The sequence below is a fragment of the Oncorhynchus masou genome, chromosome 33, assembly GCF_036934945.1.
Source record: "Oncorhynchus masou masou isolate Uvic2021 chromosome 33, UVic_Omas_1.1, whole genome shotgun sequence".
NCBI lineage: Eukaryota > Metazoa > Chordata > Actinopteri > Salmoniformes > Salmonidae > Oncorhynchus > Oncorhynchus masou.
This window is the reverse complement of record NC_088244.1, coordinates 30584833-30729011: the sequence shown is the minus strand read 5'-3', so window position 1 is coordinate 30729011 and position 144179 is coordinate 30584833. Positions and strand designations below refer to the sequence as shown.

General features: G+C 41.4%; 7 protein-coding genes and 2 long non-coding RNA genes across 12 annotated transcripts in view; 3 read left to right on the top strand and 6 right to left on the bottom strand.

Annotated features, from left to right (window-relative positions):
* LOC135528244 (F-box only protein 6-like) overlaps positions 1-2383 on the top strand; it is a 17613-nt gene extending 15230 nt beyond the window's left edge. For both annotated transcript variants that reach the window (XM_064957192.1, XM_064957193.1), the window contains exon 6: positions 1-2383. This exon is cut by the window's left edge and continues 590 nt beyond it. The gene's annotated coding sequence lies outside the window, so the exon portion shown is untranslated.
* Positions 2384-2537: 154 nt separating this feature from the next.
* On the bottom strand, positions 2538-6012 carry LOC135528245 (cell division control protein 42 homolog). 2 transcript variants are annotated; one of them, XM_064957196.1, is made up of 6 exons: positions 5797-6011; positions 5222-5347; positions 4983-5055; positions 4762-4871; positions 4354-4551; positions 2538-3373 (listed from the first exon to the last, which is right to left on the bottom strand). In XM_064957196.1, the coding sequence occupies exons 2-6, from the start codon at positions 5324-5326 to the stop codon at positions 3284-3286; spliced, it is 576 nt and encodes a 191-aa protein (XP_064813268.1). In that variant the 5' UTR covers positions 5327-5347; positions 5797-6011; the 3' UTR covers positions 2538-3283. The 2 variants fall into 2 exon arrangements, with proteins under 2 accessions (XP_064813268.1, XP_064813266.1); XM_064957194.1 differs by lacking the exon at positions 2538-3373 and adding an exon at positions 3487-4113 and having other exon boundaries at positions 5797-6012.
* A 24629-nt stretch (positions 6013-30641) lies between these two features.
* LOC135528242 (uncharacterized) lies at positions 30642-59319 on the top strand. Of its 2 annotated transcripts, XR_010453524.1 has the most exons (5): positions 30642-30811; positions 30946-31008; positions 32705-32738; positions 57286-57330; positions 57928-57944. It is a non-coding gene; the product is annotated as an uncharacterized LOC135528242 (long non-coding RNA). The 2 variants fall into 2 exon arrangements; XR_010453523.1 differs by lacking the exon at positions 57286-57330 and having other exon boundaries at positions 57928-59319.
* A 178-nt stretch (positions 59320-59497) lies between these two features.
* LOC135528239 (N-fatty-acyl-amino acid synthase/hydrolase PM20D1.2-like) lies at positions 59498-72675 on the top strand. The gene is made up of 13 exons (XM_064957186.1): positions 59498-59828; positions 59943-60029; positions 67681-67916; positions 68668-68754; positions 68839-68972; positions 69157-69276; positions 69769-69844; positions 70001-70062; positions 70186-70264; positions 70540-70611; positions 70832-70997; positions 71161-71260; positions 71633-72675. Exons 1-13 carry the CDS (start codon positions 59609-59611, stop codon positions 71760-71762), a joined length of 1569 nt encoding a protein of 522 aa, XP_064813258.1. The 5' UTR covers positions 59498-59608; the 3' UTR covers positions 71763-72675.
* Positions 72676-77562: 4887 nt separating this feature from the next.
* Positions 77563-82647, bottom strand: LOC135528240 (acidic mammalian chitinase-like). The gene is made up of 12 exons (XM_064957187.1): positions 82604-82647; positions 82319-82391; positions 80707-80736; positions 80254-80458; positions 80041-80097; positions 79713-79878; positions 79405-79529; positions 79131-79260; positions 78819-79001; positions 78442-78558; positions 78128-78260; positions 77563-78016 (listed from the first exon to the last, which is right to left on the bottom strand). The coding sequence occupies exons 2-12, from the start codon at positions 82341-82343 to the stop codon at positions 77739-77741; spliced, it is 1449 nt and encodes a 482-aa protein (XP_064813259.1). The 5' UTR covers positions 82344-82391; positions 82604-82647; the 3' UTR covers positions 77563-77738.
* A 9663-nt stretch (positions 82648-92310) lies between these two features.
* On the bottom strand, positions 92311-103261 carry LOC135528237 (neurofascin-like). Its single transcript, XM_064957185.1, has 6 exons — positions 103075-103261; positions 102662-102872; positions 94793-94915; positions 94511-94684; positions 93183-93314; positions 92311-92955 (listed from the first exon to the last, which is right to left on the bottom strand). Exons 1-6 carry the CDS (start codon positions 103096-103098, stop codon positions 92882-92884), a joined length of 738 nt encoding a protein of 245 aa, XP_064813257.1. The 5' UTR covers positions 103099-103261; the 3' UTR covers positions 92311-92881.
* An 88-nt stretch (positions 103262-103349) lies between these two features.
* On the bottom strand, positions 103350-104935 carry LOC135528238 (uncharacterized). The gene is made up of 3 exons (XR_010453522.1): positions 104745-104935; positions 104509-104575; positions 103350-103547 (listed from the first exon to the last, which is right to left on the bottom strand). It is a non-coding gene; the product is annotated as an uncharacterized LOC135528238 (long non-coding RNA).
* Positions 104936-114423: 9488 nt separating this feature from the next.
* LOC135528236 (calcium-independent phospholipase A2-gamma-like) lies at positions 114424-125825 on the bottom strand. The gene is made up of 9 exons (XM_064957184.1): positions 124155-125825; positions 123786-123935; positions 120970-121127; positions 120750-120844; positions 120451-120622; positions 120264-120321; positions 119983-120177; positions 117588-119693; positions 114424-116736 (listed from the first exon to the last, which is right to left on the bottom strand). The coding sequence occupies exons 1-8, from the start codon at positions 125733-125735 to the stop codon at positions 119235-119237; spliced, it is 2868 nt and encodes a 955-aa protein (XP_064813256.1). The 5' UTR covers positions 125736-125825; the 3' UTR covers positions 114424-116736; positions 117588-119234.
* A 7025-nt stretch (positions 125826-132850) lies between these two features.
* Positions 132851-138502, bottom strand: LOC135528235 (uncharacterized). Its single transcript, XM_064957183.1, has 4 exons — positions 138187-138502; positions 137603-137763; positions 137229-137417; positions 132851-133449 (listed from the first exon to the last, which is right to left on the bottom strand). The coding sequence occupies exons 2-4, from the start codon at positions 137726-137728 to the stop codon at positions 133258-133260; spliced, it is 507 nt and encodes a 168-aa protein (XP_064813255.1). The 5' UTR covers positions 137729-137763; positions 138187-138502; the 3' UTR covers positions 132851-133257.
* Positions 138503-144179: the final 5677 nt, after the last annotated feature.

Genomic DNA, 144179 nt, shown 5'->3' with positions numbered 1-144179 from the left:
TTGGACACACCTACTCATTCCAGCTTTTTAATTATTTTGTACATTGTTGAATAATAGTGAAGACATCAAACTATGAAATAGCACATATCGAATCATGTAACAACCAAATAACGTGTAAACTAAATCTAATGTATTTGAGATTCTTCAAAGTAGCCACCCTTTGCCTTGAAGACAGCTTTGCACACTCTTGGAATTCTCTCAACCAGCTTCATGCATTTCAATTAACAGGTGTGCCTTGTTAATTTGTAAGGGCCTCCCGGGTGGCGCTGTGCCACCAGAGACTCTGGGTTCGCACCCTGGCTCTGTCGCAGCCGGCCGCGACCGGGAGGTCTTTGGGGCGACGCACATTTGGCCTAGCATCGTCCGGGTTAGGGAGGGTTTGGCCAGTAGGGATATCCTTGTCTCATCGCGCACTAGCAACACCTGTGGCTGGCCGGGCGCAGTGCACGCTAACCAGGTCGCTAGGTGTTTCTTCTTTCCTTCCGGGTTGGATGCGCGCTGTGTTAAGAAGCAATGCGGCTTGGTTGGATTGTTTCGGAGGACGCGTGGCTTTCGACCTTCGTCTCTCCCGAGCCCATACAGGAGTTGTAGCGATGAGACAAAATAGTAGTTACTAACAATTGGATACCACGAGAAAAGGGGGTATAAAATAAAAAAGTGAATTTGTGGAATTTCTTTCCATAATGCGTTTGAGACAATTAGTTGTGCTGTGACAAGGTAAGGATTGTGTGTTGTAAAAGCCCAAATCTGTATTATGGCAAGAACAGCTCAAATAAGCAAAGAGTAACTACAGTCCATCATTACTTGTGATTTTTGGTTCCAACTACTGTGTGAGACTCAGAGTAGGTGAACGGGTGATATCTGCATGTGTGGTTCCCACAGTGAAGCATGGAGGAGGAGGTGTGGAGGTGCTTTGCTGGTGACACTGATTTATTTAGAATTTAAGGCACACTTAACCAGCATGGCTACCACAGCATTCTGCAGTGATACGCAAAGTATAATTTGTTTATCAACAGGACAATGACTCAACACACCTCCAGGCTGTGTAAGGGCTACTTGACCAAGAAGGAGAGTGATGGAATGCTGCATCAGATGACCTGCCCTCCTCCCAATTGAGATGGTTTGGGATGAGTTGGAAAAGCAGCCAACAAGTGCTCAACATATGTGGGAACACCAACACTGTTGGAAAAGCATTCCAGATGAAGCTGGTTGAGAGAATGCCAAGAGTGCGCAAAGCTGTTAAAGTAAAGGGTGGCTACTTTTGAAGAATATAAAATATATTTTGTTTTGTTTAACACTTTTTTGGTTATCACATGATTCCATATTTTATTTCGTAGTGTTGACGTCTTCACTATTAATCTACAATGTAGAAAATAAAAAACCTTGACTGCTACTGTATATTGAGAAAATACACAGATTGCATGGTGCACTGCATAAGGATAAGGATATACAGTGCATTCGGAAAGTATTCAGACATAGAAATGTTTCCAAATGTAGATTTTGTTTTAAACATACCTCATGTAAATAAGTATTGAGGCATTTTGCTATGATGTTCAAAATTGAGCTCCGGTGCATCCTGTTTCCAGTGATCATCCTTGAGATGTTTCTACAACTTGATTGGAGTCCACCTGCGGTAAATTCAATTGATTGGACATGATTTGGAAAGGCACACGCCTATCTATATAAGGTCCCACAGTTCACAGTGCATGTCAGAGCAAAAACCAAGACATGAGGTTGAAGGAATTGTCTGAAGAGCTCCGAGACAGGATTGTGTCATGGCACAGATCTGGGGAAGGGCACCAAAACATTTCTGCAGCATTGAAGGTCCTCGAGAACACAGTGGCCTCCATTCTTAAATGCAATAGTACAGAGAGATCCTTGATGAAAACCTGCTCCAGAGCGCTCAGGACCTCAGACTGGGGGGCGAAGACAACCAAAACAACGCAGGAGTGGCTTTGTGACAAGTTTTTGAATGTCCTTGAACGGCCCAGCCAGAGCCTGGACTTGAACCCGATAGAACATAAAATCGCTGTGCAGCGACGCTCTCCATCCAACCTGACAGGATCTGCAGAGAAGAATGGGAGAAACTCCCCAAATACAGGTGTGCCAAACTTGTCATAACCAAGAAGACTCGAGGCTGTAATCGCTGCCAAAGATTGAGGGGGGGGACTGGGACGATTTAAACCATTTTAGAATAAGGCTGTAACGTAACAATGTGGGAAAAGTCAAGGGGTCTGATTACTTTCCAAATGCATGAAGATTGTGTTTGAACCTGTAATACATTAAAATAAAGTATGCCAATTTGGTTATGTACTGCTATCATGTGGAAATGACTTTTCATGCTTTGTCTCTTGAGGTAATAAATACATTTAAGTGTACTGTCCTTATTGTATCTTCAACTACTGTAGGGTGATTTTAATCAACTTTGCAATACGGACAATACAGGCACTAGGCACTACATCAATATACTGAGACCCCATGGTTGCATCGTGGGCCATATCTGCACTCCTACTCTGAGAATGAATCTGAAAAGAATGCACACTTGAGAATTCTAAGCTTTATTATGTTGATACATTTAAAGAAATGCACTTCTCACATTTTGTCAACATTAAGAGTTTTTTTGTATAAAACAAATAAATATACTGTAAGGTGTAGTTCCTGTCAGAGGAACAATTTATTTCCTAACGCAAAAGTCTTGAGTTTACACTGCAACAATTTGTGTTAAGACTTAAGTGCCTGGAATGCAGAAACCGTACAATGTGACAGACAAGGCATTTAATAAAATAACAATACAGCCCTGACATACTGTATATATTGTTCAATACTGACTTACCGAAGCCACCACTTTCCCAGTTGAAGGGGGATTTATGTTTACATCAGGTGTTCAAAGGCATTATATACACTTAGAAATCACTGGCAACGCTGCCCTGACACTATTCAACATGAAAGGGTTTTGTTCTGTTGTCACTGATCCCAATCATCAGCTTTGCGTCTGTGACCCTTGAACTCTTCAGACAAGACTGAAGCCACCAATCTGTTTAACTTAAAAATACTGAGATGGCTCTAGGAAATAAGTTTATTATTTTATAAAGAGAGGGTAATTATCACAGGATCTAGTAGAGATCAATCTATTTCAATTAAGTCCACACACACACTACTTTGCAAACATTTTTAAAGTATTTGTATCAGTTACCAATAGGATTGAAGTACTCTTGTGCAACAATGGTTTGCTTTTGTCCAAGTAATGTTGTTGAAATGCTCTAACCAATAGGAGAGGAAATGCTCAGAGCAGCACACATTTGCGCCTCTTCTTGGGTTCCGGAGGCTCCAGGGCAGCCAGTATTGCCTCATCAAACACATTCTTTAGTCCTTTCTGCAAATACAAAACATGAATGTACCAAATACACATTTCAACCTTGCAGTGTGTAACCACATCTATTGTAATTGATTGAATGTAAAAACAAATTTGACTGAACTGGGAGAGAGTTGTAATTTAAACTATCCTTTATTCATATATCATAACAGGTTTTAGTCATTCAAGATTGCAAAGATCTTAACCTCCAATGGAAAACTTAAACTTTCAATAATGTTTAGTTACGGTCTTTGATATAGTAGTAGAAAAAAAATACATTGATGTGATAGAAAAACATTAAGTTAGTTGAAGCTCATAATACTTGTTTAGACAGCACAGAAATGTTTCCTGGAAGGGTTGAATGGAACCGAAGCATATAAATACTGAGGTAATATATTTTAAAAGGAACACAGTCAGCTACAGCCTAATGTAAACTTGCACATTAAGTACTAAAATGAAAGTGTTGGCATCCTTGCCATGAAGGCCAAGGCAGTATAGTCTATTGTGATTAGGGTAAGTCAAAACAAAATCAGACATTGAAATGAAAGAAGTTAATGGGCACACGTTTTAAAAGAGCAACTTGGTTAGTTACTTGACAGACAGTAATTTCTTGACATTAAAGAAGCAGCAGACGATCAGAGGCAAAGCAAGATTTTAAAAGACGCTTATCATCAAAACAGACAGCACTTTCTCTTTCGCTGGGTTTCAGGAGGTTCTAGAGCTGCAAGGATAGCTTCATCAAATACATTCTTCAGACCTCGCTAGAGAGGGGAAGAAAAAGGGAAATATGACTAGCATTAGAGAGAGGTTAGTTAGCAGACAGACTAGATTAAAGAGCATTGTATGGATGGGTTTCCATGCAGTTCGAGGCCACCACTAACAGAATGAAACGTCAAGCTGAGCACAAAACCGACAGAGCAACGTGTACATCTAACACAATAGGTTGTTATCATGCAAGTCACAAGTATTACCTGTTTTGTTTATGCTTTAGAACAGCTCACCTGTGTCAGGGCAGAGCACTCAACATATTTGACTGCCTTCAGGTCACGGGCGAGCTTCTCAGCCATCTCAGGGCTAATGGGCTTCTGTTTGTTCTTGGCCAGCTTCTCTACAGTGGAAGGGTCATCTCTCAGATCAATCTGAGTTCCAACGAGCAGGAATGGTGTCTTGGGACAGTGGTGAGTGATTTCAGGTACCCACTGCAAGATAGGAAACATTGTTTTCAAACACTCAGAACGGTCAGTCATTCAGCTAGTCAACGACACCATAACTAGTATCTTTCCCATCACTTCGTTTTGTTGCCAATTTGACATTACATTTAACCTACTAGAAATAATGTATTTTAACTCAATATTCCCTTTATTCAAAAATGTGCATTGTATGCTTCATGGGCTTGTCATTGTGCTCACCTTTTCTTTAACATTCTCAAATGAAGAGGGTGAAACACTAGAGAAACAAACTAGAAAAACATCCGTCTGGGGATAGCTCAAAGGTCGTAACCTGTCGTAATCCTCCTGGCCTGTGGAGATGGGTATAAAGTGTTGATTAAATGTGAATAGCAATCAACCAACATATTCTTTATTCAAATTGGGAACTGAAGACCATGTCCTTGAAAAGGATCCACTCTTACCTGCAGTATCAAATAATCCTAAGGTGTACGGCTCACCGCCAATCATGACAGTTACTGCATAGTTATCAAACACCTGTGATGAGAGAATGAAAAGAGAATGAGGCATCTGTCCAGTTCCATTATTATTCAGAATGGTAGTTATTGAGAAGACCCAAGTCTCTTCTGTTAAGAGTCAGTGTGAAACAATTACTAGATCAATAATCAGAGAGAAATACAATGTATAAATTAGATATACTTACTGTTGGTACATATTCAGAGGGGAATTTGTTGGTTGTGTATGAAATCAAAAGGCAGGTTTTTCCCACTGCTCCATCACCAACCACAACACATTTAATCGTCTGCATATTTGTGCTGTATACTTTTGTCTGAAAAAGACAAGTGAAAAGTTAGATACAAGACTTCAGATGAGTGGCAGGGAGTATCCACCACCACCAGCTGTTGTTATCCTACTAGCTAACTAGCTGGCGTCTGAAAAGGGTTTGTTAGCTAGCAAACCTGGTCTAAATGGAAATATTGTAGCTAGCAACAACTATCTAGCTACATTATGGACTTCGTTGTACAGACTCCATACAGATCTATCTAGCTACTTGGTTGTAGCGCATTTAAACGGACGCAGTTAACGTTAGCTAGCTAGCTGGGTCGGTGTTAGCAGCTAACTGGCTGGCTGGCGAGCTCATTCTCAATTTCCTATTAATTTTATTTTTCCTAACAATGAATGACAAGCCTATTGCTAAAACACCTTAAATAATCGCTTTGGTATTGCTGTACATGTAAAGTATTGATGAGGATAAATGTAATTCGGTGATTTTCCTACCTTTTCCTCACTGAATCTGGTATTTACTTCACCGGGCGTTGGCAGCTGCTTGGCTCTCTGCTGCTAGTGCCAGTGCGTGTGATCCCAGTCAACACCAGTAGGGGGTGCACGATAGCAAATAATGTGGAGGTAAACTTCGGGCGGATATGGCTCTGGGACTATGAAACCACAGACGATCAATTATATTGACCACCAGATACTCAACTGGCCGCTCTAATAATTTAAATAAATGTCTTATAAAATGGACGGCAGTAGGGGGAGGCAAGATCAGGAGGCACCATTCTAGCCAATGAGAGGACAGATACCCGTATGAACAACAGGCTCCGATATAAAGTGTTTTTTCTCTAAGTTGCCCGGGTGTCACGTGTCCTACTTATATCAGTGCACTCGTGACAACCTACGCATTACGAAAATTCTATTTGATTTTATTAGCCCCCGTAGCAAATAAACCATTGCATTTTGTGTTAACCAAATTCGCTCTCTTATTGACTTCCATACAAAAACTCCTCGCTTGATGAGCAAAAAAAACAAAAAACGCCACCTATAGGAAAAGACAGATTTTGGACCTAGTTATGGCTCTCACTTCGCCTCTTCCTCTCTGATTTGTATTGGTGGATCACAACCAACTGAAAAGTGCATACACTGCCATCTACTGTACTGGATTGTGAGACCAGTCACGGCCTCTATTAGTCTATGGTATTTTTCTTAACTTGCTCTGTTATGGAGTGTGAATTCATTGCACTTTGTGACACAAAAGAGGAAGGGAAAAGGGAAGAAAAATTGCCCTACCAGCTAAACCTACACCCATTAAAACCTCACCACTACTCCACTACTTCTGGACACTATCATTTAACACACCATGTAACTCCTCTGCAGTAAAATATCATACACCCAAGTACTTCTCTGCAGCTGCCACCATCACATCTATTTTCTGTGTTTTACATTCTATTTCTGCAGTACAATTGATAACAATGGCTATTAATGCTAAGAAGCCAACCTTACTGAAGCACATGCTATTCCTAGCACTCTTTATTGGCCTCAGCCCACTCACAGGGATCCTCTTAGGATCCCTCTCCCTGGACCCATCTTCCTCTACTACTCTCTTCACTACCTCAGGCACCTTCTGTACTCCTCTGACCCTGGCAACCTCAACCTGCCTTTCTCTCACCGGACACTTCTGATCTCCAGCAACATGGGTACGCCTACAGTTAACACAGCTTTTTCCACCGATAATACACATTCCTTTGTCTCATGCCCTCCTGCACACTTCTTATATCTAGCATTCTCCCTCCTACACACTGCTGCAACATGACCATAAGATTGATACCTAAAATACTGGAATTGGTTCAGGACTAAAGCTCTCACAGGATAACTGACACAACCTAACTTTACTTTATCTGGTAAAGAGTGCATAAAAACTCAGCAGGACAGACAGTGTCTTATCTGTTTCACTGCACTGTCCACCGGGTCTGTGTTGCACCAAACGGTAGGCGTCACAAACACAGAGAATTTTACATTTCAGTTCTAAACTCTTCTCTACCCAACCACATATGGATCAGCCAGAATGCAAGTATCAATTCTCTCCAAAAATCTCACTACCACCGTGAAAGAATCATTTTTATAATCGGGACGAGGCTCGACCTCAGCGGTCTTCACCACACCTGCCTCTGCAGGTAATCCTTCCTTACTCTCATCAGGTTGAATTTCTAAGCTCCCGGTCACGCCAATCTTCCTCCCCACTCCGCTTCCCTCTACACTCAGCACCTTTCCTTCTTCCTCGCTGTCTATTTACACATCTCCACGCTGTTTCCGCTCCTTTAGTAGCAAACTGTTCAAATGGTTATTGTACCTCCTGAAATTATACTCACGCATGTAGCCTATTTATTTAGATATTGTATATTGTTGTTGGTGAAAAATCTGTCGATGTGTCCTTGATTGAGCCACTTAATCCTAATTTTCTCCAGGGGTGCCGTACTACTATGGCTGACACCGACCCCCTCCCCTTTAAACTAAACATTCTACCCTTTGAAAAGATTATTTTTTAGGACTCGCGATGTTGCACTTTCCTCTTGCACTAATGTTGTTGAATTGATAGATGCAGTGGCAAAAGATAGATGCAGTGGCAAAAAGATATGCCTGGAAAAACACATGTTAATGTCATTTTATAATTTACAACATGATCGAGTACAAGGACATACACTGTACATTGTTTTCATATTCTCATTTTCTACAGAAAGCCATGTGGAAGGAACACAATAGTTGATCTGAAATGAAATGCTACACTTCATGCAGATCATACTGATCTGGCTTTTTGCATGGTTTCACAACACTGTGGGTGAAACATTCTGATGTTCCAGCAGGACAATCTGAGTGGCATTAAATGTGCAGAGGACATGTATCTTTAGACATTCCTCCCAGGTCTGGAGATGACACACCAGTACCTCCCCTCCTCACATTGCCTCAGTGCACTCATTGTGACAGTGAAGACCCCAGCATTCGTACCCTCCATAATGTAGCTCCTTTCTGTAACTCTGGGCTAGCTGGTCTTCACCACAATCTGACAATGATCTAAAATAGGTCCCCTACACCACTACTGGATGGCTATACATCTATCCTGGTAGCATATGATAAAAACGTTTGTAGAATAGCAAGAAATTTGCTTAAAACTACAAAATGTTCTCCCAGCCTCATGACAAAATGTGAACAACAGCATGAGATGATATAAAACAGAAGAAAAACATCCCTGCCCCATGGCAAAAAGGGTAGAATTACAGGATTTTGGGGGGCAGTAAAGGCCTCCATTTGAAGTTAATTTTTGATTTAAGTGCCAATGAATGACACCAGATCCTAGGTGTTCCCATAAAGAATTAGGTTTTCTTTACTTGTATGTTGACATTTTTTAAAATCAGAAACAGTGAAAACCAACAAACATGTGTAATGCAGTTTATTTTTCTCTATATGCTACTTTAATATCATGATAAAAAAATATACAAAATGATAAATAACAATAAACATATATGATACAAAACATAATTGCATTGAATAGACATTGCAATCAAAAACACATAGTAACCCGATCAAAATCCTACAAAATAAACGTAAAGATTCCAATGCTGAGCTGCCTCCCACTCCTGTGACTTTAGAGATGTATGAAGATATGCATGTTTCTGCATTATTATACATTTAAAACATCAGAATTGCGGATTCTAACACTGGCATATTCAGTCATCTCTGTGGCTGGTGATGGTTTGGCGTGAGCCCTTAGGATGGTCAGGTTACTGTAAGTAAAGTGGTCATCAATCATCTGTGCCTTGGATTTACCATCGTTTGCATATGTGTGCTCATTTTCAATAACAACGACCTGTAAAATAATATACAAACAAATTACACCCTAAAGTTGTGTATTGTGAGAGACTAGTAAATGTATGCTTTTACAGCGCATTCAGAGCCCTTGACTTTTTCCACATTTCGTAACGTTACAGCCTTATTCTAAAATTGATTTAATTGTTTTGTCCCTCACCAATCCACAGACATTGCCCCATAATGACAAAAACAAAAAAAATAGAAATGTTTGTAAATGTATAAAAAAAAACAACAGAAATATCACATTTAGAGAAGTATTTAGACCCTTTACTCAGTACTTTGTTGAAGCACCTTTGGCAACGATTACAGATTGGGTATGATGCTATAAGCTTGGCACAGCTTTATTTGGGGAATTTCTGACATGCACTATCAACTGTGGGACCTTATATAGACAGCTGTGTGCCTCTCCAAATCATGTCCAATCAATTGAATTTCAAGTTGTAGAAACATCTCCAGGATGATCAATGGAAACAGGATGCACCTGAGTCTCATAGCAAAACGTCTGAATACTTATGTAAATAAGTATTGTGTGTTTTATATTTGTGTGTTGTGTGTTTTATATTTGTTACTTCTGCAATCATTTCAAAAACCTGTTTTTGCTTTGTCATTATGGGGTATTGTGTGTAGATTGATGATTTAAAAAAATATATTTAATCCATTTTAGAATATGGCTGAAACATAACAAATTGTGGAAAAAGTCAGTTCTCAGTTATCTCCTGTACAAATAATAGGAACTTGTCTAAAAACGTAGGTATAGAGTATGCTTTTGGTCTGTGTTGAATGATGCATTTCCGAACCTGTAGTTTGTCTGTGGTTTTTGTTTCATCATCCAACTCTTTTGCTTTTGACCCACATGCTGGAAAATAACAGAAAAGGGAAACAGAAGAAATATATATATATTTTTTTAAATGTTTCTCACAATAAACCAATATACACCTCTGTCTGTGTTACGTTAAATTGGTTCAATAAGTTTCAAAATAAGATGATTATTCACCCAAAGCGGTCTTTCTCCAGAGGGTATAAACAAGCAGACCTAATGCAGCCACCATAAAGAGTACACAAATACAGGTGGCCAGGCCAATAATGATCTGCTCCACACCTAAAGGGTCAAAAAGAACAAGAGAAAAACGGCAATTTCAGAGTTTAAAATGTATTATATAAGCCTTTTATCTGACTTGGCATTTGTGAATAAAATGTATGAATTTGAGCGACTATGAATTAGTTGTAGAATTCAAGTCTTACCTTTGGTTAATGTAGTTGCTGGTATGTATGTAGGAGTAGTAGTTGTTGTTGTTGTTGCTACTGTTGTTGGTGCTATTGTAGTAGTTGTTGTTGCTATTTTAGTAGTTGTTGCTTTAAAGGATATGAGTATATTTATAGTAGCCATAACACAATATCAGATAATAAAAATAGAGCAAAATTATATTAGTGCTTTAATATTGTGTCAAAGGAATACCACAAAAAACAGCCAACAGAAACATGTGTTCATGACAACTTCATATAACAACCATACAGTATATTTTATTTGACTAATATTGCCTGTTTACAGCTGTTTAAGTCCCAATCACTGCCACCACAAAGACACCTTTTCCATCCCACATATAGAACATTACAATTAAATACACATCTTTGATCGCATCACAATGTAAAGATATATGTGTGACAGTACATTATGTAAGAAATACTGTGGATTTTCTAGATCCTTTTGTGAATAGGAAATTACTTACTTGATGGGTTGTTTCCCATTTTCGTCAGCAAATGTTGTTGCTCTCTATGAGTGAATGGACCAAATTGGTGAGGCACAGCACAGAGTGATGAATAACTTGACGCCCTAATGTATTTCAACACATCTTTGAATTTAGCCTAAACTAACATTGAAAATGTCCTACAATTGTCTGTGTCCCTGGTTATACAGTAGCCTAAGCCAACGAGCATACTTGACTTAAGGGGATGGTTTAAGATGATAAAAGGAGAACAACCAGACTTTCAAAAAAAGATAACACTTCTTACCTTTAGTAACACTTCTAGAATGTTCTTAACATTCTGAGCCAAGTTTGACTTTGTTATGTGCTTATATCCTTAGAAAAATCTCAGTATTGTGAAATTGTGTGACTCAACTTTTTTATTCATGAAGAAATAACTGTTGCGTTAGCTCAAAATATATGTCGTTACGGTAGATGTGAGATACAGGATGTTAACTATTTGCTTAAACAGGAACACAGTAAATGAGAGAGCAGAAAAGCTGTAATACTTGCCAAGAGTGTGTGGTAATGATTCATTATGTTCTTCATTGGCATTGTAGTCAGAGACCAACTATTTACAAATATTTATATCCACCAAGGACTACCTTCAGTAATAACATGCCAATAACCGATGTTAAAACCTGGTTTGGAGTGAATATGACCTTAGAGATTAGTTCACCAAAAAATGAATCATGTTTTAATAAAATACCTTGTAGTTTTGGGGCGGGTGTTAAGCAACCTACTGTAGTTGTACACAACTGACCTACATGGCCCACATATGACCTTGAATTTTTGGGGCTGCTGTTTAGAAACATAATGTAATTGCACACAGGTACTCCTGACCAACATGGCCCACATTTGACGTTGGCCAAGGTAAGTTCATATCCTATGGGTATACAATGGGAGATCCCCTACTAATGTCACACTTACATCTGGTTAGCTTCCTATCTCAAGTTTACAAACGTCTCCAGCAGAACAAACAAGGTTGCCAAGGGAAATAGTAAGAACAAATTATTACTTCTTTCAATAAATTCTACTTTAAGGTGGTTGCTCTGACTAGAACTGACACTGCACATGTTCCATGTTCCATTAGCATCAGAATTTTCTATTGAATTTATTCAGTCTGAAATTAGGACGGAAAGATAGCAATCAGGGGAGAAGGGCCTTGGTCTGGAAGGACACCAAGAACCCGGTGGTCACTCTGAAAAACTCTAGAGTTCCTCTGTGGAGATGAGATAAACTTCCAGAAGGACAAACATCTCTGCAGCACTCCACCAATCAGGCCTTTGTGGTAGAGTGGCCAAACGGAAGTCACTCAGTGAAAGGCACATGACTGCCCACTTGGAATTTGCCAAGAGGCGACTGAAGGACTATCAGACCATGAGAAACAAGATTCTCTGGTCCGATGAAACCAAGATTGAACACTTTGGCCTGAATGCCAAATCAAATCAAATTTTATTTGTAACATGCGCCGAATACAACAGGTGCAGACCTTACCGTGAAACGCTTACTTATAAGCCCTTAACCAACAATGCAGTTCAAGAAAGAGTTAAGAAAATATTTACTAAATACACTAAAGTAAAAAAAATGAATAAAAAGTAACACAATAAAATAACAATGACGAGGCTATATACAGCAGGTACCAAGTCAATATGCGTGGGTACAGGTTAGTCGAGGTCATTTGTACAGGTAAGGGTAAAGTGAATATGCATAGATAATAAACAGCGAGTAGCAGCAGTGTAAAAACGAAGGGAGGTGGGTGTCAATGTAACTGTGACTGGAGTGTTTGACAATTTTTTGGGCCTTCCTCTGACACCGCCTAGTATAGAGGTCCTGGATGGCAGGAAGATTGGCCCCAGTGATGTACTGGGCCGTACACACTACCCTCTGTAGCGCCTTACGATCGGATGTCGAGCAGTTGCCATACTAGGCAGTGATGCAACCCGTCAGGATGCTCTCGATGGTGCAGCTATATAACCTTATGAGGATCTGAGGATCCATGCCAAATCTTTTCAGTCTCCTGAGGGGAATACGTTTTGTCTTGCCCTCTTCACAGCTGTCTTGATGTGCTTGGACCATGTTAGTTTGTTGGTGATGTGGACACCAAGGAACTTGAAGCTTTCAACCTGCTCCACTACAGCCCCATTGATTAGAAAGGGTCGTGCTCGGTCCTCCTTTTCCTGTAGTCTACAATCATCTCCTTTGTCTTGATCACGTTGAGGGATAGTTTGTTGTCCTTGCACCACACGGTTAGGTCTCTGACCTCCTATAGGCTGTCACATCTTTGTCGGTGATCAGGCCTACCACTGTTGTGTCATCAGCAAACTTAATGATGGTGTTGGAGTTGTGCCTGGCCGTGCAGTCATGAGTGAACAGGGAGTACAGGAGGGTCCCGAGTACTCACCACTGAGGGGTCCCTGTGTTGAGAATCAGCATGGTGGATGTGTTGTTGCCTACCCTTACCACCTGGGGGCGGCCCGTCTAGGATCCAGTCTAGGATCCAGTTGCAGAGGGAGGTGTTTAGTCCCAGGGGGCTTAGCTTAGTGATGAGCTTTGAGGGGACTATGGTGTTGGATGCTGAGCTGTAGTCAATGAATAGCATTCTCACATAGTTGTTCCTTTTTTTCCAGGTGGGAAAGGGCAGAGTGGAGTGCAATAGAGATTGCATCATCTATGGATCTGTTGGTGCGGTATGCAAATTGGAGGGGGTCTAGGGTTTCTGGGATAATGGTGTTGATGTGAGCCATGTATTTCATGGCTACAGACGTGAGTGCTACAGGTCGGTAGTCATTTAGGCAGGTTACCTTGTACACAGGGATTATGGTGGTCTGCTTGAAACATGTAGGTATTACAGACTCAGACAGGGAGAGGTTGAAAATATCAGTGAAGACACTTGCCAGTTGGTCAGCGCATGCTCGGAGTACACGTCCTGGTAATCCGTCTGGCCCAGCGGGCTACAGCTTATTTTGAGGTACTCTACCTTAGGCAAGCATTACCTTGAGACTTCTTTAATATTAGACATCGCGCACCAGCTGTTATTTTCAAATAGACACACCCCTGCCCCTCGTCTTACCGGACGTGGCTGTTCTGTTCTGCCGAACCACGGAAAACCCAGCCAACTCTATATTATTCATGTCGTTGTTCAGCCACGACTCTGTGAAACGTTAGATATTACAGTTTTTCATGTCCTGTTGGTAGGATAATCTCAAACGGAGATCATTCAGTTTGTTTTCCAAAAATTGCACATTGGCCAATAAAACGGATGGTAGAGGCGGGCTATCCACTCGCCAATGAATTCTCAAGGCACTTCGCCCATCCCAGCACTTGTTACCAGAACTGAGGTTGCACATCCTGCCAAGAAAGAAAGAGAATCTGAATAACACACTCAGACAGATTATATGTTATCTCATCATACTCTATCATACCCCTCTATTACTGAGTTTCTACTGTGTTGTTTTTATGCTGGTGATTGATGCATGTACCTTGGTAGTCCAGAATGTCCTTAGTGTAGGTCAGCATACACGGGAAGATGCTACTGAGGGACAGGCCCAGTAGAGTTGTCCCAACAAAGAGGAATATACTCCTGGTGTTTATAGGATGAGCATTTTAGCCTTCCTGTGACATCAGGTGCTGTAGGTGTCCTGGAGGTCAGGTAGTTTGCCCCCGATGAGAAGTTTGGCAGACCACACCACCCTCTGGAGAGCTCTGAGGTTGCGGGCAGTGCAGTTGCTGACCAGGCAGTGATACAGTCCGACAGGATGCTCTTAATTGTGCATCTGTAAAAGTTTGCAAGGTTTTTAGGGGCCAAGCCACATTTCTTCAGCCTCCTGAATTGTTATTGTGATAGTGAGACCATGGTGCTTAACCAAATATCGGCGAGGTTACAAGTAAATAATAATACTTTGTTTAATATAGACACACATTCTTATAATTCTGTTTGTGACAACTTTGACAGAACCAGTTCTACCAACCATGGAAAACCACTATCTTCACCCTCCTTCAAATGACAATACAGTTGAAATTAACAACTGCCTTACAAATCTCTGCAAGGATGTTAGTTCGTTGCAGTTGTTAGTTGACAATTACCTGAAAAGTGACTTGTGTGTTGGTGTAACTATGAAAGAGGAAGTGTTGAGGCAGATGGTCGTTAATCAATGCCTCTTATCAAAACATACACAGTATTTCTCAGGGGTCATTACTCGACCAGCATCTCCGCTCCAATAGACTTGGCAAATCAGTTACACAATATGAATCCAGCAACTCGTTCGATTTTGACACAGTTTGTTCAGTTGCACACAAATGGAACTATTGAGCCTTTAACAAGTAAATCAAGTACACAGCAGAGGCTGATGGGAGGAGCTATAGGAGGACCGGCTCATTGTAATGGCTGGAATTGAAGGAACACAACAGAGTCAAACAAGGTTTCCATGTGTTTGTCTCTGTCCCATTATTCCATTCCAGCCATTACAATGAGCCCGTCCTCCTATAACTCCTCCCACCAGCCTCCTCTGATATGTAGCATATTTACATTTACATTTAAGTCATTTGGCAGACGCTCTTATCCAGAGCGACTTACAAATTTTGCAGCATGAATGTGTAGTGAATGTGTAGCATAAATTACATGAACGAGTCGTTATGTTAAACATCTATGTGGAGGATACTGGGTGTGGTATGGTACAGTAGAAGTCGGAAGTTTACATACACCTGAGCCAAATATGTTGAAAACACAATTCCTGACATTTATTCCTAGTAAAAACTCCCTGTCTTAGGTCAGTTAGGATCACCACTTTATGAATGTGAAATGTCAGAATAATAGTAGAGAGAATGATTTATTTCAGCTTTTATTTCTTTCATCACATTCCCAGTGGGTCAGAAGTTTACATACACTCAATTAGTATTTGGTAGCATTGCCTTTAAATTGTTTAATTTGGGTCAAACGTTTCAGGTAGCCTTCCACAAGCTTCCCACAATAAGTTGGGGGAACTTTGGCCCATTCCTCCTGACAGAGCTGGTGTAACTGTATCAGGTTTGTAGGCCTCCTTGCTCGCACACACTTTTTCAGTTCTACCCACAAATGTTCTATAGGTTTGAGGTCAGGGCTTTGTGATGGCAACTCCAATACCTTGACTTTGTTGTCCTTAAGCAATTTTCCCACAACTTTGAAAGTATGGTTGGGGTCATTGTCCATTTGGAAGACCCATTTTCCTGACTGATGTCTTGATATGTTGCTTCAATACATCTACATCATTTCCCTCCTTCATGATGCCATTTATTTTGTGAAGTGCACCAGTCCCTCCTGCAGCAAAGGAACACCATTCCCAGTTGGGATGGTGTTCTTCGGCTTGCAATCCTCCCTCATTTTCCTCCAAACATAGCGATGGTCATTATGGCAAAACAGTTATATTTTTGTTTCATCAGACCAGAGGACATTTCTCCAAAAAGTACGATCTATGTCCACATGTGCAGTTGCAAACTGTAGTCTAGCTTTTTGGAGCAGTGGCTTCTTCCTTGCTGAGCGGCCTTTCAGGTTATGTCGATATTGGACTCGTTTTACTGTGGATATAGATACTTTTGTATCTGTTTCCTCCAGCATCTTCACAAGGTCCTTTGCTGTTGTTCTGGGATTGATTTGCACCAAAGTATGTTCATCTCTAAGAGACAGAATGCGTCTCCTTCCTAAGCGGTATAACGGCTGCGTGGTCCCATGGTGTTTATACAGATGAACGTGGTACCTTTAGGCGTTTGGAAATTTCTCCCAAGGATGAACCAGACTTGTGGAGGTCTACAATTTTTTTTCGGAGGTCTTGGCTGATTTCTTTTGATTTTCCCATGATGTCAAGCAAAGAGGCACTGAGTTTGAAGGTAGGCTTTGAAATACATCCACAGGTACACCCACAATTGACTCAAATTATGTCAATTAGCCTATCAGAAGCTTCTAAAGCCGTTACATAATTTCTGGAATTTTCAAAGCTGTTTAAAGGCACAGTCAACTTAGTGTATATAAACGTCTGACCCACTGGAATTGTGATACAGTGAATTATAAATTAAATAATCTGTCTGTAAACAATTGTTGGAAAAACTACTTGTATCATGCACAAAGTAGATGTCCTAACCGACTTGGCAAAACTATAGTTTGTTAACAAGAAAATTGTGAAGTGGTTGAAAAATGAATTTTAATGACTCCAACCTAAGTGTATGTAAACTTCTGACTTCAACTGTAAATGGTTGGGTGTCGGTGACCTGTGGCTCCCCTCCAGGTCACAACAGGGTTGGATTTCCAGATCACTGTGTAGGCAAAGAATGGGATTCAAGAAATGCTTGTGATGATTAGAATTACGACCATTTCTTGAATCCTATTCCTTGCCCCTGTGGTGACCCGGAAATCCATAACTTGCCTGTAGCCTCAATAAATCAATTCAGGAATGAGCTATACGCCAGCAAACCAAGACACTCACCAAGAGAAGCCCTCTAAATCCTTTTCTGTTCCTGCAATGGGTGACGTTTTACCACAAATGCAACACAATATAAAACTAGTGGTGTTGTATGATGCACTTCCTCCTACCCTGCATCCCCAGTCAACCTCCTGGACTTTAGACTTGCAAACATGTTCATGTTGCATATGTAACTGAGAGCAGATGTGTGACAATTTGTCAATAACTTGAGATAATAATTTTCCCTACCTTGACTCTCACAAGTACTTTTTCCTGGCCAGATCACAAACCCTGGTAGAGGAGGAGAGTCTGCCATTTAAATGACCAAGAGCATGTTGGAATCCTTTGAAGATATGCTCTAAACTAAAACTTTATGCCTTTTATGCTCGCTTCGAGGCAAGCAACACTGATGCATGCACATGAGCACCCGCTGTTCTGGATGATTGTGTGATAACGCTCTTGGTAGCCGATGTGAGCAAGACCTTTAAACAGGTCAACATTCACAAAGCCACGGAGCCAGACGGATTACCAGGACGTGTACTCAAAGCATGCACGGAGCAACTGGCAAGTGTCTTCACTGACATTTTCAACCTGTCCCTGACCGATTCTAATTCTTATACGTTTCAAGCAAGCCACCATAGTCCCTGTGCCCAAGAAAGCAAAGGTAACCTGCCTACATGACTACCGCCCTGTAGCACTCATGTCGGTAGCCATGAAGTGCTTCGAAAGGCTGGTCATGGCTCACATCAACAGCATCCTCCCGGATACCCAAGACCCACTCAAATTCGCATACCGCCCCAACAGATCCACAGATGACGCAATCTCAATCGCACTCCACACTGCCATTTCCCACCTGGACAAAAGGAACACATATGTGAGAATGCTGTTCATTGACTACAGCTCAGCATTCAACACCATAGTGCCCACCAAACTCATCACTAAGCTAAGGACCCTGGGACTAAACATCTCCCTCTGCAACTGGATCCTAGACTTCCTGACGAGCCACCACCAGGTTGTAAGGGTAGGCAACAACACGTCTGCCACGCTGATCCTCAACACGGGGGCCCCTCAGGGGTGTGTACTTAGTCCCCTCCTGTACTTCCTGTTCACCGACAACTGCGTGGCCAAACACAACTCCAACACCAACATTAAGTTTGCTGATGACACAACAGTGGTTGATCACCGACAACGATGTGACAGCCTATAGGAGGTCAGAGACCTGACCGTGTGGTGCAAGGACAACAACCTATCCCTCAATGTGATCAAGACAAAGGAGATGATTGTAGACTACAGGAAAAGGAGGAGCGGTTGCATCACCGCCTGGTATGGCAACTGCTCAGCATCTGACCGTTAGGCGCTGCAGAGGGTAGTGCGTACTGCCCAGTACATCACTGGGGCCAAGCTTCCTGCCATCCAGGACCTATATAATAGGCGGTGTCAGACGAAAGCCCATAAAATTGTCAAAGACTCCAGTCACCCACAAGTCATACTGTTTTCTCTGCTACCGCATGGCAAGTGGTACCGGAGTGCCAATTCTAGGACCAAAAGTCTCCTTAACAGCTTCTACCCCCAAGCCATAAGACTGCTGAACAATTAATCAAATGACCACCAGACTATTTACATTGACACTCCCCCCTCCATTTGTATTGTACACTGCTGCTACTCGCTGTTTATTATTTATGCATAGTCACTTCACCCCTACCTACATGTACACTGATGCTACTCGCTGTTTATTATTTATGCATAGACACTTCACCCCTACCTACTTGTACAAATTACAACAAATTACTGACTTTATTATCCCCATGGGGAAATTTTGTTGCAGTGTCATGTACACGTTTAAAGTGGCGTTTAAATGCAAAACAAATCGACAATACAACTTTCATAACAGTTACATACCAATAAAAAGAGACTGGCCTGCTGGCCTTACTGGGTCAATAGGAACATTAGCCTGCTGGCCTTACTGGGTCGATAGGAACATTAGCCTGCTGGCCTTACTGGGTCGGTAGGAACATTAACCTGCTGGCCTTACTGGGTCGATAGGAACATTAGCCTGCTGGCCTTACTGGGTCAATCGGAACATTAGCCTGCTGGCCTTACTGGGTCGGTAGGAACATTAGCCTGCTGGCCTTACTGGGTCGGTAGGAACATTAACCTGCTGGCCTTACTGGGTGGATAGGAACATTAACCTGCTGGCCTTACTGGGTCGGTAGGAACATTAGCCTGCTGGCCTTACTGGGTCGGTAGGAACATTAGCCTGCTGGCCTTACTGGGTCGGTAGGAACATTAACCTGCTGGCCTTACTGGGTCGGTAGGAACATTAGCCTGCTGGCCTTACTGGGTCGGTAGGAACATTAGCCTGCTGGCCTTACTGGGTCGATAGGAACATTAGCCTGCTGGCCTTACTGGGTCGATAGGAACATTAATCCGAGCTATTTAGTAAGGATATCACACCTGGTACAAATGATTGTCTGGTTGTGTTTTTCCTGCCGATGGGTGCCCTATACCTGCGCCCAGAGGGGAGTAGTTCAAAGTCCGGGTAAAGGGGGTGGCTTGGGTCTAAAATTATTTTGTGAGCCTTGTGGAGGGCCCTGACCTTAAAGATCTCATCCAGACCTGTCTGTTTGATTCCAAGTACCTTGCTTGCTGATAATCCTTCTCAGCATATTTCTCTGGCTGACAGTGGCATTGCAAACAACACAAAAAGTTAAAATACTCTCATTGAAAGATTTGTAAAACAGAGTCAGTATAGTACAATTAACATGAAAAGATCCCAGCCTTTTGAGAAAGTACAGTCTCTGTTGACTCTTTTTGTAGATCAAGTCTGTACATTTACTCTACTGAAGTTTATTGTCTAAGAGAACACCCAGATATTTGTATTCCTCTACAATCTCTATGTTCTGACATCTGATAGATGTTGCAGAGGTAGGTGTTGAACACTTACTGAAGTCTATGCACATCTCTTTGGTCTTATTAGTACTGAGGACCAAGTGTGATTCGCTCTACAAAGTAATTTAGGACCGGGCCATGATGTTCCTCATCATCATGCAACAGGCTGATCAAGGCAGTGTCATCAGCGAACTGAAATGAGGTGTCTGTCAGGATGGGAACTAGTACAACTATAAGATGTACAGGAGTGGGGACAAAACACATCACTGAGGAGAGCCTGTGTTGGTGGTGCGTATGTCCGACACGGGATTACAAGAACACATTTACAGGACTTTGAGAAAAATATTAATTGAAAGAGAAGATGTGAGAGGCTACTCTGACACAGGTTTCACAACCGTAAAATTATAGAGAGCTTCACCAACCAGGAATAGTGACTAGTGACTATCAGTTAGCATCCAAATGTAGACAGTGCCGGGACAGTATTGACCATGGGCTTGTAGATTAGACTTGCCGTCTTACATTTACTCAATGACTTCCATCACGTTACACACACACACACACACACAACACCACTTTCATAGGATTTGAATAATGTTACAGGGCAAATTACTTGTATGTTGTTGTTGCCTCAGTGGGATTCCGTTAGAATGGGATGAGTTGTTGGAGGATGGTTGTCCCAGTATCTTTTGTCAGTGGAGCCGAGGACAGCGGGCAGGAGTAGTTCACAGCTGAAGGAGCGATACCCACTTCTCTCTCTCTATCCTTAGTAAAGTCTATTAGAGTTGCTTCCGTGCAATGAATCCTTCCTTTGGTCTCAGATAGATAGATTGCGAACTCAGTTGGTCTTGAAAGCAATACAAGTTGGAAAAGTTGATCGGTGTTCGGTTGCCAAGCAGATTGGATCACTCAGTTCAACTTGGTGTGGCCGCACCGCAAAGAAACTTGATCTAACATCTGGCCGGACAGGGCATCACGGAACCCTGTTGGTTCTAAGAATTCACCACATTTAGGTTCAGTGAGATAAATCTGAGATTTCACTGTAAGTGTTTACAGAATGTTCCTTCTGTACAAAAACAATTTAGTTTGGGTAAAATCCAATCATTTGATGTTACAGCAAAATACCTTTATACCCATTTTAATGACATAGGAAAGGAGAAGGAAAATATCACTGTATGATTCAAGGTTATATCAACATGTCATGAGTCCTTCAGTTTGAAACATTGTCTGGAAAACATGTTTTAATGTCCTTTGCACTATTGGTGACATTTTCTCTTTGTTATAAAGAGTAGGAAAAAACAGTTCCTGACTTCTCTCCTCTTGGGATATACATCCCCAGTACTCAAAAACCTGGCTGGTCATTTACTCAGTACCACATGCAGATCACACGATGGTCTGCTGACTTGCCGAAGGTGTCTGTTTTCTGTCTGCTGACCCCCCTCAGGGCCATCTCAGAGTCGTAAAAGGCAAAAGGAAGAGCAGTTTGTTTGCTCTCGTGATGGCTTGTAAAGGAGGACGCCATCACTAACAGAACTGTAAGTCTTGGCCTGGAATGTGGACTCACCCACAAACAAAGGTGCATGGTTACTTCGTGGGCTCTCGTGACAACAGGATGCAACTTCATGGTCGCACCAAAGGAAGCAAAGCACCCTGTCATCTTTAATAATTTCCTGACCTAAACTGTGAATGGAGAGACACAAGTGACTGCAACCTATGACAGATAGGACATTTAGCTTTCAAATATCATTTAGACACAGTTTGGCACCTACAAGCAAATCATTGACACTTGAAATAGATCCAATGTTCATGAATCTCCCATGAACTACAAAGGACATCCTTTCAGTTATGTCATTCAGGGGGAAACTCTATCTTAAAAGCTTTAAAAGAGAGTGAATCCCTTAAGATAGCAAATATTATACTACAAGACCTACAGCAGATAGAGACAGAGTAGTTACCATACTGTAGACTGGGCACCAAATAACAAAAGGCTAGTTAGGTCTATTACTGCAAATTTTAAACTTTCATTTCTGAAGCTTGTTAAACAATGTTGTTTTGTTAGACTTCAGTGTGGCTTTTGACATTATTGATCATAGTCTACTGCTGGAAAAACATGTGTTATGGCTTTACACCCCCTGCTATATTGTGGATAAAGAGTTACCTGTCTAACATAACACAGAGGGTGTTCTTTAATGAAAGCCTCTCCAACATAATCTAGGTAGAATCAGGAATTCCCCAAGGCAGCTGTCTAGGCCCCTTACTTTTTTCAATCTTTACAAACGACATACCACTGGCTTTGAATAAATCCATGTGTAGATGACTCAACACTATACACATCAGCTAACATTTAACAAAGAGCTGCAGCTCGTTTCAGAATGGGTGGCAAGGAATAAGTGAGTCCTAAATATTTCAAAAACTAAAAGCATTGTATATGGGACAAATCATTCACTAAATCTCAACTAAATCTTGTATTAAATAATGTGGAAATTGAGCAATTTGAGGTGACTGAACTGCTTGGAGTAACCCTGAATTGTAAACTATCAATGTGAAAACATATTGATACAACAGTAGCTAAGATGGGGAGAAGTCTGTCCATAATAAAGTGCTTCTCTACCTTCTTAACAGCACTATGTACAAGGCAGGTCCTACAGGCCCTAGTTTTGTCGCACCTGGACTATTGTTCAGTCGTGTGGTCAGCTGCCAAAAAAATACCAATTGGCTCAGTAAAGGGCAGCACGGATGGCCATTGGATGTACACAGACAGCTAACATTAATAATATTTTTTATGTATTTTTTTATTTAACCTTTATTTAACCAGGTAGGCAAGTTGAGAACAAGTTCTCATTTACAATTGTGACCTGGCCAAGATAAAGCAAAGCACTTCGACACATATAACAACACAGAGTTACACATGGAGTAAAACAAACATGCAGTAGAAAAATAAGTCTATATACAATGTGAGCAAATGAGGTGAGGTAAGGGAGGTAAAGTAAAAAAAAGGCCATGGTGGCAAAGTAAATACAATATAGCAAGTAAAACCCTGGAATGGTAGACTTGCAGTGGAAGAATGTGCAAAGTAGAAATATAAATAAATAAATACAGTAGGGGAAGGGGTAGTTGTTTGGGCTAAATTATAGATGGGCTATGTACAGGTGCAGTAATCTGTAAACTGCTCTGACAGCTGGTGCTTAAAGCTAGTGAGGGAGATACAGTGGGGCAAAAAAGTATTTAGTCAGCCACCAATTGTGCAAGTTCTCCCACTTAAAAAAATGAGAGAGGCCTGTAATTTGCATCATAGGTACACTTCAACTATGACAGACAAAATGAGAGAAAAAATATCCAGAAACTCACATTGTAGGATTTTTTATGAATTTATTTGCAAATTATGGTGGAAAATAAGTATTTGGTCACCTACAAACAAGCAAGATTTCTGGCTCTCACAGACCTGTAACTTCTTCTTTAAGAGGATATTCTGTCCTCCACTCGTTACCTGTATTAATGACACCTGTTTGAACTTGTTATCAGTATAAAAGACACCTGTCCACAACCTCAAACAGTCACACTCCAAACTCCACTATGGCCAAGACCAAAGAGCTGTCAAAGGACACCAGAAACAAAATTGTAGACCTGCACCAGGCTGGGAAGACTGAATCTGCAATAGGTAAGCAGCTTGGTTTGAAGAAATCAACTGTGGGAGCAATTATTAGGAAATGGAAGACATACAAGACCACTGATAATCTCCCTCGATCTGGGGCTCCACGCAAGATCTCACCCCATGGGGTCAAAATGATCACAAGAACGGTGAGCAAACATCCCAGAACCACACGGGGGGACCTAGTGAATGACCTACAGAGAGCTGGGACCAAAGTAACAAAGCCTACCATCAGTAACACACTACGCCGCCAGGGACTCAAATCCTGCAGTGCCAGACGTGTCCCCTTGCTTAAGCCAGTACATGTCCAGGCCCGTCTGAAGTTTGCCCGAGAGCATTTGGATGATCCAGAAGAAGATTGGGAGAATGTCATATGGTCAGATCAAACCAAAATTAAACTTTTTGGTAAAAACTCAACTCGTCGTGTTTGGAGGACAAAGAATGTTGAGTTGCATCCAATGAACTCCATACCTACTGTGAAGCATGGGGGTGGAAACATCATGCTTTGGGGATGTTTTTCTGCAAAGGGACCAGGACGACTGATCCGTGTAAAGGAAAGAATGGATTTTTTTCCTCATTTTGCCTGTCATAGTTGAAGTGTACCTATGATGAAAATTACAGTTCTCTCTCATCTTTTTAAGTGGGAGAACTTGCACAATTGGTGGCTGACTAAATACTTTTTTGCCCCACTGTAAGTGTTTCCAGTTCCAGAGATTTTTGTAATTCGTTCCAGTCATTGGCAGCAGAGAACTGGAAGCATGCATGTCAATGTCTCCTGGCTCAAAATGGAGGAGAAATTGACTTCATCACTACTTGTATTTGTGAGAGGTTTTGATATATTGAATGCACCGAGCTGTCTGTTTGAACTACTGGCACACAGCTCGGACACCCATGCATACCCCACAAGACATGCCACCAGGGGTCTCTTCACAGCCCCCAAGTCCAGAACAGACTATGGGAGGCACACAATACTACAAACAGCCATGACTACATGGAAATCTATTCCACATCAAGTAACTGATGCAAGCAATAAAATTTGATTTAAAAAACAGATAAAAATAGACCTTATGGACCAGCGGGGACTGTGAAGCAACACAAACATAGGCACAGACGCATACATACATACACGTACACATGGATTTTGTGTTGTAGATATGTGGTAGTGGAGTAGGGGCCTGAGGGCAAACACTTACTATGTTGTGAAATCTGTTGTGAATGTATTGTAATAATTTTGCTGGACCCCAGGAACAGTTGCCTGCTGTCTGGCAGCACCTACTGGGGATCCAAAATACATACAAATACAAAAACTATCATGTTTTTAATGGAGCGGATTCAAACACTTTTTAAAAGGAACTTACACCACAACTGTACATACTGGAGTGTGTTATTCAGTTTTGGACTCTGTATAGCCTTCCTGGGACCCACCATATTGTACTTGCAATGTCAAACACAGTCTACACTGAGTCAGATCCCCTTGGTGTTCTTCTCCCAGCAGTTCTGCCTGATCATCGGCAGCTCTATTCAAACAGCTCTCTGATCCCTGTGTGAAGCATTTTATGGAGATCCAGCCCGGTGAATACATATTAGATTATACAAGAAGAGCTTATTTCTGCTCACACAGTAGTCATCTTGACAAGGGCTTGGGCACAACTGTGCTAGTTGAATTCTCTCAAAAAATTCTCACAAAAAAATATGGCTGTTATTTGAGATTGAAGCTCAGGGAATGCATCAGAACATTTGGGAATTACCTCTGTAGCCTATTGTATTCATAGTGAGGCCCTAGTCAGCATACTTTGCACAATTCAATCATAGTGTTGGCTAACATCGTGTTCAATGTTTGATCCATTCAAACCTATAGTATGTGTGTATGTTATCTCTAGAAAGATAATAGCGCCCCCCCTCGCAACAAAGGTTGTTTGTTCAGTGCTCTCGCTGCCCTGTTTTTGTCCTTGCTACTTATCTCTGTAATATTTGCCATCATCCCCCTTCTGCCATAATATGCTGCTGGATATCACCATGGCTGTGTCCGGTCTGGCCATGTGCGTCATTGACACCAATGGCAATATCCAGGTTGTCGCCATCTATCAGACGGACGCGGCTGTCTTTCGCCAGGTGAGAGAAGTAACTATGCTCAGTTCAGTTGAGTATTTTGAGTACATTTTTTTCCCGTACATCACAATTTCTTGTTTTTGCAGGCCCTACACTTCTTCATTGTGTTTGGGGAGCTGGTGAACCCTCTGATTGTGGATCCCTCCCTGTCCAGGACAGGCTGCAGGATTGGGAACATGACAGAGAATGTGATAGAGATCATGCACCACTTTAGGAACACACTGAATTGTCCTGTTCATGACCGATTGCCTTGTTCTGTTAAAACTATGCAGCCTGGTCCATATTAGTGTATGTATAAAGCAATGGATTCATCTGTGAACTTCCACGTTCTATTCCCAGGGTGCATATGCAGGCTTTGTGTACACATACGCAGTGTCTCCGGTCCCCCATGTCTCTACCAAATAAGACCGCGGGATACCTGGCTAGTACAAGCATTTCGCTACACCTGCAATAACATCTGCTAAACATGTGTATGTGACCAATAACATTAGATTTGATTTAGTATCTCGGTGGCAGCCATCACTACAGGATGTCTGGTGTCCATCCCTCTCACTGTGCGCTTCCAGCCCATTCGACTGCTCATGCTCAATCTGGTAATGCGAATGATAGATAGAACCCTTTATTGATCACCAAGGGAAATTTATTAACATTAATTGAGGGATGTAATTAGAACTTCATTATATATTTTTATTACAATACATTTTAATAATGGAACACGAGTCACTTTAATAATGTTTAAATAATGTTTACATACTGCTTTACTAATATTATATGTATATACTGTATTCTATTCTACTGTATTTAGTCATGGCCACTTTGACATTGCTCAACCTAATATTTATGTATAGTTCTTAATTCCATTGTTTTACTTTTAGCTGTGTGTATTGTTGTGAATTGTTTTTAGACACTACTGCACTGTTGGAGCTATAAACACACGCATTTTGCTACACCCGCAATAACATCTGCTAAATATGTGACCAATACATTTGATTTGACTATTTTTGCTACATACTTTATACACTCTATTATTAAGAAAATTATATATTTTATAATTAAAGGGAAACCTCGGGATTTGTATCTATTTCCCTGTGACATACAAATGAATGGATACCCTTTTTATGTCTCTGCATCCAGTATGAAGGAAGTTAGAGGTAGTTTCGCAAACCAATGCTATCTAGCATTGGCGCAATTACTGGAAGTCTATTGTATCTAGTAGCATGCTAGCAGTTACCATAGACTTCCAGTCATAACGCTAGTTAGCTACCTCCTTCAAACTGCACGCAGAGACATAAAATTCAATTTACAGGTTAATCGGACTCTGGGGAATAAAGGGCATCATTGCCAAAATCCTGAAGTATCACTTTAAGTGGAAATATTTGTATTTATTATATCCCAGAGTTACCATCCACTACATCATCAAAACAGCAGGTCTAACAAAGTGCCACTTGTCCACTAAATCTCTGATTATAGTAGAGTTGTGGCGTAGAGATTGCTGACTTTCAACACTTGATGGTACACACATGTGGTGTTCCCTCAACATCAAGACGGGCCTTTCTTAATTCAATTGGTGACCGAATGTAGAAATTAAATAATATTATGACACAGCACGATTTATTTAGACATAGTAGATTTTCTGTAAATAGATTTCGCTAAAAGAACATATGCTGATTGCAAATCAGATGTCTCTAATACTGAACGTTTCACTGATTAACACCTTTACACTCGAAATAGCAGACAAAGTCTCTGTCACGTATCTTGATCCATACATTATTGATCAGATTAAATGAAAAACTGTACTGGCAGACACTTTTTCATTTTCTCTCAGGATTAATGCCCATGAGTCAACCTCTAATTTATTTTCTCCCCGTCAACCTCTCTTTTGTTTCGGTCTGTCGCATTGGCACACACCCCCCCCTTGAAGCCTTCTGACATTTGGTATGCTGGCCACATCAACGTCAAAGTTACTGTAGACGGCATAAACTACAGATAAGTGTCTCAGGCCTCCTCTCCCTCCCATCTCCTGAATAATTATATGTAATGATGAGTGAGAATGTTACAGACGCACAAATATCATACCCCCAAGACATGCTAACCTCATCATTTCAATAACTGAGGAGGTTAGCATTATATACCATACCCCCAAGACATGCTAACCTCATCATTTCAATAACTGAGGAGGTTAGCATTATATACCATACCCCCAAGACATGCTAACCTCATCATTTCAATAACTGAGGAGGTTAGCATTATATACCATACCCCCAAGACATGCTAACCTCATCATTTCAATAACTGAGGAGGTTAGCATTTTTGGGGGAGTATGATATTTGTGCATCTGTAACGTTTTCACTCATAATTCATCGCGATTCATTCAGGACTAAATCGGTAATCATGGTAGCATCCACATTAACATTAAGAAGTGTTTAGAAATATATTATTCTTATTTACAAAAAAAGTGACTCCAAAATGACAAAACACATGATTTAACATTCATTTCTATTGGGCACAAAATAATCTGAAACACAATCAAAACAAACAGCAAAAGTCACAAGCTTAATGTAATCATTGCATGCTAGGACTATGGGACCAAATACTACACTTTTGACTACTTTAAAATGCATAAGTACATTTGTCCCAATACTTTTGGTCCCCTACAATGGGGGGACTATTTACAAAAAGTGCTGTAATTTCTAAAAGGTTAACCCGACATGGATGAAAATACCCTCAAATTAAAGATGACAGTCTGCACATTAACCTCATAGTCATTGTGTCATTTCAAATCCAAAGTGCTGGAGTACAAAGCCAAAAAAACAACAGAAATGTGTCACTGTCCCAAAACTTTTGGAGCTCACTGCATCATCATATCAAGATCCTCTTTAAGACATACTGTTTGTTGATGTTTTTGAAAAGCCATAATATTACAATTGTTCTTGACAAAGCGCACTTTTATGTCAAAGGTATTTTTCCCAGTATCTTTTAAGAGTTCATATCTAGTGAACTCTAGTTTTAGTGGGATTCCATTTTGAAAGGGCTACAAAATCTAAAGCTCTCCTCCTTACACTGATAAAACAAAATGGTGGAAGAGAAAAAAGTAATGGTGACACATAACAGAGGATTAGTTTATGTGGAAGGGGAGAATTCCCTAAATGGATGTAACACTAGACTAGATTGATGTGTCAAGTATTTATGCATATCATGCACAAAAGGCCTAAGCGTTTTAACAATGTCCATGCATGAACATATACATCTGTAATGTGCAGTAGCAGTGGAGATTCAATCCAAACAGCAGAAAACTCCATTAGCTGGCTGCATTTGCTGCCAGACACAGAGATAATAGGGGTGGTGCTGATTAGGATAAAACTAGCATTGTTGTTTACCTGGAAACTGTATATGTGGTCACACAACAGAAAAACAAACCACCAGATGAGGCATCACACACTACAGTCTATGAAGTGTTTTTTACAGACATATGGACAGAGATAAGTATATTGTGATTTATTCTCCTCTATTACAACATTTCTTTCCCTCTCTACCTCCACCCTTCCCTCTCCTCCCCTGCACTCAGCCATAGTGAGTAGAGCAGTGAAGCGCGTCTCAGGGAGACCTGGTGAACAGTAATGAACTGAGCCTGTGCATCTATTTGAGGGAAAGTGAGGAGAGAGGAGAGAGAGAGTAGAGTGGGGGCCGGGGGGGTGGCGGCGGGGAGACTGAGTGCGGGCTTTTCTAGAAGCACTGGTGCAGTACAAGCTGTGCAGGGTGCAGGCAGACAGGGAGTAGAGTGGGGATGCAGAGCGAGGGGAAGCAGTTTCATTACTCCCCTCTAACCATTCTCCAACCTACTCTATTTTACTTATTTTTTTCTCATCAGAATATCTACAGCGATGAACAAGTTGTCATGACATCATGTCCTAAACCTTTTCACTCATTAAATCTTTAACAATTCCCCTTTATTCTCCCTCTGGTTTCTTCCACTTTATTTCTCTCCTCTTGTTCTTACTTATAGAGTAGCTAATTTTCTACCCCCCTTCCCTTCACCCAGTTTTTTAAAAGCAGAGGGGAATGTGTTAACAGGGGAAGCGGATGGAGGGAGGAGGAGAAAGGTGAGGTAGAGAGAGAATGTGGCTAAGAGCGGGGCACAGCGCCTGCTGTCTTCATCCCTGCACCGCAAGCGGCATTCTCCCTCTGCCAGTGATGAGGACTCTTAAAGAGGACAAAGAAGGAAGAAAGATGGCCTGAACAAAGAATAGTGAAAAAGCTCTCTGAGCAATGAGGATACCAGGATGTTTCTGCATTGATTTGAGTCCCACTGCTTCTCTTAGACATGTTCCATTTGCCTGCTCTTTTCTTCCATGTCAATCCACTACTTTTCTGTGCTGGGAGAAGATATCAAAGTTCATGTCTATGTCGGCAGTTACAATGTAACAGATGAAACAAAATGTACAAAAAAAACCTTCCAACCCAGAGGTTGATAAACAATGAATCTTTGGGAAGATTCAGCAGCCATCCGCCACCTGCAAAGATCAACTGGAGTTCCAGGGTTGAAAGGAAGGGGACTCTCACAATAGATGCCCCCCTACAACCCTCTCTTTTATCCTCACCACCCAACACACATGGGCACACTGCCAACTCGGTATCTTAAGAACTCTCATTCAAAAGAACCCCCCTTAAGAAGGGGATTTGTTAAAAGCCAGCACCCTTTCTCTCTCCCAGTCCTTGTATTTTCCCCCTTTCATATCCCCATGAGAAGAGCGATTTTTGCTTGATTATTCTCCGACACCGCAACTGGGATTTCTAAAATTGCCACTCCAGCAGCGTTTTGTCAGATTTATGAATTTGTAAGTATTTGCTGCAATTGATCCTGCAAAGCTCTCCCTCTTTCCGTTTTCATTCTGCTTTACTCCCTCTAGCACTTTCTCCTCCAGCTCACACATGAACTCCTCCCCCCATTACCCATTGTCTCTCTATACAGTGTCAGTGAAGGGATGCCATTCTCGCTCTAGCGTGGACACAGCCAGAGGAGGAGGAAATGGAGGTAAGTGAGAGATTTATTACAAAGAATAAATCTGTCTATCAGTAAACTATGGGCTATGCCATTATTGTGTATTTTAACTATACGTATAAACTAATTCTACATTCATTGGTAATTGTTTTCTGAATGAAATGCAGTTTCAAACAAGAGGATCTTACAGTTGTTCTGCTGCTTACAGAATGCACTGTTTGCCTGTGATAGTGACTGTGTAGGCTGACAGTAGTAGGTGCATGTGTATTGAATGAATAGTGGGTTGTAATGTGACTGGCTGGACATTTGGGTGCTGTCCTTTATTGCTGTGTAATGGGGGAAACAAGTAAAAAACCTCTGTGATGGTTTCGGTTTAAATCACAGAGTTTAAAACGCAACTGCAAATGGTTGAATGCATCTTATCCTGCATTGTAATAGTGAAGGGCCCCATTAAATGCAACCCAGAACCTCTGCACTTAGATGTCTCTTTTTCTATGTTCTATTTTGTTTAGTCCATTACTCTATAGACAGATACACACCTGGTATGTGATTACAAACACACAGACATACACATCTGGTGTGTGAGACAGTGTGACAATTACTCCAATTGGCTCCCAGTAGAGATTAAACGTTGTAGGATGTTTGGGATTAGCGCTAATCCTCCTCCCTGAGATTCACCTTATCTTCTGGCCAGTGTCTGACACACACAGCAAAACAGAGCAGAGGCCTTGCTAATTTATGCCAAGACATGCATCAGTAGGCTCCCTGGAGTTAAGGGATCTGGAGGACGGAGGGGGCCAGAGGGGCCTGTCAACTCAGGGTATGAATTGGGTGTCTGGGGAAAGCAGACGTTAGGGTTGTGAGAGCTCACTGATTTCCAATAAAGTGAGCAGGGAATATTCTCACCAATAATAGCCATCTAATGTCTGCGGGCCAAATGAAATGTTCACCCAGGCTGGCAGGGAGACTATTAGAACAGAGTAATAATGAGATGGGACAGTGAGACAATGGCAGGCAAGATGGTAAGTTACCTGGCCAGAAGAACATTATTATAGAATGTTAGGTACTGTAGGGCCTTCATATCTAAATTATTAAATCCAGGAACATATGACAAGGAAAGCTCTGAATGTACTGTGGCCTTAGCTCTGTTGCATATTGGCCTGTACTCTGTACACTTCCTGTCTTAACAGGGCCTGGCTGTTTTGCAACTATAATACAGCCATATACAACCCCCATATGCTCAAAGATCAAAGCTGCTTGGCAGTCTATAATCGTCATACCCTTTTTGTGTTTTGTCTGAATAATTTGAGACTGGCCAACACATAAGCCCCGCTCTGCAGTGGACAGTCACAGCCCTACAGGAAGCTTTGAGTTCAGAGAAGAAGAAAAAAAACTGTTTGCCTCAATGGGTCTTTTGTTGTTTGAGTTGGAGACACAGCAAGCACCAGAAACCCTGAACACTGACTGACAAATACCTGGCCCCCCTGTGCTTCAAATGCCACTCGATACAATGTCAACAAATACTGCCTCTGTCCTCCTCAGTTGCCCATTTTCTTCTCTGCTGAGGAAAAAGTACAAAACATAAAAATCCTGGATGATCTAGTCTAGCTCAGAGATGGCCAGCTTGATTAACCCCCAAAAAAGTGTACATGGGAAGTTTGACTGGTACAAACCAATAGAAACATGGGGAGAAGGGGAAAGTTCACAGTGATTTGCGTATGCGTTTCAGCCAGAAGAGCTGCACAGAAGACATCGCACTAATGGTAAGTATAGTTGGCCCCTTTGTTAAATAATGTGTTCAGATGTTTATCTCTATGTATTTTGGGTATGCGGTATAGGGAATCGGTTTGTAAATGAAGAAAAATCCTTTCTATTGCATTGTTTTTTTAAATTATTTTGTGTGCAAATATTTTCTCGCTGAGTGGGGATATTGTTGTATTGGACCTATCCTGGAAAACCCAGTTAGGCTACCATCTTTGATTGAACAAGACCAAGAGTTTCTGAAAATAGCATACAGTGCCTTACATACAGTGCACATTTTGTTTTAAGGTGGGATTAAAAAGGATTTAATTGTACTTTTTTATCAATAATATTCACAAAATACTCTAATGTCAAAGTGGAAGACAAAATATAACATTTGCAAAACAAATATGAACAAATCGTAATATATCTTGATTATATAAGTATTCAACCCCCTGAGTCAATACAAACTAGAATCACCTCTGGCAGTGATTACAGCTGTGCGTCTTTCTGGGTAAGTATCAAAGAGCTTTGCACACCCGGAGTGTACAATATTTGCACGTTCTTTGTTAAATTCTTCAAGCTCTGTCAAGTTGGTTGTCAATCATTGCGAAACAGCCATTTCCAATTCTTGCCATCTAAGTAGGTGACTCTGGAACATTCAATGTCATCTTGGTAAGCAACTCCTGTGTATATTTGGTCTTGTATTTTAGGTTATTGTCCTGCTGAAATGTGAATTAGCTCTATTCCGTTTATTTTTATCCAAAAAATCTCCCTAGACTTTGCTGATGACAAGCATACCCATAACATGATGCAGCCACCACCATGCTTGAAAATATATAGAGTGGTATGTTGTACTGGATTTGCCACAAACATAATGCTTTATATTCAAAACAAAGTTAATTTATTTGCTGCATTTTTTGCAGTTTGACTTTACTTTAAAAAATATATATAAAAAATAGTGTCTTATTGTAAACAGGATGCATGTTTTGGAATATTTTTATTCTGTACAAGCTTCCTTCATTTAGGTTAGTTTTGTGGAGTAACTACAATGTTGGTGATTCTATCTCATTATTCTTCTATCACAGCCAACTCCGCAACTGTTTTAAAGTCACCATTGGCCTCATGGTGAATCCCTGAGCAGTTTCCTTCCTCTATAGTAATTGAGGTAGGAAGGACACCTGTATCTTTGTAGTGACTGGGTGTGTCAATACACAATCCAAGAGTACTTAATAACCACCATGCTCAAAGGGATATTGAATGTCTGCTTTTTTACTTTATTTACCCATCTACCAATAGGTGTTCTTAATTGCGAGGCATTGGAAAACCTCCCCTGGTCTTTGTGGTTGCATCTGGGTTTGAAATTCACTGCTCGACTGAGGGATCTTACAGATAATTGTATGTGTGGAGTACATGAGGTAGTAATTAAAAATCATGTTAAACACTATTATTGCACACAGAGGGAGTTCATGCAACTTGTTATTTGACTTATTAAGCCCATTTTTACTCATTCATTTATTTAGGCCATAACAAAGGGGTTGAAGACTTATTGACTTGGGACATTTCAGCTTTTCATTTTTTATTAATTTGTAAAATTGTTGAAAAACATAATTCCACATTGACATTATGGGATATTGTGTGCAGGCCAATGACACAAAATCTCAATTTAATCCATGTTAAATTCAGGCTGTAACAACAGAATGCGGAAAAAGTCAAAGTGGTGTGAATACTTTCTGAAGGCTCTGTAACTTAAACGGGCAGAATTATGTCCATGCAACTAAAGCTTATCGTCCTGTTCCCAATCCCAAAGACGGCCTCTATCTGTTTGCACAAAGATTTAGTTAATTGCCCAAATCTGCTTAGTTCTCTGTGTCTCAGTCATGAATGAATCAATACTGAGGTCATTTTCTAATCCTTTGTCAGTGGTTCCAAAAGTCAGGAAGAGGCCTGCCACTGAACAGAAAGGACTGTTTACGTAAACCTTCTTGTATTCACTGCTTCCCTTTAAACCACAAACCCCCTTTTGATTAACGTTCTACCTTTTCCCTTCAGACATTGACTGAAAGCAGTGGGGTTTTTTCATCAAAGATTATTGTCTGTAATTACCCTTGGGAATTAAATGTTTGAGATAGGAGGATATTTTAGACTAAAGCATTGAATAGGGATAGCTCTGTCAAAAACACAATTCTCATTTGTTCACTGAGGGATCAGTTGAAAAAAGAAAAACATAATAAGATACTATCATTTAATTCCCCCGAGGCCCCAGTTGAATACTACCAGTTCAGTTCCTTTGGTTAATTATTCATGGAGATGTGAGTTTTAAATCCTGAGCACTGCCTCCCTGCAACCTGCCCTGATTATTCCTCTTTTTTAGCTTCTGATATCAAAATAATACGTGTGCCACACGGCATTGAACATATTGCTGCATATCATTTGGGAAGCTAATAAACAAAATAAGCACATTGGGATTATGTAGTAGTTTGATGTTTTCTCTGATCCTTTGGCCATGCCTGTGTTCTATGGCTTTCTATTCCTATGTGATTTGTCTCTGGTATGTCATGTAGGGTTTAAAGCCATTGGGTACAGAGTGGAAATGCAACAAGGGTACTGACTGTATCCTAAACATAGACCATGATGAAGGAATATCACTTTTCCCCTATCATATGCAGGAATCCATAGCCCCGTTTATTATTGTACTTTATTTATATCACAAAATAATGTCTCAAAATCAACAACAGGCTCATCATCAATTAACTGAAAAGTCCAAATGTCCTGTCTGAAAATGAAACTAATCAGCTGTCCATCATTTAGGAACAAGTGCTGTGAAAAAGTATTTGCCCCCTTCCTGATTTCTTATTTTTTTGCACATTTGTCACACTTAAATGTTTAAGATCAAACAAATTTAAACCTTACACAAAGATAACCCAAGTAAACACAAAATGCAGTTTTTAAGTGATGATTTCATTTATTAAGGGAAAAAAGCTATCCAAACCTTCATGGCCCTATGTGAAAAAGTAATTGCCCCCTAAACCTAATAACTGGTTGTGCCACCCCCAGCAGCAACAACAACTGCAATCAAGCGTTTTCAATAACTAGCAATGAGTCTTTCACATCGCTGTGCGGGAATTTTGTCCCACTCTTCTTTGCAGAATTGTTTTAATTCAGCCACATTGGAGGGTTTTTGAGCATGAACCGCCTTTTTAAGGTCACGCCACAGCATCTCAATTGGATTCAAGTCCGGACTTTGACTAGGCCACTCCAAAACCTTCATTTTGTTTAAGCCATTCAGAGGTGGACTTGCTGTTGTGTTTTGGATCATTGTCCTGCTGCAGAACCCAAGTGCGCTTCAGCTTGAGGTCACGAACTAATGGCCAGACATTCTCCTTCAGGATTTTTTGGTAGAGAGCAGAATTCATGGTTCCATCAATCACAGCAAGTCGTCCAGGTCTTGAAGCAGCCCCAGACCATCACACTACCACCACCATATTCCGGCGCCGACAGAGATGGCCGCCTCACTTCGCGTTCCTAGGAAACTATGCAGTTGTTTGTTTTTTTACGTGTTATTTCTTACATCGGTACCCCAGGTCATCTTAGGTTTCATTACATACAGTCGAGAAGAACTACTGAATATAAGAGCAGCGTCAACACACTATCAGTACGACCAAGAAAATGACTTTTGCGAAGCGGATCCTGTGTTCTGCCTTTCACCCAGGACAACGGAATGGATCCCAGCCGGCGACCCAAAAAAACGACTTCGTAAAAGAGGGAAACGAAGCGGTCTTCTGGTCAGACTCAGGAGACGGGCACATCGTGCACCACTCCCTAGCATACTTCTCGCCAATGTCCAGTCTCTTGACAACAAGATTGATGAAATCCGAGCAAGGGTAGCATTCCAGAGGGACATCAGAGACTGTAACGTTCTTTGCTTCACGGAAACATGGCTCACTGGAGAGACACTATCGGAGTCGGTGCAGCCAGCTGGTTTCTCCATGCATCGCGCCGACAGAAACAAACATTTTTCTGGTAAGAAGAGGGGCGGGGGCGTATGCTTCATGGTTAACGAGACGTGGTCACAACAAAATACAGGAACTCAAGTCCTTCTGTTCACCTGATTTAGAATTCCTCACAATCAAATGTCGACCGCATTATCCACCAAGGGAATTCTCTTAGATTATAATCACAGCCGTATATATTCCCCCGCAAGCAGACACATCGATGGCTCTGAACTAACTTTATTTGACACTTTGAAAACTGGAATCCATATATCCTGAGGCTGCATTCATTGTCGCTGGGGATTTTAACAAGGCTAATCTGAAAACAAGACTCCCTAAATTGTATCAGCATATCGATTGCGCAACCAGGGCTGGAAAAACCTTGGATCATTGCTATTCTAACTTCCGCGACGCATATAAGGCCCTGCCCCGCTCTCCTTTCGGAAAAACTGACCACGACTCCATTTTGTTGCTCCCTGCGTACAGACCGAAACTAAAAACACGAAGCTCCCTCGCTGAGGTCTGTTCAACGCTGGTCCGACCAATCTGATTCCACACTCCAAGACTGCTTCCATAAAACAACAACATTGACGAATATGCTGATTCGGTGAGCGAGTTCATTAGAACGTGCGTTGAAGATGTCGTTCCCATAGCAATGATTAAAACATTCCCAAACCAGAAACCGTGGATTGATGGCAGCATTCGCGTGAAACTGAAAGCGCGAACCACTGCTTTTAATCAGGGCAAGGTGACCGGAAACATGACCGAATACAAACAGTGTAGCTATTCCCTCCGCAAGGCAATCAAACAAGCTAAGCGTCAGTATAGAGACAAAGTAGAATCTCAATTCAACGGCTCAGACACAAGAGGTATGTGGCAGGGTCTACAGTCAATCACAGATTACAAAAAGAAAACCAGCCCAGTCACGGACCAGGATGTCTTGCTCCCAGGCAGACTAAATAACTTTTTTGACCGCTTTGAGGACAATACAGTGCCACTGACAAGGCCCGCAACCAAAACATGCGGACTCTCATTCACTGCAGCCGACGTGAGGAAAACATTTAAACGTGTTAACCCTCGCAAGGCTGCAGGCCCAGACGGCATCCCCAGCCGCGCCCTCAGAGCATGCGCAGACCAGCTGGCTGGTGTGTTTACGGACATATTCAATAAATCCCTATCCTAGTCTGTTGTTCCCACATGCTTCAAGAGGGCCACCATTGTTCCTGTTCCCAAGAAAGCTAAGGTAACTGAGCTAAACGACTACCGCCCCGTAGCACTCATTTCCGTCATCATGAAGTGCTTTGAGAGACTAGTCAAGGACCATATCACCTCCACCCTACCTGACACTCTAGACCCACTCCAATTTGCTTACTGTCCAAATAGGTCCACAGACGATGCAATCTCAACCACACTGCACACTGCCCTAAACCATCTGGACAAGAGGAATACCTATGTGAGAATGCTGTTCATCGACTACAGCTCGGCATGTAACACCATAGTGCCCTCCAAGTTCGTCATCAAGCTTGAGACCCTGGGTCTCGACCCCGCCCTGTGCAACTGGGTACTGGACTTCCTGACGGGCCGCCCCCAGGTGGTGAGGGTAGGCAACAACATCTCCACCCTGCTGATCCTCAACACTGGGGCCCCACAAGGGTGCGTTCTGAGCCCTCTCCTGTACTCCCTGTTCACCCACGACTGCGTGGCCACGTACGCCTCCAACTCAATCATCAAGTTTGCGGACGACACAACAGTGGTAGGCTTGATTACCAACAATGGCGAGACGGCCTACAGAGAGGAGGTGAGTGCCCTCGGAGTGTGGTGTCAGGAAAATAACCTCACACTCAACGTCAACAAAACTAAGGAGATGATTGTGGACTTCAGGAAACAGCAGAGGGAACACCCCCCTATCCACATCGATGGAACAGTAGTGGAGAGGGTAGTAAGTTTTAAGTTCCTCGGCGTACACATCACAGACAAACTGAATTGGTCCACCCACACAGACAGCATCGTGAAGAAGGCGCATCAGCGCCTCTTCAACCTCAGGAGGCTGAAGAAATTCGGCTTGTCACCAAAAGCACTCACAAACTTCTACCGATGCACAATCGAGTGCATCCTGGTGGGCTGTATCACCGCCTGGTATGGCAACTGCTCTGCCCACAACCGTAAGGCTCTCCAGAGGGTAGTGAGGTCTGCACAACGCATCACCGGGGGCAAACTACCTGCCCTCCAGGACACCTACACCACCCGATGTCACAGGAAGGCCATAAAGATCATCAAGGACAACAACCACCCGAGCCACTGCCTGTTCACCCCGCTATCATCCAGAAGGTGAGGTCAGTACAGGTGCATCAAAGCTGGGACCGAGAGACTGAAAAACAGCTTCTATCTCAAGGCCATCAGACTGTTAAACAGCCACCACTAACATTGAGTGGCTGCTGCCAACACACTGACTCAACTCCAGCCACTTTAATAATGGGAATTGATGGGAAACGATGTAAAATATATCACTAGCCACTTTAAACAATGCTACCTAATATAATGTTTACATACCCTACATTATTGATCTCATATGTATACGTATATACTGTACTCTATATCATCTACTGCATCTTTATGTAATACATGTATCACAAGCCACTTTAACAATGCCACTTTGTTTACATACTCATCTCATATGTATATACTGTACTCGATACCATCTACTGTATCTTGTCTATGCCGCTCTGTACCATCACTCATTCATATATCTTTATGTACATATTCTTTGTCCCCTTACACTTGTGTCTATAAGGTAGTAGTTTTGGAATTGTTAGCTAGATTACTTGTTGGTTATTACTGCATTGTCGGAACGAGAAGCACAAGCATTTCGCTACACTCTCATTAACATCTGCTAACCATGTGTATGTGACAAATAAAATTTGATTTGATATTTGACTGTTGGTATGATGTTCTTCTTCTGAAATGCTGTGTTACTTTTAAGCCAGATGTAACGGGACGCACACCTTCCAAAAAGTTAAACTTTTGTCTCATCAGTCCACAGAATATTTTCCCAAAATTCTTGGGGATCATCAAGATGTGTCACGATCGTTGGAAGCATACTCGGACCAACGTGCAGCGTGATCTGGATTCCACATCTTTTTATTTAAAGTAAGTGAACCACACAACAAAAGAATCAACGAAACGTGACGACAACGGAGTGCTAACATGCAACTACACAAACAATATCCCACAAAACACAGGTGGAAAAAATGCTACTTAAATATGATCCCCAATTAGAGACAACGATTACCAGCTGCCTCTAATTGGGAATCATACAAAATCACCAACATAGAAAAACAAAAGTAGAACCCCACATAGAAATAATAAACTAGACTAAACCCCCAGTCACGCCCTGACCTACTCCACCATAGACAATAAGGGCTCTCTCTGGTCAGGACGTGACAAGATGTTTTTTGCCAAAAGTGAGACGAGCCTTTACGTTCTTTTTGACGAGCCATTACATTATTTTTTCAGCAGTGGTTTTCGCCTTGGAACTCTGCCATGGATGCCATTTTTGCCCAGTCTCTTTCTTATGGTTGAGTCATGAACACTGACCTTAACTGAGGAAAGTGAGACCTGCAGTTCTTTAGATGCTGTTGTGGGTTCTTTAGTGACTTCTTGGATGAGTTGTCGCTGCGCTCTTGGGGTAATTTTGGTAGGCCGGCCACTCCTGGGAAGTTTCCCCAATGTTCCAATTTTTCTCCATTTGTGGATCATGGCTCTCAGAGTGGTTCGCTGGAGTCCCAAAGCTTTAGAAATGGCTTTGTAACCCTTTCCAGACTGATAGATGTCAATTACTTTGTTTCTCATCTGTTCCTGAATTTCTTTGGATCGCAGCATGATGTCTTTTTTTCAGATCTTTTGGCCTACTTCATTTTGTCAGGTTCTATTTAAGTGATTTCTTGATTCAACCGGTCTGGCAGTAAATAGGCCTGGGTGTGGCTAGTGAAATTGAACTCAACTTTCCAAAAAATGTGATTAACCACAGTAAATTCATGATTTAACAAGGGGGGGCAATCACTTTGTCACATAGGGCCATGAAGGTTCGGATAGCTTTTTTCCCTTAATAAACAAAATTATCACTTAAAAACTGCATTTTGTGTTTACTTGGGTTATCTTTGCGTAATATTAACATTTGTTTGATGATCTGTAACAAATGTGCAAATAAAAAAAAAGAAATCAGGAAGAGGGCAAATACTTTTTCACAGCACTGTATTATGTTTCTGCTTTAGGCTATCCTCTGTGTTGTAGTTTTTGCAGTTTTAAATTTCCCGAAATTCTACACATTTTGCCAAGACTTATGCCATGTTAATGATATCTAAGTGAGAGTGACAAACAAAATTAATGGGGCCCCCATGGAGGTCAGGGCCCCTGGGCACAAGTTTAGATAGCTGGCTAGACTAACTTACATGACACTGCAACAAAATTTCCCCATGGGGACAATAAAGTCAGTAAAGTAATTTGTACAAGTAGGTAGGGGTGAAGTGACTATGCATAAATAAGAAACAGTGAGTAGCAGCAGTGTACATGTAGGTAGGGGTGAAGTGACTATGCATAGATAATAAACAGTGAGTAGCAGCAGTGTACAGAACAAATGGGGGGGGGGGGGGGGTGTCAATATAAATAGTCCGGTGGCCGTTTTATTAATTGTTCAGCAGTCTTATGGCTTGGGGGTAGAAGCTGTTAAGGAGACTTTTGGTCCTAGATTTGGCGCTCAAGTTGACTGTGCCTTTAAACAGCTTGGAAAATTCCAGAAAATTATGTCACAGCTTTAGAAACTTCTGATAGGCTAATTGACATAATTTGAGCCAATTTTTATTTTTTATTTTTTTATTTAACCTTTATTTTACTAGGCAAGTCAGTTAAGAACAAATTCTTATTTTCAATGACGGCCTAGGAACAGTGGGTTAACTGCCTGTTCAGGGGCAGAACGACAGATTTTGTACCTTGTCAGCTCGGGGATTTGAACTTATTTGTGGGTGTGCCTGTGGATGTCTTTCAAAGCCTACCTTCAAACTCAGTGCCTCTTTGCTTGACATCATGGGAAAATCAAAAGAAATCAGCCAAGACCTCAGAAAAAAATGTGTAGACCTCCACAAGTCTGGTTCATCCTTGGGAGCAATTTCCAAATGCCTGAAGGTACCACGTTCATCTGTACAAACAATAGTACGCAAGTATAAACACCATGGGACCACGCAGCCGTTATACCGCTCAGGAAGGAGACGCATTCTGTCTCCTAGAGATGAATGTACTTTGGTGCGAAAAGTGCAAATCAATCCCAGAACAACAGCAAAGGACCCTGTGAAGATGCTGGAGGAAACAGGTATAAAAGTATCTATATCCACAGTAAAGCGAGTCCTATATCGACATAACCTGAAAGGCCGCTCAGCAAGGAAGAAGCCACTGCTCCAAAATCGCCATATAAAAGCCAGACTATGGTTTGCAAAAGCACATGGGAACAAAGACTGTACTTTTTGGAGAAATGTCCTCTGGTCTGATGAAACAAAAATAGAACTGTTTGGCCATAATGACCATTGTTATGTTTGGAGGAAAAAAGGGGGAGGCTTGCAAGCCGAAGAACGCCATCCCAACCGTGAAGCACCGGGGTGGCAGCATCATGTTGTGGGAGTGCTTTGCTGCAGGAGGGATTGGTGCACTTCACAAAATAGATGGCATCATGAGGATGGTATATTACGTGGATATATTGAAGCAACATCAGTCAGGAAGTTAAAGCTTGGTCGCAAATGTGTCTTCCAAATAGACAATGACCCCAAGTATACTTCCAAAGTTGTGGCAAAATGGCTTAGAGACAACAAAGTCAAGGTGTTGGAGTGGCCATCACAAAGCCGTGACCTCAATCCTATAGAAAATGTGTGGGCAGAACTGTAAAAGCATGTGCGAGTAAGGAGGCCTTACAAACCTGACTCAGTTACACCAGCTTTTGTCAGGAGGAATGGGCCAAAATTCACCCAACTGTGGGAAGCTTGTGGAAGGCTACCTGAAACATTTGACCCAAGTTAAACTATTTGAAAGGCAATGCTACCAAATGCTAATTGAGTGTATAAAAACTTCTGACCCACTGGGAATGTGATGAAAAAAACCACATTGGTGCAGCTGGCTTCCGGGTTGGATGAGCGTTGTCTTAAGAAGCAGTGCGGCTTGGTTGGGTTGTGTATTGGAGGACGCATGACTTTCAACCTTCGTCTCTCACGAGCCCGTACGGGAGTTGTAGCGATGAGACAAGATAGTAGCTACTAAACAATTGGATACCACGAAATTGAAGAGAAAAAGGGGTAAAAAAAAAAGTTTCAAAAGATAGTATTTATTCTCGGAGCGCGCTGCCATGTGACCACAAACAACAGTTTAAATACAAAATATGACATCATAGGTTATAAAACATTCTTTCTCCCAACAGTTCAAAACGTTTATTCCCACCCCTTTGCTCTCTCCCTCCAGATACACAGTTAAATGAGATAACTTCAGAAGGTTTTTCATCCATCACCATTCAGCAGACAGTTCCAACTAATGGAAAACCTAAGAAAACACACACTGCCTTATCTGAACAGCTAAGTTGAGTCGGTTCAACCATAGGTTAATGACCCTTTCTGCTTACTTTTAAAAAACACTTCCAATCTTCTCCAACCTGGCTGGAATGGTATTTATTTAATGTAATTACCCCCCTGTTATATGCTCCACAATCCCTCACTTATGAATTCATATTGTTAATCAGATATAATAAAACAGAGTATAAGTTTACTTAGTTACAGTTCTATTTAAAATGTGGATATTGTTTAGTCATTATTCATAAAATTCCTAACAGGTGGTTAGCTACCAGTCTTTCTTTCCGGCTCTCTCTGCTTCGTATATTAGCCAACCAGACCTAATATTGATGATGTAGGCTAAATCAAGTGTTAATCAAATGTCATGCTGATGTGGCAGTACTGTTGATAATTAAACCATGTAGCTAGCTACACACACTCGACCGATGACCGCGTCTGTCAAGCCATGCGTGTTTGGAGACAGGGCAGACAAGGGAAAAAGGTGCAACTTGTTGCGGAGCAGGCTCTGTACATGGCATATCAACAGGGGCAACCGACAGACGAACGGGGTGGCGAACTTCACTCACAACAACTTGTGGGCAGTGGGTTCCGAACAGCAATGACAAAACAATTACACAAAAAGTATTTTGGAAATTATACCACCACCCAAAAGGCCACTTTGGAGATTGGGAAGGGCAAAAGGGTATGTGCTCTAAACATGTAGAGCCCTATACGTGTACGTGCCTGCTGTGAACCTCATTGGTATCGGCATGTTAAAGTTTATGCTAAGAATGAAACATCTCTACATCTTATTGTTTATACCAATAGCCCAAACCTGGTCAAGTAGAAGCTTCTTTATTTTAATTTTGTCCCCAATGTGTGGAAATTAAATATACCTTCTTTCCCAAATGATGTCCCAGCCAGCCTCACAAGTAAAACTAGACTAGTCAAGGTGACATAACGTTTGTAAAAGCAAGCGTGATGTGAAAAGCATCCAATTGAGATGCTGTGCATGCAATTTGGAACCAAATCAGCACATGGAACAACCAAGACCGTGCACCAGCTAATTTAAATAAAGGTACAACTTTAAGCTCTAAATTAAGCATAAAACAGTATCAACAATTAAAGTAATTTAATACTATCAACGTTAAATGCCAGGGAATCATGACTATGCTCACTGATTAAATTAGCTTAGATAGCTATTCATACAGCTTGCGTCTACTGTTGCAACTGCTTTCTTGATTGTGTTAGCTGGCATATCAAGTGACTAGTGTATTGTTGGTTTACCAGCAGGGTAGACGATGTAGCTAGCAACTAATGCTCTATCATTGACATTGGACGTCTTCTACTTGAGTAGCTTGTAAACAAGTTGGCATTTTGCTTGGTGTTTATTTTGGTCGGTTCCTCAACACGTGAAATGCCGATGTTCGTAGAAGACCCCGCTCAGTTCTCCAAGCCAAGACTTAAGTCGGAGTTGATAGCCCACAATGTTACGCTTCCTGCGGCAGAGCGCAAGTCCATATGAAACTATAATTGAAACACATCAGTCAAGAAAATGCTCCAGATATCTCTAGCGACAAGGAAGATGACCAGCAAGACGTTGTGAAAGTCCAAGACATTGCATAGAAAAAAATACTAAATGTATTTGAAGGAGCATTTCACGATCTGCCATAATGATATTCCACCTCTTGGGATTCTAGGTCGATTTAAGTATTTTGAACACTTTTACTTGAACGGACCAAAATGAGTCGGCTCACTGAAAAGACTCGGAATGCCCACAGTGAGTAGAACTGTCATGTCAATAGGACAGATAATTATTTGTATTAAGTTGCTCGAGTGAATGGCTTTACTAATCCTCAAGGCTTGAGAATCAAGCCAAAACAATTTTATATACATTGTTGCAGACGTGTGTTCTTCTGATCTAGATCAATTGATCTTTCTAAACTCAGCAAAAAAATAAATTTCTCTCACTGTCAACTGCGTTTATTTTCAGCAAACTTAACATGTGTAAATATTTGTATGAACATAACAAGATTCAACAACTGAGACATAAACTGAACAAGTTCCACAGATGAACAGAAATTGAATAATGTGCCCCTGAACAAAGGGGGGGGGGGGGTCAAAAGTAATAGTCAGAATCTGGTGTGGCCACCAGCTGCATTAAGTACTGCATTGCATCTTCTCCTCATGGACTGCACCAGATTTGCCAGTTCTTGCTGTGAGATGTTACCCCACTCGTCCACCAAGGCACCTGCAAGTTCCCAGACATTTCTGGGGGGGAATGGCCCTAGCCATCACACTCCGATCCAACACGTCCCAGACGTGCTCAGTGGGATTGAGATCCAGAACACTGACATTCCTGTCTTGCAGGAAATCTCGGACAGAACAAGCAGTATGGCTGGTGGCATTGTCATGCTGGAGGGTCATGTCAGGATGAGCCTGAAGGAAGGGTACCACATGAGGGAGGGGGATGTCTTCCCTCTAACGCACAGCGTTGAGTTTGCCTGCAATGACAACAAGCTCAGTCCGATGATGCTGTGACACCCCCCCAGACCATGATGGACCCTCCACCTCAATCTCGCTCCAGAGTACAGGCCTCGGTGTAACTCTCATTCTTTCGACGATAAATGCAAATCCGACCATCACCCCTTCTGAGACAAAACCGTGACTCGTCAGTGATGAGCACTTTTTGCCAGTCCTGTCTGGTCCAGCGACGATGGGTTTGTGCTCATAGGCGACGTTGTTGCCGGTGATGTCTGGCTTGTAGGCCTGCCTTACAACAGGCCTACAAGCCCTTAGTCCAGCCTCTCTCAGCCTATTGCGGACAGTCTGAGCACTGATGGAGGGAGCGTGCGTTCCTGGTGTAACTCGGGCAGTTGTTTGATGCCATCCTGTACCTGTCACGCAGGTGTGATCCTGTGCAGGTGTTGTTACATGTGGTCTGCCACTGCGAGGACGATCAGCTGTCCGTCCTGTCTCCCTGTAGCGCTGTCTTAGGCATCTCACAGTACAGACATTGCAATTTATTGCATTGGCCAAATCTGCAGTCCTGATGCATCCTTGCACTTATTGACGATAGTTTTGTTGCTCTAAACATTAACAAGCATTGCCTTTGGTAGTGTTTTGGAAACATAAGGATCATATCACCAAGAAATCATTAAACAAAAACAAAAGGTAAATTACTACACACCTTTTATAGGTTCAGTGTTCCCACACGGCCATATCTTCATGTTACAGTGCTTGTTTACAGAAGACAATATGTGTTCGAATACCCATACTAATGTACTGTATACTACATACTATTAGGTCATTTTAGTATACTGTAAATGGAACAGTATCCTTTCAGTTGAGCGTACTAGCTCTTTGCCAGTCTACCGGAAGTTGATGCTGTTGCTATGCAACCTCTTCCTAGCTAGTTAGCATAACAAATTACTAGTTAAACATTTTACAACTTAGGGTGTGTTCTTAAATTCAAATCTGGAGTGCCAGAGTGCGCTCGTAAATTCAGAGTGTTTCGCTCTCGGAGTGCACACTGGATGCTCGGGACCGAAGAGTAGCGTCGATTTGAGTGTTCTGACCTTACAAGTTGGATAATCTAGAAGAAACGAGTAATTTCCCAGTGTTTGTGATTATACCCTGATGAAGACAGCTTGGCTGTCTCAACGTTGGTAATTACATTTATGCATCTGAGCTCCTAGAGTGTGCGGCTCTCTTTTATTTTCAAGTTTTCTACTCCGCTAGCCAGCACCTCGCCTAAATAGGTGTACGTTACTTTTTCTTCTATATTGTTCTGTTACCCAGTAAACAGCACTCTACCGACAAAAAAGCTCTTAAACGATGCCGAATTATAATTATTTTCCTGACACTGGTCATAGACCCATACAAGATTACTTTGAATATAGCCAAAGGGAGCGTGATAAGAGCCCCACCGGGCCTTCACAACTGGACTACCGACTTTATCTGCCCGAGGGAGTTATCCAGCTGGCTCCTCCGTCGCGACGTTACCTGAACGCCCATCTGCGGCCCGCTAATCGTTAGCTGTCTTATCGGCTGCTATCTGAATAGATCTATTGGACAGTTATTATTATTTTTTTCTTGGGCCTCTATAACTATATCAATTTTTTTTGCGAATTGATCCCCTCTACCACACGGAACCCCACTAATCCTACCGACGGAAACGCACGAGGTGGCTAAAAACAGACCTCCATCCTATGCTAGCTTGCTACCGATGGCCCGGCTAGTTGTCTGAATCACCGTGACCTCAACCAACCTCACTACTCACTGGACCCTTTTGATCACTCGACTAAGCATGCCTCTCCTTAATGTCAATATGCCTTGTCCATTGCTGTTCTGGATAGTGTTTATTGGCTTATTTCACTGTAGAGCCTCTAGTCCTGCTCACTATACCTTATCCAACCTATTAGTTCCACCACCCACACATGCGATGACATCTCCTGGTTTCAATGATGTTTCTAGAGACAATATCTCTCTCATCATCACTCAATACCGAGGTTTACCTCCACTGTATTCACATCCTACCATACCTACCAACTGATTTCCCTCCATCTATCTTTAGAGCTCGTGCTGCTAGGCGACCTAAACTGGAACATGCTTAACACCCCAGCCATCCTACAATCTAAGCTTGATGCCCTCAATCTCACACAAATTATCAATGAACCTACCAGGTACAACCCCAAATCAGTAAATACGGGCACCCTCATAATGTCATCCTAACTAATTCGCCCTCCAAATACACCTCCGCTGTCTTCAACCAAGATCTCAGCGATCACTGCCTCATTGCCTGCGTCCGTAATGGGTCAGCGGTCAAACGACCTCCACTCATCACTGTCAAACGCTCCCTGTAACACTTCAGCGAGCAGGCCTTTCTAATCAACCTGGCCAGGGTATCCTGGAAAGATATTGATCTCATCCCGTCAGTAGAGGATGCCTGGTTATTTTTTTTAAATGCCTTCCTAACCATCTTAAATAAGCATGCCCCATTCAAGAAATGTAGAACCAGGAACAGATATAGCCCTTGGTTCTCCCCAGACCTGACTGCCCTTAACCAACACAAAACAATCCTATGGCGTTCTGCATTAGCATCGAACAGCCCCCGTGATATGCAGCTTTTCAGGGAAGCTAGAAACCAATATACATACACGGGCAGTTAAAAAAAACCAAGGCTAGCTTTTTCAATCAAAATTTGCTTCCTGCAACACTAACTCAAAAAAAAAAAGTTCTGGGACACTGTAAAGTGTCCATGGAGAATAAGAACACCTCCTCCCAGCTGCCCACGGCACTGAAGATAGGAGACAGGGTCACCACTGATAAATCCACTATACATGACAATTTCAATAAGCATTTTTCTACGGCTGGCCATGCTTTCCACCTGGCTACCCCTACCCCGGTCAACAGCACTGCACCCCCCACAGCAACTCGCCCAAGCCTTCCCCATTTCTCCTTCTCTCAAATCCAGTCAGATGATGTTCTGAAAGAGCTGCAAAATCGGGACCCCTACAAATCAGCCGGGCTAGACAATCTGGACCCTTTCTATCTAAAATTATCTGCCAAAATTGTTGCCACCCCTACAAGCCTGTTCAACCTCTCTTTCGTGTCGTCTGAGATTCCCAAAGATTGGAAAGCAGCTGTGGTCATCCCCCTCTTCAAAGGGGGGGGGACACTCTTGACCCAAACTGCTACAGACCTATATCTATCCTACCCTGTCTTTCTAAAGGTCTTCGAAAGCCAAATCAACAAACAGATTACCGACCATTTCGAATCTCACCATACCCTCTCTGCTATGCAATCTGGTTTCAGAGCTGGTCATGGGTGCACCTCAGCCACGCTCAAGGTCCTAAACGATATCTTAACCGCCATCGATAAGAAACATTACTGTGCAGCTGTATTCATTGATCTGGCCATGGCTTTCGTCTCTGTCAATCACCACATCCTCATCAGCAGACTCGACAGCCTTGGTTTCTCAAATGATTGCCTCGCCTGGTTCACCAGCTACTTCTCTGATAGAGTTCAGTGTGTCAAATCGGAGGGTCTGTTGTCCGGACCTCTGGCAGTCTCTATGGGGGTGCCACAGGGTTCAATTCTTCTCTGTATACATCAATGATGTCGCTCTTGCTGCTGGTGAGTCTCTGATCCACCTCTACGCAGACGACACCATTCTGTATACTTCTGGCCCTTCTTTGGACACTGTGTTAACAACCCTCCAGGCAAGATTCAATTCCATAAAACTCTCCTTCCGTGGCCTCCAATTGCTCTTAAATACAAGTAAAACTAAATGCATGCTCTTCAACCGATCGCTGCCCGCACCTGCCCGCCTGTCCAACATCACTACTCTGGACGGCTCTGACTTAGAATACGTGGACAACTACAAATACCTAGGTGTCTGGTTAGACTGTAAACTGTCCTTCCAGACCCACATCAAACATCTCCAATCCAAAGTTAAATCTAGAATTGGCTTCCTATTTCGCAACAAAGCATCCTTCACTCATGCTGCCAAACATACCTTTGTAAAACTGACCATCCTACCAATCCTCGACTTCGACGATGTCATTTACAAAATAGCCTCCAATACCCTACTCAACAAATTGGATGCAGTCTATCACAGTCTACCACCACTGCGACCTGTACGCTCTCATTGGCTGGCCCTTGCTTCATACTCGTCGCCAAACCCACTGGCTCCAGGTCATCTACAAGACCCTGCTAGGTAAAGTCCCCCCTTATCTCAGCTCGCTGGTCACCATAGCGTCACCCACCTGTAGCACACGCTCCAGCAGGTATATCTCTTTGGTCACCCCCAAAACCAATTCTTTCTTTGGCCGCCTCTCCTTCCAGTTCTCTGCTGCCAATGACTGGAACGAACTACAAAAATCTCTGAAAGTGTTTCCAGTTATCTCCCTCACTAGCTTTAAGCACCAGCTGTCAGAACAGCTCACAGATTACTGCACATAGCCCATCTATAATTTAGCCCAAACAACTACCTCTTTCCTTACTATATTTATCTTATTTATTTTGCTCCTTTGCACCCCATTATTTTTTAAATTTCTACTTTGCACATTTTTCCACTGCAAATCTACCATTCCAGTGTTTTACTTGATATATTGTATTTACTTTGCCACCATGGCTTTTTTTGCCTTTACCTCCCTTATCTCAACTCATTTGCTCACATCGTATATAGACTTGTTTCTACTGTATTATTGACTGCATGTTTGTTTTACTCCATATGTAACTCTGTGTTGTTGTATGTGTCGAACTGCTTTGCTTTATCTTGGCCAGGTCGCAATTGTAAATGAGAACTTGTTTTCAACTTGCCTACCTGGTTAAATAAAGGTGAAATGAATCAAATAAAAATAAGATCATTGTGTCGGAGTCCCGTTTTGACATGCCGGGAGGTAATTCTGACCTCTCGAAAGAACTGTTACATTTATCTAAACGCCAGACGAGAACGCATCTACATTTCGTCACTCTTAGTGATTATGTCCGTCAAGGCATTATTCCATGGGGACTCAGGTGGCAAAAAGTATCATCATTTGGACAGCGCACAGATGATTTCTGTGAGCCATCCTGAACAAATGCTCTATTGATTTAATGACATTAATTGTTGACCAGTTGAAAAATAATTTTCTTGAAATGGATAACACGATTAAAGACAAACGCACAGCTCTACAAATAGCTGCTAATGATGATGGCGTATTCAATGAATAGCGCTACAGAACAAGTTGACTACAGAAATAAAGGAACTTAAAATCAAGAAATTGAACCAAGACAAAAAAGATAAGGCCGAGGATAAAGTCTACTTCTGGAGAAACCCTGACAAGGGAAGTCCTGCTCCCCCTCTCCATTACAGACGCAGGAGGGACGCCGCTTACTTCGATCCACCCCCGTCTGATCAACGCTCTACAACCAGCGCCTCATCGGCTTCCAGTGGTAGTTTTTTATTCAACGAGAGACTGAACGGACCGAAGGGCGGAGGTGGCCGCAGGCACGCGCATCGACGAGATGCCGCAACCCACGGGGTAAGAAGAAACGACTCTCAGAGGCAGAGGAGACCGTTCACACGGTCCCAGAACCCACGGGACTGAGTGTCTTTAATTTATCAAGCAAGATATTGAGCCCTGCCCATTTCTCGTTGCTTAATAAAGGGTTATCTTTTGTGCCTACAATCCAGTGCAACGACTGTGATGTTAAGGTAGACATGTTTAAGTTTTTTAGAAACATCCGTTTAATGGAATACTTTAGCTCCCCTAATTCTGACACTTCTATTGAACCAGTAGATTGCTCTCCTGCACATACTCCGACTCCTTTTAGAAGAACAAGTTATTCTATACCTCCAGCCAATCGCAATCACTCTATCGAGACATATTGCAGACTTGTGGAAAAAGATGTTGGACTTCTCCTTAAGAACAAACAGGAGTCCAAATCTTTCCATAATTTACCTAAGGATGAAAAGCAAGCTTTGCCTGATTTACAATCCGATACGTCAGTCCTTATTTGTCCTGCTGATAAGGGTGGGTCGGTTGTACTCATGGATAGGACAGCTTATGTAAATGAGGGTCATAGACAGCTGCTTGACAACACCTTTATAAGAAACTCAGAAGTGACCCTACTTCCCAATTTCAGAATACTCTCTTTACTGTCCTAGATGGGTATTTAAGTTCTGGTCAGATAGCCAAAAAGTCATGTTCTTTTTTGGTTATTCAACACCCTAAAATTGCCACTTTCTATACTTTGCCGAAATTACACAATAATGTTACACAACCTCCAGGGCGCCCTATTGTAGCGGGTATTGATGCAGTAACGGCCCTCTATCTACTTTTGTTGACTTTTTTATTAGACCACTCGCAGAACAGCTCCCGTCCTTTGTAAAGGACACCAGCAGTATGATCTCTATCATTGAATCTCTTGATCCTCTCCCTGAGAATACCTTGTTAGTTACTTTTGATGTTGAGTCGTTATACACAAATATTCCACACGAGGGCGGTATTGAAGCTATGGAACATTTTCTTCTGCAACGTGACCCTAATGAACTACCTTCCAGTGCATGCATTATAACATTGGCTGAAATAGTAGTCACACATAACTATTTCTTTATTCAGACGAAGGGTACTGCTATGGGATCTCCCATGGCTCCTAACTATGCTAATTTGTATGTGGGTTACATGGCGAAACAGTCTATTTTCAATCCTCTCAAAAATGTTTTCTTGCCTAACATATTATTTGGAAACGGTATATTGATGATATTTTTGTTCTATGGATCATTTGAGATTTACTATGCAATCTGATACTCGTCAAATCATTTTTCTTGATCTTATGATATTTTGTGAAGATAATGTTCTGATCTTTACAGGAGGCTTACTGATCTTAACAGTTGGTTGAGGGCTGATAGTTGTCACCCACTTCCCTTGAAAAATAGTTTGCCCTACAGCCAATTATCGAATCAAAAGAATTTGCAAAATCAGATTTCGACAGAAATATGGCTGAGACGCAAAGAAAGTTCAAGGAGAGGGGCTACAAAAATGATCAGATTAATATTGCCATTGAGAAAATTCAAAACAAAACGAGACATGACCTTTTTCAAGGTCAGTCTCGCAAAAATACTCATTCTTGTGTTCTAACTACCCGCTATTCAAAGCATTCTGAACAAATTAAGGGAATTGTTCACAAACATTGGCACATTCTAAAATCCGATGATAGTCTCCGTAATGTGTTTTCGGACCTTTCCTTGGTCGTATTCTCGTGGGGCATAAATCTCAGAGACCAGTTGGTACACTGATTTACCACCCCAAAATATTCCCGAACAACGTCTATTTGCGCCCCTACTGGATGGAAATTACAAGTGTAATGGCTGTGCTCCATGCAATGGCACTTATAAATGTAGATCCTTCAAACACCCGAAACAGGGAAATCGATCCCAATCAAAGGTGTTATTACGTGCTCCACTAAGCCAGTTATTTATCTTATAACTTGTCCTTGTGGTAAAAATTATGTGGGTAAAACAAAGCGCGAATTAAAAGTACGTATCTCAGAGCATCGTAGCACCATTAGGTGTAAAAACTTGACTTACCCAGTTGCGGCCCACTTTTTTGGAAGCAGGCCACTCGATTTCGTCTCTGCGTTATATTGGCATCGAACATGTCACCCTCCCTAGGAGAGGGGGTGACCTTGATAATTTATTGTTAAAACGAGAGTCTGCCTGGATGTTTAATTTAAAGACCCTTGCTCCCTTCGGTCTCAACGTAGACTTTGATCTGAAGCCATTCTTGTGATTATTGTGACTTTGCCATTGTAATTGTTTGTAAGCTTGTGTAGTCTAAAATGAATCTATGATCGTATGATATCCATTTGTTGTTTGTATGCTGTTCTTTGTATTCCATTTTAATATTTGAGAATGAACCAATGATATTAGGCCACTCTTGGCCATGATTACCGACACCTGTGTCGTTTGACACTATATAAACGAGTCATTCCGCAGTGTTTGTGATTATACCCTGATGAAGACAGCTTGGCTGTCGAAATGTCGGTAATTAAATATTTGCATCTGAGCTCCTAGAGTGTGCGTCTCTCATTTATTTTCAAACGTACAAGTTGGATAGCCTTTTAGTTAATATACTGGCATGTTTGATGTATAAGTAGCTAGCTAACATACCAGTACATACTGCTGTAATGATATGCTATGGTACGTAAGGACAGCGTAACTAACAAATTGTTAGTCAACATAACGTGTAAGGTAACTTATTTGAAAAGTAATTACTTTAATACATTGCATACATTTTTTTTAAACATTTGTTATAATTAGTTAAAGCAATGAATTTGTATCTGCTATCGTTGGACTTCGGCTGCATATTTTCTTCAAATCTGAAAGCGATGTGAAGCCACGTCCGTTTCCTGAAGAATTGCATTATCGTCCCTGAAGTGCAGAAACAGTATCCTCTGCATGTATACTTCATATTTTGGCGAATTTGGTACAACGTCCGGGAACTTTTGGCATACTAACTATATCCATACTATGACCAATAAGAATAAATATGATATATATACTCAATTCACGTCACAAATAGTGTAGCTAGTATGAGTGTTCGAACACAGCTATAGATAGCTAACTCGCACAGGTAGCAATCTAGCGTGCAGGGTTGGGTAGGTTACATTCTAAATGTAATCCTTTACTAGTTAGCTGTCAAATTCAGCAGTAACGTTTGAATTATTCAAACTCAGTAACACAATCTGATTACTTTCAGTTACTTTTTGATTACTTTCCTGTTAAGTGGTTGCCATGAATTTCATATTAACTTACAAGCAGCTCGATGGCAAGTAAAATTCTGTATTTCATATTACAGTATAGTTCCTGTAATATAAATATGGTATCAAAGCAAGTACCGTGTAATGACAAACAGTAGACCTACAATACTGTATTATACTGTAAAATGTAAATTCTACCGTAATCAGCACAAATTAATTACATTTATTGAGGAGAGGGTTTTGTATTTTACTGTAATTGCAAGGGATTGGTGGAAGCAGGTTGGCTGCTCGGTAAAGTGTTTATAATTACAGCATATTAATAACTATTTGGTGTTTTTATATCACTTGCACTTATAGAGGCCTCAACAAAGACTTCCAAACTGGCAGCGACGATAGGGCAAAACAGACCAAAAGGACAGGTCAAAATAAATACTAAATACTACACATTAAAGTGGCAATCAGCAGTTGAAACAAAAAATCTAAAAAGCTGCGTGATGGGGCTGGAGAAATGGTTCCACTCTAATTCATAGACCGAGTTATGGATGTAAGGACTGACCATCCATAGTTTTAACCATGTTTTGAGGCTATGCAGTGTTTGTTTACATTTGCTTTGTTTACAAACATTGGAGTAAAACAAGCTTATTTTGGGTTCTGATGGGGTACGATAGAACCCAAATATAAGTTACATTCTTCAAGAATCAATGGGTATACATAATTAATTTACAAGTTCAAAAATGGATGTAGCTACTGATAATTGCCCCTTTTAATCTCTGTATTTGATCTGTCTATACTTGATAATACAACTTATCCATATGGTACTTTGTACAATGTCTTTAGTTTGAAATGGATCTCTGTGTGTGTGACAGATAGACCTGGTGGTGACTATGAGAGGAAGCTACAAAGGCTACTAGAACCTGCCCAGACAGAACGGTGGCACAGGAGATGCAGACCAGTACTCTGATAGTGAAGAATAGTGGGGTATAATCATTAAGATGTGTTACAGACAGATGTGGATTCTGTATGCTAAAATGGATGACAAAACGGTGTCCTCAAACAAGGATGTGTTTACCTCTGATTCTGTTGGTCTTCCTTGTTCTGAACCTGAGACTTTCATTAGAGAAATAATATCAGCATGGTAATGAACAGGTGAGTGGTTCATACTAGGATCTTATTTTGAGACCCTGATCAAAGAATAGTGAACGTTCTATGCAGCAATGTCATTCTCCTCAAGTAAGGAACATTTTTTACCTGCAGTGCCACCTTGTGACAGTAGTTAGGTATTTCTGTGCTTGGGTTCTAATGCAAACTGTCTCAGTGGTGTCTCAGTGGTTCTCAGCTCAGTTACTCCTTACTTTTAACAGATGGAACGGCACTCTCTGAATAATAAGAAAGCTGAATATCATTATCAGTGTTTTATGCCATCGTTGAGAATGTTAAATCTGACAACTACTTAGACCACCAGTACCCTTATTTACAAATTATTCACAAATTCAACATTTTAAAATGGGTGATGGAATTATTTCTGGAGTGTAATGTTTTTGTGTAATGGGATAACCATGATGCTACCCTGGTAGGGTGTTTGGAGAGCTCTGGGCGCTATGAATTCAATCCCAAGAGGAATGTGGCTGTCTTCCACAACAGCAGAGGGGAGGGGGGGGGCAGTTGCCCCCATCGCCTGTTACACCTGGGCATGGAGTTGGGCGGAGCAGAACATCCTCTCTGCTAGGACATACCACAGGATCAGTAACCCTTTAAAAAAACTCACTCATTAACTCTTCAAAGGGAATGGAATCTCTGCTCTTCTTGCAATGTTTTTCATCTTGAATCTGCACATTATGCACTCTTCTCACACTCCAAAGCTGGTGCATATTTTGGGTTTTAAGGGACAACTTAAGGGATCAAGCAAGCCGTTGGAGCATATTTTTGGATGTCCTGTTATTGGGCTGTAGCTCTAAACAACTTAACTTAACCCATGCAGGTGTAGCCTCCATCTGTATCTCTGGGTGGCGGTTGTAATGATTCCTTCTATTCCTTTTCTCAGAGATTCAGCATTACTGAGATGGTAGAGGAGGAAAGTTTGTTTTGATCTGGTTTTTATCTAATCTTGACAATCACATCAACCTAAATATCTAATCCCCACTAAAGTGATGACCAATGAGTGATATTCTGTATTTACGTTTTCCTCTGGAATCACAGATTGAGAGTCAAAGCCCACTCTCCACAGAAGCACACTGGGAGTAATATTCTGGGACCTTGGCCAAGGCCCTACCGGGTCAGTAGTAATCACAAACATTTCAGTAATCTTATCTGTAACAAGCTGTTGTTGGTGGTTACTGGGTGGATGTTGTTAGGTTCTAAATAAACAAGAGTAAAAACTCACAGACAACTATGAAAAGCTCAAACCAAGTTTTCACCCAATGGTGACAAAGACATATTCACACAAGCACGGGTATTTAAACATTCCCCCTATACTGAGTCTCCTCCTTATACATATGGACAGCCAATACATCTCTGTTGCTAGACAGGACTTTAGTGATTCCTGTTCTTTCTCACTTCATCTGACCTTGGCCCAAATTCCTCACTCCTCCCCAACTCATGGTTGTCCTGTTGACTTGTACCAGACTGTGGCCTTTCTCATTTCCACAGGATACCTGATGTCTAACAGTAACATGTTCTGACAATGTAAACGTTCTGCATTCGCCTCTCTCCCTCAGTAACATGAAATATCCTTGTTTATATTTCAACTTTAGAATTCAGAACCCATCCAGGTGATTCACTGGGCTGCGGTTAACAGAGTGAGTAGAGGGGATGTGGAATATACTTTTAATTATTATTTTTCTCACTTCTTGTAGCAGGACATGGCGATGGTGGACAAGTATACCATGGCTAACCGATCACCTTGCGTCCCCCCAAAGACCTCCTTTTTCTAACAGCATATCAAGGCACTTACATGTTTAGTTGTCTTTCAGATTCATTCCCATCTTTCCACTCTTTCAACAGTTCATACACTAGAGCTACGGTGTATATGCAGGTCTACATGGTATACTTTATTATCCTGTTAATGGTTTTACCATCACTGTGACTGATTGGGTTGTTCATGTATATAACCAAGCTAGTGCATTAATAAAAGTGCTCATTCATACCGAAAATAATGTTTTACTAAGAAAAGGTTTGGGGGAAATGTCTTGGTTCACTGAACTTTTACCTCACGACTTTGAACCTAAGGTCTTGCGCAATAACCACAAGTGGCTTTATGACTTTCCCCTAACCTTTTATCTCTTTGCCATTCCACCCGATCTGATTTAAGATGGTGAGGGACACTGGCAGTGTGGATGTTTCTCTTTCCTCTCATCTGTTTGGGTCAGACAGTCTGATTGGTTTCTCTTCTTCAGGAGCCGGTCACAGATGTCCTGATGGAGTTCCTAGAGATCGAATCTATACACACTGGCATTGTGTAAATCCAGTTTCCATAAAACAACACTACACATACAGAAGCCATGACAATTAGGGAATAGTCACCATTTGTAAGGTAGCTATCTCTCAGGTTAAATAAGGCTATGTCCCAGAGACTTTATGGTTACTGCTTACTGAGGCTACCTAGATTCCATATTCTCCTACTTATTTGTCTACCTTTTTTATGTGGTAAATTATACTCTTGCTCCATTGCCACCGGTCCGAGGCCTATCAAGGGTGCAGCGGGGCAACCAGTCCAGTTTAAATACCCAGACCTGCCTGCCAGTCCAATGACCCTACAGAGACAGGCATTGAAGCGCTGCCTGGTGCCTCTGTGGGCCCAGATCCTGGTCTTCCTCATCTTGACTTGCCTCCTCGAACTCATCTACTCTGCCATGGAGCACAGCTCGGACCATCCCTTTGTGGCCTTGCTGGACAACCTCAGTATGGGGACAGCGACTGAGGGACTGTCGCTCCAGTATGACCCTTAGGACTCATCTGTACACCCTCTCTAGGGAGGAGTAACTCTACTGCTCTAGATCTGTGTACTGACTCTCCACCCTTCTCCTAAAGGGAGAAATCATTTTATGCATGAATTTAATAATGGATAAAACTTAATCCAGCCAATGCTTATACCAATCCTAAACTTTAAAATCCATGATGTGAAGTAGTGCACACTTGGGGGTTAAGGAAGGATGCTCCACAAATTGGTTTACAGTTGTGAGGAACTTAATTTGGTCACTGTAATTCACCTTTTCACTTTGGATGATGCCACTCTTAACCAAGCAAGGTCGCCATTATAACCTTGTTGGTTGGAAAATGTTCAGATGAAACTACTGTTCAAATATATACAGTGATGCTGCAAGTGCAGAAAATAAAGTGATTAGGCCTAATTTAGAGAAATAATACCATTTTGAGATTTGTAACTGAATGGAAGATGTATTTAATTAAAAGTATGTATCAAGGAGAACTGAATGGCGTTACGGCTACAATTTACACATTGGTTCAGTTGGGGTTATCAAAGTCCAGTCTGTGTTAGAGTTCATCAAAGATGTGATCAGGGACAGTATTCTCTTGTTTTAAAGGTTTTGTAAATGTATTTTTATTCAGTAGTTTTTGGGCACTGAAATGTCAAACTAATAAGCAATATTAAAAAATATATTTTGTGAATACTCATTACCTTTTCGAACCTATCTGTAATTTTTCCGTTTCTATTTTGGGTGTGAAATAGCTACTTTAAACAAAAAATGTTAGGGAATTCAGTGTTTTTTTTTTCAAGAGTTGCTTTTGTGTTTGAGTTATTTTGAATAAAGAGATTTGTTTCATTTGGACATGGTCCCAAATGAATAACTCATGCAGTATGACATTTTGATTCAAACTGCATGCATGTGCATATTTAGTAGAACAGTTCGTCAGTATGCTGATTATCTGGTGACATATGTCAGTGCTATCTTGGATCCTTGTGATGACCATACTCGAACTTTAACTCTTTCCATTTCAAATGTTAATTTAAGGGTGGGTACCCTATTTCAAGCCGAGCACATGACGCTCTAACGATCATATATAAAAACGTCACGAGCAGCTGCATTAACACGCTGTGTGTACTGTCAAATAGTAAAAATGACTGACCGCAGTGGAAAATTTAATATTTGGAAGTTAGTCAAAATTGTGTCTCTCAGCTTATTATTCGTTGTTATAGTATGTTTCGTTGCAGCCACTTTAAGGACTCTGACGTTTGACGTGAATTCAGGACTTCAACTTGCACACTGGGAAAAGACGAACAACATTGCGTCTGACATAAACCAGCACCAGCGAAAGGAGCTTCTTGCTAATTTCAGAGGTAAGATCCGGCCTAACTTCATCAAACTTGACAGCCTATGTTGTGTGAATAATCGCTATAACATGCACACTAAATTTGGTCAACTCCACCGGCTTTTTTTTTTTTTGTATGCAGAGGCAATCCAGATTCCCACGGTGTCAACAGCGAAGACGCAGCTCAACATCACCGCACTGGGCGAGTTCGACAGCTTCCTGAGGAGAGGTAACTTTGTTTAGGTCCCGGGAGTATACGATGATCCATTCCATAGGCAGACGGTTAATGTAGGAAACATGTTTTCACTGAGCACACAGTTACCAATTAGCATTTCGACACTGCTTTATGATACTCAAGCAGAAATGCATCAGTTTACTCCACTAGCAATGATATCACGTGAAAAAAAATGGATGTTTGGCGCTGGTGCTATAAATTATGTTGGGGGGGGGGGGGCGCAGAAACCGCCTCAGAAACCGCCTCAGAAGGTAAGCAACATTTACGTACCACTGCAAATATACGGTTAATGGGATAATGTTGCTTTCACGCTGACGCGATTGTAGATTTACTGCGAGGAGTTGGCCGACAAGCTGTTTGGCTAGATAGCTACAGCATCTAGTTAGCTAACATTTGTCTTTGCTTACTGTTGGGGAGGGTGGGGCGTTCTCTTTGGCTCGCAATGGTTAGAGGTTTTCTCCCCTCGCACCCTGTCTCTCTCGATTTGGTGAAACAAATCGTTTAATACATTCAAACCTCCTATTCTTAGTAGAGGTCTACCGAATGATTTTTCAACGCCCATTCCGATTATTGGAGGACCAAAAAAAAGCCAATACCGATAATTGTTATTTATTTGTAATAATGACAATTACAACAATACTGAATGAACACTTTTTTACATTTTTATTTTACCCCTTTTTCGTGGTATCCAATTGTTAGTAGCTACTATCTTGTCTCATCACTACAACTCCTGTATGGGCTCGGGAGAGACGAAGGTTGAAAGTCATGCGTCCTCCGATACACAACCCAACCAAGCCTTTCTGCTTCTTAAAAAGAGCGCATCCAACCCGGAAGCCAGCCACACCAATGTGTCGGAGGAAACACCATGCAACCTTGGTTAGCGCGCACTGCCTGCCACAGGAGTTGCTGGTGTGTGATGAGACAAGGATATCCCTACCGGCCAAGCCCTCCCTAACCAGGACAACACTATGCCAATTGTGCGTCGCGGCCGGTTACAACAGAGCCTGGGCGTGAATCACTGCGCCACCCGGTTAAGGGCCTGAACACTTTTTTACACTTAATATAATACATCTATAAAATCCATTTAGCCTCAAATAAATAATGAAACATGTTCAATTTGGTTTAAATAATGCAAGGACAAAGTGTTGAAGAGAGTAAAAGTGCAATATGTGCCATGTAAAAAAGCTAACGTTTAAGTTCCTTGCTCAGAACATGAGAACATATGAAAGCTGGTGGTTCCTTTTAATGAGTCTTCAATATTCCCAGGTGAGAAGTTTTAGGTTGTAGTTATTATAGGACTATTTCTCTCTACCATTTGTATTTCATATACCTTTGACTATTGGATGTTCTTATTGGCACTTTAGTATTGCCAGTGTAACAGTATAGCTTCCGTCCGTCTCCTCGCCCCAGGAACACATCAACAACAGCCACCCTCGAAGCTTCGTTACCCTTCGCTCCACAAAAGCCGCTCCACAAAAGCCGCGGCCCTTGCAGAGCAAGGGGAACAACTACTCCAAGTCTCAGAGCGAGTGACGTCACCGATTGAAGCACTATTAGTGCTCACCCCGCTAACTAGCTAGCCATTTCACATTGGTTACACTAACCTAATCCCGGGAGTTGATAGGTTTGAAGTCATAAACAGCCCAATGCTTGAAGCATTGCGAAGAGCTGCTGGCAAAACGCACGCAAGTGCGTTTGAATGAATGTGTACGAGCTGGTGCAGGCTCAGTCAGACTGCTATATCAAATCATAGACTTAATTATAACATAACACACAGAAATACGAGCCCTTTGGTCATTAATATGGCCGAATCCGAAAACTGTCATTTCGAAAACAAAGCGTTTATTCTTTCAGTGAAATACGGAACAGTTCCGTATTTCATCTAACGGGTGGCATCCCTAAGTCTAAACATTGCTGTTACATTGTACAACCTTCAATGTTATGTCATAATTATGTACAATTCTGGCAAATTAATTACGGTCTTTGTTAGGAATAAATGGACTTCACACAGTTCGCAACGAGCCAGGCGGCCCAAACTGCTGCATATACCCTGACTGCATGCATGGAACTCAAGAGAAGTGACACAATTTTTCTAATTATAAGAAATTCATGTTAGCAGTTAATATTAACTAAATATGCAGGTTTAAAATGTATACTTGTGTATTGATTTTAAAGAAGGGCATTGATATTTATGGTTAGGTTTAGTGCAACGACAGTGCTAAATCATCACCCGTTTGGCCCAGAGGCTGTGATTCGATGAGAAATTAACAGGCACCGCATCGATTATATGCAACGCAGGACACGCTAGATAAACTAGTAATATCATCAACCATGTGTAGTTAACTAGTGATTATGTGAAGATTGTTTTTTATAAGTTTAATGCTAGCTAGCCACTTACCTTGGCTTCCTGCTGCCCTCACGTAACAGGTAGTCAGCCTGCAACGCAGGCTCCTCGTGGAGTGCAATGTAAGGCAGGTTGTTAGAGCGTTGAACTAGTAACCGGAAGGTTGCAAAAATGAATCCCAGAGCTGACAAGGTAAAAATCTGTCGTTCTGCCCCTAAACAAGGCAGTTAACCCACTGTTCCTAGGCCGTCATTGAAAATAAAAATGTGTTCTTCACTGCCTTGCCTAGTTAAATAAAGGTGTAAAATAAATAATAAAAATAAAAAATAGACCAAATCGGTGTCCAAAAATACCGATTTCCGATTGTTATGAAAACTTGAAATCGGCCATTCCGATTAATCGGTTAACCTCTAATTCTTAGTAACAATTTGATATGCAGCAAGTGAGACCACGGAGGTGACCATTTCTGTTTTTAGCAAGTCTGCTATTTAGTTAGAGAGGAACGTTGCTTGTCACCTGCCGAGGGAGAGAGGCCCCCCCCGCGAGGACTGCCAGTCAACTACATATTTGTATGAAATTAAAGATGCTCATTCTGTTTTGGTTTATTTGATATTATTAGGCCTGTATTCATCCCATGTTTAACATGTATATTTCTCGTCAGGATGGCCTCTTCTGACCAATTAGTTTGAATAATGTAAGTACACACAGTCTGTGAGGGTGGGGTAAAAGGTGGGACAGATGCAAGGTTTCCAATAGCTGGCTTTTGGCCGTAAATAAATGAATAGAGCTAAATACAATTTGGAAGAGGTGAAAAATTCCCATTGAGAAATAATGATTTTTAGCCTATTCATTGATGGAACTAACAGTTGCTCTAAATACATTTGACCAGTCATGCTTATTGGTCTATGGGGTAATTTAGTGGACTTTAATTGGCGCTGTCAGACAGATGGTTGTATGAATTTGGGATCAATTCAGCAGCATACCACGCAGCATACCACCCTGCATACCACTGCTGGCTTGCTTCTGAAGCTAAGCAGGGTTGGTCCTGGTCAGTTCCTGGATGGGAGACCAGATGCTGCTGAAGGTGGTGTTGGAGGGCCAGTTGGAGGCACTCTTTCCTATATTTTTTTCCACTCCTTCCTGTGCCCCGGGGTAGTGATTGGGGACACTGCCCTGTGTAGGGTGCCGTCTTTCGGATGGGACTTTCCTTGCTCTCTGAGGTCATTAAAGATCCCATGGCACTTATCGTAAGAGTAGGGGTGTTAACCCCCTGGCTAAATTCCCAATCTGGCCCTCATACCATCACGGTCACCTAATAATCCCCAGTTTTCAATTGGCTCATTCATCACCCTCTCCCCTGTAACTATTCCCCAGGTTGTTGCTGCAAATGAGAACGTGCTCTCAGTCAACTTACCTGGTAAAATAACAGATAAATAAATGAATTTGAGATCTATTGTCCTATACCTGTCTTTTTTGGGTATTTCTTTCTCGACAAGCTGACCAATAGAATAGGTCAACATTTCTACTTGGATAGTAGATTGACATATGCTCGTAGGTGGTGTGTCCATAAGTATAAGTCAATTTAAATTAATTGCTAAAATTATATAGCCTAATTAGCCTACTCCAGTTTATACAGAAATAAAGTCATTCAAAATAGGTTACTAAAGCATGATTTGGCCACAGAGGAACATTTAGATTCCCCAAGCCTTAAAAGAAAAAACAAGTTGTGGATTATTTTAAATGGCATAGACTACAGTTGGAAGCAAAGGCAATGCGTGCAATTTGGGCAGCGTGCGCAGCAAATTCCGTAGATGATTATTGAGTTGCTACTGTCTGTGGAAAGTAGAGGAGGCCCAGCCAGGCATATCACAATATTTCAAAATATAATTGCGTGAAAATGTAGTTTGGAAAGCAAATGGTATTGCTGTAAAGAGAAGACAAAGACTCAAATCAGTATTTTAGTTGTATAAATCCTCAACTTAATTGAGCTAACAACCATAGGCCATAGTCCCATCTTATTGGCACCAGCGGAGAGCCTCGGCCGTATCCCCGGTGATATTCACTTTATCATTGTTGGGTCAGTGCAACTTAAGTTTGTTTTTGGACAATTTCCTCCTCCAGTTGACGGGAGTCATATTCTATTTGTCTCCCGTTCTTGTAGGCCTATTTTATGTACACCGTCGACACGCGTCAATGCATCCTTGGCTTGCATTTTCTGCTAAGACTAATTACCATAATCTAAATGTGATTTATTTCATTCTCAGAACTCTCTAATCAGGTTATGCACCAAATGCATATCGGTCTGCAAAATTTCTCAAATGTCTGTTAAGGTCAAATGTCCGGAGCCACATTTTCATAAAGGAAACCCTGGACAGATGTCAAGGTAATGTGTGAGCACATGATCATTATGCTCAGCGCTTAAACTCTCATGACAGTCTACATTTTAACCATCAAATGTAAGCGTTTTTTCTTTTGTTTATTTAATTTATTTATTTTTTGTTCTGTTTCTTTCTTTTGTGCAAACAGTTTGTTGGTAGACCTTCTTTTTTTTGCATGTCCACTATGAACTAAGGAACTTAGGATATGCACCTAGTGTAATGACATCTGCCTGTATGGAATATTTTATTTGCTGCTAATAAATTGGCCAATAATCTGTTTGGAAAATGGTTTGTTGTGCACACATTTATGAACACTTACAATATCACCTTTGCTAGAATAGCTCAGGAAGGTTAGCTGCCACCAAACACACACATTTTCTCAGGTAATCGAGTCTGAAGCGGTTTGTTAGATCAGTTTCTCTAGCTAAGGTTTTAGAGCGGCGTGTGCAGAAAAAAACGAGTGTCTAGTCGAATTACATACCGTGGGGAAAACAAGTATTTGAAACACTGCCGATTTTGCAGGTTTTCCTATTTACAAAGCATGTAGAGGTCTGTAATTTTTATCATAGGTACACTTCAACTGTGAGAAATGGATTCTAAAACAAAAATCCAGAAAATCACTATGATTTTTAAGTAATTAATTTGATCTGTACCTATGATGAAAAATTACAGACCTCTACATGCTGTGTAAGTAGGCAAACCTGCAAAATCGGCAGTGTATCAAATACTTGTTCTCCCCACTGTAAGTGTTGCTGTTTTTATAAGCACACTAAAACCCTAAAAGTATTACTTCTGGTTAGTTCAGTAGCATGTGTGATTAAATGCGTTAGTCAGTTAAACTAGCATTTTCCCAACTGAGTTATTTATTTTATATTTATTGTGAACAACAATTTATGCACATATTTCAACAGCTAATTTGTAACATTTTGGTGCAATTTTTGGCAAAGGCTTTGACCTGTGCATTATCTCCTGTGACCTTTTTGAACCACAATTTAGGCACAAATTGGACTATCTCGGCAATGGTAAGGCTTACAGACATTAAAACCAAGTGCGCTGTGCTTCTGGGAATATGTTGTATCATTTCAGCTCTAAAAGCAATGTTCATTTTACCCCCCTAACACTCAACACTAGGGATTGTGAAAAGTAATTCTATATGCAGTACCAGTCAATTGTTTGGGCATCTACTCATTCAAGGGTTTTTATTTTACTATTTTCTATATTATGAAGACATCAAAACTATGAAATAACACATGGAATCATGTAACCAAAAAATTGTTAAACAAATTAATGTTATATTTGAGATTCTTCAAAGTAGCCACCCTTTGCCTTGATGACAGCTTTGCACACGCTTGGCATTCTCTCAACCAGCTTCACATGGAATGCTTTTCCAACAGTCTTGAAGGAGTGCTGAAACCTTGTTGGATGCTTTTCCTTCACTCTGCAGTCCAACTCATCCCAAACCATCTCAATTGGGCTGTCAGGTGATTGTGGAGGCCAGGTTATTTGATGCAGCACTCCATCACTCTCCTTGGTCAAATAGCCCTTGCACAGCCTGGAGGTGTGTTGGGTCATTGTCCTGTTGAAAAACAAAGTGCAAATCAGATGGGATGGCGTATATCGCTGCAGAATGCTGTGGGAGTCATGCTTGTTAAGTGTGCCTTGCATTCTAAATAAAGCACCATCACACCACCACCATGCTTCACGGTGTCAACCACACATGCAGAGATAATCCGTTCACCTACTCTGCGTCTCACAAAGACATGGCGGTTGGAACCAAAAATCTCAAATTTGGACTCCAGACCAAAGGACATATTTCCACTGGTCTAATGAACATGGCTCTTGTTTCTTGGCCCAAGCAAGTCTCTTCTTCTTATTGGTGTCCTTTTAGTAGTGATTTCTTTGCAGCAATTTGACCATGAAGGCCTGATTCAAGCAGTCTCCTCTGAACAGTTGATGTCTTAAACTGAAGCATTTATTTGGGCTGCACTTTCTGAGGCTGGTGTGGAGAGCCAGTTTCATCATAGCCCTTGATGGTTTTTGTGACTGCACTTGAGGACTTTCAAAGTCTTTGACGTTTTCTGAATTGATTGACCTTCATGTCTTAAAGTAATGATGTACTGTCGTTTCTCTTTGCTTTCTTGAGTTGTTCTTGCCATAAAATGGACTTGGTCTTTTACCAAATAAGGTTATTTTCTGTATACCATCCCTACCTTGTCACAACACAACTGATTGGCTCAAATACATTAAGAAGGAAAATAAATTCCACAAATGAACTTTTAACAAGGCACACCTGTTAATTGAAATGCATTCCAGTTGAAGCTGGTTGAGAGGATGCCAAGAGTTTGCAAAGCTGTCGTCAAGGAAAGGGTGGCTACTTTGAAGCATCTAAAATATCAAGACTATGAAATGACACATGGAATCATATAGTAACCAAAAAGTGTTAAACTAAAAAAAAAAAGTGTATATATATATATATACATATGTATGTATGTATGTATGTATGTATGTATGTATGTATGTATATATATATGTGTATATGTATATATATATATGTGTATATATATTTTAAAAGCGAACCAGGCACAGCTTCTTTCTTGAGCTCCGACCTGAAGATCATTGATGTCATGATTTGATCTCGTTGTCTTGAAAGCACCATAAAACTCATGGTGCTCATCGCCAGCTCATAACTGTGAAGTTGGATTCAGTGCTTTCGTCTCCCTTAAAACCCAAACGTTGATCCAGGTTGAACTTCATAGCCCCACATTAAAAGTAAGCAATGGTGAGTTGAGAAGACTGCCATAGCTCCATATAAAAAAGTTACCATTGGCTGTTAATTACAGAATTTTTATTTTCACATGGTTGGGGTCGTGGGCCCCCGTGGGAACCACTGCTCTACACTAAACACATGTTTTCCCTGTTCCAGTTTTCCCTACAGTTTTCTCTTCCCACCTGGTCCAGCATGAGGTTGTGGCCAACTACAGCCACCTGTTCTGGGTGCCTGGCTCTGACCTGGCCCTGGTCCCCTACATGCTGCTGGCCCACATAGATGTGGTGCCTGCTGATGAGAATGATGGATGGGAGGTCCCACCATTCTCTGCAAAGGAGATAGATGGATTCATCTATGGTAGAGGGACCATCGATAACAAGCAGTCCGTCATGGTGAGTGTTGACCGTAGGTAGAGGTTTATGGGACTTCCCAAGGCGCTCTGGTCTTTTTTGGGAACTCAGTTGGGGTCTCAATTTACTGTTGCGTGTTAGAAGTAGTAGAATACACAAGGTGCAATTTTTTAAATTTTGTTGTGCATCATCAGTTTCTCTTTTTATGTGAGCCACTGATAGTCAGTCAATTAGCCCTTGTCAGCTACATTATTTTAGATTGCTGGTCGCAAAACTAATTTAGCAATCTAAACTTGTTGTCATGTTCAAATTACCTGCTGGGGGGATGACCTGCTGGGGGGGGGATGACCTGCTGGGGGGGGGGGGCCTCCCATTGATTTTGTTAGTCAGTCTCACTCAGATATATTAAACTGCAAACATTTGTCCACTCTACGGCAAAATGGGTAGAACTGCATGAAATGTGCTGTAAACAGCAACGACAACAAAAAATCCAACCCATGGAAAAATGAGTAGAATTGCATGAAATTAGTTATAAAATTGCGAAATCTGTAATTGGAGTAAACTTGCTTAAAACGGCAACATTTTCTCTACACCCTGTGGCAAAATGTGAAGAATTCACTGAAATTAACTCTAAAAAGTACAAATTCTCTGTGCTGTCAAGAGCAGGGACACCCCGATCAATGTTGCCCATCCCTGATTTAAGCCAATTTAACAATGTGTTTACTGTTTTTCCTCATCCAATGATACGATTTCATATTGTCAGAATTTAAACAGCCTATTTTTTTCACTGTAGGGAATCCTCCAGGCGCTGGAGTACCTGTTGATAAGAGGTTATTCTCCGCAAAGGGGATTCTTCATTGGTCTGGGTCATGATGAAGAGGTTTGTGAAGTTAGTAGAGGTATTTTATTTCAGAAACCCGAAAGGGACAGAATTCAGAAGCATGATCTTCTCTTTGTACTGTAGGTGGGTGGCTTGCAGGGGGCCATGAACATAGTGAAGGTGCTGAAGAGGAAAGGGGTGCAGCTGGCGTTCATACTGGATGAGGGTCTGGCTGTGCTGGATGGAGTCATCAGTGGTCTGCAGGGGCCTGCTGCTCTGTAAGGATTCATTCATTAACTCTTGTCTCATATGTTAGGCTCTATAGCACTTTGTGACACTCTGCTGATGTAAAAAGGCCTTTATACATGCATTTTATTAAGTGCTACTTATAAGGTTTACGTCATAGGTTGCACTCACTGTTTATTAAAAGTGTGTGGGCCTGCCTGTGTGTATATGTGTCAGGATTGGGATCAGTGAGAAGGGACAAGCCACGGTGAAACTGAGTGTCTTCAAGGCCCCGGGTCACTCCTCCATGCCTCCCAGAGAGAGCAGCATCGGCATCCTGGCTGGAGCTGTCAAAAGGTGAAAGGGGATTTGGGAATCACACTCATCACGGACTACATGGGTCTTCTATGTATAGCCATTGCTTAACACCTACAGATACAGTTCAATGAAGGGGAATTCCACTTTTCTTGCTTGGTCAGCCATGAACATTATAGAGCCTGAGACAAATATTTTATAAGGCCCAAGGTTCAGGTTTTATTGTCACGCACATAAGTGTAGTGAAATGCCTTGTTTGCAAGCGCTATCCCAACAATGCAATAATCAATATCCATAGTACTATGATGTAAAGTAGTACAAAAACGCACAAGAAATAGAAATAAGAAGAACACGAGAAAGTAAGTAAGTTGTATACACCTCTCAGTTGAGTATGAGTGAACTCCTTAAAGGGAGGACATTTCTTAATCGGCTAGTTATACATTGTTTTAGGTCTGCATTATAGAGTATATTGTGTCATGTCATGTTGTGAACCTAAGCCCACATTCTCTAAGCACACGTGATCTGTTTTGTCAGGTTGGAGGACAACCCTATGCCCATATTGTTTGGTGAAGGCCCTGAGCGCAGGACCTTTGAACACTTAGCTCACAGGGTAATGCTGTGTTTCTAACCTCTGTCCTACATTGGCTTCAATTATCCTATGGGATGTTCTGCGATATAAAGTGTAGTGTTTAGTACTAGTCTTAACATCATTTTTTAAATAAGTACACAGCTTTTTAAATCACTTTGAAATGTCTTTGTATTACAGTTTGGACTCCCAATAAAGTTTGTCATGTCAAATATGTGGCTGTTCTCTCCACTTATTGGCAGGTAATTTCCCTCACTGAATTTCTCTGGTTTGTTCCACCTTGATTATTTCAATGACATTTGAAATAATTGCAGATTATACTTCATTGAGCTATAAAACCTAAATAACATGTATTTATGTTACAGAGTATTGGAAAGAAGTCCTGACACAAATGCTTTTTTGAGAACCACAACTGCAGTCACCATGTTCAACTCAGGTGTTAAGGTACAATATCTTGTTATAATAAATGAGTTCTAGTGCATGAAGGTGTTCTGTTAAAGTGATGCTCCTGAGGTTTTCTATAGTTTCAGCAGTAGTTTGTCTCGAGACCACTTTCAATATGGGGTCTTTGAAATTGTTGTAATACGTCATACATTTCGTGTGATATGTTCTTTGAAAGAATGTTGTATATGTTCAGAATTCCAATTGTTTTATGTTATATAGTCTTGGGCTGCATCTATTAAGCAAATACAATACTTGGATGTGTCTATTCTTCATAGGTGAATGTTCTTCCCTCCCTTGCTGAGGCCTATGTGAATCTGCGGATACATCCAGCACAGACCGTAGAAGAGGTGGGGATTAGCATTTTATACATCTACATATTTGGTTCAACAGCATGTTATATTCAAAATGCATGTTCTATTATACTGTAAAGCTAAAATCATAGGTACATCTCACAAAACCGAGACTCTGAATGTATAAACCATTTAGTCATGCTGGCAACTTTGAAGTACAGTTCAAGGAAACTCTCCCCAGTTTTCAAAATGTATAGTGTTCGTGTCTTCCTGTCAGGTTCTAGAGTTCATCCAATCCACAGTGGGAGATGAGAGAGTGAAGATGGAGCTGGTGACTGGTTTTGACCCACTGCCTGTCAGCTCATATGATGAAACATCCTTTGGGTTCCAGACCATCAAGAAGACCCTGCTGGACCAGTTCCCACAAGTTACTGTTGCGCCTGGTAAGAAACGGAATAGAAGAGGAAGTGGTATGTTTGATTTGCCCACTGTGATGTTAGGGAAAGGGGGGGATCCTGTTTTTGGTATGATTTTTTTTTAGGTAACATGTTCACATTTTTATGACATAGTATTCAGCATACAAATCTATCATATTCCAACGTGCAGGTGTCTGCATCGGGAACACAGACAGCCGCCACTACACTGACCTGGCCAAGGACATCTATCGCTTTGCACCTACCTGGATCAGACCAGGGGACACCCAGAGGTACGACTCATTGTAGCTGGAGCACTGGATATTCTGTAGAGAAGAGCTCTCTTTATCAGGTGTTGAATGTAGTCATAGTAACTGGATAATACTGTACAACATACTGTATCTTTCAATAGCCTGTTGGGGTTGAGGAGATTGTTCTAACACTGCCCTTTTGTTGACCGAGAGACTAAAACTCCAGTCTTATGATCTAGCCATGTGACACGGTTGAACCATAAAATGTATGTCAGCCCTACATGCACAGCGTCTTGACAAGGAAGGTTTAACAATGCCCTCTGTTTGCATTGAACAAACAAGATAGTCTCACCTTACTAACACTGTAGTTTGCTTGCTATCGTTCCACTGTTTATGCATTCTCTACATTTCCAGGTTCCATGGTATTAACGAGAGGATTTCAAAGAAGAACTATGAGGAACTGGTGGTCTTTTATTTCAATCTGATCCAGAACTGTGACATCAAGGAGCTCCCTTCTCCCCACAGTGCTGGCCATGAGCTCTAAAGCAGTAGGGTATTTGGGGGCCACTATTACATTCATAATCTAGATAGAATCTAACAACAAACTCATTTTTATTTACCCCTTCAGGATGGGTCCCTCCTTTATTTTGGATGAAGTACAGACATCTCTTGGTGATGCTAAAATATATATAATATTATTAATAAACAACAACAAACTACCAATGCTATAGTTTGAATGAAGACAGTCTGATTGTATTATCAGTGAGTACATCAATTCAATGTTACTCATTACATTTACATTTAAGTCATTTAGCAGACGCTCTTATCCAGAGCGACTTACAAATTGGTGAATTCACCTTCTGACATCCAGTGGAACAGACATCAAAAGGGGGCAGGCTCTCACGAGGAATGAGATTTTGATCTGTGTTGTAAAAAAACAAAACACTGGTGACGGTATTGCATAAGAGAGATGGAGTTTGATTTTTATTATGGCCATAAAGTTTTTAATGGGTATAAAAAATCTATGTAATATGTTACTATTTTGTTATTGGTCATTGACGTGAAACTTGAATTGGAAATCATTGTGATGGGTGAAGTGTATGCAGTGTGCTGTGAGAGCTACTGGACAAATTTCCTCCCTGTGGATTGGTTTCTAAACAAATATAAAGATATTATATCCATTTATTTTCAATGCACATTAATGGTATGAAACTTGAAATTGCTATATTTTGACTAAGCGTGATATCTTACTTGGTACTTGAGGTTTTTTTGTTGTGAATATTTAATACAGGTTAATTGAGGTGCAACACTTGATTTATCTGTTTGAGAACTGAAATTCTAAAAAATGTCTTGAAATACTGCTGCCCGGTGTGCGAGGTACTGGGCCAATAAAGCTGAAGATATCATTAATGTGGGCGAGTGGTGAACTTAATGGTTAATAAACATGATGCACTGTGGTGATGGCCATCTTTGTTTCCAGTTGATGTGTCCAAATTGTTACAATGTACAGTCAGACATTATTTTAGAAGTGTTCAGACAGTAGGTCTGTCATTCCAAACCATTAACAAGGAGCTTTACAATAGTTTTTTTCAGCTATACCAAGGTTGTCAGTGTTTGTTCCTTGGGTTTTGGGGTTTTTCCTTTCAATTAAGACCTAGACAACCGGTTGAGGGCAGTGTTGCCAAATTAGCGACTTTATTGCTATATTTAGTGAGTATTCAGACCCCTCTAGCGAACATTTTCAAAAAAAATCGATTATTTCTGGTGTTTATTGGAGGCTTTTGAAGACTGATGTGAAAGCACGTATAGTTCTTACTCTTCTTAACGAGCAGTGGGTGTTGCCGTGGGCCCCACCACCGTCCCAAAGCACTCACAAGCTGCCCAGTCCTCACACAGCAGTCCCTCCCAGCTGCAGTCAAAGCAGGAGATGTTCACTCCTCCACGTCCAGACTGCAATTGAATCGCGCATGTGGGAAGCCGCCGCTGGCTGATCCCTGGCTTACATTCAGGGCGGGATGTAAATGTAAAATGTTCTGTCTAAAATAAATCACTGCACAAAAATAAATCACTGCATTTGACTCACACAGCCTCAGTCACTTACTCACCTTGTCCACTGTGTGTGCCTCTCTGTGACATAAGCTAAACATCTAGCTGGTTAGCTCATGTCTAATCTGTACACTCAAAAATACAGAAAGGAGTGGGAATCAAACCCTGAATTCAAAGGCTGGTTGAAGCCATTATTGATGATACATGGGCATACTGCCTGTATTGTAAGGCTGATTTCTACACCAAACTTAGTGATGTAAAAAAACACATGACAACTCAAAAACAACCTCTAAAGGCAACGCCTTATAACAGTTCCACCCAAAACAAGCTGCCATTTATGGAAAAAACAAACAACCTGAATTAGGGCCAGACTAGTTACCATAATTTTCTCACATTGCCACATTTGGTCCATTTAGATTGTTAATGTAGATATTTATACAAAAAACTTGGAGGCTCCTAAGTGGACCATAAGGTTAAAAACCAAACCAAATTATGAAAAAAAATAACTTCAACAGTGTCTATTTTGGGTCACTTTTGCCGGTCCCAAGCCCGGATAAAGGAGCAGGGTTGGAATTCTGACATTTAAAAAAACAAGAAACAACAGTTCATTTGTAGTTCTAAACATATTTAGGGTGTTTTGTTACTCACTTTTTGTCTCTCCCACAACGTTATTCCTCTCTTCTACAGCGTCCATCACAATTACATGCACATGGCAAATTATGCAAATTAGGTGATGACGTCATTTAGTGACTTCTAGTGACTTTTAGGACAGCCAATAGCTACTTTCCTTACTTAGTAGTTGGCAACACTGGGTGAGGGGAGTTCTTTACTAATTAGTGACCTTTTTCCGCATAATTTCCGGTCACAACTTGTAGACATGCTGCTGTGCGGTTTATTGCTAACCTTACTTTGCTACCTGCCAACTTTACTGTTTTTACTTTTTAATTACCATTTTATATTTTTTATTTTTCCCTTGCTCAACTTTCTTCATTCAACTTTTTCATCCCGGACGCTTTATCTGGATGTGATTTGTCAGGACCTCCACCAGCAAACGCAAAGTAGTAACATTAACATTATGCCTTCTAATTGCAGTCGTTGTACTCATAATATACAGGAGAACGATCGCCTTATGGCGAGGATCGCCCTGCTGCAAGTCCAGCTTCAGACAAAATCGTTAGGCAAGGGTAATTTAGGATGAAACAGCGTCTGTGCCACCAATATGTACCGGTAGTTAGTATAAATCCCCTTGCACAGTCCCCACGGCCGGACAATTTTCTCATGGTTTCTGGAAAGAAATGCTGTCGGAATGCTCAACCGGTATCGCTCATTCAACCGACAGAAACTTTCAACCTGTTCTCCCCATTAAGCAGCGAGTTAAAAGAGTCCGTGTCTCTCTGGTCTCTCCCGTTACTGGGTCTGAGACGCTGAAGCCTCCCACCATTAGTTCTGACAAATTGAAAACCCTAGTCATTGGCAACTCCATTACCCGCAGCATTAGACTTTAAATGAATCATCCAGCGATCATACACTGTTTTCCAGGTGGAGGGCTACCAACGTTAAAGCTAATCTGAAGATGGTGCAGGCTAAGGATGAAACTGGCGAATGTAAATTATAAGGATATTGTCATCCACGTCGGCACCAAGAATGTTAGGATGAATCAGTCACCAAGTGCAACATACTGTAGCTTCAGCGTGTAAATCAGCTAGAAAGATGTTGGCATCAAGTAATTGTCTCTGGCCCCCTTCCAGATAGGGGGAGTGATGAGCTAGCTCTACAGCAGAGTCTCACAACTCAATCGCTGGTTGAAAACTGTTTTCTGCACCTCAAAAGATAGAATTTGTAGATTAACAGGACCAAGCCTGGCCTGCTGAGGAGTGACGGACTCCATCCAAGCTGGAGGGGTGCCCTCATCTTGCGTAATACCCTAGATGCAGTCGCACCCCCTAAAAACAAAAAACATTAGTCATAAGAAACTAGCTCCCTGGTATACAGAAAATTCCTGAGCCCTGAAGCAAGCTTCCAGACAATTGGAACGAAAATGTTGCTACACCAAACTGGAAGTCTTCCGATTAGCTTGGAAAGACAGTACCGTGCAGTATCGAAGAGCCCTCACTGCTGCTCGATCACCCTATTTTTCCAACGTAATTGAGGAAAATAAGAAGAATCCAACATTTATTATTGACACTCGCAAAGCTAACTAAAAAGCAGCATTCCCCAAGAGAGGATGGCTTTCACTTCAGCAGTGATAAATTCATGAACTTCTTTGAAGAAAAGATCATGATCGTTAGATCATGCAAACTCCTCTTTAAATCTGCGTATTTCTCCAAAGCTCAGTTGTCCTGAGTCTGCACAACACTGCCAGGACCTAGGATCAAGAGACACTCAAGTTTTTTAATACTATATCTCTTGACACAATGATGAAAATAGTCATGGCCTCTAAACCTTCAAGCTGCATACTGGATCCTATTCCAACTAAACTACTGAAAGAGCTGCTTCCTGTGCTTGGCCCACCTATGTTGAACAAAATAAACGGCTTCCTATCCACCAGATGTGTACCAAACTCACTAAAAGTGCCAGTAATAAGGCCTCTCTTGAAAAAGCCGAACCTTGACCCAGAAAATATAAAAAACTATCGGCCTATATCAAATCTCCCATTCCTCTCAAAAAAAACTGTGAAGGACCTTGGCGTTACTCTGGACCCTGATCTCTCTTTTGACGAACATATCAAGACTGTTTCAAGGACAGCTTTTTTCCATCTACGTAACATTGCAAAAATCTGACTTTCTGTCCAAAAATGGTGCAGAAAAATTAATCCATGCTTTTTTCACTTCTAGGATAGACTTCTGCAATGCTCTACTTTCCGGTTATCCGGATAAAGCACTAAATAAACTTCAGTTTGTGTTAAACATGGCTGCTAGAATCTTGACTAGAACCAAAAAATGTGATCATATTACTCCAGTGCTAGCCTCTCTACACTGGCTTTCTGTTAAGGCTTGGGCTGATTTCATGGTTTTACTGTTAACCTACAGAATATTACATTGGCTTGCTCCTACCTATCTTTCCGATTTGGTCCTGCCATACACATACCTACACATACTCTACGGTCACAAGACGAAGGCCTCCTTACTGTCCCTAGAATTTCTAAGCAAACAGCAGGAAGCAGGGCTTTCTCCGATAAAGCCAAATTTTTATGGAATGGTCTGCCTATCCATGTGAGAGACGGAGACTCTGTCTAGACCTTTAAGTCTTTATTGAAGACTCATCTCTTCAGTAGGTCCTATGATTGAGTGTAGTCTGGCCCAGGAGAGATACTCTGAATGATCCGCTATAAAAAGCCAACTGACGGCCTCCAGGGTGGCGCAGTGGTCTAGGGTACTGCATCACAGTGCTAGCAGTGCCACCAGAGGCTGTGTCGCAGCCGGTCGTGACCAGGTTAGGGAGGGTTTGGCCGGTAGGGATATCCTTGTCTCATCGGGCACTAGCGACTCCTGTGGCAGGCCGGGCGCAGTGCACGCTAACCAGGTCGCCAGGTGCACGGTGTTTCCTCCGACACATTGGTGCGGCTGGCTTCCGGGTTGGATGCGCGCTGTGTTAAGAAGTTGTGCGGCTTGGTTGGGTTGTGTTTCGGAGGACACATGGCTTTCGACCTGCAGCTCTCCAGAGCTCGTAAGGGAGTTTTAGCGATGAGACAAGATAGTAACTACTAACAATTGGATACCACGAAATTGGAGAGAAAAGGGGGTCAAAATAAAAAGCCAACTGACATTTACTCCTGAGGTGCTGACCTGTTTCACCCCCTACAACCACTGTGATTATTATTATTTGACCCTGCTGGTCATCTATGAACATTTAAACATCTTGGCCATGTTCTGTTATAATCTCCAACCGGCACAGCCAGAAGAGGACTGGCCACACCTCGTAGCCTGGTTCCTCTCTAGGTTTCTTTCTAGGGAGTTTTTCCTAGCCACCGTGCTTCTACACCTGCATTGCTTGCTGTTTGGGGTTTTAGGCTTGGTTTCTGTACAGCACTTTGTGACATCAGCTGATGTAAGAAGGGCTTTATAAATACATTTGATTGATTGAATTCATCAATCAAGTACAGGGGAGGAGCGAAAACCTGAAGACACCTTGTGGAATGAGTTTTGACGCGTGACTTATACTAACTACTTGAAGTACTTTACAGTTGGGTTAAACGGTGTAACAACAAACAAAGGTTTCCAACATTTCAAATGAAAGGAAGAGATTACAATCTCTGGGAATCGAGTCACAATGAGCAGCATCAATAACCATTACATAAAAACATTACAAATACTTTATTTTTTGTATTATTCCGTTGTAATTGGAGTGGATATTTTATAATTTAAATCTAAACTAGCCTTGGTACCATGAAACTGAGGTAAACAGTATACAGTATATCAGTTACTCAGGCTACAATGTGTACATTAACAGAAAACACCTATGCGGAGCTCGTGTTCTACAAATTCCAGTCACAGCACTTGCATTTCTCGTTGAAGATAAGGTTAGCGGCGCACTTCTGGAGGTAGGTGTGTCCACTGGCGCACTGGTAGAAGGCATTAAGGTCTTCCTTGTTACGGTACAGGCCGTCAGCTTTCCCTCCACAGAAGCCACTGCCGGGCAGAGGAGTGGAGGTGGTGGCGGGCACACTGCTGGTGGTAGTTCCTGGCAGCGGTGGCGGACGTGTTGTGGAAGGAAGGGGTGGCGGACGTGTTGTGGAAGGAAGGGGTGGCAAATCTATAAAACACAGTGTGTTATTGTCAAGCGTGGAATGATACAATGTCATTGTTATACCAACCAAACCTCTTATGAGACAAACACCTCAGTGCTCTAGTAATGGCTGCGTACCTGAGGCCAGAAGATAACGCAGATGGCTGATCAGGGGATAGTTGCCCTGCCCACAGAATTGTCCAGCAAAGTCATCCAGATCCAGAGCCCAGATCATGGCCCCTCCAAACTTGTTCTCTTTTAGATAGCGTGCCTATAAAATGACCAAATATTTTATTTCCTGAAACCATATAGCCTTCTACCAATCACCATGTAATTAATAACAAAGATATTAGGGTTGAAATGAGCAATAGACATTCGACTGCTAGAATTGACAGCAATCAACTGAAAGGAGATTTCTTTTTGGCAGTGTATTAAGTAATATGATACCGTACCTTTATTTCAAAGCTTTCCCAGTTGTCATATCCCACCCACTCATTTCCTTTGGTGGCAAAGGGAACCATCTGATCCTCAATCAACTCAACAGTTGCTCCATTCAGGAAAGTACAGATCTGGTGGAAAATAAAAATAAACATGTCATGAGTATTCTTTACATAAAGAATACCTTTGTTTTGAATTGGCCCTGAGTACAGTATATTGAAAGTGTGCATTGATGTATTGTGTTAATCTATTTTTTACATCCTACAAGTGTTTCACATCTCCTGGTTCCAAAACATATCATGTTAATTACTTCCACATTGGTAGAGTTGGGAGAACGCTCCACTAGAGACAACTGTATTTGTAGTTTTGAACTTTGACCTCTCTCCCTGACCTCATAATAGGACCAGAAGCCGGCCTCGCGGGTATAGGGTCCAGCAGAGGCTGGTCCACTTGTTCTGGCTCCAACACCATTGTCTCCAGAGACAGTGCGGAATGTGCGCCCATAGGTGGCGAAACCCATCATCAGCTTCTCAACAGGGGTGCCCTGGTCCCTCCAGTACTTCATGGCAAAGTCCTTTGGAAAAGGAGTAAACATTCAACAACTATTTGACAAATAGTTAACAGTTTCTAAAATAGTTTCTAAATTATTTATGGTTTCAAAGTAGTTTTAAAAATATTGTAAAGTTTAATATATTTTACTCACAACGTTGAAATACTTGTGCTCTCCTTCCTCTGCATCTGAAGCACCACGGTAAAGGGGACTGTTGTGGCGTGTGAATGGGTCCCAGGCTCCACCCATGTCATAGGACATCACATTGATTAAGTCCAAGTATCTGTTACACAGTCACACAAGGCCAAAGGTCACGAAATTTAACATGGAAAACACCAACTGGTAAATGATGAACCTTCACAAGAATTATTACTATACCTATCACCTATGGTGAATGAAGGCCCTCTGTTTTAACCTTTGAACTCACTTTGCGACCTCTGCAATTTCATAACCGTTATCAATGTTTCCCTTCCCAGCAGCCACTGCAGCTGTGACCAGCAGCCTTGGTCTGCTGGTGTCAGCGGCTTCCTTCTCAAATGCCTTGAGCAACTCCTGGACCCCAGAACCAAATGAGACAGTGTATTTTGTTAATGGTATGAAATAATATTATGACGACATTGTGCTGGATCAGTTAAAGTTGAACATAATTATTATGGTGCCCCATTAAAACTGTTACTCAGGATCCAAATATAATGCTTTCCAGATTATTACTGTGGCTGTGAATGTCAAACTGACCCTGCACAGCAGTGTAAACCTTTTCTTGTCCTCTGGGGGGCTCCCTCGTGCTCCAGGGTACTCCCAGTCCAGGTCCAGGCCATCAAAGCCATACATTCTCAGGAAACTGATGGATGACTGGATGAACTTCTGGCGATTGGCAGGTGTTGACACCATGATGGTGAACCTGAAAAGTTATTCAGTGTCAGTAATCATAATACTTGTAATTGTTATTATTCATTGGAAAAGCATAATGACCAATAGATACTTAAGAACATGTGTATTTCTTTCAGTAAAATACATTGAAACATGAACAACTTAATCATGGCTATATGACAACAATACTCACTGGCTGGACCCAAAGTTCCATCCACCAACTGCCAACAGGGTCTTCAGTGCAGGATTTCTTTCCAAGACAAGAAAGATTCATCAACACATTTAATTTCAATGCATTTAAAGAGAAATGTGAATATGATTGTAAATGCACAAATAATGATTGTAAAATGCACAAAGTGCTGATGGAGAACATAAGACATCATATAGCTCAGCAGCTAAACCTCACTGCTTCTTCAGCCCATTGAAGGATTGGTAGAGAACATCATCGTTCCACTCGTAGGTGACTAGCTCGTTGTTGTGGTTGATCATTGAGAAGGCATAGATCAGATGAGTGCAGAGGTTGGGGTCCACATTGGCCGGCAGATATTTCCCAGTGCCTGGTCTGTACTGGGACCAGTTGGTGAAGTAGCACACCAGTTTGGTTGATGACACTGTTGAGGATTTAAAATACTAGTATCAGGCTCCCATCAGAACAAAGTGATAGACAGAGACATTGACAATGACTTTGTCTAGGATTATATCAATGTTGTATGCTATGTACTGAGCAATGTTATTCAACAGTAAGTTATTTATTTTCTCCCTATGAATGTTACTTAACAATATCCTAATTGTGGTAGCTACAGTACAATTAAGTTTGGAGAGACATCAAGAGTAATGCTGTAAGAACTACAAAACTTGCCCATTTGAAGACACATCAAAACGGACAGTCCTGAAACAGAAATGAAACATTTGTTCATTAGACGAATCAAACAAGCTTATTTGCTTGCAGTTAACAAAGTACCCTACATGACCAAAAGTATTTGGACACATGCTTGTCGAACATCTCATTCTAAAATCATGGGCATTAATATGAAGTTATTCCCCACTTTTCTGCTATAACAGCCTCCACTCTTCTGGGAAGGCTTTCCAATAAATGTCTGGACATTGCTGCGGGGACTTGCTTCCATTCAGCCATAAGAGCATTAGTGAGGTCGGGCAATAATGTTGTGCGATTAGGCTTGACTCGCAGTCGGCTTTACAATTCATCCCAAAGGTGTTCAATGGGGTTGAGATCAGGCTTCTGTGCAGGCCAGTCAAGGTCTTCCACACCGATCTCAACAAACCATTTCTGTATGGACCTCGCTTTGTGCACGGGGGCATTGTCATGCTGAAACAGGAAAGGACCTTCCCCAAACTGTTGCCACAAAGTTGGAAGCACAGAACTGTCTAGAATGTACCCGTTAAAATGTCCCTACACTGGAACTAAAGGGCCTAGCCCAAACCATGAAATACAGCCCCAGAGCTTAATTCCTCCTCCACCAAACTTTACAGTTGACCTATACATTCGGGGAGGCAGCGTTCTCATGGCAACCACCAAACCCAGATTCGTCCAGCGGAATGCCAGATGGTGAAGCGTGATTCATCACTCCAGAGAATGCATTTCCACTGCTCCAGAGTCCAATGGCAGTGAGCTTTACACCACTTCAGCCAACGCTTGGCATCGCGTATGGTGATCTTAGGCTTGCTGCTCGGCCACTGAAGGCCATTTCATGAAGCTCCCGACAAACAGTTATTGTGCTGACGCTGCTTCCAGAGGCAATTTTGAACCGAGGACAGACAGTTTTTACACGCTTCAGCACTCCACGGTCCTGTTCTGTGAGCTTGTGTGGCCTACCATTTCGCGGCTGAGCCGTTGTTGCTCCTAGACATTTCCACTTCACTATAACAGCACTTACAGTTGACCGGGGCAGCTCTAGCTTTTCCTTGAGTAAAAGTAAAGATACCTTAATAGAAAATGACTCAAGTGAAAGTCACCCAGTAAAATCCTGCTTGAGTAAAAGTCAAAAAAGTATTTGGTTTTAAATATACTTAAGTATCAAAAGTAAAAGTATAAATAATTTAAAATTCCTTTTTTAAATTTTTTTAATTTACGGATAGCCAGGGGCTCACTCCAACACTCAGACATAATTTACAAACAAACCATTTGTGTTTAGTGAGTCCGTCAGATCATAGGCAGTAGGTATGACCAGGGATTGTCTCTTTAGGTGCTTGAATTGCTGTATTTTCCTGTCCTGCTAAGCATTCAAAATGGAACAAGTACTTTTTGGTGTCAGGGAAAATGTATGGAGTGGAAAGTACATTATTTTCTTTCGGGAAGTAGTGGAGTAAAAGTAAAAGTTGTCAAAAATATAAATAGTTAAGTACAGATAACCCAAAAAACGACTCAAGTAGTGCTTTAAAGTATTTTATACTTAAGTACTTTACACCACTGAAAATGTCTAAAAATATTCCATTGCCAGAATTTGACTTACCAACGAGAAGTGTTAGTTGGGCCATGATGAGTTTGTAGTTACACGGCCTCTCCTTACAAAACCAAAGAGGCACCTGGAAAAAATAATCATTTTCATTGAATAGAACAAACCATGGTGGTTAGAATGTTGTGTGTGGCTAAAGTTGTCTGAGTGCGTTTGCACTGTCCAGCTTCGAGTTTAATGTGTTGCAATTATTGTACCTAAAAGTTTGTAACTGATGGCTGGGTGATAGTAAAACTATAATGCAATAATAATGTTAATAAAAACATATAGCCAAAGTCCTACCTGGTCCTCAGTGAGACACTGGATCGGTGTCTGAAAGAGAATACAGCTCACCTTTTATACCGTTCTGATACAAGTATGTAGCCTTTGGCCCAGGCGTATCAGGAAGTGGCAACCTGGGGGAGATTGTTTGCTCTTGATCGGGATTAATCTGTGTCATCGTTTATGTTAGTTTCATTTAAGGATATAACCTGTCTGAATTGTATGAGAGATAGACCTATCTTTATGATAAACAACCATGGCTGATTGATATTGAGGGTGAAATAAACCATCTTTATCCTCTGCATTAGCAATGTGGAATTGGAACATTCAGTCAGCAAATACATTTCAATCTTCTTTAACTAGTTAAGAGGTTTTAGTTTGAATAGAAATATTCCACAAACTGGACCTATTGTAGTAGTTATCTTTCATTCACACATAATAGCTTCTGTAGGCCTTTCTCTTGGATATCTTTGATGTGAAGTTCACGCCATAAACAAAGAAAACAGAAAAGTACAGAAAAGGCTCAAAATCTTAGAACAAACATTATGCAAGCTCCAGGCCATAGCACGAGAGACACGACAAGATAAACTGTCATAACAATGCTAGTATTGATTGGTTTTAAGATAAGATTACCTTTGCTTCTTTTGTCGAAACTGGGGAGGTAGGTCCTTGGTTTTACTAATTGAGGTCACATAACACAGAACAATGCAGCCAATGCATCAGTCAGGGAGGGGGAGAATACTGTAGGTTCTGAGTAGTTTGTTAATGGGAGCAAGAGCTCAAGCTGCCCGGTGATTCAGGGCTGTAACAGAAGCCTTATCTCAGCCATAAAGAATAGAGTTTTCACTGGGTTTTCATTCCCTTTAATATCCCGGCACTTGTACATTTCTCTAATCTTTATGTAACAATTTGTTTATTTAGTTCATAGAGGTCTGATTATGTTGTCATGGCATCATAAGTGTTGCTACATGAATAAAGTGCTTGTAGTCTATTTAATATAGCCCAAACACTCCGGAGATTAGAAAAGGCCAGCAACATTGCTTACGTTTACATTTTATTTATTCAAGTCTATACTGAAAAATGCAACATGTAAAGTGTTGGTCCCATGTTTCATGTGCTGAAATAAAAGATCCCAGAATGTTTCCATATGTACAAAAAGCTTACTTCTCTAAAATGTTGTGGAGGCCTGGCTCCCCAGTGGGTGGGCCTGGTACCCCTGCCCAGTCATGTGAAATCCATATATTAGGGCCTAATTTATTTATTTCAATTGACTGATTTCCTTATATGAACATATTACTCAGTAAAACCGTTAAAATTGTTGCATGATGATTTATATTTTTGTTCAGTATAGTAGCAAATTTGCCATACATGTTTGCCATACATGAAGAGGACTGACCATCCAGGTTGATCATGTGTGAATGATTGTGAGTGATCTTTAATGTCAGTCAGCTTCCTGTCTCTAAAGGTCAGCAAACAGTCACACACAATAGACTCCATACACAGAAGACTCCACAGACAGTAAGATTAGAGAAATGTACAAGTGCTGGGATATTAAAGGGAATGAAAACCCAGTGAAAACTCTATTCTTTATGGCTGAGATAAGGCTTCTGTTACAGCCCTGAATCACCGGGCAGCTTGAGCTCTTGCTCCCATTAACAAACTACTCAGAACCTACAGTATTCTCCCCCTCCCTGGATTAAAACACTGTTCTAATGGGCTCTGTTATCAGGCTGTCAGGAGTTAAACATTTCACATGAACTACACCTAGGAGCTTAATTAGAAAGGACATAAGATTTTTTTATTGTTGTACCATAATGATATCACACTGTCATAATCATAATAATATTCCGACCATGAAAGTTACTGTAATGACAGGCAATGCTTAAAGTCAGCAGCATATGTCTATCATAGTGTGTGTAAAATACAGTATCTCAATTAAATGGTGCACACAGCATACTGTAATGAACCTCCCAGTCAGGGATTATTGAGTTGCAATGTTGTCAGTAACATGAGCATGTCTGGAGACTAGAGTCAATCCATTAGAGGACCGTAAGTACAAAGTACATCTCTATCGGTTAATATTGTCAAAAATCACAAGGTACATTAATGATTAGCAAAAGAGACGGAAATGACTGGATGCCATAAGAATGCACATTGTAGTTCTAGTAAGCAAAACATCATTCTTATTTTGCTTGTTATGCTAGTGTACAAAGTGCAAACATTAGCCTTCTTCATAGAATTTAAAACCCATATTCTATAAACCATAGATCAACATATAACAATTATACAATAAAGGTGCACAAGGGGAAATAAGGTAGGTACAGTATGATCCCAGAGACATCGATTTGGGAGGTGTTTAGGTCTGTGTTTTAGACATTTTAAAGGCTAAAGATGAAATCTGCCAATCTCTGAAGAAAGTTGAAGCAGCCCACAGTCCTGAAAGGTATGTATACAATGGCAATTACATCAGCTAAGATTCACAGATGAATGTTGAGACAAAGCAACAGACAAACAAGTCAAGGGTACAGTGCCCTGAAGATGGTACTATGATGTACTGCCATCAGGCAGAGATAAAGAGCTCAAATCTACTTAGCAATCCTACCAGGCCTAAACCAGTGATTTAACAAAGATTCATTCATTCAGGTTTTTCTATCCTTGTCATCATATAAATAGTTCCTCTACCAGGTGTCACTGCTTTTATCAACATGATAAACGTATCAGTGTATTCCTCCATCCAGTCAATATCTCTCCCTTAGTAGAAATATTACACACCCACATTAACATGTATGCACGTACGCACACACATACTTTTCACCACGTCATAAATACCACAGGCTGTAACCTTAATTTTCTTGTTAAAATGCTGTACCAACCCAGTGTCAATGCAGAGCATGAGAATAGAGGAACACTATCAAGCTCCAACCACATCATCTTGTGTGCCTGGAATTAAGAAAAGGTGGTGGATTTGCTTGGGAACACCTGTGTCCCCCAGTTAGTGGGCAGTGGGCATTCCGGGCTCGGTCAGTCTCGTATACAACTGTTTATAGGTGCGCTAGTTGAGTATTGCACCCATTCAGTGGCGATTTTAGTATATAAATCTTGGTGGGGCAAACTCCCCCCAATGTTTTTTAGATGCATGCCAGCAAAGCCACAACACAACACTAAACAATACATTAATTGGACTATAACGGTTTCGTCAAACTGTTAGGGCCTACATAAAGCTGTCCCAACAACTTACCACTGTTAAACCTGGCTATCAGGGGAGCCTTGTTTGGCTTGTTTGAAACAGTTTATTCAGGCTCATTTACTGCCTTTAAAAAAACATAGCTGACATGGCTGACTTGCTTAAACAAACATGGTTTCTATTGACAATTGAGATGTACAAAATATAGCATAAAGGGACGACGAGCGTATAAGAGGTAATCCGTAATTAAGACATTAATGAGCGAGCTAGGACGGACATAGTCAATATAACTATTTGTTCAGCACTTTTGAAATGTACAGCGACATAATTCAGAACATGGACTGTCCTTACAGTATTCTCCCTGTACACCAAGTCAGAACCATGGGATAAATGAAGGGGGCATATAAGCAGACAATGGAAGCTCTTACACTTCTCTAAAACAGGCTACATGTGCACCAACAAGTCAGAACAGTAGGCTAAATTATGAGGGGAAATGCGACTAAATTATTAGGGTGAGGCACATGGGCTACTAACACCTTATACACAACATACACTTAGTATTGCTTTCATAGCGAAAGTATACAGTGCATTTGGGAAGTTTTCAGACCCCTTGACTTCTTCCACATTTTGTTACATTACAGCCTTATTATAAATTGGATTAAATAAAATAAAATCCTCATTAATCTATACACAATACCCCATAATGACAAAGTGAAAACAGTTTTTTGAAATTGTAGCAAATTTATAAAAATAAGAAAATTACAGAAATACCTTATTTACCCAAGTATACAGACTCTTTGCTGTGAGACTCGAAATTGAGCTCAGGTGCATCCTGTTTCCATTTATCCTCCTTGAGATGTTTCTACAACTTGATTTATTTCCACCTGTGGTAAATTAAATTGATTCGACATGATTTGGAAGGGCACACACCTGTCTACATAAGAGCAAAAACCAAGCCTTGAGGTTGAAAGAATTTTCCATAGAGCTCCAAGACAGGATTATATCAGGCAGAAATCTGGGGGAAGGGTATGCAAAACATTTCTGCTTCATTGAAGGTCCCCAAGAACACAGTTACCTCCATCAAGTTTGGAACCACCAATACTTTTCCTAGAGCTTGATGCCTGGCCAAACGAAGCAATCGGGGGAGAAGGGCCTTGGTCAGTTAAGTGATCAAGAACCTGATGTTCAATCTCACAGAGCTCCAGAGTTCCTCTGTGTAGATGGGAGACCTTCCAGAAGGACAACCATCTCTGCAGCACTCCACCAATCAGGTCTTTATGGTATAGTGGCCAGACGGAAGCCACTCCTCAGTAAAAGGCACATGACAGCTCGCTTGGAGTTTGCCAAAAGGCACCGAAAGACTCTCAGACCATGAGAAACAAGATTCTCTGGTCTGATGAAACCAAGATTGAACTCTATGGCCTGAATGCCAAGCATCATGTCGAGGAAAACTGGCACCATCCTTATGCTGAAGCATGGTGGTGGCAGCATCATGCTGTGGAGTTGTTTTTCAGTGGCAGGGACTGGGAGACTAGTCAGGATCAAGGGAAAGATGAATGGAGCAAAGTATAAAGAGATCCTTGATGTAAACCTGTTCCATAGTGCTTAGTACCTCAGACTGGGCCGAAGGTTCACCTTCCAACAGGACAATGACCCTAAGCACACAGCCAAGACAACTCAGGAGTGGCTTCGGTACAAGTCTCTGAATGTCCTTGAGTGGCCCAGCCAGAGCCTGGACTTGAACCTGATCGAATATCTCTGGAGAGACCTGAAAATAGCTGTGCAGCGACGCTTGGGAGAAACCCCTCAAATACAGGTACGCCAAGCTTGTAGCGTCATACCCAAGAACACTCGAGGCTGTAATCGCTGCCAAGGTGCTTCAACAAAGTACTGAGTAAAGGGTTGAATACTTATGTAAATGTGATGTGTGTGTATATATATATATATATGTATATATATATATATATATATATATATTTTTTTTTTATATACATTTGCAATAGCTTTTCAACTATTTCTTGCTTTTTATTTATGGGGTATTATGTGTAGATTGATGAGGGAAAAATGTATTTAATACATTTTAGAATGAGACTGGAATGTAACAAAATGTGGAAAAAGTCAAGGGGTCTGAATACTTTCTGAATGCATTGTACATATCTTTCTGGCATATTACATAATGTATGCAGCAACATACAATACATTTCTGGACTCACCTTGTTGTGCTGTGGTCACTTGAACAGGAAGGTGGTGTGGCGGGGTCCTTCGTGGGCAAATTTTGTCATCAAAATCTGGCATTCTCTGAATTTATGGTGATTTCAAGACAAAATTTCAAAAAACAAGGTCGAATGATGATGTTACTGGTCTTTAGGTTGGAGCTCTAGAAAGAGGCCCGAGTTCCGGACTTCGAAATCCGAGTTGCATGATCGTTGAAAACGCTTTTTCCCAGTCTGAGTTATTTTTTTATCAGAGTTTCCAGTAAAGTCTGAGATTTTCCAGTTGCGAATTTCCAGTTGTTTTAAAAGCAGCAGAAGTCATGCTGGATTGACTGCATGACCAATGCTGAATGTTTATCCTTTTAAGCTTGGAAAAGAGACCCTTAAACCCAGACTTAGACCACACATCCACTCCACTGAATAGCAGGTTAGTGATGGATTTGCAATGCTTCCAACTTGTTGTGTAATGTTTATGTCCAATGGCCGATGAGGACTGATACCTTTTATCTATAATTTTGCTTCATATGACAAGGATTGAAAATGATTTGCCAGTAGATTGTAGACTTGATTGATGATGATGATGACTACTAGCTTGCTAGCTAAGATTTTGAAAGTATGATTTTGACATGATCAGTCCAATCAAGGCTACTGTAGATATAACATGAATTGATGTCATTTTAACTGTGGCCAATGACCTTGAGTCTTCTTGGATGGCCACTTCTAATGTAACTCTATGGCAGCACCCAGGGGGCTTGAATTTTCGAGCTCTCCCTGTAGATTTTGCTGTGACGTTATGTCCCCATGAGTGACAGAATACTGAGCCAATCATGGCACAACTAGAGAACATTATCAACCCCTAAGCTTCGTATTTTCTGCTGGATACCCCACCACCAGAGAAAGTACTGAGCTAGGCTGAAACACCTGCATTTTGGAGCTGCCTTACTCAAGATAGCAAAAAAGAGACCATGTTTGTATGCAGCTTTATTAACAAAACATTTTTTTATTTGACTTTGTTTGCAAACTAATGTGACACGTATTAATGCCAAAATAACATGCAAAACAGGCTCTGCCCCACCTGCACTGAGTGACAGGTCACCACAGCACACTTTGTAAGTCCTGTTTCCTTATGCAAATGAGTAGATGGTGCTCATGGGGGAGAGGGCCTCCTGGCTCCTACTCTCCCTAAATTCTGGGTCTCTGTCATCCCTCTCCTTGTGTCCAGTGTACTGGCCAATGGGCCACTCAAGGACATTCAGAGACTTGTCCCGAAGCCACTCCTCAATCTCCCGTCCATCACCGTACTCCACCAGACTGTCGTCACTCTCTGTTCATTTCATCATGGTGTCGACTGTCGTCTGACCCCTCCTGACTAGTCTCATCCTCCCTGGAAGAAAAGTGAAAATATTAGAGGCTGTGTTATGGCTCCCAGCTTTCACCATACAGTTCTAGACATTAAAAACAGACTGTCTGGTTGTAATACTTGCCGTTGGGCAGAGTAGGGAATGGTGGTGACACAGCTTATCCTGAAATGTTCAAAAATTTTGTTTAGAATTTGTGTTGAGAGCTACATTTTTGAAGAACATTTCTATGAATTATCAATGATTTTAGGATATTTTAATCAAGTCACTTAAACCATTAATTTGTTTCAACAGCGATAGCATGTTGAAATGCAGACTACCTAAACATTTATTTTAGTTCCAATTTATTGGTTATAAATACATAATACAGTCAATATATAAGTAAAATAATACAGTAGAAATGGTGTACATGGTGTAGACTTGTGTTAGTGTTCATATTATCATACCTTTCCAGAGACTTTCAGTCATCCAAAGGAAAAATGTGAAAACATTAGTAGTCAGAATAAAGAGATCAATTCTAAGGATGGGGGAGTTATCAGGAAAAATACATTGTTCTGAAATAATGACAACACTGGATGGTACAATATTGTTAGGAAATTGAATGATGTTTCACTGTTGAGTATTATTACCACACCATATTATAGTACGGATGGGTCTTTCTATAAACTAGGGTACCAGTGTGCAATTCCTGCAGTGTACAACTGTTTGGAGCTGTTAGAGACATTCATCACTTTTATTTTCATGTGGATAAATGAAGATAAGGGGGAACATAGAAGCATTCTATATCATTCATGATTTGAATCAAAACCAATGTTTAAAAACGAATGTTTAATCCCTTTTTTGTGTTTGGAGCCTTCACAGATTTGGCAAAAATCATGTGACATAACAATACCTTTCTTTCCTTACATTTATGATACGGTTTGTATCATATACTAAGCATTTAATAATTGAATTACACATTGACCTTGATCCTGTGAAATTCCTGGACGTTGTTTATTTTTTTGTATGGAGATCTCAGAAGTGTAATGTAACCTCTTAACAGTTCATATATTCATATATGTTATAGTGTGAATGGGGATCCATAATAAATACAAATACAAACTTTAATATGATGAACAAACATTTATACTGTCATTAAGGTTCTTCAATAAGTACTCATCTTAGTTTGATGTCCGCTTGATGTCTCGCTGTTTAGTTACATGGGGACATTATCACGCAACATCAGCTGATTCATGAATTTTCTGAATGACTGTCAAATGATAAGAGCTTGTGTGAAACTGCACGTGACTTAACAGCCAAAGTGCGGGAATCAACTGTAGGATGGACAGAACATTTGATGTCTATGTTGTTAGCCTACTTCGTGGACAACATTAAATCAAGATTCCTGAGGTAAGATTACGGTCCATGTATGTTTAAAAAGTTTATTTTCCTAGGTAATACAGAGAAAACGGATACAATTGCATGTAAAACATAAACAAAACTTGATATTTTGATGTTCAAATGTGTGTGGGGTTAAATATGAAATGCTGGGTCAAGTGCAGAGCCAACACTTCATGTCCGAAGAGGTCACCCTTCTAACTCCATTCTATTCATTTATTTATTAATAGCTGCCCATACCGTGCCACAGTGCCAAGATAAAGTAAGATTTCTTGATTTCTGCATAAGATGTAGTGTGTATTGACTTATGAACTGCTGTTACTGTAAATGGATAGCTGACTGATATATCCTAGCTACCTAGCTAACCATTGGTAATCTTAAATGATGCAAAACAACCAAACCAGTACCTATTGCTAGACTAGAGATATGCCCTAGCTGTAGTTAGTCAATGGTTGCACAACATCGAACTAGCTGAACTGAAGCAAGCGTGTGAATAGTAGGCATGTAAATATATTCTTTCACTGTTTACAGCAGGTCTCTAGCTACCCAGACCTGTCTGATCAGCCTGATAGGGTGCCGTGGGTTTGTCCAGCCTGTGTGTATAGCAATGGAATTAAACAACCGACCAATGCCCCAAGTGTCGTGCTGTAGATCCACCACTCACCCAAAGGGTCGTGGCGTCCTGTCCAGAAACTACCCCCAGCCTCTAGCCCTAGACACTTGTGGACATCTGAGAGGATTGGACAGGTGTACCCAATACCGTCAAAATTCCTCCAAGCCTATCAGAGGGTAAGGTGGCGCTCTCACCATGTCTCCATCCATCCCTCTCAGATCTCCACATGTGTCTAGACTCTGGGCAGTAGGGGCTAGGGGTTATTTCTGGACAGGCCATGGGTATTATGGTAGCTCAGTCAGTCTGGCACTATGAAAAAAATGTAATAACTGTCAAATGCTTGCTTCCTCTATCCTTGGGAGAATCTCAATGACATTTCCTTGAGTTGTTGCATCCTCTCTCCTCATCTTCTTCTCAAAACCCATTGGACAAGAACGTCAGAGTTCCCTCCTCTCTCACCTTCTTATCTAATGGGTTTTAAGGAGGCGGGGAGAGAGGACATGAGGAATGAAGGAAATGCAATCGAGATTCTCCCCGTTTCCTCCAATGTACTTTCAAGGAGAGGCAAGGAGTAGAGGAAACAAGGGCAGAGGAAGCAAGAATGTGATGTCTAGTTTTCACCCACACCCACTGTCTTGTACAGCTAACCTTGTGGAGGGACACAATATTCCCTATCCTTAAACCTAACTCTAGCTCCTAACCCGAACCCTTTACGTAATTCTAACCCTGACACTAATTCTAACCTTAACCCTAAACCCCATAGAAATAGCATTTGACCTCTTGGGGAATAACGAGGTCAAATTTGTGTTTGTTTAAACACACACACACACACACACACACCACACCACACCACACCACACCACACCACACCACACCACACCACACCACACCACACCACACCACAGCACCACACACACACACACACTAAAAATTGTAATGATTTCACCAATACTTTTTATGATTATTGGTTATTATTATTGTCAATGATTTAGCTGACAAAACACATATTACATTATTGTTAAAAAATATATAGAAATGCTGTTAATCTTTTAAATTTTCTGGAATGTTTAGCATGGCTTTAAATGATAGAGAAGTTGACTAAAGCACAAACAGACCTGGCTACTAGGCATGACAAAGAAACATGCAGTGTCCATGTTTCATGTGACATTTTGAATGACATGTATATGTTTTATTGTTGCTAGGAGTTATGATCTCATTTTGCCCATCTAGACTCTTATTCCTGTAATTATACATGTGAAGGTGCAAGAAAATCATGTACAAATGTATGACTATTTTGAAATGTTGACCCTGATGTCACACTTTGGCCCATTTATTTATAGAAAGACCCGAATATATTTTCATATGACTGTAGATTGCTGTTCATGTGGAAGATTTCAGATACCATAGTTGGCTTGAAGGGAAACTGACACGATCAGCACTACCTCACAAAATGATTATACATGATGTACGTGATTGACTTTGACCTACACAAATATTGATACTTATCTCAACTCAAGGTTCTCAGTTGATTTTCAGCCAGTTCTTTTATATTGCCTACCGATAGTCAAATGATCCCTCCTGATCGTTATCATCCACTGGCTCCAATGTCACTTCTTTCTTGTCCCGTACTGAAAATAAAAAGCTCTGTCTTGTTACTCTGACCAAATATTATATAAGCACTGCATACTTAGGGTAAATATATAATATCCATTAGCTAATTTAGCACAATCGTGGGATTAGAAGCTTTATGCTAGTGAATGAACTATATTATTAGGTCTGTTGGATCTGTCGCTCCATCTAAGAAGGTTCGTCCTCTAATGGAGAAGTCTTGTGGACTACAGTATTGCTACAGTACCTGGGTATTTCCCCCCTTGGCTCCTCTTGATAAAGCAGACGACCAGCAGGATGAGCACGAAGAGGGCCGCAGCACACATCACACCAATGACCCAGCCCTGAGTGGAGAGGTCCACCTGCTCCCGTGCATTAGCTGTATGTAAACACACACACACACACACACACACACACACACACACACACACACACACACACACACACACACACACACACACACACACACACACACACACACACACACACACACACACACACACACACACACACACACACACACACACACACACACACACACACACACACACACACACACACACACACGGAGGAGGTGAGGGCCCTCGGAGTGTGGTGTCAGGAAAATAACCTCACACTCAACGTCAACAAAACTAAGGAGATGATTGTGGACTTCAGGAAACAGCAGAGGGAACACCCCCCTATCCACATCGATGAAACAGTAGTGGAGAGGGTAGTAAGTTTTAAGTTCCAGAAGGCGAGGTCAGTACAGGTGCATCAAAGCTGGGACCGAGAGACTGAAAAACAGCTTCTATCTCAAGGCCATCAGACTGTTAAACAGCAACCACTAAAATTGAGTGGCTGCTGCCAACACACTGACTCAACTCCAGCCACTTTAATAATGGGAATTGATGGGAAATGATGTAAAATATATCACTAGCCACTTTAAACAATGCTACCTAATATAATGTTTACATACTCTACATTATTAATCTCATATGTATACGTTTAAATACTGTACTCTATATCATCTACTGCATCCTTATGTAATACATGTATCACTAGCCACTTTAACTATGCCACTTTGTTTACATACTCATCTCATATGTATATACTGTACTCGATACCATCTACTGTATCTTGCCTATGCTGCTCTGTACCATCACTCATTCATATATCTTTATGTACATATTCTTTATCCCCTTACACTGTGTATAAGAAATTAGTTTTGGAATTGTTAGTTAGATTACTTGTTGGATATTACTGCATTGTCGGAACTAGAAGCACAAGCATTTCGCTACACTCGCATTAACATCTGCTAACCATGTGAATGTGACAAATAAAAAATTTGACAAATAAAATTTGATTCGATTTGACACACACACACACACACACACACACACACACACACACACACACACACACACACACACACACACACACACACACACACACACACACACACACACACACACACACACACACACACACTCACAAACACACACACACACGTTTAATTGTCATGATAAAATCTGTAGGTGTGTGGATGTTTGATGGCTTGTAATTGTGTGTTGTGGTTGACCTGTGGTGTTTTACCTTCCGTTGTATAATGGGGTGATTCCTCTGTGCACCACTCTCCTACCCCAATTCTAGTCTGTGCTGCTATGGTGAATCTATAGCGGGAGTAGCGATCATATCGGCGCACTGCAAAACTGGTGGTGTTTGCGGGAAATTCCCCAACACGCATTTCCTCCTCCCGGGTTGTGTTCACTGTGGAGGGAGAGCACACCAGGGAGCCAAGAGAAGTTGATTTAGAGACCCGTTTTACCTACTGTACCCACTTTGTTCACCTGACTGACAATGAGTAAGTCTTCCTACCTGTCTGATATTTCAGTATGTATCCGGTGATGATGCCATTGGGCTCTGCAGGAGTGTCCCAGTCCACCCAGATAGTGTTCAAATGTCTCTGCTGGATTCTGAAGAATCTTGGAGCAGAGGATGCTAGAGACAAATAGAATTACATTTCATTTTATTTGTCACATGCTTTCTAAACAGGTGTAGACTAACAGTGAATTGCTTACTTAAGGGCCCTTCATAACAATGCAGAGAGAAAAAAGAGAAATAATAAAAACATTACACAAGGAAGAAATACACAATGAGTAACAATAACTTTGCTACAGAGTCGATTTGCAGGGGTACAGGGTCAATTTGAAGGGGTACGGGGTAATTGAGGAAGATACTGTGTGTTCATACAGTGAATTCAGAAAGTATTCAGACCCCTTGACTTTCTCCACATTTTGTTATGTTACAGCCTTATTCTAAAATTGATTAAATTGTTTTTTTTTTCCCAGTCATCAATCTACACACAATACCCCGTAATGACAGAGCAAAAAAAGGTTTTTAGAATTTAGGGAAATTTAAAAATATATAAAAAACTGAAATATAATTTACTTAAGTATTCCAATCCTTTACTCAGTACTTTGTTGAAGTACCTTTGGCAGCGTTTACAGCCTCCAGTCTTCTTGGGTATGACACTACAAGCTAGCACACCTGTATTTGGGGAGTATCTCCCATTCTTCTCTGCAGATCCTTTCAAGCTCTGTCTGGATTGGATGGGGAGCGTCGCTGCACAGCCATTTTCAGGTCTCTCCAGAGATGTTCGATCGGGTTCAAGTCCGGGCTCTGGCTGGGCCATTCAAGGACATTCAGAGACTTGTCCTGAAGCCACTCCTGCATTGTCTTGACTGTGTGCTTAGGATCAATGTCCTGTTGGAAGGTAACCTTGGACCCAGTCTGAGGTCCTGAGCGCTCTGGAGCAGGTTTTCATCAAGGATCTCTCTGTACTTTGCTCCGTTCATCTTTCCCTCGATCCTGACTTGTCTCACAGTCCCTGCTGCTGAAAAACATCCCCACAGCATGATGCTGCCATCACCGTGCCAGGTTTCCTCCAGATGTGATTCTTGGCATTCAGGCCAAATAGTTAAATCTTGGTTTGATCAGACCAGAGAATCTTGTTTCTCATGGTCTGAGAGTCCTTTGGGCTGTCATTTGCCTTTTACTGAGGATTGGCTTCCGTCTGGCCACTCTACCATAAAGGCCTGATTGGTGGAGTGCTGCAGAGATGGTTGTCCTTCTGGAAGGTCCACCCATCTCCACAGAGGAGCTCTGGAGCACTGTTTGAGTGGCCATTGGATTCTTGGTCACCTCCCTAACCAAGACCCTTCTCCCCCGATTGATCAGTTTGGCCGGGCGGCCATCTCTAGGAAGAATCTTGGTGGTCCAAACTTCTTCCATTTCAGAATGATGGCCACTGTCTTCTTGGGAACCTCCAATGCTGCATACAGTTTTTGGTACCCTTCCTCATATCTGTGCCTCGATATCTGTGCCTCGGAGCTTTACAATTCCTTCGACTTAATGGCTCTTTTTTACTCTTGGGGCGGCAGGTGCCTAGTGGTTAGAGCGTTGGGCCAGTTAAATAAAGGTAAAATAAACATGCACTGTCAACTGTTGGACCTTATATAGACAGGTGTACGCGTTACCAAATCATATCCAATCAATTGAATTTACAACAGGTGGACTCCAATCAAGTTGTAGAAACAACTCAAGGACGATCAATGGAAACAGGATGCACCTGAGCTCAATTTCAAAACTCATAGCAAAGGATCTGAATACTTATGTAAAGAAGGTATTTCGGTTTTATTTTTGTCATACATTTGCAAAATAAAATCTAAAAACCTGCTTTCGTTTTGTCATTATGGGGTATTGTGTATAGATGGATCAGGAAAAATGTATATTTAATCCATTTTAGAATAAGGCTGTGATATAACAACATGTGGAAAAAGGGATGAGGTCTGAATACTTCCTGAATGCACTGTATAGGTTGGGATAAAGTGACTAGGGAACAGGATAGATAATAAACAGTAACAGCAGTGTATGTGATGTGTCAACAGATGCAGATAGATATCAATGCAGATAGATAAAGATAGATAAAGAGTTTACCAATAGCTCCCTGGACTAAATATTAACACTATAACCACCTGTCCTTTCAGCCTATAAGTACCCTCTAGAGAACGTTCCCGGGAGTCTCTTAAGCATATGCATATCAAGGTGTGCAAACATAAGCACCAACGCTTGACAAATAGTACCTAGACGATTGTAAAGGATTAATTGCATGAAGAAATAAATACATTAAAAAAATAACAACATTTATTTGTTTAGATAAGAGTTAAGGATATTTTTTGTATAATTCTACAAAGTCCTAGAAAAAACGTAGGACTATATCCTATTTTTGTTTCCCTTATGATAAAAAATTAAAGTACTCCATTTGATCAACTTTATTTGTAGATTCGTTTAGTAATATAGTTATAGTAATTAATAAAGTACAGTTACAGATTGTTTTGACAAAAGGGTAAATGATTTACCGTATTCTTAAACAAAAGCAAGAAATAAAAACAGTCATGTGCCCTTATACCTTTATGCATTAATCAATCTCTTCTTCTCTTTATGCTTCGGGTCCACAGTCAGCACACAGCTTCCGGGCTTTGTGTGAGCAAGCACCACAAACGAATAGGTTGCATTGCACACAGTTTTCATGGGCCTTGTTTCATGTGCTCCTGCCACAGGTGTTGTATAATCTTTCTGAAGCGGTTGCATAGCATGGTCTCTGGGAAAAAGTCCACTCCCTACCTATCAGACCAAAAATGACTCCACATCCATGGTCTTGCCAACGTATGCAATAAAGTGTGCAATACATGCTTTGAGTTCATCCATAGACATGTCCCACACCCCGTACTGTTTATTTTTCTGTGTGCATGCGCAACAGTACAATCTCTGATGTGCTGCAACATCTGCATGTCACAAACTCATCACTCTTTTCTACTCAAACCGTGCCATCCCTCCCAAACTCCTGTCTCAGGGTGGCAGTTGGGATCACGGTCTCAGTTGGCTCTGTTCTGTTTTTTCTGGGGGGAGGCTCAGGCATCGGAGGCAGAGGCTCAAAGTCAACATTAGAATCAGATGAAGACTTCATTAGCAACATCGATTTCAAGCTGAATATCTGAACCTGCATCTGACTCCAACTCACAGTAAATTCTGCAGCGTTTACAATGCTGTCAGTGCATGCGTCCATTCTTTTGGTTCGGCTTGCCATTGTGAACTTCAAACATTGTATGTTGTACTAAAATAATTAGACCACCCACAACGCCCACAATTCTTCAATATCATTACACTATTGTTCTGAATTCAATCATCCTATTCACCCTCGTCATTCAGATCAATCAAATTCAATCACCCTCCTCATCATTCAGTTCACTGAAGTCACATGCACCATTATCAGTTTGTATCAGGTTTCTATTGGTCCTTCATCCATTGACAACATAATATTTAAATAAACACGTAGCATGTTTTCATTTCCCTTAGAATAAATGAGGTTAGTAATAGAGCTACAGTAAAAAAAACATTCCGTTAACAGCTTCTTTTAACAAAGTCAAATGTAAAAGAGAATGGTATCAAACCGCAAGACACGTGGTCAAATGATGTGCTGCTGATAAACAGGCATAACAAACTCATAATTACACTATTGCCTTTCTAAATTAAATCATCCTTTTCACCCTCATCATCCTTATTTAGATTCAATTGTAATGTACGTTGCACAATTATCGTCCATTCACCCATTTGTCATTAATTCAGAGAGGTGAGAGAGACACATTAGCACCTGGCTGGGTACCAATGTCCTACAGCACATTGTCTTGGAGGGTTAAGTTGGGAATAGGTGTAACAGCTTTCTTCTGTTGAAGGAGGAGCGGACCAAAATGCAGCGTGGTACTTTTGAGACATATTTATTCAATGAAAGTAGACTAGACGTGAATATACTGAACATGAACAAAAACACCAAAACGGAAACGTGAAAACCTAAACAGTCCTATCTGGTGAAGACACAGAGACAGGAACAATCACCCATGAAAACACTCAAAGAATATGGCTACCTAAATATGGTTCCCAATCAGAGACAACCTGACTCTGATTGAGAACCTGACTCTGATTGAGAACCGCCTCAGGCAGCCATAGACTGTGCTATACACCCCACACAACCCCAAGACAAAACACACCACAAATAAACCCATGTCACACCCTGGCCTGACCCAATAAATGAAGATAAACATAATAAATATAGACCAGGGCGTGACAGAACTCCCCCCCCTAAGGTGCGGACTCCCGGACGCACATCAAAACAATAGGGAGGGTCCGGGTGGGCGTCTGTCCATGGTGGCGGCTCCGGCGCGGGACGTGAAACCCACTCTATAAATGTCTTAGTCACCCCTCCTCGCGTCCTAGGATAGTCCACCTTCTCCGCCGACCATGGCCTAGTAGTCCTCACCCAGAACCCCACTGGACTGAGGGGCAGCTCGGAACTGAGGGGCAGCTCGGGACTGAGGGGCAGCGCGGGACTGAGGGGCAGCGCGGGACTGAGGGGCAGCGCGGGACTGAGGGGCAGCGCGGGACTGAGGGGCAGCTCGGGACTGAGGGGCAGCTCGGGACAGAGGGGCAGCTCGGGACAGAGGGGCAGCTCGGGACTGAGGGGAAGCTCGGCACTGAGGGGAAGCTCGGGACTGAGAGGAAGCCCGGCACTGAGAGGAAGCCCGGCACTGAGAGGAAGCCCGGCACTGAGAGGAAGCCCGGCACTGAGAGGAAGCCCAGCACTGAGAGGAAGCCCAGCACTGAGAGGAAGCCCAGCACTGAGAGGAAGCCCAGCACTGAGAGGAACTCAGCCAGGTATTTGGATCCGGCAGATCCTGGCTGGTTGACGGTTCTGGCAGATCCTGGTTGACTGGCAGACCTGGAAGAGTCTGGTTGACTGGCAGATCTGGAAGAGTCTGGCTGACTGGCGGATCTGGAAGAGTCTGGCTGACTGGCGGATCTGGAAGAGTCTGGCTGACTGGCGGATCTGGAAGAGTCTGGCTGACTGGCAGATCTGGAAGAGTCTGGCTGACTGGCGGATCTGGAAGAGTCTGGCTGACTGGCGGATCTGGAAGAGTCTGGCTGACTGGCGGATCTGGAAGAGTCTGGCTGACTGGCGGCTCTGGAAGAGTCTGGCTGACTGACGGATCTGGCTGCTCCATGCTGACTGGCGGCTCTGGCTGCTCCATGTAGACTGACAGCTCTTCACTGTAGGCCTGATGCGTGGTGCTGGCACTGGTGGTACTGGGCCGAGGACACGCACAGGAAGCCTGGTGCGGGGAGCTGCCACCAGAGGACTGGTGTGTGGAGGTGGAACAGGATGGGCTAGACCGTGAAGGCGTACTGGAGATCTTGAGAGCAGTGTTGGCACAGGACGTGCAAGGCTAGGGATGTGCACAGGAGGCCTGGTGCGTGTGGCTGGCACCAACTTCACCAGCCGACTAACACGCACCTCAGGAAGAGTATGGAGCGCTGACCCAGGTGCCATCAAATCCCTGACACGTTCCGTCGGGCGAATTCCATGCAAAAAGCACCAACACAGCAACTCCCTCATTTCTCTCTCCTCCAATTTCCCCATTAACTCCTTCACAGTCTCTGCTTCGCTCACCTCCAACACCGGTTCTGGTTCTGGTCTCCTCCTTGGCTCCTCACGATAAACAGGGAGAGTGGGCTCAGGTTTGACTCCTGACTCTGCCACACTCTGCCACACTCTCCCTGAGCCCCCCCCCCCCCAATACATTTTTGGGTCTGACTCTCGGGCTTCCATCCGCGTCGCCGCGCTGTCTCCTCATACCAGCGCCTCTCAGCTCTCACCGCCTCCAGTTCTTCATTGGGGCAGCGATATTCTCCAGGCTGATCCCAAGGTCCTTCTCCAAACAATTCGTCCTCCCATGTCCATTCCTCCTTTCGCTGCACCTGCTGCCTGTTACCACGCCGCTTGGTCCTGTTGTGGTAGGTGATTCTGTAACGGCTTTCTTCTGTTGAAGGAGGAGCGGACCAAAATGCAGCGTGGTACTTTTGAGACATATTTATTCAATGAAAGTAGACTAGACGTGAATATACTGAACATGAACAAAAACACCAAAACGGAAACGTGAAAACCTAAACAGTCCTATCTGGTGAAGACACAGAGACAGGAACAATCACCCACGAAAACAATCAAAGAATATGGCTACCTAAATATGGTTCCCAATCAGAGACAACGATAATCACCTGACTCTGATTGAGAACCGCCTCAGGCAGCCATAGACTGTGCTATACACCCCACACAACCCCAAGACGAAACACACCAAAAATAAACCCATGTCACCCCCTGGCCTGACCCAATAAATGAAGATAAACATAATAAATATAGACCAGGGTGTGACAATAGGTGTGAAAAATCTGGTAAAAAGGCTCTATACTTTTCTGTTTGTGATTTCAGAACGTTGCCAAATGAGTAGTGTAAAATACAAACATTTAGGAAAAGTCAGGGAAGGAGTAGGACAGAGCTTTTGTTGCAGATTTTTTAAATTGACAAAATCAAACATCAGTGGCCATTGCCCTATGATAGTTCCAGTGTTAATCAGTCTCATAGCTTGGGGGTGGAAGCTGTTTAGGGTTCTGTTGGTTCCAAACTTGGTACATCTGTACCGTTTGTCTTGCGGTAGCAGAGAATAGTCTATGACTTGAGTGGCTGAAGTCTTTGACAATTTTAGGGCCTTCCTCTGACACTGCCTGGTATAGAGGTCCTGGGTAGTAGGGAGCTCAGCCCAAGTGATGTACTGGGCCGTACACACTGCCCTCTGTAGCGCCTTGCGGTCGGATGCAGCCAGTCAAGATGCTCTCAATTGTAGAACTGTAGAACTTTGAGGATCTGAGGGCCCATGCCAAATCTTTTCAGCCTCCTGAGGGGCAAGAGACATTGTCGTTCTCTCTTCACACTGGGATGACGGTGTTGATGTAAGCCATGACCAGCCTTTCAAAGCATTTCATGGCTACAGGTTACCTTGGTGTTCATGGGCACAGAGACTATGGTGGTCTGCTTGAAACATGTAGGTATTACAGACTGGGTCAGGAAGAGGTCGAACATTTCAGACACTTGCCAGGTGTCAGCCCATGCTCAGAGTACCTGTCTTGGCAATCCGTCTGGCCCTGCAGCCTTGTGAATGTTGACCTGTTTAAATGACCCTCACATCAGCTACTGAGAGCATGATCACACAGTTGTCTGGAACAGCTGGTGCTCTCATGCATGGTTCAGTGTTGCTAGTCTCAAAGTGAGCATAGAAGGTATTTAGCTCATCTGGTAGGCTTGTGTCACTGGACAGCTCACGACTGTGTTTCCCTTTGTAATCCATGATAGTTTGCAAGCCTTGCCACATCCGACGAGCATCAGAGCCGGGGTTGCAGGTTTCAATCTTGATCCTGTATAGATGGTTTGCCTGTTTGATAGTTTGTCGGAGGGCATAATAGGATTTCTTATAAGCGTCCTTCGATTGTCCGCGTTTTGAGCTTGGTCCGAGATAATCAATATGTATTTGGCCTCCGACTCATTGAAGTCCAAATTAAGGTTAGTGATAGCTGTAAGTTTCAGTCAAAATGATACTCAAAATAACACAATTGGTCAGGAGCCCTTAAAACAACCACTATTTCCTCCTGGCGCCATTCTATCACTGCAGTATGGAAGGGAACAGGCAAGTGACATAGATCAAAGGTCAAGTCTGAGAATAAACAAAGGAAAATACTTGATTAGGAAAAGAGCTGACAGAAAAACTGGCACATCTAATACAGCATCACAATGTTTTTCCTTACTTCCCTCTGGAGTGGAGAACTCTATGGTGATACTGGGGTGTCCCTCGTATCGGTTGTTGGCCACCACTATGTACATTTTGTAGTTGCTGTAAGGGACGAGTCCCGGCAGGACACAAGAGAGACGCGGCCCGCTGGCTGGAAAGGCTTTAGACTTCATGGCCCTGCTCACACTCAGCCACTTCAGCTGGCTACTGTCTCGCCAGAAGTACAACTGGGATAGGAGGACACAGCACATGCGTTCATTTGTATGTTTGTTCCCTCGTTCAGTTCCTCATTTGTTCATTCATTCAGCCGATGTGTGAAGAGCTTTCCATCCACTGCTTTCCTAATGTAGCCTGGATCTCATAACAGTTTGTTACACTTGGAATTGAAAACCAGAAACTAAACAAGTCACTTATTCCCAGTAGTCTGACCTTGTACTCCTTCAGTTCACCCATGATGCTGCTGCGAGCCACAGGGTCCCAGTGAACGGTGACCTTGGTGGCCTCTATCCTAGACAGGCGCAGTTTGACGGGGGCAGCAGTGGGACCTGGGAGACACCAAGAGGAAGTTGCAATTCACTATGGTGTGGCTGACTGCCAGGTGTCAAGTAGGGATGGTCTATATTTACCCGTAAATGGGTCTCTGTGTGTCTGCAGGAAGGGATTGTGTGGTGATACTCACAGTCTTCTCCAGAGTAGCCTATGATGACAGGGGACTCTGGGCCCAGCCCAAAGTCATTGACAGCCTGGACCTTTATCTCGTATGGTGTGAAGGTGTCTGCGTCGTAGATGTAGTATTTACACCACCAAGTGGTAGCGTTCTTCCACTCCTCCCTGGAATCCCTCCGTTTCCACCACACCAAGTACTTCAGGTGGGGCCCATTCCACTCTCTGTTGTTCAGTGCCTTTTCCCCATACCAGACAAGGAAGTTTAATTGTACAGAATAAAAGTTGTTATTCTTCATTGAATAAACGTTAACTTCAATTTTTTTCATCATATATATATATACATATATACACACACACACACACACACACACACACACACACACACACACACACACACACACACACACACACACACACACACACACACACACACACACACACACACACACACACACACACTACCGTTCAAAAGTTTGGGGTCACTTAGAAATGTCCTTATTTTTGAATGAAAAGCACATTTTTTGTCCATTAAAATAGCATAAAATGTATCATAAATACAGTGTAGACATTGCTAATGTTGTAAATGACTATTGTAGCTGGAAACGGCTGATTTCTAATGTAATATCTACATAGATGTACAGAGACCCATTATCAGCTACCATCACTCCTGTGTTCCAATGGCACGTTGTATTAGCTAATCCAAGTTTATCATTTTAAAAGGCTAATTGATCATTAGAAAACCCTTTTGCAATCATGTTAGCACAGCTGAAAATTGTTGTGCTGATTAAAGAAGCAATTAAACTGGCCTTTAGACTAGTTGAGTATCTGGAGCATCAGCATATGTGGGTTCGATTACGGGCTCAAAATGGCCAGAAACAAAGAACTTTCTTCTGAAACTTGTCAGTCTATTCTTGTTCTGAGAAATGAAGGCTATTCCACACGAGAAATGCCATTGGAACACTGGAGTGACGGCTGCTAATAACGGGACTCTGTACCCCTATGTAGATATTCCATTAAAAATCAGTCGTTTCCAGCTACAATAGTAATTTACAACATTAACAATGCCCGCACTGTATTTCTGATCAATTTGATGTTATTTTAATGGACAAAAAAATTTGCTTTTCTTTCAAAAACAAGGACATTTCTAAGTGACCTCAAACTTTTGCACGGTAGTGTATATTTGAACGTATCACCTACCAGCTGATCTCCATGTTGTTTCTCCATGTGCAAACTCCTTTGATATTTTTAGGGATGGTGTCTGGGGCTGAGAAGCATAGCAAGTATACAAATGATTTTGAAAGCTCTTTGTCCAATGGTTTGAATATGAAAGATAATTGTTGTCAGCTGTATTCCTGTTCAATACAATTCATGAAGACAATAGATATCCCTTATTCATAACACATTATCACACGCATCAAGCATGAAATACTCACACGCTCCACCAGTCTGGAAGTTGGCGGACGAGCGACTGGGTTTACTCATTCCAATATCATTGATAGCAATGACCCTAAACTCATAGATAATGAATGGTGACAGTTGCAGAATGACAGAGTTGAGGTTTCCAGGGTATGTGGAAAGGTTTCTCCAGTTGTAAGGTAACCAGTCGTCATCATCATACTGCACCAGGTATTCTGGAGGTAAAGCCCAGAGAAAAAAACACTGATTACTTCAGTTGATTTTGGTTAACTCTGACCATTTCAAAGAAACTCTGGTGCACATGTGGCATGCCATCAGGACTATGTTTACTCTGGGTGTTCTTCTCCTGAGGTGGAGAGTGTAAGGCAGAGTTGTTACCTTTGATAGGGCTGTGATTGCTATCTCCAGGGCTCCAGGAAAGCCTGACACTGCGCTCAAAGGAGTCCGACAACTTCAAGTTTGTAGGAGGGTCTGGACGATCTGGGAGGAAGGGAAGGACACTGGTGTGGCAAATTCCAAATATATACTGCATCCACATGCTGTCTATCTACTCCTATCACACAATACAATGTAATTAACATGAATTAACATTCCATAACATGTAATATCCATAATATTGATATATTCTTAATTCCAGTCCTTTACTTAGATTTGTGTGTATATGTTGTGAAACTGTTAGATATTACTCGTTAGATATTGCTGTACTGTCGGAACTAGAAGCACAAGCATTTCGCTACACCCGCAATAACATCTGCTAAACACGTGTATGTAACCAATAAAATTGTATTTGATTTGATTTTGAGGGGAAGGAAACCTCTCAGGCGAACGGTGACTTTAAAACCGCAAAGTGTAAGGTTTGAGTCAAATCCAATACAACAAATTACTGAGTATCACTTTCCATATTTTTGAGCATAATGGCAGCTGCATCAGGTTATTGGAATGCTTTTAATCAATAAAGACTGGGGAGTTTCTGGATAAAAAACTTTTACAGAATGGAGCTAGGCATAGTCAAAATCCTAGAGGCAAACCTAGTTCAGCCTGCTTTCCTCCAGACACTGGGAGATTAATTCACCTTTCAGCAGGACAATAACCTAAAACACAAGGCCAAATCTACACTAGAGTTGCTTACCAAGATGACATTGAATGTTCCTGAGTGACAGTTAAAGTTTTGACTTAAATCGTCTTGAAAATCTATGGCAAGATGGCGTTCTTGCAATGATCAACAAACAACTTGACAGAGCTTGAAGAATTTTGCTCAATCTAGGTGTGCAAAGCTCTTAGAGACTTACCCAGACAGACTCACAGCTTTAATCGCTGCCAATGGTGATTCTAACAAACTCAGAGGTGTGAATACTTACAGTATGTAAATGACATATTTCTCTATTTCATTTGGAATACATTTGCAAACATTTTTAAAAACATGTTTTCACTTTGCCATTATGGGGCATTGTGTGTATATGGGTGAGATTTTTATTTCATTTAATACATTTTGAAATCAGGCTGTAAAACAAAATGTGGAATAAGTCAAGGGATGTGAATACTTTCTGAAAGCACTGTGTGTATGTTTACTAAGCGTCACGTTAGAGTCCTACCCATCACCACCAGGCGGGCGGCGATAGTGGTCTTGTCTATCTCAGTCTTGATGATGCAGGCGTAGATGCCTTCGTCTCGTCTGTTGACGTTTGTAATGACCAGCGTTGAATCATCCAGTGACAGCCTGTATATAATTAACAGGACATGCTGATGACATTAGGAAGTCATCTTGACAAATTCAGTTGAACAATTCGCCATTTAGCTTTTAGTTATACTCATATATAGACTATAACTCTGTTAGTTTGAAGTTAGCTATAACCATAACTAGGACATTAGGGTGGCAACAGAAACCCTATGGTTTCAATGGTTACAAGGACGAGTAGTCATAGTCAGGCCCACCTCCAGCCTATGATCAGGAACTGATGTAAGCATTGGCAAACAGGTAGCCATACTGGTTGGAAGCATTGCATTGGTAAACACCCGTGTTCGCCACAGTGACTGAATGGAAGGTAATTGTATCACCTGACACCTGCCTGTTTGGAACCAGAGTGGCATCTGGAAAAAGCATATAGTACAGTAAGTTCTTGCAGTTATGGAACAGTTTGTTACTTTACTATAAAGTCTTTTCAGCTAAGTGACAAAAACAGTGTATTTTATACATAAAACAGGTAATTGAGGAATTTGTGTGTCATCTCCTGCAGTCATTAGCAAAAGTGCACTTGGATTCTTAGGTTAGGTGGCTGTGCTTACCTTCGATTGAATCTCCGTTGATAAACCAGCGGATAGTGGGCCAAGGGATGCCGTTAGAGTGGCACACTAAATGTGCATTCTCCTCTGGGGCCAGAACCAGGTTACCGGGTTTCTCCAACCAGAATGGAGCCGCTGTTAAATACACGGTTCAGGTCAGCATTTTAGAAAATAAATAATCTAAGCTACATCAGTGAATATTTGCTATATGAGTGATTCATAGAAAGTGTTTCCAAATGAGCTATTTCCTCCCATTGTAAATCAAACAGTAGCTATGTTTCCATCCGTTTGCATAGAAAATAGATGTGTCAATTGCCTGCTTGGGTGCTTTTCCAGTTAACTAACCTAACGTAGCAGGCACACAAGAAATGCCTGAAACTACATCCCTTAAATACTGGTCTTGACAAGAAGAATAAATAACTGTCGGCAGAGGTTCTCCTCTGCACTATTCAACCAATCCAATAAAAGTGGAGGAGGAGTTAAGATGGAGTGTCGCCATGTTAACGTCCAAAAGAAGTCGTGTCACATGAACTCCTTCCCTTTCCCCTGAAAATCGGAACATCCGGTTGTTGGGGACTCGGCAGAGACATCACGTGCTCCGCGTATCTTCAAAATGATTCGGCAACCATTTTCGTTTCTCGAAAAACACAGTTTCCATCATCAGTTTGACAAAAGAAAAATCCATCCCTATTGAACTGAACTGTTATAGTGTAACGAATCTCTTCTTCGTCTGAGGAAGAATAGTCAAGATCAGACCAACACACAGCGTGGTAAGTGTCCATGTTAATATTTTAATATAACAGAACACAAAACAAAAATAACAAGAATGTAAGAAATGAAACAGTCCTGTTAGGTGAAACAACACAAAACAGAAAACAACTACCCACAAACACAGGTGGGAACAGGCTACCTAAGTATGGTTCTCAATCAGAGACAACAATTGACAGCTGCCTCTGTTTGGGGAACCATACCAGACTAAACACATAGGAGTACAAAACCTGTAACAAAACATAGAATGCCCACGTCAACTCACGCCCTGAACAAACAACATAGAGAGATATAAAAAAGGAACTTAGGTCAGGACGTGACATATAAATTGTCTCCTATATCTGCCGTTTCCATAACACGTTGCAAATCCTTTTTTTGCTACTTTGCTTTGGCTGAATAAAACTGGGCCAATGGAAATCTGTCTAGTGAAATGCAAAGATTATGTGAAAGATCAATGGGAGAGTTAATATCGTAAAAATATCCCTGTATCTGTGTGTTGGTGTGATGGAGAATACAGTGCCCTCCACTAATATTGGTACCCTTGCTATATGAGTAAAACTGGCTGTGAATGGTTTTTCTTCATTGTTCATGCTCTTGGTCTTTCATTCAAAATATTCACAAAAATCGAACCTTTAATTGAAGTAAAAATTAATTAATGAAAAAAGTAATTCTTATCAAACAAATATTTTTTCTCAAATATAAGTGTACCATAATTATTGGCACCCCTTCATTCAATACTTTGTGCAACCTCCCTTTGCCAAGATAACAGCTCTGAGTCTTCTCCTATAATGCGTATTGAGGTTAGAGAACACATGGCAAGGGATTTGAGACCATTCCTCCATACAGAATCTCTCCAGATCCTTCAGATTCCGAGGTCCACGCTTGTGGACTCTCCTCTTCAGCTCAACCCACAGGTTTTCTTTGGGGTTTAGGTCAGGTGACTGGGATGGCCATGGCAAAACCTTGATTCTGTGGTCAGTGAACCATTTTTGTGTTGATTTTGATGTGTGCTTTGTCCTGCTGGAAGATCCAACCACAGCCCAGTTTCAGCTTCCTCGCAGAGACAGTCAGGTTTTGATTTAATATCTGCTGGTACTTGATGGAGTCCATGATACAATGTATCCTAACAAGTTGCCCAGGGCCTTTAGAAGAAAAACAGCCCCACAACATCAAAGATCACAGTGGAGATGAGGTACCTTTCTGCATTATCTTTCTGTCTACGCCAAACCCACCTCTGGTGTTTGTTTCCAAAAGCTATATTTTGGTCAAATCTGACCATAGAACCCGGTCCCATTCAAAGTTCCACTAACGTTTGGCAAACTGTAGGCGCTTGAGTTTGTTGTTTGACAACAGCAAAGGCTTTTTTATGGCAACCCTCCCGAACAACTTGCGGTTATGTAGGTGGTGTCTGATCGTTGGAGACTTTCTGACCAAGACCCAACTAACGTCTCCAATTCTCCAGCTGTGGTGCTTGGAGTTTTTTTGGCCACTCAAACCATCCTCCTCACTGTGTGTGGGGTTAATATAGGCACACATTCTCTTCCAGGCCGATTGTTAACATCTCCAGTTGCTATAAACTTCTTAATTATTGCCCTAATAGTAGAAATGGGCATTTTTAACCGTTTGAGCTATTTTCTTATAGCAATTTTCTGATTTGTGCAGGTCAACAACCTTTTGTCGCACATCATTCATGTATTTTCGGGTCTTTCCCATAGTGATGGATGACTATGGGAACTTGGCCTGTGTGTCACCTCCAGTGGTGACTCGTCACTCAGGGCAGGTGGGGCAGAGCCCGACAATTTTAGCAATAAATTATATCATCAATATCAAATCAAATCAAATTTTATTGGTCACATACACATGGTTAGCAGATGTTAATGTGAGTAAAGTGAAATGCTTGTGCTTCTAGTTCCGACAGTACAGTAATATCTAACAGGTAATCTAACAATTCCCCAACAAATACCTAATACACAAAAATCTAAAGTGATGGAATAAGAATATGTACATATACTATATATGGATGAGTGATGGCCGAGCGTCATAAGCAAGATGCAATAGATGGTATAAGATGCAGTATATACATATGAGATAAGTAATGTAAGATATGAAACATGATTAAAGTGGCATTAAACTGACGAGTGAGTCTCTATGCAGGCAGCAGCCTTTCTGTGTTAGTGATTGCTGTTTAGCAGTCTGATGGCCTTGAGATAGAAGCTGTTATTCAGTCTCTCGGTCCCTGCTTTGATGCACCTGTACTGACCTCACCTTCTGGATAGTAGTGGGGTGAACAGGCAATTGATCAGGTGGATGTTGTCCTCGATGATCTTTTTGGCTTCCAAAATGCAGGTGTTTCAACCTAGCTCAGTGCTTTCTGTGGGGGTGGGGCAGCCAGCGGAAAATACGGAGAGTAGGTGTTGGTACTGTTCTCTAGTTGCATGATTAGCTCAGTGTTCTGTCACTCGTGGGAACAGTACGTCTCCGCCACCGTCAGTCTTAGGGTAGACCTCGAAAATTCAAGCCCCTTTGGTGCTGCCATAGAGTTACATTAGAAGTGACCATCCAACAAGGCTCAAGGTCATTGGCCACAGATAAAATTACATCAAATCATGTTATATATCTACAGTAGCTTTAATTGGACTGATAATGTCAACATCATACCTTCAAAATTTTGGCTAGCAGTCATCATCATGAATCAAGTCGACAATCTACTGGCAAATTCTTTTTAATCCTTGTCATATGAAGATAAATAATGAAGAGAAAATATAGATAAAAGGTATCGGTGCTCATCGGCCATTGGACATAAACATTACACAACAAGTTGGAAATCGCAAATTCAACAATGAGTGGTTATGAAAGGAATCAGTGACAATGGCTAACTGCAAGCATTGCAAAGCAATCAATAGCCTGCTATTTGGTGGAGTGGTTGTGTGGTCCCAAATCTCTTTTCCAAGTTTAAAATTATAAACATTCAACATTGGCCATGGTGTCAATGAAGCATGATTTGTGCCGCACTCAAAACAACTGTTAACTCTGAACTGCAAAAACTTGACTTCAGTGAGTTCAAGACAAAAAACGAGCTCCGACTGCGAAATACATTTTGAATGGTCATCCAACTCGGAATTGTAAATCGGAAAGTCGGGCCTCTTTCTAGAGCTACAACCTGAAGATCAATGACGTCATCATGATTTGACCTTGTTTTTTTCCGAGTTCCCAGTTGTCTTGAAAGCACCATAAATCCAGAGGATGCCAGACTTTGATGACTACATTTGCCCACGAAGGACCGCCGTGCCACTTCCTGGTCAAGTGAGCACAGCACAACAAGTTCAAAAATGTATTGTATGCTGCTGCATAAATGATGTAATATGGCAGGGATATATATATACTGTAGCTAAGAAAGTAATACTAAGTGTATGTTGTTTAGTAAGCTGTTAGTAGCCAATGTGCCTCACCCTAATAATTTGGTCTATTTTCCCCTCTTAATTTTGCCTACTGTTCTGACTTGGTGGTGCACATGAAGCCTATAACCTGTTTTAGAGTAAACATTTTTTTTAATTTCACCTTTATTTAACCAGGTAGGCTAGCTGAGGACAAGTTCTCATTTGCAACTGTGACCTGGCCAAGATAAAGCAAAGCAGTTCAACACATACAATAGCACATAGTTACACATGGAATAAACAAACATACAATCAATAATAAAGTAGAAAAATCTATATACAGAATGTGCAAATGAGGTAGAATAAGAGAGGTAAGGCAATAAATAGGCCGTGATGGCAAAGTAATTACAATATAGCAAATAAACACTGGAATGGTAGAATGTGCAGAAGATGAATATGCAAGTAGAGATACTGGGGTGCAAAGGAGCAAGACAAATAAATAAATACAGTATTGGGATAGATTGGATGGGCTATTTACAGATGAGCTATGTACAGGTGCAGTGATCTGTGAGCTGCTCTGACAGCTGATAATGTAATAATGAAATGTTGTAAGAGCTTTCATTGTCTACTTATATGTCCCCTTAATTTATCCTACGGTTCTGACTTGGTGAACAGGGAGAATACTATAAGAACAGTCCATGTTCTGAATTCTGTCGCTGTACATTTCAAAAGTGCTAAACAAATAGTTATATTGACTATGTCTGTCCTAGCTCACTCATGAATGTCTTAATCAAAATTACGGATTGCCTCTTATCTGCTCATCGTTACCTTATGCCATAGTTTGTTCATCTCAATTGTCAGTAGAAACCACATTTGTTTAAACAAGTCAGCCATATCAGCTATGTTTTTTTTAAAGGCAGTAAATGAAGATGAATGAACTGTTACGCTGCCAGACAAGGCTCTGCTGATAGCCAGGTGTAGCAGTGGTAAGATGTTGGGGCAGCTTTATGTAGGCCCTAACAGTTTGTGGGCACTGTTTGTCACCATTATAGTGCTATTAATGTATTGTTTAGTGTTGTGGCTTTGCTGGCGTACATCCTACTTTATTATTTATTTTGCCCCACCAAGATTTACATGCTAAAATTACCACTGGTCACCACATATTTATACCCCAGTGAAACAGGAAGTCATTGCTTACCACTTAAGTATTCCTAATGACTCAGGTGAACATAAAAACATAAAATATGAATGGGAATATACTTTTGTCCAATTTTACTCATAAGAATTTCTTGGGTGCCAATAATTCTGGCACACATGATTCTGAGAAAAATATTTATTTCATATATATTTTTTAAAATAATTTTACTTCAATTAAAATGTAGATTTTTGTGAACATTATCCAAGAGGATAAACAACAAAGACATTTTTTTCACAGCCCATTTTGCTCATACCAAGAGTGCCAATAGTGGAGGGCACTGTAGGTATGAAGATGTTATCTGACCTTTGATCTGGACAGCGATGGTGTGTTCCAGGTATCCAATCTTGTTAGTAGCTGTGCAGGTGTATTCACCAGCATCCTCAAACGAGGCATTGAGGATCTGCAACAACTTGTTGTAGTTCTTCACCTTAATGTTGGTTGTGTCCAGTTCATCTCCATCTTTGGTCCATGTGATGACAGGGGTTGGACTATGGTCAAATATGGTAAAAAGAAATAGGTCAATTCAGGGTGATTTTCAAGGGTTCTTATAAAAGTTAACAGCCTGAGCAAAAAAACATACATAGTGGTGAAGTTACAAATTTCATGAAGCAATTTATTAGTGTGGCTTGTGAAAGCAGACACACTAAATATTGTCCAAATTATTTCAGACTTTTTATTATTATTCTTTGGAATGCTACTCCTCTTAAACCATTTAAGCTACAAATGCCATTCACTTTAAAATGTGTAGACAGGTCTGGAATACAGTGCCTTGCGAAAGTATTAGGCCCCCTTGAACTTTGCAACCTTTTGCCACATTTCAGGCTTCAAACATAAATATATAAAACTATATTTTTTTGTGAAGAATCAACAACAAGTGGGACACAATCATGAAGTGGAACGACATTTATTGGATATTTCAAACTTTTTTAACAAATCAAAAACTGAAAAATTGGGCGTGCAAAATTATTCAGCCCCCTTAAGTTAATACTTTGTAGCGCCACCTTTTGCTGCGATTACAGCTGTAAGTCGCTTGAGGTATGTCTCTATCAGTTTTGCACATCGAGAGACTGAAATCTTTTCCCATTCCTCCTTGCAAAACAGCTCGAGCTCAGTGAGGTTGGATAGAGAGCATTTGTGAACAGCAGTTTTCAGTTCTTTCCACAGATTCTCGATTGGATTCAGGTCTGGACTTTGACTTGGCCATTCTAACACCTGGATATGTTTATTTTTTAACCATTCCATTGTAGATTTTGCTTTATATTTTGGATCATTGTCTTGTTGGAAGACAAATCTCCGTCCCAGTCTCAGGTCTTTTGCAGACTCCATCAGGTTTTCTTCCAAAATGGTCCTGTATTTGGCTCCATCCATCTTCCCATCAATTTTCTCTGTGCCTGGACACAGCCCTTAGCTGTGGTATTTTGGCCACATACCCCAGAGGTGCCTTATTACTATTATAAACTAGATACCAACATAATTAAAACAGTAAAAATATATTTTTTGTCATACCCGTGGTATACGGTCTGATATACAGTACCACGGCTTTCAGCCAATCATCATTCGGGCTCAAATCACCAAGTTTCTAATTGACATTAGCCATATACCACACCCCCTCGTGCCTTATTGCTTAAATATACAGCACTGTACACTGTTACAGTATATCACCATCTAGCAGGGCCACAATAGGTTGTGTTGACTTACTTTCCAGTGGGACATCGATGGCAGTCAGCTGTTGCCATAACAGCAGTAATAGAATTGATCTGACCAGCGTCCTCATCTCTACAGTGAATGGCCTCCAGAGATCCTGTTGAACTGCTTGATGCCCTTATTTATAAACTGTTTTATAAGTGACCGATTAAGCAATTTAAGTTTCATGAATTCAAATTAAATTAAATATTGTGACATTTATAGGACCAATTGTTTTCTAAGACAATATTTTCCAGCACAAAACAACTAAATAAAGTGAAATAGAAAAATCTTTGTCGCACAATAGATCCACCTACTAACACATGGCCAGGACTCAACTCCAGTCTCAAGCCATTCTGAAAAACCAGCCTCCACAGGACTACATTATAAAGCTCTTGTTAGTTGCTGTATAGATTTATTTGAATCCCAAAGAAATACACACGTTGTTATCATGTAATGTCACTACTATTTTACTGTTCATTTCTAAATATACACAACATAAAGCGCGGCAAAACAGATCATTGATCAACTCATCAACAACCATTATCAAAACTTTTCCTCCTCTCGTTAGCTCATTACATCTGCGTTACCTTTCATAAGTACAATCCTTCAAGTAAAATCGCATCAGAGTTCTCTCTTCCCCATCATCTACAAGACTTTCCAATGCATTGAGTTTCTCCACAATTCCAGTGTCCAGTTAGTGCAGTAAACGGATAAAATCCTTGGTGCACAATCAGTCAGTTCTATTTTCTTGGTCAATCGAACAGCAGGATTCTGGAGAGACAGACTTCTGTCTGTGCCATGGCCATTCTGCCCACCCATCTCATGAATGAGCTCCCTACACCTACCTCACCAACCACATCTCTGTCCCTGCCTTTCTCTCTCTGCCTCTCTCTCTCTCTGCTTCTCTCTCTCTGCCTCTCGCTCTCTCTCTGCTTCTCTCTCTCTGCCTCTCTCTCTCTCTGCTTCTCTCTCTCTGCCTCTCGCTCTCTCTCTGCTTCTCTCTCTCTGCCTCTCTCTCTCTCTCTGCATCTCTCTCTGCCTCTCTCTCTCTCTCTCTCTCTCTCTCATGTATTAGCATAGACATGACATCAGTCAAAACATGGCATGGTATCAAGAACAAAAATAAAACTAGCTGAAACGAGTCACTTACTTCTTGTCATTGTTGCTAGCTATCTGGCCATCTAGAATCACAGCACACACATTTCTGCCCCACTGAAGCGTGTGCATAGTTTTTGTGACGTTGCCAGCTAACCCGTCTATGGTCTGTGGTCACAACCTTGTATACTGACTCAATATGATGATGCCTATGTGGAGGAAATTATGAGTGAAGCCAGACATCATATTTTGCATTCAACTCAAAGCTGTGTAAACAACAATGCTTTATCTCCATTGCAGTTCCACACCCTTCTCATGGGCTTATTAGTATTTACACCAAAACTCTGTAACTCACCAGCCAGCCCATAGTATGCACATAGTTTGCATGCTTATAGTTTTTGATGACGTCAGTGATGTGGGCCTTACTGTTGGCTGCTGAAAACTATTTTACATAAAAGAAAAAACTCTGGCATATGACCTTATCACAAAGGCTGTTACAGGGGATGAACAATGTTGATTTACAGCCAAATCAGAGGTGTATTTGTAACAAGCTGTGTCTGTTTTGTCTGATGCAGACAAACAAACTTCCTTTTGTGCGATAAACACTTGTTTGCACTACGGCCATCTTCCCACTATTTTCTCCTTCCAATATGTAGCTAATCAGCATTTTCTATTCCCATTCTGGACCACTCTGATACAGTCCAATCAAGCAAGATAAAAAAAAGGGGAAAGGTCAAAGTCATTCAGCCGAGGACCCTTCAGGCAAACTAAATGCTTTCTTTTCTAGAAACAGCACAGGACCCTTGAAGAGGCCTCTCTCTTTGTGAGAAACAAAAGCCATCTCAAGCCTCTCCACATAGTTCTGATCTGTGAGGGTGCCAAGGAATCCAGACACAGCACTAAAGCATGAATATACAGCATACTGCACTCTATGCTAGAATGGACCATGAAAAATGGCAAGGGTGACATGAAAACCAATAAATTATATCTGCATGTTTGTGCAAAAGATGCTAAAGGGTTTTAAATGATCTTTTGCTAAGGGGGCTTGGAGTCACAGGTCACAATCAGCTCTGACGATGACCTTGACATAAACCATTGAGGTTTTCGCAGTGACAGAGATAACAATGTCACAGGGATGAGAACAGAACTTGAGTATGGCTCAGCCTCATCTTTCCCACCACATCAATGTGATTGAACAGAAGTTGAGGCCCCTCAAAAAGGAAACAAAAGCGAAAAATGTTCAGCTACTTGGCTCTTGGCGTGGATTTCTCCTTTCCATGTATTTGACTTGAGCAGGGTTTCAGTCTGACCAGTGCCATGCGCCAGATTGCACGGTGTGAAGGGCTCGAGAGACGCACAGCTCCGTGAGGACAACAAGGTCTCTATGTCCCGTGGGTCCCCTTTGGCATGTGTGGCCAGGGCTTGGCTAGGAGCAGATGGCATGTGGGAGGATTTCTCCATCTCTACACAAGCTGCCTGTTCAGGAATGGAGACAGAGGCAACCCATCACTCAATACACAGCGTCATCAGCAGGAAGTAGGGGTTGGGAGGAGAGAAATTCCACTTAAGAGGGACCGCTCTATTCTTCTCATCATTCTCATTTGGACTCTGTAACAGTGCGTAGAAATCAAGAACTTATGTTATATTACAAATTACTGCATCTCTTCATTGCCATATTAAATACATAATCAATTACTGCCTTTAGCTGCCAGTATCAATGACTCTCAGCACTGCACATTTACATAACTGGAGGTTTAGATCTGCCGAGTATTGGACCATTCCATGTGCCATGCAAATCGGTTTAAGTATAAATTATAAAGAGCATGTAATGTTTCCATTTGAAGTACAAATCTTCAAATCAGAAGAAAATATCTCTGCAAATGAGGAGTACAGCTCCCTTGAGAAAAAGACCATTGGCAAAATTCTGACAGCACGCCAACAGCTTAGACCTACACGGAGAATCGTGGGAACTATGCTACATATTCACTCCGTTTGTCTGATACAAACGTGCTGATTCAGTGGAAGATGGACCCACCCTCTTCTCCAAAGTGGATGAGGTCTTTTAAAGCTTGACCCTGCCTATGGCTATAAGTGGTCTCAGTCAGAAACAAACAGTTGTCATGGTGTGTTCGTCAGAGAATAAGATCTTTACATAATGTCCATGTAGGACTTATGTGCACATGTCAATAGCCTTTCATGTATCTACTGGTCAAGTAAAGACATTCCATGAGAGAAACATTACTTTTTCTTCAAGCTATAAATTGTTTCTTTACAAAGTACAACAAGAAACCTAAACAATAGTGTTGTACTGAGCTCGTTAAGGCATGGTCCACATTCTTCAAAATGGGGTATTACATTAGTTAGTTACCAATGAGCAGCAGAACATTTGACAGGTTTCATCAAGATTTCTCTGCATTCAAAAGAATCAGATGAAATTCAAGGAAATAAAACAAAATTACCTGCGGTATTTCCTGTCATCTCTCTTTCCTTTTTGACAGATTTAGTTCTTACATTGAACAGCCCTTTTCCTCCATCGGTTTCTCAGTGGACTCTTCTCTGGTCTAATGTGTGTTGTCAGGAAAAACGGGCATTCTTTCCAACCACATGCAGGACACGTGTCAATATTTCATGAGGACTTCAGAGGTTAAAATCAGGTCAAACTCTGTTCTGGTCCCACGACTTGTCAAATGGGCACCATCTGATGTCCTTTGTGTAACGTGGATACAACAAACATTACGTCATCTCCATCCATTGTGACAGATCAGCTGTCACCATCAGCTGAAAAAGAGGCAAAATGTCTTCATAACATGTCATTTCTTCATACAGCAATCAGTCAAAATGGGGAAGAGGACTAGATCGAAGATGATTTGATGTCTAAAGTCATTTCATTTATTTTGTTATCTGTGCTTTTGTTGAGTGAAAGGCTGGGGGTTACTGAACTTGTGTCTTCTCTCTGGCTGCCACATGCACACTCACTCTCTCTAACAAGGCATTTCTGTCCCAAACCAAGTGTGTCCTTTATGGTGACTGACCAGGGTGGGTACAGCCTCTAGACGCAGGCAGGCTGCCATTAACCCCTCAAACTCCAGCAGTACAAAGTCAATACCACAAGCTGCTTTTTAATTGCTCAATTGTTACATCACCAATCCAAATCTGGGTGGGGAATTACTGGGTCTGAGATATTTCACAATTATGTGAGGGACAAGTTTGCTGTACACTTCAGAGCTTTTAAGAGGCTGAGGCGTCTTACAAAACACAGCATATCATTTTTCAATAATAATGTGTTTTTAAAAATATATAAATAGGTTTAACATTAACAAAATTTTTATAATAATATGAGATAACACATATCACTAGCAGCTACACAAATTCCCTCAGTGCAAACATCTTCAATATACGGTCAGTGCTAGACCTGGGTTCAAATAAATGTGATTTAAATACTTATTTTCTGTGTATTTGAGTATTTTCATATAACGTGGCCGGAATCAACTACTTCTATTGGAATTATTTTTCAAATTATTCCATATATATATATATATATATATATATATACATCCTTCTGCTTTAAAGTATTTTCAAATACCTCAGTTAAATGAGTGGGAGTGTATTTGAGTATTTTCAAATACTTTCCAAGTGTATTTCCAAATAAATTCCAATATTCAACTACTTGCCTTAAATTTGTTTTTACAAAAAATGAAAAAGTAATTGAAAAAAAAAAGTAATTGAAATACCCTAAATAGTATTAGAACCCAGGTCTGGAAGTGCAAATACACTTAACAATATTCCATAAAGGAGTGCATCCTCATTCATGCCAATACATATACAGTACTGAATATATATATATAAATTACTATGCAGTTTTGATTTTGCATACATAAATGCATGACAGACAGAGCCCTTCGCATGGAGTAACAGAGCTCCAACTATGTATTTCCTCATTTTGGTGTTCATATATAAAAACACGTACTTACACAGTCATTTAAACAGAAAGGTGTATGTGAGCATTTGGGAGGAAGGAAGAGTTTGCTAAAACGTAAAAAAAAAACAGGGTAAAACTACAGGCACTAAGTAATAAAACCTAACCTGTGACCTGTGACCTAGAACCCTCAAACCCAGCTCTGCTGCATCTCCCAGGCTCTCTCACTGACCCAGTCCTTGGTGTGGCTCAGCGCAGTGCGCTCCTGCCCCAGCACCTTACACAGCCTGGCCATCTTGGGCTTGTTCCTGTCCAGGTAGACCTGGGTGTCAGCCTGCAGCTGCTCCATGGCCCTGACGCTGCTCTCATCCAGGGATACCTCGGCACTCAGCATGGGGTTGAACCTGAAGTAGACGTTTGGGGCCAGCAAGTCGTCCAGGAGGGTGTGGACCCCCTCTGTGTCGGTGGCACTGCAGATCAGGTGGTTGATCTTGGCACGCAGGCTGGTGGAGGTGCCCGGGCTCCGCTTAGCATTGTCATAGCGACCGGTGCCGAGCGACAGGACACACTGGTAAGGCTGGTTGGGCCACAGGAGACGGCTCTCGTGGACGGCGAGGGCACAAGGGTTGTTTAGAATGAGGCCACCATCCTACAAAGGGACATACATTTTGAGTCAGGATTTGTTGGTACACGTTATGCAATGAATTTCATTGTACATGGGGCATCTCACTCTGAATGAAAAAACATTACAGTTTTGCACATATCTTTCCTATCAAGGGTCCTGTATTCCACACCCCTCTCAAACAACAGAAAGTGTGGGCAGTGCTAAGGGCAGTGCTAAGGGCAGTGCTTTTATAGCTGATTTCACCTCTATTGAACCACAGTCTCAGTCAGCATAGGCTATCAGAAACAGAGAGAAGAAGCCAATAAAGTCTGACCTGATGGATGTCACTGTGTAAGGGGAATTCCTGGAAGTATCCCGGGGCAGCGGACGACGCTCTAACGGCCTGCCACATCTGGTACCCAGACCCCCCTGCGTAGCGGCTGAGACGGCCTGGGCTGTGGTTGTAGTTCCTGAAGATAAAGGCCTTGGGACTCGTCCCCCAGTTCACCACGGCGCTCACCGCTGACACCTGAACAACCAGTTAGAAAAACACCATGGTCAATTTTCACCATATAAATGTAAGAATAGGTAACACAAAAAAGGGAGTGACATTACCTTGGGGCTCAACTCATCCCTGGCTGTTTTAATCAGAACTTGGTCGCCCATCTTCTCTCTGTAGGAGGTCCAATGAAATACAAACAGTACACAGATGAGAGCAGAACCATGGTTTGACATTTTAAGAATTCAGGAATTCTTCATTATGATTCAAGCACGGTTGAGTGAACAGTAAAAACGGGCATACCTCAGTATCATCTCCCAGGTCTCGGTGCTGTAGTAGGAGTGACTCCAGCCCATCTTCACTGTGCCCACCAAGGGGTTCTGACGGAACACATCCGAGCCAAAACGACGGTACATATCTGCACACTCCTCTAGAGAGAAACGGGCCAGGCCAAGCATGAAGGCCAACACTGCCCCTGCCACACAAAAGAAGGACAAACAGACAGGAAAGGACAAATGAGTTGCATGACAATGGTTACATGATTCAAGCTCAGGTGTCGTTTGGGAGTCCTCGATGTGTAGGTGAGTCAGGGTTTGTCTTACCTGTGCTCACTCCACAGATGTAGTCAAACAGCTGGTGAACCTGCTTGCCTGTTTCCGCTTCCAGCTGCTTGAGGACCTGCAGTGGCACCACCCCTCTGAAAAGAGACAGGGGAGAAAACAGAAAAGTGATTCAAGAGAAAAATGTGCTTGTACATCTTTATAGCAGTTCTAGTTCATTGTAATACTTCAGTAGGTTAACCATGAGGAGAAGGATCAGTACCTGGTGCCACCACCATCGATTGAGAGCACTCGGATTCCACGACCTTTGACTGGATCCACATAGCCAATCAGAGCCAAGGTTTCCCTAATGACACACTGAAGTTCCTGGTCTTCTCTATGGCTACGCCGCTGTCTTAAGAGCTGAACAGCAGCTTTCTCCTGGAATGAAAGGCATACTATTTGATTAGAGATGATTGAAGTAGTGCATGACTGGGAAAAAAATTACAACATAGGCATCATCATCTATAATCTTCTTGAATTATGGTTCTCTGGGTTGTGAGGAGGCACGTGGCTTGTCTCTGCAACTTCACTATTACCATTACACTATGTTATTATCAGTAGCATTTCATTATTGGTATTCAAGTTATTATTAGGTCTAAATTTTAGTCTTGTATACAATGTCAGATTGGAGAGGAATTCTGAGAAAAAAAATCCAGATTCCGATTTTGACGCACTAAGCCATTCACACCAAGTCTGATGCATTTTTCCATCCACTTCTCCAAACAATTCGTATAACGTCATCAATGCTGCTGCGGTCATTCTCTGTGGCAAAATGTTGTTCAAAGTGGCTAGAGAGGACACAGTAATGAGCGAAAAATCATATACTACTGGAAAAATAATATGCTATTGAAAATATTAAGATATATGCTATGCATCCGATACAGTTCGATGAATCATGAAAGGAGCATGGCTACGTTTCATTCAGTTGCACAACATTTAATAAGAAAGGAAACGCAAAACTGCCATCTGCTGTTATTCGTCGCACAAATGTCACCACTGCAGCAAGACAGATTTTTTCCCTGATTAAAGAGATGAAGGTCTATTTTAGGAACATTTCTGAATGGACATAAAGAATTTGTGAACTCATACACGCACACCAACCCACCGACCTAAAAGAATCCATCAATCAACGGACAGCATCTCACTCAGACACATAAGCAAATAACAATTGTCCTTTCCCAAAAACATATTTAAAAAGTATTAAATATCCGTTCTGTAGGATTTAAAAAAAATTGTCTACATTATAGGATGATGCTTAATCAATGTAGTCTATAATATAAATTGGCGAGGAAAGTTTTAATGGGGAGATAGAGGCAGCTGTGATACAGGATATGAAGATGTAATTGACAACCATTAGAAAATAGAAGAACATGCAGGCAACCTCTTCATAGCCGGCCCTAATGTCTTAAGATCAGTCTGTCCATTGCCTAAAGATCAGTCTGTCCATAGGCTAAAGATCAGTCTGTCCATAGCCTAAAGATCAGTCTGTCCATAGCCTAATGATCAGCCTCTCCACAGCCTAATGATCAGCCTGTCCATAGCCTAAAGATCAGTCTGTCCATAGCCTAATGATCAGCCTCTCAACAGCCTAATGATCAGCCTGTCCATAGCCTAAAGATCAGTCTGTCCATAGCCTAAAGATCAGTCTGTCCATAGCCTAATGATCAGCCTCTCAACAGCCTAATGATCAGCCTGTCCATAGCCTAAAGATCAGTCTGTCCATAGCCTAATGATCAGCCTCTCAACAGCCTAATGATCAGCCTCTCCACGGCCTAATGATCAGCCTCTCAACAGCCTAATGATCAGCCTCTCCACGGCCTAATGATCAGCCTCTCCACGGCCTAACGATCAGCCTCTCCACGGCCTAACGATCAGCCTCTCCACGGCCTAATGATCAGCCTCTCCACGGCCTAACGATCAGCCTCTCCACGGCCTAACGATCAGCCTCTCCACGGACTAATGATCAGCCTCTCCACGGCCTAACGATCAGCCTCTCCACGGCCTAATGATCAGCCTCTCCACGGCCTAACGATCAGCCTCTCCACGGCCTAACGATCAGCCTCTCCACGGACTAATGATCAGCCTCTCCACGGCCTAATGATCAGCCTCTCCACGGACTAACGATCAGCCTCTCCACGGACTAACGATCAGCCTCTCCACGGCCTAACGATCAGCCTCTCCACGGCCTAACGATCAGCCTCTCCACGGCCTAACGATCAGCCTCTCCACGGACTAATGATCAGCCTCTCCACGGCCTAACGATCAGCCTCTCCACGGCCTAACGATCAGCCTCTCCACGGCCTAACGATCAGCCTCTCCACGGACTAACGATCAGCCTCTCCACGGCCTAACGATCAGCCTCTCCACGGCCTAATGATCAGCCTCTCCACGGCCTAACGATCAGCCTCTCCACGGCCTAACGATCAGCCTCTCCACGGCCTAACGATCAGCCTCTCCACGGCCTAATGATCAGCCTCTCCACGGCCTAATGATCAGCCTCTCCACGGCCTAATGATCAGCCTCTCCACGGCCTAACGATCAGCCTCTCCACGGCCTAATGATCAGCCTCTCCACGGCCTAATGATCAGCCTCTCCACGGCCTAATGATCAGACTCTCCACAACCTAATGATCAGTCTGTCCACAGTCTAATGATGAATAGTCAGACACATCCAACCTGTTTTAAAAGAAGACCGATTTATTTATTTACTAGCAGGCAATGAAAACGTGAATTGTATAAAAGAGCATCAAACGACAGTTGGAAAGAGGAGGATATATAGACAAAGTTAGCAAAACTATTGGTTATAATCATTACTAAACACTCCCGCTATTAGATAACTTTATTTTCATAGAGACAAACTTTAATACAAATAAATAAAAAATTAATGTAGACTTATTTAAATGGTTTTACTGGTTATTTTATTTTCATGGCCGTCTTCATCCATAACTGTAAGTTACATGGTTATCAATTACCGTCACAACCCTATGCAAACTCTTAAAGTACTTAGTCTTGTAAAGACATTCAATGAGGTACAAACCTGCCAGACCACTGCTTTGCATCCTGGGTGACGGATAAGGTGTGTGTTGAGCTCATCGACAACTTCAGTGATGGCCTCAGGAGAGAAGGCCTGTTGTAGACTGGACACCAAAGCACGGGTCATCTCCTCTGCCTGTCTCCTGCCCATCACCTGAGGAAGGAATGATCATATTGAGAGCTAAAGGAGGATATGCTCTCTGTTAGTTTTAAATTCAATCAGGTAAAATGTGGTAATATCAATATTTCAGTATCTGGTTCTACAATAGAAAAAAAACATGTTCATGTTAACCTGGTTGATGTAAATTCATCTAAAAGCAGAAGCAAGCACACAGATAATTTGCATTTCCTGGTTGTGTTGAAGGTGACTCACCATTCTTCTAAGTGTGGCCTCACTGAGCATAGAGGCAGGATGGGCCTGGTTGCTCTGAGCCCAGGAGCCCCCCATATACCCCCCCAGGAGGCTGGGGATGGCACTACTGGGATTGAGAAGGCACTCCATGAAGGATACAGCAGGCTGTGGTTTCGGAAACCTAACGGATCCATACTCCATCTCCCATTCTCCCCTGCGTTCCTCGATGGGACCTCTTTCTAACTCCTCCTCCTCCACGGCATCATAGCTGCCTTTGAAATAGCTGTTGACGTAATTAGCCATGTATGCATAGTTCTCACCGAAACTGGTTGTGATGTTACTGATGTGGAAAAGGGATTTGGGACGGATGGGTGGATCTTCCTGCTTTAGCCCTGTGGCTGATTGTTCATGTCTGGAGGTAGAAGATTTAGAACACTGCTGTTTGGCATACGTCCTGCTGTTTGGCATGTGGTCCGCAACCAGATGTTCTGTTTGAGGTGGTGGTAGTTCAGTTTCGTCTGTAACGGTTTTGGCTCCAAAGTATCTGTTGACGTGCTGGGCAAAGTGAAGGTAGCCCTCTGCCTCTCCCTCCCAGTTGTTGGAGATATCAGCACGTTCAATGGCTGGTTTCTGAATGGCTGTGGTCTGAGCTGCAGCTGCACTAGTCTTTAAATGAGCCGGTTCAGTTTCCTTTACACTTTCAATGTAACTGATTTTTAGTGTTTTCCTCCTCCTCCTGGTCGACACTCTGCTTGAAGCCAGATCCTCCAGAGTCTCTTCCAGAGTCGAACCTAGGACGTCCTGTGCCGAACCTTTGGTGAACACTGACTTTAGGTGTTCATGTGATGAGTTTATGTGATGAGCAACATAACTGTAACTTTCCCCAAACCTGGAGGCAATGGAACTGATGTGAAATAACTGCAGTCCACCATATCGCTGGGGGGCGGAGCTTGTCTCTGTCTGGCTGTCTGACGTCTCAAGATCGTTTTCATTTTCCAAAGGCTGCTGTGTTGTTGTCTCACTGTCCTCCCTGGCTGCCCTGTTACTTTGACTACGCCTCTGTGGCCTGCTGCCCAGACTCTCCTGAGTTGTGACAACAAACCCCACATTCCCAGCAACAGAGGACAGCTGGGTCACATCCTTTCTCTTGAAGTAAATATTGATGTGTCTGGAGAGGCGATTAAAAGAATCACCCAGACAAAGCATGCTCAACTGAAACAATGTCTGGCTGTCCTCCTGAAGGCTGTCCTCATGAAGGACCCCGATGGGGGCCTCCGCCTTCAACACATTCCTACTAGAGGTTGAGTAGACACGGGCCGCCTGGGAGTATCTCACCCCTCTGGTACCACCCTCAAGGAGGTACTCAGCGGTCAAGCTCATGTGTTTGAACCTCAAGCTCTTGGGGGCTCCTTTCCTGGCAAAGCTGGGAGGCAGGGGAGAGGAAGGCAAGGAGCAGCTACGGAAGTCCAAGGCTAGGGGTGTCTTGGCCAGGTGAGGAAAGGTTCTAAGGATGGTTATGAGGTACCTGAGCTTGCAGAACAGTCTTAACGTCCTCCCTCCCAGGTGACACACACACAGGTTTATGTTGAGGAACCGAACCATCTTTAGCTTGGATGTCGTTGGCTGGGGACAAAGACACCCAACAGTGGGCTAGGAGCTGGGCCTGTATTGGCTTAGGCTTAGATATCAGAATCATTTGGTCCCTGTAAAATACAAGAGGGAGAGGTAAGCAGGTGCTCCCACCAAAACTGGGATAGCTCTAGTTTTAACTATGCTTTCTGGAAAGAAATTATTTTCCCAGGGGAACAAATAATTACTTTTGAGGTAACTACAACTATTTGAATAACAGATCCCCAAACAGTATTACTTCTGTAAACTATTTGAATACAGATCTCAGAAAGCAACTTCTTTTAAAATGATTTGAATACAGATCTCAGAGAGTAGCTACTTCTGTAAACTATTTGAATACAGATCTCAGAGAGTAGCTACTTCTGTAAACTATTTGAATACAGATCTCAGAAAGCAACTACTTTAAAAAAAATGATTTGAATACAGATCTCAGGAAGTGATTGCTTTTCTGAAACTGTTGGATTGTTTGCCTTCAACTAATGGCAGGGCTGAATGTGGAACTGCATGTTGAAGATATAAATATAATGAATAGAGGACACAATATTCTATACTATTCCAATCTGACAGATATATTTGAAGAGTTTCGTTCCACAAATCTATATTTTAGTATTTTTTTGTGTGTGTAAAATATTACTGTTCTCAGATTCTTAAAGATTCTTAATTTATATATTTTAGATGTATTAAAATGGGTTTTGTTGCAAAACGTTATATATCCACTGTTTGGCTGAAATGGAATGTTCGTATCATGTCAATTTGACTTTGATATGTGATTGTCTCACCTAACTATTTTAAGATTAATGCACTGACTGTAACTTGTTCTTGATAAGAGCATCTGCTAAATTACTAAAATATCAATGTAAATATTTTACATACAGATCTCACATTACTGCAGTGATTCATTTTTGTATGTAAAAAATATTGATGTATCATTTGTACAGTTCTTTATTAAAAAATATAGTTATTTGTGACATTTGACTGTGTAAAACCTCCTAGCAGTACTACTTATTTCTTTGAGAGTGAGGCAGATGGCGTTTTGCAACCATCAAGTGATAGATTTCAAACAAATTCATGTCTGTCATTGAACAAATCCATTCCATCTCCTTCAAAGTGCTTTAAACAATAAAAGCTATAACTCGACAACATTTCTGAAAAAAAACTAATTTGATCTACACAATACATTTCTATCTGAACATTTTGTACATGTCCATTCTCCCGAATATATTTTGTACAGATATCTGTTCTTGTTTCAAACACCATATATAAAGGGATAGTTTACTCAGCATACAAACTAACTTGATTCTCAACCTACCTTGTATTTGATTCAAGAAAGCAGTTTTGGGATATTGAGTTTCCTTTCGACACTTAATAGGCGTATTGTTACAGTTAGCATTCTCAGCAAGACAACATTCAAACGTTATTGTGCCTGTAATAAAACTGTCATTATTTTTGGAGCAACAGTTTATTAGCATGTTGTTACATAATATTTTGGACATAGAATTTGAATTGCCTAGCAATGAGCTGAGACTTTGACGGTTCCTTATTCCATGTATGTAATGACTCCATTATTATGCAATTATAAAGACATTTCCAAAGTCCTATGGAACAGGAACGTTTCAGTTACTACACTTTTTTTTTACATGGTCAACATCACTTGAATGATCTACCTTTAATAAAAGGGATGTCTGTCTTTATCTGATAGAGTATAGTAGTAGTAGTAGTAGTGGTAGTAGTAGTAGTAGTACATAGATTAAAACAATTCCCTGAGAAAAAAATATTTTGGAACATCACTTGAATGCTATTACACCAAGTATGGCTGATGTCAAGTGTTACTGTATTAACTTATGTCTCACTTATTATGAAAATATATGTACCTCATGTATTTAATTCTAGACTATACTCTATATTAAGATTAAACTCTAAGAGCCTTCAAACCATGTTGTTATGATCATATTTTAACACTAATTCAACTGTTGTAGTTTTTGGTTCTTCATCAAATATTTGTCAGCCTTCAAATAAATGTGTTGTTTTTAAATAACTTCCATATATTCAAATAACTTCAAATATAATTTGGTTTTCTGCAACATGTATCTGAATATCAAAAGAAAATAGTTGCCTTTTAGTTTAAACTACTGTATATAAACTATATTTGACTACCAAAATATAACTATTTTCTGCCCAGCAGGTCTGTTTCCCATAAACAATCAAGAGTAGCTGGCTGACTATTCTAAACAGATCAAAATCCATCTCAATCTGACCTGGAAACAATGTCAAATGTCTGTGTTGAGGTGGAGCCTTTATTTGTAAACAAGCTAAAGATCACAACATTTGGAAGACATCTGCCATTCAAATAATTAGGTCAACATCGTCTTCCCTTAAATGACAACATGAGGTCAAAAAACATCCTGTCCTGCAACCATGTGCCCTCATCAGTATGGCATATCAATGTCCCTACCACATCACTACAATACGGCAGCTGGCAAGGCAGTATATCTTTACCTGCCACAATAACAACTAGTGGGGAGGGAGGTTGTTTTGATACATTGTGTGTGTGTGTGTGTGTGGTCCTGGTCATATTTTATAAACACCTCTGACAAAATAGACATGCTGTCCCACTCTTCCCTCAACTGTAACATGACACCAATGTCAATCTGAATACTGGGACATGTATTAATAAAACACTTTCTACTAAGTCAACTATTAGGACCCAGGAAAGAACTTAGCGGAGGTATCCCTTTAATGTGACAGAAATCTGAGAAGCAGAGAGGATAGTTTTTACCTCAATGCCAAAAACCAAAAACAAGATATGACTGTGTCTCTACACGTGGACGTGTCCCTCCTAAATGCAACGTAGTTGCGGTGCATAAAAAAGGAGCACAATTTAATTGAAAATAGCAACTTGCTATTTATAGTATATTGAACATCAAGAAATACTGTCAACTTGCACCAAGGAAGGTCAAATGCACAGATTTGTCCAGTCAGGTACTGCATGGTTAGACAATGTTCACCATAACCTTGAGACAACATACAGTAGATTCTGATAAATATGAGGCAGGAATAGATTAAACATTTACCTGGGGCAACTCTTCTCCTGTTATCCTCCGCTTTCTTCCTTTAATGTTTTGATCTCTATCCTGAAACCGTTTCTTATTAGATGTCCTGCAGGGCAACCCTTCAAAGGAACAGACACTGTTTCTGCTTTGATACTTCATCTCATCCTACCTTCCTGTAGGGTCTGTATACTATTGGCTGTTCTGAGCGGAGGGTTGGGCATAGCAGCCCTCTGACTGACCAATCCTCTTTAAGACCGCAGATCCCTCTGCTTAAGGTCATCTGCTGTTACCACAGACTGACTGCAGGCTGGGAAGTACATGGAGTAGATGTCTAAATAAAGAGAAGGGGCGATAGGGATTTCAGAGTGAGTTGAGAAAGTCACAACTTCCATTCTAGCCAGTACATATTTCAGACAGATGTGGGTGTCAAGTGATGTTTTGTTATGCTTCTCAGAACTAACATAATATAGACAGTATGCAGAGCTTCTCAGAACTGAAAAATGTACAGTGCATACAGTGCCTTGCGAAAGTATTCGGCCCCCTTGAACTTTGCGACCTTTTGCCACATTTCAGGCTTCAAACATAAAGATATAAAACTGTATTTTTTTGTGAAGAATCAACAACAAGTGGGACACAATCATGAAGTGGAACAACATTTATTGGATATTTCAAACTTTTTTAACAAATCAAAAACTGAAAAATTGGGCGTGCAAAATTATTCAGCCCCCTTAAGTTAATACTTTGTAGCGCCACCTTTTGCTGCGATACCCCAAGTGACTTACACCTGTTATGTCTCTATCAGTTTTGCACATCGAGAAACTGAAATCTTTTCCCATTCCTCCTTGCAAAACAGCTCGAGCTCAGTGAGGTTGGATGGAGAGCATTTGTGAACAGCAGTTTTCAGTTCTTTCCACAGATTCTCGATTGGATTCAGGTCTGGACTTTGACTTGGCCATTCTAACACCTAGATATGTTTATTTTTGAACCATTCCATTGTAGATTTTGCTTTATGTTTTGGATCATTGTCTTGTTGGAAGACAAATCTCCGTCCCAGTCTCAGGTCTTTTGCAGACTCCATCTTCCAGAATGGTCCTGTATTTGGCTCCATCCATCTTCCCATCAATTTTAACCATCTTCCCTGTCCCTGCTGAAGAAAAGCAGGCCCAAACCATGATGCTGCCACCACCATGTTTGACAGTGGGTATGGTGTGTTCAGGGTGATGAGCTGTGTTGCTTTTACGCCAAACATAACATTTTGCATTGTTGCCAAAAAGTTCAATTTTGGTTTCATCTGACCAGAGCACCTTCTTCCACATGTTTGGTGTGTCTCCCAGGTGGCTTGTGGCAAACTTTAAACAACACTTTTTATGGATATCTTTAAGAAATGGCTTTCTTCTTGCCACTCTTCCATAAAGGCCAGATTTGTGCAATATACAACTGATTGTTGTCCTATGGACAGAGTCTCCCACCTCAGCTGTAGATCTCTGCAGTTCATCCAGAGTGATCATGGGCCTCTTGGCTGCATCTCTGATCAGTCTTCTCCTTGTATGAGCTGAAAGTTTAGAGGGACGGCCAGGTCTTGGTAGATTTGCAGTGGTCTGATACTCCTTCCATTTCAATATTATCGCTTGCACAGTGCTCCTTGGGATGTTTAAAGCTTGGGAAATCTTTTTGTATCCAAATCCGGCTTTAAACTTCTTCACAACATTATCTCGGACCTGCCTGGTGTGTTCCTTGTTCTTCATGATGCTCTCTGCGCTTTTAACGGACCTCTGAGACTATCACAGTGCAGGTGCATTTATACGGAGACTTGATTACACACAGGTGGATTGTATTTATCATCATTAGTCATTTAGGTCAACATTGGATCATTCAGAGATCCTCACTGAACTTCTGGAGAGAGTTTGCTGCACTGAAAGTAAAGGGGCTGAATAATTTTGCACGCCCAATTTTTCAGTTTTTGATTCGTTAAAAAAGTTTGAAATATCCAATAAATGTCGTTCCACTTCATGATTGTGTCCCACTTGTTGTTGATTCTTTACAAAAAATACAGTTTTATATCTTTATGTTTGAAGCCTGAAATGTGGCAAAAGGTCGCAAAGTTCAAGGGGGCCGAATACTTTCGCAAGGCACTGTAGTTCCTATTTCACTAGCATTGTTAAAATTTACATTCCAAATATTTGCTATGTACCGTGCATTCCGAAAGTATTCAGACCCCTTCACTTTTTGTTATGTTACAGCCTAATTCTAAATGAGATTTTGTTTTATGTCTCAATCTACACACAATACTCCATAATGACAAAGTGAAAACAGTTTTTGAAAATTTATGAACAATAAATAAACAGAAATACCTTATTTACATGTAGTATTCAGACCCTTTGCTATGAGACTCAAAACTGAGCTCAGGTACATCTTGATCATCCTTGAGATATTTCTACAACTTGATTGGAATCCATCTGTGGCAAATTTAATTGATTGGAAATGATTAGGAAAGGCACACACACCTGACTATATGAGGTTCCAAAGTTGACAGTGCATGTCAGAGCAAAAACCAAGCCATGATGTTGAAAGAATTGTCCTTAGAGCTCCGAGACAGGATTGTGTCGAGGCACAAATCTGGGGAATACTATCAAAACATCTCTGCAGCATTGAAGGTCCCCAAGAACAGTGGCCTCCATCATTCTTAAATGGAAGAAGTTTGGAACCACCAGGACTCTTCCTCGACCTGACCGCCCGTCCAAACTGAGCAATCGGTGGAGAAGGGCATTTGTCAGGGAGGTGACAAAGAACCCAATGGTCACTCTGAAAGAGCTCCAGAGTTCCTCTGTGGAGATGGGAGAACCTTCCAGAAGAACAACCATCTCTGCAGCACTTCACCAATCAGGACTTTATGGTAGAGTGGTCAGACAAAAGCCACTCCTCAGTAAAAGGCACACGACAAGATGATCTGGTCTGATGTAACCAAGATTGAACTCTTTAGCCTGAATGTCAAGCATCACATCTGGCAGAAAACCAGGCAGCGCTCATCACCTGGCCAATACAATCCCTACAGTGAAGCATGGTGGTGGCAGCATCATGCTGTGGGGATGTTTTTCAGCGGCAGGGACTGTGAGACCAGGAGTGGCTTTGGGACAAGTCTCTGAATGTTCTTGAGTGGCCCAGCTGGAGCCCGGACTTGAACCTGATCTAACATCTCTGGAGAGACCTGAAAATAGCTGTGCAGCGACGCTCCCCATCCAACCTGACAGAGCTTGAGAGGATCTGCAGAGAGGAATGGGACAAACTCCCCAAATACAGGTGTGCCAAGCTTGTAGCGTTACGCCCAATAAGACTTGAGGCTGTAATAGCGGCCAAAGGTGCTTCAACAAAGTACTGAATAAAGGGTCTGAATACTTGTGTAAATGTGATATTTCAGGTATTTTTTTTCTTACTTCTATAAACCTGTTTTTGCTTTGTCATTTGGGGATATTGTGTGTAGATTGATGAGGAAAAAAACAATTTAATCAATTTTAGAATAAGGCTATAACGTAACAAAATAAGGAAAAGGTCAAGGGGTCTGAATACTTTCCAAATGCACTGTAAATTTGCATTAGCCTGATCTGTAAAGCAATATAGGCCAACAGGTGCATAGGCAAGAGCCCAACTCATATATATCACAATGTACCCTACAACCAACCTAAAATAACCCTGTCACATACTGGTTCCATGTTTAGTAAACAACATAGAACATCACTAAGTATCTCAACCTTTGTCAGGCACATGATGTACAGAGACTCCTTGAGCACTCTGAAAATCAGAAAGATATAGTTGAGGTATCAAAGTTATCTTGAGTTATTTTCTCAGGACGATCCTCATCATCATTTTGGGGGGATTTTCAACAATATTTACTTTTGAATGACCATTAGGTAGTGAATGACAGTGAATAGTGAATGACTAAGAAATATACAAACTACTAACATACAATATTATACCATCTCTGTAACTGTATTATTCATCATTTGTGTCAAACAACCTAATGAAAAAACATGCCAACTTGAAAATGGTTGATGATCATAGCAAATGATTTATTCATGGGTGACTTGCAAACAACACATTTAAATGTACTGGGACCTATTCAATAGCCTCGTCTCAGATAAGGATGCCATCTAGTGGTAGCTTTAAGTAGTTACGCATGAAGATTTCAAATGGAAAGAATGTCTGTATGGCAAAGAGGTGAGGCTCGAAGGGCATTTATATAGTGTACAATTCCTGCATGGGTTCCAGCAAAAGGAGTGCAAGCTCTATTACTAAGTTTCAGTCAGTGGTGGAACTCAGTGCCCAAGTGCACCTGATATAAAGAGGAAATAGAGTTTATATTGACTGTAAAGAGGTGCCACACCTGTAATGAGGTGCTGTCGCCTCTGTTTACGTGTTCGTTTTTAAAATGTTAGTTTTAACCTCCCTGGTCAAGGTTCTTTCTTCACACAGCGTCCTGTAGTACAGTCTTCCCGTCCGGTCCATTTCAGGCGGTTTTTAGCAAAGATCGCATAGGCTTTGTCCATGACTGGTCTAACGAGAGGCCATGACATGAAGCGGCCCAGCCAGCCTAAACCAACTGCACTGTACATGACTGTAAAGGCTGGAACTCCACGGTGAACCTGGAGGGAGGTGAGAGGAGAGGAAGTGGCAGAGTTATTAAAAGAAGAGATACATACTGTGGGTGTTACTAACTAAACTGAACAAAAATATGAACGCAACATATAAAGAGTTGGCCCCATGTTTCATGAGCAGAAATAAAAGATCCCAGACATTTTCCATATGCACAAAAAGTTTGTTGCTCTAAAATTTTGTGCACAAATTCGTTTACAACCCTATTAGTAAGCATTTCTCCTTTGCCAAGATAATCCATCCACCTAACAGGTGTGGCATATCAAGCTGATTAAACAGCATGATCATTACACAAGTGCTCCTTGTGCTGGGGACAATAAAAGGCTACTAATGTGCAGGTTTGTCACACAACATCACAGATGTCTCAAGTTGAGGGAGCGTGCAATTGGCATGCTGACTGCAAGATTGTCCACCAGAGCTGTTGCCACAGAATGTAATGTTCATTTCTCTACCACAGGTATTTCAAAACTGTCAAGGGTACGCAAAATTAAAATGTGATTCACATTTTAAAATATATATTTTTTAAAAAATTACATTTTCAAACAGTCCATTTATATTTTCCAACGGGGCTATACATTTGGGTGAGTTTCCTCCCCCTGCCTGAGTAGCCTCCTTTCAATGCCAAAAATACAATTTAACCATCTAGTGTTCAGCGAAATAACAATACAATGTCAAATACAAGTAGCCTCGTCAAATAATTAACATCCAATCACATTAACCGTTACTCTCTCGTGGGAACTCCACAAACGGTCCGTATGTAGCCAAACGTAGCTGCTGCTCATGTTGGTATCTGTACTGATGGAGCAAAAGCCATGACAGGAAGACATAGTGGAGTGGTAATGCGCGTGCAAGCAGTTGCTCCCAACGCCACTTGGGTACACTGCAGCATCCACCGAGAGGCTCTTGCTGCCAAGGAATGCCTGACAGCTTGAAAGACGTTTTGGACACGACAGGGAAAATGGTTAACTTTGTTAAAGCAAGGCCCCTGAACTCTCGTGTATTTTCTGCACTATGCAATGATATGGGCAGTGACCATGTAACGCTTTTACCACTTACAGAAGTTATCTAGTTACCAAGGGGCAAAGTATTGACACATTTTTTTTAATTGAGAGAAGAGCTTAAAGTTCTCTTTACTGACCATAATTTTCACTTGTCTGACCGCATGATGACGAGAGACTGGCCTATCTTGGTGATGTTTTTTCTCACCTGAATGATCTGAATCTAGGATTACAGGGATTTTCAGCAAATATATTCAAAGTGCGGGACAAAATTGAGGCTATGATTAAGATGTTGGAGCTTTTCTGTCAATACACAGGTCTTTCAATCATAGTACGAATTTTTGTGCGCAAATTAACTCAAGTTTACTGACAATGTCAAATGTGATATAGCGAAGCACCTAAGTGAGTTGGATGTGCAATTACGCAGGTACTTTTCCGAAACGGATAACACAAACAACTGGATTCGTTATCCCTTTTCATGTCCTGCCTCCAGTCCACTTCCCGATATCTGAACAAGAGAGCCTCATAGAAATTGCAACAAGCGGTTCTGTGAATGATTAAATTCAATTGAAGCCACTGCCAGATTTCTGGATAGGGCTGCGCTATCCTGCCTTGGCAAATTGCGCTGTTAAGACAGTGATGCCCTTTGCAACCACGTACCTATGTGAGAGTGGATTCTCGGCCCTCACTAGCATGAAAACGAAATACAGACACAGACTGTGTGTGGAAAATGATTTATGACTGAGACTCTCCAATACAACCCAACATTGCAGAGTTATGTGCATCCTTTCAAGCACACCCTTCTCATTAACCTGTGATGAGTTAGTCACCATTTTTGATGAACAATGATGGCAAGAAACAACATTTGAGAGTGCGCTGACTGGTGCTAGAGGGGGTACGCAGCTGGAGGTTGAATATTTGAAGGGGTACGGGTGTATAAAAAGTTTGGGAACCACTGCTTTACCATAAGCCGCCCCAACATCCTTTTAGAGAATTTGGCCTTACGTCCAACCGGCCTCACAACCACAGACCTCCACATCCGGTTTCTTCACCTGTCGGATTGCCTGCGGCCAGCCACCCAGACAGCTGATGAAACTGTGGGTTTGCACAACAAGGGCTGTGGTGGTCATGAAATTTTGCCAGCCAGTGATTGTCAAGCAAATAACTGCTGGTTTCATGGCAATTCACAGTTAATTAACAAACACATCCTGGCTTCCACACACAGCCTACAAACCACTGATGCAGACCTTTGGAAAATCTACATTTTAAAAAGTCTAACAAATAAATTGAAATTAGCTTACATCATCACAATAAATCCATTATTCATTTTAGACATTCTAAAATGTAGTCTATTAATAGTCTAACAGAATAGCATACTCTGAGTTGTCCTCATGTTAGACCCTGATCTGGCTATGCCATATGGCTGTGGGCTAACTAGTTCATTTAGCCGACAAGATTTGCTTTATTTAAAAAAATAAAATATATATATATATATAGTATGAAGAACACAATTGAACATAGCTGAATAAAATAGAAAGAATATTTTCTCCAAATGATTTGAGGGAGTGAACACATGCGGCTATTCTGTGTTGAGCGGTTAACAAACAAACAGGTCCTCCTATATGCTTCATTTAGAGTTACTTATGCAACTTTAGTTGTGATACAAATGTTGGGCTATATGTTTTGATATTTAATACATTCTAAGGCTGCATGATACGACTAATGATGATTTGAAAAAAGCTGCATGAAAAGCATGAGCTCTGCTTAGTTTTTTTTTGCACAGGTTGCACACACTTAATTAGTCTCTCATTCACAATTAAACAAGCACTTTAATTTCTCGGATGCATCCCCTTTGTCTGACCGTAACGTGTAACAGTATAACTTTAAACCGTCCCCTCGCCCATACCCGGGCGCGAACCATTGTGCCCTTGAGATGAATATCCCCCATAGTATCCCCCATAGTACAAAAGTTGGCCTATTCCATTCTGTGCAAGAAATAAATATTCCAAGCATAGTCTGGGACAGTTGTGGGATGAGATAAAATAAAAAATGAATACAACCACTAGAATCAAAAAACGTTTTAAAAGCAATGAGCAATGATCCAGGCTGTATCACATCCGGCCGTGATTGGGAGTCCCATAGGGCGGCACACAATTGGCCCAGCAGTGTGCCCCAGCAGAGTGCCCCATGGTGATGGTGGGGTTCTGATATGGGCAAGTATAAGCTAAGTACAACGAGCACAATCGCATTTTATCGATGGCAATTTGAATTCCGTGAGCTTCCGTGACAAGATCCTGAGGCCCATAGTTGTGCCATTCATCCACTGTAATCACCTCATGTTTCAGCATGATAATGCACGACCCCGTGTCACAAGGATCTGTACACAATTCCTGGAAGCTGAAAATGTCCCAGTTCTTCCATGGCCTGCATACTCACCAGACGTCACCTATTGAGCATGTTTAAGATGCTCTGGATCGACGTGTTTGACAGTGTGTTCCAGTTCCCGCCAATATCCAGCAACTTTGCACAGCTATTGAAGAGGAGTGGAACAACATTCCACAGGCCACAATCAACAGCCTGATCAACTCTATGTGAAGGATATGTGTTGTGCTGCATGAGACAAATGGTGGTCACACCAGACACTGCCTGGTTTTCTGATCCACGCTCCTACCTTTTTTGTTGTTGTTGAGGTATCTTTCAAACAAAAGACCGACAACATAGCCATTCTTGCCAAGCATATTTGCAGTGTCGTTCCAACTCAAGCTGTTTACCTTGTTATTCTCATCAATCACGTGCATCTCGTCCATGGCCATCTCATAGCTGATTCCCCCATACTTCTCTTCATTGAAGCATTGCAGGGAGATGTCCACAAAGTCTACTTTCCCTGGTCGGTTTCTCTGCAGAAACTGCAGGAATTGGATCTCTTTAACACATATGGGGCATTCTCCATCATATAGCACCTGTGATTGAGTGGAACGGAGAAAAAACAGTTTATGTATTTCATTGACAGTTGATCTCCAGCTACCTATTAGCTCAACATGTTCCTACAGTCTTGTTGGCTGTCTTATTGTAGCATATGCATTGAATATATTGTTGACATTAATCTTGTTTTGGAGCCCAGGATATGCAACATGAGTTATCTTACCCTGACAGCAGCAGGGTCCGTTGAATAGATCCGATGGCTGCAGAGAGGTCGTGTCAAACCAATCACAGACCTTGAACTCACACTACTGGTTATTCTAGCCAACAATGTCCTCACAGGAGACAGCATGCTGTGGCAGCCACCGCACTAACTGAAGCAACAGTCTGGACCCCATGAATATAAAATCAGGAAATATAAAGTATTAATGATAGCTGTGATTATTGCTTGTGCTTAATTAAATTAAAACCATACTTTTCAACTTTTTGTTTCCAAACATAGTGAGTTTGTAGAACAAATACATTGACCAAAACCTATCCCTAAATGTACAAAAACAAATATTTGGAAATATTTGGAATTACTGGATTACTAGGTGAAGTGGCTAGGTGAAAAAAAGTGGTTTAGCTAGCTAACGTTATTTGCTTTTGCTAGATAGATACCGTAGCTAGCTACAGTATGCTAGCTACAGTATGTCACTTAACAACAAACTGTAGATAATTAATTAGACTGGCTACCAGATTAGCTAGTCATTCTAGCAAAGTCAATAGACAATAAACCTTAACTATACAAAGTATGCGATCAGGTCTTACCAAACAGCATGGTCCAATTCAGGCAAGCTGTGATTCTCAATGACACTGGCAGACACTAAAATCCAAACGTTACACAACTGCATTGAAGCTAGTTCAAAATGCTAGCATTGTTGATAGTTTAGCTAATGGTGCTTAGTTCCAGCATTGCTGTAGGGAAGCTAACGTTTTTCATGGTAGGTAAGAGTAGGCTCATGTAATTGTTTCCTAGCTAATTAAGATAAAATAACAACGATTGAAGTTTATTTGGACAGCTGCTGGCTAACGACTAGCTAACAACAACATTTTAGCATGTTTGATAACAAACGTGGTCGCAGGTCATTCTGGGATTTGAAGTCCGTTTTGGTACCTGTAGTCCCGATGTTGGCCAATGACGGAATGAAATAGTATGAATAAATTCATCAACATAACATTAATGAAAATGTTTCAATCATTATATGAATATGTTGGTAACTTGTTGTATAAAAGTGATAATTCACCCGTAGCCGGTGTGTGCAGGATATATTGTATATCCTCGAAACACCGGCTTCTCTGGCATTATCACTTAATTAAGTAATCCAAAAACGTTCCATTATAAATCACAATCTGGGACAGGTGGGTATCATTTGAAAGCTTATACTATTGCCAGCATGGCTATCTAAATGATAAAATATGATCTTACACTTCAGAAAAACAGATTGTAATTTTGTTGTCCATATAATTTAATCATGAGTACATTCGATTGCGTGTTTGTCAGCTACTAATGTACTTCACTATAGGACAAACAGGCTCATTCGGTTTAGGACAACCCAAGGTATAACGCATGTCATCCTTCTAACTGTGCATCAAACATAGTGATCATGAACGTTGATACTGTAAATTACCTGAGTTTTCAAATATGGAAATGTGAAGTGCACATTTGGACATCAAAGAGGTATTTATTATAATCCTCAACATCTCATTAACGTCTCATCAGAACAATGTCTAGACTCCTCTCGATTTACAGCATTCCCTCATTCAGACAACAACAAACACTCAAAAGTAGGGTCATTTCTAGTTACCACAGCCAGAATATATCTTAACCTCTTAACATCTGATATTAAGCATAACCACACTGCTAACCTTAAATAGGAATTTTTACCAAATCGCCAATTTTGACGTTGTGGCTGTGGTAACTAGTGACTATGGAGGACCAAACCTGCCATAATTAGAAATAAATAAATAAATGCACACATAAATATACATACAGTACAAGAATAAATAAATTCACATGTAATTAGATAAATAAATACACTGACCAAAAATATAAACGCAACATGTAAAGTGTTGGTCCCATGTTTCATGAGCTGAAATAAAAGATACTCAACATTTTCCATACGCACAAAAAGCTTATTTCTCAAATTTTGTGCACAAATTTGTTTACATCCCTGTTATTGAGCATTTCTCCTTTGCCAACATAATTCATCCACCTGACAGGTGAGACATATCAAGAAGCTGATTAAACCGCATGATCATTACATAGGTGCACCTTGTACCGGGGACAATAAAACTACACACACTACAATACCACAGATTTCTCAAGTTGAGGGAGCAGGCAATTGGCATGCTGACTGCAGGAATGTCCACCAGAGCTGTTGCTAGAGAATTGCATGTTCATTTCTCTACCATAAGCATACTCAAACGTTGTTTTAGAGAATTTGGCAGTATGTCCATCTGGCCACACAACTGCAGACCACACCAGCCCAGTACCTCCATATCTGGCTTCTTCGCCTGTGGGATCATCTGAGACCAGCCACCCGGACAGCTGATGAAACTGTGAGTTTACACAACTGAAGAATTTCTGCACAAACTGTCATAAACCATCTCAGCGAAGCTCATTTGCGTGCTCGTCGTTTTCACCAGGGTCTTCACCTGACTGCAGTTTGGTGTGGTAACTGACTTAGTGGGCAAATGCTCACCTTTGATGGCCACTGGCACGTTGGAGAAGTGTACTCTTCACCGATTAATATTGGTTTCAACTGTAGCATGGAGATAGCAGACAATGTGTATGGCGTCGTGTGGGAGAGCGGTTTGCTGATGTCAACATTGTGAACAGTGTGCCCCATGGTAGGGGTGGGGGTGGGGTTGTGGTAAAGGCAGGCATAAGCTACGAACAATGAACACAGTTGCATTTTATGGATAGCAATTTGAATGCCCAGAGATACCGTGAAAGATCCTAAGGCCCATTGCCGTGCCATTCATCCACTGGCATCACTTCATGTTTCAAGATGATAATCCACAGCCCCATGTCACAAGGATCTGTACACAATTCCTTGAAGCTGAACATGTCCCAGTTCTTCCACAGCCTGCCTACTCACCAGACACGTCACCCTTTGAGTATGTTTGGGATGCCCTGGATTGTTATCTTCTTATGGCTGGGGGGCAGAATTGAGTAGCTTACATGAATAAGGTGCCCAGAGTAAACTGTCTGTTACTCAGGCCCAGGAGCTAAGATATGAATATTATTAGTAGATTTGGATAGAAAATACTGTGAAGTTTCTAAAACTGTCTGAGAGTATAACAGAACTCATATGGCAAGCAAAAACCTGAGAAAAAATCCAACCAGGAAGTGGGAAATCTGAGGTTTGTAGGTTTTGTAGGCCTATCCAAGACACTGTGTAAATTTGGTCCGATTGCACTTCCTAAGGCTTCTACTAGATGTCAACAGTTTTAGAACCTTGTTTCAGGCTTCTACTGGGAAGGGGGAGCGAATAAGAGCTGTTTGAACCAGGTGTCTGGCAGAATGCCATGAGCTAAATCATGCACATGGCTGTGAGAGTTAGCTGCGTTCCTTTTCATTTCTAAAGACAAAGGAATTGTCCGGTTGAAACATTATTGAAGATTTATGTTAAATACATCCTAAAGATTGATTCTATACATCGTTTGACATGTTCCTACGAACTGTAATATAACTTTTTTGAACTTTTGTCTGGACTAAGTGTGCCTGCGCCTCATGAATTTGTATTTGTGAACTAAACGCTCGAACAAAAAGGAGGTATTTGGACATAACAAAGAACAAAACAAACATTTATTGTGGAACTGGGATTCCTGGGAGTGCATTCTGAGGAATATCATCAAAGGTAAGTGAATATTTATAATGCTATTTCTGACTTCTGTTGACTCCACAACATGGTGGGTATCTGTATGGCTTGTTTTGGTTCCTGAGCGCTGTACTCAGATTATTGCATGGTGTGCTTTTTCCGTAAAGCTTTTCTGAAATCTGACACAGCGGTTGCATTAAGGAGAAGTTTATCTATAATTCCATGCATAACAGTTGTATCTTTTATCAATGTTTATTATGAATATTTCTGTAAGTTGATGTGATTCTCTGCAAAATCACCTGGATGTTTTGGAAGCAAAACATTACTGAACATAACGCCCCGATGTAAACTGAGATTTTTGGATATAAACATGAACTTTATCGAACAAAACATACATGTATTGTGTAACATGAAGTCTATGAGTGTCATCTGATGAAGATCATCAAAGGTTAGTGATTCATTTTATCTCTATTTCTGCTTTTTCTGACTCCTCTCTTGGGCTGGAAAAATGGCAGTGTTTTTCTGTGAGATTTCAGCCATAAGAAGATTTATAACAGCGTGTTCCAGTTTCCAACTAGGTAAAATCTTTGAATTTGTGGCATGTTACATTTTATATCTTTGTTCAGTGTTAATGCAGACTTGCCAGGAGAACTGGGCTACTGTAGCTAAGTCTCTCAAGTGTGTGTAGTTTGATTGTTTACTTTTTGGACCATCAGTGCCAGGCAAGTGCAATCGAGCAACGCACTGTGACATTGATCAAGCAATGGTGTGTTACTATCCACAGACGTTTGATTGACACCCCTCATTATCCTATTTGAGGAATAAATACAGAAATGAAAAATATACAAATTAATGAAAGTGTGAATAGTTAGATTATAGATAAATAATTTAATATATACATACAGTGGGGAGAACAAGTATTTGATACACTGCCGATTTTGATGGTTTTCCTACTTACAAAGCATGTAGATGTCTGTATTTTTTAAATCATAGGTACACTTCAACTGTGAGAGACGGAATCTAAAACAAAAATCCAGAAAATCACATTGTATGATTTTTAAGTAGTTAATTTTATATTTATTGCATGACATAAGTATTTGATCATCTACCAACCAGTAAGAATTCCAGCTCTCACAGACCTGTTAATTTTTCTTTAAGAAGCCATCCTGTTCTCCACTCATTACCTGTATTAACTGCACCTATTTGAACTCGTTAAAAGACACCTGTACACACACTCGATCAAACAGACTCCAACCTCTCCACAATGGCCAAGACCAGAGAGCTGTGTAAGGACATCAGGAATAAAATTGTAGACCTGCACAAGGCTGGGATGGGCTACAGGACAATAGGCAAGCAGCTTGGTGAGAAGGCAACAACTGTTGGCGCAATTATTCGAAAATGGAAGAAGTTCAAGATGACGATCAATCACCCTCGGTCTGGGGCTCCATGCAAGATCTCACCTCGTGGGGCATCAATGATCATGAGGAAGGTGAGGGATCAGCCCAGAACTACACGGCAGGACCTGGTCAATGATCTGAAGAGAGCTGGGACCACAGTCTCAAAGAAAACCATTAGTAACACACTACGCCGTCATGGATTAAAATCCTGCAGCGCACGTAAGGTCTCCCTGCTCAAGCCAGCGCATGTCCAGGCATGTCTGAAGTTTGCCAATGACCATCTGGATGATCCAGGGGAGGAATGGGAGAAGGTCATGTTGTCTGATGAGACAAAAATAGAGCTTTTTGGTCTAAACTCCACTTGCCATGTTTGGAAGAAGAAGAAGGATGAGTACAACCCCAAGAACACCATCCCAACCGTGAAGCATGGAGGTGGAAACATCATTCTTTGGGGATGCTTTTCTGCAAAGGGGACAGGATGACTGCACCGTATTGAGGGGAGGATGGATGGGGCCATGTATCGCGAGATCTTGGCTAACAACCTCCTTCCCTCCATAAGAGCATTGAAGATGGATCGTGGCTGGGTCTTCCAGCATGACAACGACCCGAAATACACAGCCAGGGCAACTAAGGAGTGGCCTCGTTAGAAGCATCTCAAGGTCCTGGAGTGGCCTAGCCAGTCTCCAGACCTGAACCCAATAGAAAATATTTGGAAGGAGCTGAAAGTCTGTATTGCCCAGCGACAGCCCCGAAACCTGAAGGATCTGGAGAAGGTCTTTATGGAGGATTGGGCCAAAATCCCTGCTGCAGTGTGTGCAAACCTGGTCAAGAACTACAGGAAAACTTTTCTCTGTAATTGCAAACAAAGGTTTCTGTACCAAATATTAAGTTCTGCTTTTTTGATGTTTCAAATACTTATGTCATGCAATAAAATGCAAATTAATTACTTAAAAATCATACAATGTGATTTTCTGGATTTTTGTTTTAGATTCCGTCTCTCACAGTTGAAGTGTGCCTATGATAAAAAATTACAGACCTCTACATGCTTTGTAAGTAGGAAAACCATCAAAATCGGCAGTGTATCAAATACTTGTTCTCCCCACTGTATATGAAGAGAGATTCATGAATTCTGGTCAGCATTTTAGTATGTCCTTGCTCATTTATTTGTTTAAGTGTGGATTTATTTATTCATTTATCTATTTATGTTTGCAGTTATTTATAATTATGGCAGATTTGGTCCTCCCTATAGTGCATACAGACATTATTCATACCCTTTCTCTTTTTACACATTTTGTTACGTTACAGCCTTATTAAAAAATGTATGAAATAAAAGAAAATCTTCATCAATCTACACACAATACCCCATAAAGAAATGTTTGCAAATGTATAATTTTCTTTTTTTTAAAGTATTTGCATAAGTATTCAGACCCTATGCTATAAGACTCAAAATTGAGCTCAGGTGCATCCTGTTTCCATTGATCATCCTTGAGATGTTTCTATAATTTAATTGGAGTCCACCTGTGGTAAATTCAATTGACAT

What these genes read in the sequence shown, in the direction of transcription:
- LOC135528245 (XM_064957194.1), bottom strand. Translation starts at nt 5,326, where the DNA reads ATGCAGACGATTAAATGTGTTGTGGTTGGTGATGGAGCAGTGGGAAAA. An exon ending in AGGATTATTTGATACTGCAG is followed by an intron (nt 4,872 to 4,982) that starts GTAAGAGTGGAT and finishes CCATCTCCACAG; the next exon opens with GCCAGGAGGATTACGACAGG. An exon ending in TTGAGAATGTTAAAGAAAAG is followed by an intron (nt 4,552 to 4,761) that starts GTGAGCACAATG and finishes CCTATCTTGCAG; the next exon opens with TGGGTACCTGAAATCACTCA.
- LOC135528239 (XM_064957186.1), top strand. Translation starts at nt 59,609, where the DNA reads ATGACTGACCGCAGTGGAAAATTTAATATTTGGAAGTTAGTCAAAATT. An exon ending in CTGCAGGGGCCTGCTGCTCT is followed by an intron (nt 68,973 to 69,156) that starts GTAAGGATTCAT and finishes TATATGTGTCAG; the next exon opens with GATTGGGATCAGTGAGAAGG. An exon ending in CTGGCTGGAGCTGTCAAAAG is followed by an intron (nt 69,277 to 69,768) that starts GTGAAAGGGGAT and finishes CTGTTTTGTCAG; the next exon opens with GTTGGAGGACAACCCTATGC.
- LOC135528240 (XM_064957187.1), bottom strand. Translation starts at nt 82,343, where the DNA reads ATGGCCCAACTAACACTTCTCGTTG. An exon ending in GGGAAAGCTTTGAAATAAAG is followed by an intron (nt 78,261 to 78,441) that starts GTACGGTATCAT and finishes GTCATTTTATAG; the next exon opens with GCACGCTATCTAAAAGAGAA. An exon ending in GCGTTATCTTCTGGCCTCAG is followed by an intron (nt 78,017 to 78,127) that starts GTACGCAGCCAT and finishes TGTGTTTTATAG; the next exon opens with ATTTGCCACCCCTTCCTTCC.
- LOC135528237 (XM_064957185.1), bottom strand. Translation starts at nt 103,098, where the DNA reads ATGGGTGAACTGAAGGAGTACAAG. An exon ending in GTGAACTGAAGGAGTACAAG is followed by an intron (nt 102,873 to 103,074) that starts GTCAGACTACTG and finishes CTCCTATCCCAG; the next exon opens with TTGTACTTCTGGCGAGACAG. An exon ending in GTTCTCCACTCCAGAGGGAA is followed by an intron (nt 94,916 to 102,661) that starts GTAAGGAAAAAC and finishes ATTTGTCTCTAG; the next exon opens with CATCCTCTGCTCCAAGATTC.
- LOC135528236 (XM_064957184.1), bottom strand. Translation starts at nt 125,735, where the DNA reads ATGGTTCGGTTCCTCAACATAAACCTGTGTGTGTGTCACCTGGGAGGG. An exon ending in ATCGATGGTGGTGGCACCAG is followed by an intron (nt 120,845 to 120,969) that starts GTACTGATCCTT and finishes GTCTCTTTTCAG; the next exon opens with AGGGGTGGTGCCACTGCAGG. An exon ending in TACACAGTGACATCCATCAG is followed by an intron (nt 119,694 to 119,982) that starts GTCAGACTTTAT and finishes GTCCCTTTGTAG; the next exon opens with GATGGTGGCCTCATTCTAAA.
- LOC135528235 (XM_064957183.1), bottom strand. Translation starts at nt 137,728, where the DNA reads ATGCTGTCTCCTGTGAGGACATTGTTGGCTAGAATAACCAGTAGTGTG. An exon ending in CGGACCCTGCTGCTGTCAGG is followed by an intron (nt 137,418 to 137,602) that starts GTAAGATAACTC and finishes ACTCAATCACAG; the next exon opens with GTGCTATATGATGGAGAATG. An exon ending in TGATTGATGAGAATAACAAG is followed by an intron (nt 133,450 to 137,228) that starts GTAAACAGCTTG and finishes ACCTCCCTCCAG; the next exon opens with GTTCACCGTGGAGTTCCAGC.